General features: G+C 44.1%; 3 protein-coding genes across 4 annotated transcripts in view; 1 reads left to right on the forward strand and 2 right to left on the reverse strand.

The window, feature by feature from the left end:
* Positions 1-19,724, forward strand: part of LOC135504728 (neural-cadherin-like) — a 228,295-nt gene extending 208,571 nt beyond the window's left edge. Inside the window, exons 29-33 of the mRNA XM_064923548.1 lie at positions 330-594; positions 1,173-1,353; positions 1,954-2,198; positions 14,643-14,797; positions 16,714-19,724. Of these exons, the coding sequence (XP_064779620.1) occupies positions 330-594; positions 1,173-1,353; positions 1,954-2,198; positions 14,643-14,797; positions 16,714-17,226 (1,359 nt within the window). The 3' untranslated portion in view covers positions 17,227-19,724. The remainder of the gene's footprint in view (positions 1-329; positions 595-1,172; positions 1,354-1,953; positions 2,199-14,642; positions 14,798-16,713) is intronic.
* A 6,354-nt stretch (positions 19,725-26,078) lies between these two features.
* Positions 26,079-67,368, reverse strand: LOC135504741 (protein C-mannosyl-transferase DPY19L3-like). 2 transcript variants are annotated; one of them, XM_064923568.1, is made up of 19 exons: positions 67,277-67,368; positions 65,130-65,250; positions 48,713-48,840; positions 44,554-44,644; positions 42,291-42,412; positions 42,029-42,174; positions 41,677-41,800; positions 41,327-41,461; positions 39,953-40,084; positions 39,689-39,790; positions 38,056-38,129; positions 37,133-37,291; positions 36,053-36,181; positions 35,533-35,644; positions 35,191-35,247; positions 34,833-34,915; positions 30,876-31,008; positions 29,535-29,693; positions 26,079-28,813 (listed from the first exon to the last, which is right to left on the reverse strand). In XM_064923568.1, the coding sequence occupies exons 2-19, from the start codon at positions 65,239-65,241 to the stop codon at positions 28,601-28,603; spliced, it is 2,211 nt and encodes a 736-aa protein (XP_064779640.1). In that variant the 5' UTR covers positions 65,242-65,250; positions 67,277-67,368; the 3' UTR covers positions 26,079-28,600. The 2 variants fall into 2 exon arrangements, with proteins under 2 accessions (XP_064779640.1, XP_064779650.1); XM_064923578.1 differs by lacking the exons at positions 48,713-48,840; positions 67,277-67,368 and having other exon boundaries at positions 65,130-65,211.
* A 6,676-nt stretch (positions 67,369-74,044) lies between these two features.
* On the reverse strand, positions 74,045-85,998 carry LOC135504747 (zinc finger protein 507-like). Its single transcript, XM_064923592.1, has 7 exons — positions 85,912-85,998; positions 82,382-84,528; positions 81,809-81,926; positions 81,313-81,424; positions 79,500-79,604; positions 78,259-78,393; positions 74,045-78,121 (listed from the first exon to the last, which is right to left on the reverse strand). Exons 2-7 carry the CDS (start codon positions 84,524-84,526, stop codon positions 77,692-77,694), a joined length of 3,045 nt encoding a protein of 1,014 aa, XP_064779664.1. The 5' UTR covers positions 84,527-84,528; positions 85,912-85,998; the 3' UTR covers positions 74,045-77,691.
* Between the last annotated feature and the right edge of the window lie 54,002 nt (positions 85,999-140,000).

The raw sequence follows: 140,000 nt of genomic DNA on the forward strand, positions 1-140,000 counted from the left end.
GTCTCTTACAACTGTCTCCTCTCCTCCAGATCTACCAGGACCTACTGTCTGTCTCCTATAACCTCCTCCTCTCCTCCAGATCTACTAGGACCTACTGTCTGTCTCCTATAACTGTCTCCTCTCCTCCAGATCTACCAGGACCTACTGTCTGTCTCCAATAACTCTCTCCTATCCTCCAGATCTACCAGGACCTACTGTCTGTCTCCAATAACTCGCTCCTCTCCTCCAGATCTATCAGGTCCTACTGTCTGTCTCCAATAACTCTCTCCTCTCCTTCAGATCTACCAGGACCTACTGTCTGTCTCCAATAACTCTCTCCTCTCCTCCAGATCTACCAGGGCCTACTGGCTGTCTTCTATAACCTAGGAGATGGAGACTACAACCTGACACTGCCCTCCTATCGCCTTGACAATGGCGAGTGGCACGAGGTCTACCTGGATCGCAACGACAACGAGTTGACCCTGCGTCTGGACGGGGGCGGGGGCAGACGGGAGACCAGTGCAGCTCCAAGCCGGAGCCGGGAGATCATCACCGACCCTGCGGTGGTGATGCTGGGAAACGCCTTCCCCTCAGGCTCCAACAAGAGCTTCCAGGGTGAGAAGACTGCAGGGAATGGGGCATGATGGGAAAGGCTGGGCGTGCGAGGCAGACAGTTAGTGACAGTTTGAGAACATAGCCTTCCAATAAGGTGCAGCCAGAGTTAGGCGCTTTATCAATTCATAATCCTCTTTTGAGTGAGATTACAAAGTATTGTATTGCCGATTTCTAAATGATTCATATGACTGGTGAATGAATAATTCACACAGATGCATCTTTAGAGTTAGGGGATGATGGCTGCCCTAGGGGAGGTTAGTATGAGATAGATAAAGTGTGACGCGGCTATGAGAGTATGCAGTGCAGTGCTCTGCAGTGCTGTGGAAATGGCATGTGACGTGCAGGGGGAGAGACAATAGAATGTGCAAATACAAGGGTGGTCAGGCAGCTTTGCCTCAGGCAGAAACAGACCGTGTGCGTGTTTATTAAATGGACTTTAAAAGCCCTGAAAGACTAGTGTTGTAAGCGTGTCAGAGCATGGCAAAGAAAGTAAGTGGTGTGTGTTTGTGTGTCAGAGCGTGTCCGTGTGTGTGTGCGTGTGTGTTTGATTGTCACACTGTCCTCTCCTCTCTCTCAAGGTTGCATTCGGGACCTGAGGCTGAACGGTCGATACGTGCCTCTGGATGGCCAGTCCAGAGACGGGGTCTCCGTGGTCAGTTCCCAGGGGCTCTCCTTGGGCTGCTCCTCCGACTCCTGCAAGAGGAACCAATGTAGCCCCCCCTTCACCTGCGTTGACCTCTGGAGAGTCCATGAGTGCAGGTACACGTGATCGAACACAATTCTCAAATCTCTCTCTACCGTCATACAAACACACCGAGGCCCTCGCTGTCTTCTTCAAGGACTACAGCATCAGAAGCCAGTGCCTCATCCTCTCGCAGCCTTTAATCTTAGACAAACTTCCCCTCATCCCCCCCATCAGTCAAACCAGGCCCTTTTGATACACCTCAGTCCTGCAGGGCTGGCTGTAAACATGCCTGAGTCAAATGTTGCCAGGCAGTGTGTGGGCAGCTATTCAACCCAGGCCCCCTGGTCGAGCTCCTCTCTCTGATTCTGGTAATGGTGGTTTAATGCTCTGTGTGAGTCCTACTGGTTTGACATCATACGTGTGTATGCCGATGTGTGTCTCTGTGTCTGTTCGTGTCCGGGTCGCAGCGCCACCGCACCATAACCTGTGGGTGGAAAATGGGGGAGAGTCTAAGTCACAAGTAACTATTTAATTGAGATGCATTTGTTTCGATCAATACACTGTGTTATCCGCTATCCTCTGAGTACAGTGGAGGACCAAAATAGAATCGGGGAATCAGAAAGGAGAGATCTAACCTCTGTCTCCTCTTACTCCTCCTTCCATCTTTTTTTTAGGTGCCCCCCTGGCCACATGGTGAAGCTGAATGGTACGGGGAAGTTCTGCATCTACACCCTGTGTGCCAGTCGGCCGTGCCACCGGGGCACATGCCTGGCACAATCGCCCTCCAAGTTCACGTGCCACTGCCCCGAGGGCTACCGGGGGCGCCACTGCGAGGTGGCGCTGGCCATCTACCGAGACGACGTGGGACTGAGCTTCAGCTCCCTGTTCGCCATTTGCATCTGCTTCATGGCTCTGCTAGGTAGCTATACCAAATAATGCCTGCTCTGGCGCTGCTAGGTAGCTATACCAAATACTGCCTGCTCTGGCGCTGCTAGGTAGCTATACCAAATACTGCCTGCTCTGGCGCTGCTAGGTAGCTATACCAAATACTGCCTGCTCTGGCGCTGCTAGGTAACTATACCAAATACTGCCTGCTCTGGCGCTGCTAGGTAGCCATACCAAATACTGCCTGCTCTGGCGCTGCTAGGTAACTATACCAAATACTGCCTGCTCTGGCGCTGCTAGGTAGCTATACCAACTGCTGCCTGCTCTGGCGCTGCTAGGTAGCTATACCAAATACTGCCTGCTCTGGTGCTGCTAGGTAGCTATACCAACTGCTGCCTGCTCTGGCGCTGCTAGGTAGCTATACCAAATACTGCCTGCTCTGGCGCTGCTAGGTAGCTATACCAAATACTGCCTGCTCTGGCGCTGCTAGGTAACTATACCAAATACTGCCTGCTCTGGCGCTGCTAGGTAGCTATACCAACTGCTGCCTGCTCCGGCTCTGGTGATCGACCGCCCGCCTGCCTGCCACCTGTCCGTCCGTCTGTCTCTTTCTCTCTGTCTGCCTGCCTGTCTGTGTCATCTCCATGGTAACACTGGACATCAAATCCTCCCTCTTGACTCTTCTCCTCTTCCCATTCAACCTCTTGTCGGGTCCATTGTTAATTCGAAATGACGCAACGACAAGGTTCCAGTTTAACAGTTTTACAATACCGTATGAACACCATCAAAGGTCACCATTACACTCAAGGCCAGGTCCATCAACCAACCAACTTCATGCGCACTCTTGACTGAGTGATAGCCCCTAAATAACAGAAATATTAGGATACTTAAAACATGAACTTAACAATCTCCCCTTTTCTTTAAAGACAAATAAAACATCAACAACATAATTAAATGTCCAAGTATTATTCAAGATCCCCATTACAAATGGGTTGTGTGACCAGTTTTTATTTGTATTACTCAAGCTGACACTTTCCATTACTGAGAGCCTGTTGGAGCACAACACCCGATGCTCCTTTTTTAGTCAGACAGTCAGCAAGCTGTTCCTTTGTAGTCGACCACAAAATCCGCTGGATTCTCTGTGCTTGAATAAGTTCCTCGATGCTGCTAATCTCAAGACGAAGTCTTTTCTCTGTGACAGACTTGGTTGACTTCACAGCATCAACTAATGAGTAGTTGTCAGTGACACAAACTACAGGTGGAATGTGCCGTTTTGTCTCACCAGTGGCAAGCTCTGAGAACAGAGTTGCAAGAAAGATAGATAGCATTGTCAATTCCACCCGCAAGAGCATGTGTTTCTCCAGCCAGTGTGCTTCGGACAACCCTTCTGATCCTTTTTGACTGCCAACAGATCGGTGAGAATCTTCCTCCTTCCACCCATTCCACATAGAGGGGAATTCCTTTGTACGGCTCTTGAAGAATCTTGGTTAATGGTTTGAAGATTCTTGATATAGCTCTCCTGTTGCGTCAGTATTGTTCCATCAACTGTAATAAACTCTATGCCAACATAAACATTATCATGCTCCTCACGACTGACCAGGAAAACAGCTTTGAGGTTTGGAATCACAGTTGTAGCAAATGTCTGTGAGCCACCCAAGATAAAGTCATCAACATGACAGGCAAGTACTCCAGTCACATTGCAGTCTTGATCAAGCCAATAGACGACTGCAGGATCCACTTGTGACATTTTTCCACCTGTATTCAGCATTGTTGTCTGGACTTTATTGTACCAGTAGAGTGATGCATCTACCAGTCCATACACACACTTTTATAGTTTCCACAGTGTTCCTTCGCTTTTAGCTTCAGGCAGAGGTCGGATGTGAATGTCCCTTGACAGCTCTGTTCCCTGCAAAAATGCAGATTTGATGTCTATGGAATTAAGTTTCCATTTTTTTTCTGGCAGATCACTGACGTCAGTAATCTGAGTGACTGAGGCGCGTGTCGTGAGTCTTTTGGGAGTTCTTCAGCAGCCAGCTCCTCTAAACCTCCAGCCACTAGATGAGTTCTTCAGCAGCCAGCTCCTCTAAACCTCCAGCCACTAGATGAGTCGTTTAGCAGCCAGCTCCTCTAAACCTCCAGCCACTAGATGAGTCGTTTAGCAGCCAGCTCCTCTAAACCTCTAGCCACTAGATGAGTCGTTTAGCAGCCAGCTCCTCTAAACCTCTAGCCACTAGATGAGTCGTTTGGGAGTCGTTTAGCAGCCAGCTCCTCTAAACCTCCAGCCACTAGATGAGTCGTTTAGCAGCCAGCTCCTCTAAACCTCTAGCCACTAGATGAGTCGTTTAGCAGCCAGCTCCTCTAAACCTCTAGCCACTAGATGAGTCGTTTAGCAGCCAGCTCCTCTAAACCTCCAGCCACTAGATGAGTCGTTTAGCAGCCAGCTCCTCTAAACCTCTAGCCACTAGATGAGTCGTTTGGGAGTCGTTTAGCAGCCAGCTCCTCTAAACCTCTAGCCACTAGATGAGTTGTTTAGCAGCCAGCTCCTCTAAACTTCTAGCCACTAGATGAGTCGTTTGGGAGTTGTTTAGCAGCCAGCTCCTCTAAACCTCCAGCCACTAGATGAGTCGTTTGGGAGTTGTTTAGCAGCCAGCTCCTTTAAACCTCCAGCCACTAGATGAGTCGTTTGGGAGTTGTTTAGCAGCCAGCTCCTCTAAACCTCTAGCCACTAGATGAGTTGTTTGGGAGTTGTTTAGCAGCCAGCTCCTCTAAACCTCCAGCCACTAGATGAGTCGTTTGGGAGTTGTTTAGCAGCCAGCTCCTCAAAACCTCTAGCCACTAGACGTGCTTTAGGCGCCATTCCAGTTAAGGATTCTTTAAAGGGTTCACACCCACCTTGTTGAGACACATTTTTGACTTCCTCAAACACTCAATTTTTTCTCCAATTATTGAGCTCATCTGGCTTCGCTGAGTCAAATGACACGTCCTTTGTTTCAAGTACATCATCATTTTGAATGTCATTCTGTTTTTCTCGATTTTCCATTGGTTCAATTCTGAGATGATCTACAAGTGACAGGTCAGCTGGTCCTGTTGTACCAGAAAGTGTAGCTGGTTCAGAGTACTGCAAGTTGTACCAGTTCTGGTGTTTTCCTTTGGCTTTTCCTGCTCGTCCAATGACGGTTGCTGTATGTGGAATACCATGTATTTAACAGTTGGTCCAGTTTTCAGATTGGAACAACCATGTTCTCTTCACACATGTGGCTGTTGAATATGCCTCGTAGGCACCGTCTTTCTCTTCTTTAAGAAATACAGAATCTAGTGCTCTTATCAAAGTTCCCATACCATCATCCATGTTCAAATCCTCAACGGCTATTTCCAGTGCTGTGTCTCTCGCTCTTCCCTCCAGCGATAATACCACCGCAAGTGCTTGCTTTTTCGCGTCCAGATTACTAACGCGTGTCCAGATTCCAAGTTCATTTTTCCAACTTTCGTACGACCTCTTCTCGTCGAAGCGAGGGGGCACATTGTAGTTATTAACCATCCTCTGCTACCAATGTTAATTCGAAATGACACAATGACAAGGTTCCAGTTTAACAAAGTTTACTATACCGTATGAACACCATCAAAGGTCGCCATTACACTCAAGGCCAGGTCCATCAACCAACCCGACTTCATGCGCACGCTTGACTGAGTGAAAGCCCCGTAATAACAGAAATATTGGGATACTTAAAACATGAACTTAACATCCATCTCCCCTATCGGTCTGTCAGCTGAGATAGAGCACTGTGCTGTAAGTCCATTGACAGGTCTAGTAGAAATTGCTTGAGTCAAACAGTGACCGGGCAGCGTATGGACTGTGCTAAGGTAGCAAGGTCCAGCTTATACTCTAGTTATAACAGGCAGTGAAAAGGAGTCCCTTTGACCAGTACTCAGTAGTCCACCTTGATACATGCCTTTTGGTCAATCTAGTGTCAGCCAGTCATAGTCAGTCACTAGATCAGGTGTTAATGTGCTGTCTGTCTCCGACTGTCCTGTCCTCTATCTTCATCGGGCGTTCAACTTCTAGCCGTCGCTCAATTTGCTTAATTTTAAAGGCATCATGACCTTGATCATCCACAGCCACTGTTGCTTTTTACGTGTTAATTGCTTGATTTGTAGGCGCACAATGTGCTGTTTACCGAAGCCCAAAGAAATTGAGATCAATGCACTACGGCTTTGGATAGAATTTCAATCGGCCAAGCATTCCACTCACAGCAACTTAAGTATCGAGAGAGAGGTTTTTTTCCCCAGCTGCATTCAATCCAGTTTGTTTGGAGTGAATCCAAGCAGTTGAATAACTGGGAGTGTAAAGGGCTCTGGCTCTCTTGACATTAAGCCGAACAAAAGCATCTCGTTCTGAAGCTTCCTTTTCTTAACGGTTAATAGGTTTATGGCATGATGCGAACGCTATACGCCTCCACCTCCTCACCCACTCCAATTCCTCCTCTCACCCACCTCCCTCCTCCATTGGATGCAGAAGGAACCTCCCCACTGTCTCACACGCTCTCAGCTAGCTACAGCTGGAAAGGAAATAGCAGGAGGCCTGCTCTCCTTGTCCGAAAAATAGATCTCAGTGAAGCTTGCCAGAACTGTATTGGAGAGGGACAAATTGCATCCGTGAAAATTACCCAATGTTCAGTTTTGCTGTCGTAGACTAAACGCAAAGTGATTTTAGTTGGGAATAAGCTGTGCCTTTTGACTGCAGTAGGTGTTCCTTTGTAGGAGGGTAGTGCTACAGGCTCAGTTAAAGTGTCCAGATTTTAGGTCTTGCTTGTTAGACCAATGATCGATCTATAGATGAAGATGAGTGCGTAGCCCTAAATGATCTGTTTAGGCCCATAGACGCACAGAGATAATATCTGGTGTAGTGCACCGGGTGTTGTGCTGCCAAGGTGCCTTATCTTGAGGGGCAGAGAGGACATCTCTCCAAGATCCCTCCGATATTTGTGATATTCCCCTAATGCCAATAGGCAATAATGCCTAGATTTTTGCAGACTTGCAGCATCTCCTCTGGCTATGTTTGTTTCTATGTCTCAGTATGCCCCTTAGCCACCCAGCGGGCTCGAACCTATGACTACAGGATGCTCTGGCTTTCACACCACTGTGCCAGAGGGCTCGGCATGGGCACTATCAACGAATACAGTAGAATGACGTCATCAACTGTATGAGTATGGTCCGTTAGTCTGCAGATGTTTCAAGGTTGTCCAGTGACCTCTATGACAAGAGACAACTGCAAAAGCCACAGAGTCCACAATGTACAGAAGTAGGAATTTGCAGATAGAACGAGCTACATAGTGGAATGTACAGAATGAATCCCTGTTTGACTCCATAGTAGTGGTACCTGATTGGGTACCATGCTGTGGTTGCCAGCCTATCCTCTCCGTCCGTGAGAAAAGCCTAGCTACCCATGGACTGCTTGGGCCATGTGATGCCAGGCTCTGTTTTTTGGGGGGGATTGTGTGTCCGTGAAAACTCTCAGGGTTGCTGATGTGGAAGTGGACAGACGAGCAGTGCCTCGCAGCCTCCTCTCCTCGCGGCCGGGGCTTTCCTAATAACCAGTGAGTCAGAACGCTGAGTGAACCTGCCACTGGGTCTGACAGAGAGGGAGATATGGAGAGGCCTCACACACATCCTATTAATGGTTTTTAAACCAAATTGTACCTCAAATCACTACACCAGAAGCGCAATAGGCAGGGCAATCCACACAATACAGCGCATGCAGCGTCTTATCTGAATTCGAGGTTCTCAATACATTTTCTTACATGAAATCGTATGGCAAGTCACATCACCAACTGCTACCTGAATCACTTTTCCTAACAGTTTTGTGAGTGTATTTTACTCCGCGGACGAATGTTAGAGTAGAGGGACGCTATTCCATGTACTTTCAAATTGACTAGTGAATTACAGGCATCCTTTTATCACTATGTAAAGCCCTGTGCCATAAGATATTTTAATCATATTTAAACACTATTCTCAAAACTCTCTTCATAGTTTGTTTTCCATACTCCTATCCTCGCCGTTCTCTCTCATTTCCATTGTTCTGATTCAACCGTTGTTCTTAAGGTTTTTTGGTCTTTCACCAGTAATATTTATGTTGTGTCTTCTTCCTACTTTGTTACTGAACTGCTTGTTGATTGAGGTCTGCATATCCTACGTTGTTTGTTCAATAATTCACAGTAAACCTGTTACTGACTAAATGTAACACGTATTGATCTCTAACAAGATACAAACTCCATTATCCATCATTAAGCTATATGGCTACAGAGAGAATGTTTTGGTTGCTAACTACACTGGTTCTGAGTGTTGTCTACCAGCTGTGTGGGTAACAACAGATTCTAAAAGACTGTACAACTGGCAGGTGAGGCTACACACTGAACATTCATGGTGAAAGGAATGGAACAGCTTGGTTCTCCACTGTTTCAAGGTGTTGAGTGATAATTCTGGATCACTGACGTCCGCCAAATACACACACACACACACACGCACGCACGCACGCACGCACGCACACACGCACGCACGCACACACTGGGAAGTCAGACTGTTCAGTGTGTGTGTGTGTATTCTCAGTGTGTGTGTGTGTGTGTATTCAGACGCTGCCTAATCCCTTCTGTCCTGCACACGGTTCCAGATTAGTTTAGCTTTTCATCCTGAGTCTGAGTCTGTTGTGAGGTGGGGTTGAAAAAGTAGTCTCAGTCAGAGAGAGGAATACAACTATAAGATATCCCTCTTTTATGTCTCCTCTTTATTGTCCTGCCTGTATCCGGATTAGTTTCCACGGTGACAGGCACAAATACCACAGCTGTTGAACGGTGATGTTGGCTGGAGCCTTTTTGAAGGTGTCTCTGGACCTGCTGCTATTCACAGTGTGGTCTCTTACAGAAAAAAGTGTGTTATCCAGAACCTTGAAGGGTATTTGGCTGTCCCCACAGGAGAACCCTTTGAAGAACCCATTTGGTTTCCATGTAGAACCCGTTCCACCAAGTGTTCTACATGGAGCTCAGAAGGGCTGTACTTGGAACCAAAAACGGTTCCATCTGGAACCCAAAAGGGTTATCCTTTGGGGGAGAAAAAACCCCGTTTGAAAAAAACTTTTTTATGAGTCAACACGTTGGGTTTGGAGCCTCAGCTGGCTCTTTGCTAGGGATGGAATGAGGGTTATGAATGGCAAACCATTTAGCCAGTGAGTGATAACCTGGAACCAATAGAGGTATGAGATGAGCAAAAAGTGGAGCAGTGAAAGAGTCAATGAGAGAGGACAGAAATACAGTGAGAGAGAATGACAGAGAGAGAGAGTCAATGAGAGAGGACAGAAATACAGTGAGAGAGAATGACAGAGAAAGAGTCAATGAGAGAGGACAGAAATACAGTGAGAGAGAATGACATAGAAAGAGTCAATGAGAGAGGACAGAAATACAGTGAGAGAAAATGACATAGAAAGAGTCAATGAGAGAGGACAGAAATAGTGAGAGAGAATGACAGAAAAAGAGTCAATGAGAGAGGACAGAAATACAGTGAGAGAGAATGACATAGAAAGAGTCAATGAGAGAGGACAGAAATACAGTGAGAGAGAATGACAGAGAAAGAGTCAATGAGAGAGGACAGAAATACAGTGAGAGAAAATGACATAGAAAGAGTCAATGAGAGAGGACAGAAATACAGTGAGAGAAAATGACATAGAAAGAGTCAATGAGAGAGGACAGAAATAGTGAGAGAGAATGACAGAAAAAGAGTCAATGAGAGAGGACAGAAATACAGTGAGAGAGAATGACATAGAAAGAGTCAATGAGAGAGGACAGAAATACAGTAAGAGAAAATGACATAGAAAGAGTCAATGAGAGAGGACAGAAATACAGTGAGAGAAAATGACATAGAAAGAGTCAATGAGAGGGGACAGAAATAGTGAGAGAGAATGACAGAGAAAGAGTCAATGAGAGAGGACAGAAATAGTGAGAGAGAATGACAGAGAAAGAGTCAATGAGAGAGGACAGAAATACAGTGAGAGAAAATGACATAGAAAGAGTCAATGAGAGAGGACAGAAATACAGTGAGAGAGAATGACATAGAAAGAGTCAATGAGAGAGGACAGAAATACAGTGAGAGAGAATGACATAGAAAGAGTCAATGAGAGAGGACAGAAATACAGTGAGAGAGAATGACATAGAAAGAGTCAATGAGAGAGGACAGAAATACAGTGAGAGAGAATGACATAGAAAGAGTCAATGAGAGAGGACAGAAATACAGTGAGAGAAAATGACATAGAAAGAGTCAATGAGAGAGGACAGAAATACAGTGAGAGAGAATGACAGAGAAAGTCAATGAGAGAGGACAGAAATACAGTGAGAGAGAATGACATAGAAAGAGTCAATGAGAGAGGACAGAAATACAGTGAGAGAGAATGACATAGAAAGAGTCAATGAGAGAGGACAGAAATACAGTGAGAGGGAATGACATAGAAAGAGTCAATGAGAGAGGACAGAAATACAGTGAGAGAGAATGACAGAGAAAGAGTCAATGAGAGAGGACAGAAATACAGTGAGAGAGAATGACAGAGAAAGAGTCAATGAGAGAGGACAGAAATACAGTGAGAGAGAATGACAGAGAAAGAGTCAATGAGAGAGGACAGAAATACAGTGAGAGAGAATGACATAGAAAGAGTCAATGAGAGAGGACAGAAATACAGTGAGAGAGAATGACATAGAAAGAGTCAATGAGAGAGGACAGAAATACAGTGAGAGAGAATGACATAGAAAGAGTCAATGAGAGAGGACAGAAATACAGTGAGAGAAAATGACATAGAAAGAGTCAATGAGAGAGGACAGAAATACAGTGAGAGAGAATGACAGAGAAAGTCAATGAGAGAGGACAGAAATACAGTGAGAGAGAATGACATAGAAAGAGTCAATGAGAGAGGACAGAAATACAGTGAGAGAAAATGACATAGAAAGAGTCAATGAGAGAGGACAGAAATAGTGAGAGAGAATGACAGAGAAAGAGTCAATGAGAGAGGACAGAAATACAGTGAGAGAGAATGACAGAGAAAGAGTCAATGAGAGAGGACAGAAATACAGTGAGAGAGAATGACAGAGAAAGTCAATGAGAGAGGACAGAAATACAGTGAGAGCGAATGACATAGAAAGAGTCAATGAGAGAGGACAGAAATACAGTGAGAGAGAATGACATAGAAAGAGTCAATGAGAGAGGACAGAAATACAGTGAGAGAGAATGACAGAGAAAGAGTCAATGAGAGAGGACAGAAATACAGTGAGAGAAAATGACAGAAAAAGAGTCAATGAGAGAGGACAGAAATACAGTGAGAGAGAATGACAGAGAAAGAGTCAATGAGAGAGGACAGAAATACAGTGAGAGGGAATGACAGAGAAAGAGTCAATGAGAGAGGACAGAAATACAGTGAGAGAGAATGACATAGAAAGAGTCAATGAGAGAGGACAGAAATACAGTGAGAGAGAATGACATAGAAAGAGTCAATGAGAGGGGACAGAAATACAGTGAGAGAGAATGACATAGAAAGAGTCAATGAGAGGGGACAGAAATACAGTGAGAGAGAATGACATAGAAAGAGTCAATGAGAGAGGACAGAAATACAGTGAGAGAGAATGACATAGAAAGAGTCAATGAGAGAGGACAGAAATACAGTGAGAGAGAATGACAGAGAAAGAGTCAATGAGAGAGGACAGAAATACAGTGAGAGAGAATGACAGAGAAAGAGTCAATGAGAGAGGACAGAAATAGTGAGAGAGAATGACATAGAAAGAGTCAATGAGAGAGGACAGAAATACAGTGAGAGGGAATGACATAGAAAGAGTCAATGAGAGAGGACAGAAATACAGTGAGAGGGAATGACATAGAAAGAGTCAATGAGAGAGGACAGAAATACAGTGAGAGAGAATGACATAGAAAGAGTCAATGAGAGAGGACAGAAATAGTGAGAGAGAATGACAGAGAAAGAGTCAATGAGAGAGGACAGAAATACAGTGAGAGAAAATGACATAGAAAGAGTCAATGAGAGAGGACAGAAATACAGTGAGAGAGAATGACATAGAAAGAGTCAATGAGAGAGGACAGAAATACAGTGAGAGAGAATGACAGAGAAAGAGTCAATGAGAGAGGACAGAAATACAGTGAGAGAAAATGACATAGAAAGAGTCAATGAGAGAGGACAGAAATAGTGAGAGAGAATGACAGAGAAAGAGTCAATGAGAGAGGACAGAAATACAGTGAGAGAAAATGACAGAGAAAGTCAATGAGAGAGGACAGAAATACAGTGAGAGAGAATGACATAGAAAGAGTCAATGAGAGAGGACAGAAATACAGTGAGAGGGAATGACAGAGAAAGGAGGGATGGCAGGGAGGGAGAGGTAAACAGACAGCGAAAGGGATTAGGGGTACAAGGGAGAGAATGAGAGAAAGGAAGAGAGAAATGGAAAGACAGACACTTAGTAATAGAATGAGGAATGGACAGAGCGAGAGCAGGCTTTGCTAGGCCCGCTGCAGCAACCAGCATTATACTTTTGATGGCCTTGAGCCTGCTCATTATTGGCTAGGATTGATTTATTTAGAGATTCTCATCTCGCCATGCTCTCACGATGGTGTAACAGAGGAGAGAGGGAAAACAGGCTTTTCTTCCTTTATCCACAGTCATGTGGGTCTGAGCTAAGAAAAGTCCACAGTATATACTGTCCACATGCATTACTGTATACAGAATCGAGCTATCGTTACACAATAGGCATTAGTGCTGAAACCCGAAATGTAACTCTTTCAGTATTTTGCCATGCGGTATGCAAAACAGTATGCTTTGCTCCTGGTGGAATTATACACTTGTCTTATAAATCGGTATTTCCTGACTAGTAAAAATTGCAACTTTTTTTTCCACTCAAGAAGTCCCCAAGTGGTGCAGAAAAACAAACAAATGCTTCAGTGAGATTACTTTTTAATTTTCTTTTTACTCCAAATGAATGCATCACAGGACAGAATGATGCACATGCCAGTTACAGTGTCTATATGATTTTTTGTTAAATGAGTGTGGTACAGACAGAATCAATCACCTTGAGTGATATTCCATAACCTGGTATAGATGGTGGTGTGTGTTAGACACTGGGATGCATGTTGTCTATCTTGGGGTTACGGAGAAGCGTGTGAGGTCATTAGTTGGGTGATGCAATCGATAGTGCAGGCTTTGGTAGGGTTCTGGGAGGAGAGGAGGAGAGAGGGGAAAAAAAGGCAGACTGCAGCTAGCCAGCCACTCAGACCTCCTCTGCTTGGTAATCAGAGCAACAGTTCCACTCCTGGAGAGAACAGACACACATTTCTAAATCGCAGAGGGCCTTTGAAGACACACAACCCAAATAGGGAAGTCTCTATGAGAGCTGACCTGAACTAACTTCAGAGAAACCTTTCTCTTCGTCACACAACACTCTCAATCCAAGTGATGGCAGACCGTCATAGACAAACACTGTGTTTCAGAGTTGGAGGCAGGTATCACACAACTTGACATGCAGCCTATTCCCACACCTGAGAACAGAAACGTGTCAATCTCCGAGGCTTTTTGAACACCTCACCTAGATGAACATGTCTGGTCTGAAGACAATTGCAACATTTCACAGGAGTGATAGAGTAACAGACAGACATGGGATGGCATATACCTGTGCAATAGACCCAGCGCTACAAAGCCCTCTAAAAAGCGACTTGATTTGCTTGTGAACACAGGAGGGTGAACATTGTGTTCGTAAATTGATATGGATTTTTTTTTATCCGGTACCAGTACCTGACTTCTGAAGAGGGAGAGTTCACTCAGAGATTGCCCTGATAATTGGGAGATTTCAATTCGATCTGTCTCACCCTGTCGCCCCGGTCCCCTTGCTAAGTGACACCTTATCAAACTAATGACAGGTGAGCACACAACAATCAACACAGAGAACCAAAACAAATAAGGGCAATTGAGAGGGAGAGAGGGAGAGAGAAAAAGGAATTTGAAGAAACCGAAGGAGGGAGAGAGAGAGAGAGAGGAAGAAATCGGAGGGATGATCAAAGCTGAGAGGTTGAGTCAAATAAGGTGTGACGGAAGGGGGAGGGAGGGGTAGAGTATAGAGAGATTTATGGAGAAGAACTGTATGGGTAGATAATATACTCTAAAGGTCACAGCAGTCTATAGGGGAGGATTGATTTTGAGAACACCATTTGCAACTCTGCAGAGAGAGACCTTATTGAGTAGCTGTCCCAGCAGTCAGCCAGCACTCCACCTGTCAGGCCTCTCAGCACAGCCATCATGCTGATAATGCAATGTCAAATCAACGCAGTGGAAACAGTTCACGCAGTCACTTCTAATCAAACTGAACTAGGAACTTTCTCTCTCTCTCTCTCGCTCTCTCTCTCTCTCTGTGTGCGTCTGCCTCTTCCTCCTTCTGTGCTCTCCGGCGCCCCCTAGTGCTGCTACTGGGCATCTTCCTGTACACCCGCTGGCGCAGCTACAAGGGCCTAAAGGAGGGCGTTTACCACGTGTCAGCTCACCATGACGGCTGGGAGGACATTAGAGAGAACGTGCTCAACTACGATGAAGAAGGAGGAGGAGAGGAGGACCAAGTAAGCGCGAACACATCTATGTCACCTACACACTAACGCACAATGTGATGCAGTGCCTTTTTGACACTTGTCACAAACGGTTTCACTGAACGCAGTTCCAGACTGAGTTTGTGAAGTGAAACAATTCAGGTTGGATTCGAGGCTAGGCATTATGGGTACCACACTAGCTCAAGCACACTCCTTTTCCCCACCATGCCATTGTAACACCTTCTCACTCTGGTTCACCTCCAACTAAAAAGACACTAGTGGAGTGTTTGAATATTCATGAACTCCTTACACACGATCAATCAAATCAAATCAAATGTATTTATATAGCCCTTCGTACATCAGCTGATATCTCAAAGTGCTATACAGAAACCCTGCCTAAAACCCCAAACAGCAAGCAATGCAGGTGTAGAAGCATGGTGCCTAGGAAAAACTCCCTAGAAAGGCCAAAACCTAGGAAGAAACCTAGAGAGGAACCAGGCTATGTGGGGTGGCCAGTCCTCTTCTGGCTGTGCCCGGTAGAGATTATAACACAACATAGCCACGATGTTCAAATGTTCATAAATGACCAGCATGGTCAAATAATAATAATCACAGGCAGAACAGTTGAAACTGGAGCAGCAGCACGGCCAGGTGGACTGGGAACAGCAAGGAGTCATCATGTCAGGTAGTCCTGAGGCATGGTCCTAGGGCTCAGGTCCTCCGAGAGAGAGAAAGACAGAAAGAGAGAAAGAGAGAATTAGAGAGAGCATACTTAAATTCAGACAGGACACCGGATAGGACAGGAGAAGTACTCCAGATATAACAAACTGACCCTAGTCCCCCGACACATAAACAACTGCAGCATAAATACTGGAGGCTGAGACAGGAGGGGTCAGGAGACACTGTGACGATGACACATAACGTGATGATCAGATGCTTAGTGACGCTGAAATCCTTTAAGAGGTCCTCTGGTGGATCTTTAGAGACGAGAGCCTGCCATAAAACTGCTGAACAATTAATCAAGTGGCCACCGGACTATTTACGTTGAACCCCTCCTTGTTTTTACACTGCTGCTACTCGCTGTTTATCTATGCATAGCCACTTTACAAATGACCTCGACTAACCTGTACATTGACTTGGTACCAGTACCCCCTGTATATAGTCTTGCTATTGTTGTGTAATTTTCTTGTGTTACTTTTTGATTTTAGAACAATGTTTTCCTTTCGTTAAATTCAATAAATATTTATTGAACTGCATTGTTGGTTAAGGGCTTGTGAGTCAGGTCTCCACCTGGTATATTCGGAGCATATGACAAATAACATTTTATTTGAGGTAATCAATTACCGAGCACATCCGCCCGTGTGTCATTTACTCCTCCACCATTTCTCCATCCTCTTTTCCTCCAGGGCCCAGGCTTCCATCTCTCCAGAGTGAAGCGCTGCCGTGGTAACGAGGGTGAATCAGTCTCGCCTGAATCAAATGACTGCTGAAGTGATTGTGTGTTATATAAAAATGGATGTTCTCTAGCCCTCGTCCAATATTTCCCTGTGCTCTGTTGAAGTGAAACACTCCCCTCGCCCCCTTCACATTCCCTCAGATTACTTAGTGTATTCGGCTAATACAGTCTGTCACCTCTCCACTAGCAGAGAATTAATCTGGATTTCGTTCACTAAGGGAGAAAATGAAGACAGAGTGTAAATGTAGACAGGTAGAGCATATGCTCTTTTTTTCTCCTCTTCTCACCATCACGCTCTATGATGTGATGTTTAACTTGTTTGAATCCCGGGAAGAGAAGCTGCTGCCTTGGCAACAGCTAATGGGGATGCTAATAAAATACGAAATACTCTCCATTGCTCCATCTGTCCATTTGTTCCTCCTTTCCATTCTCTATTTTGACGTTCCATCCTCTCTCCCTGTGCGTGTGTGTGTGCGTGTGTGTGTGTGTGTAGAATGCATATGATATGGCCGAGCTACAGAAGTCTCTCCAGCCCAGTCCGGCCCAGTCTGTCCAGTACACCCGCTCCAGGGCCATCCACCAACATCACCACACCCAGCACCAACAGCCCCAGGACACTCTTAGCAGGTTGGGCGCCAGCACCGCCCCTTCCTCCTTCACCACCACCCTGCGGAGGGATGTGCCCCCCACCAGGTCCCTCGCCCAGGGCCAGAGCAGGCCCCTCCTGCTGGCCAGAAAGAGCCTGTCCTTCTCCAGCCAGGACCTGGCCCGCTACCTGTGTGAGATCATCCGGGACGCTGACCAGGCCCCAGAGTCGGCCCCCTTCGACTCCCTGCAGGTGTTCTCCACGGAGGGGGGAGGCTCGCTGGCCGGGTCCCTCAGCTCCTTCAGCTCAGCCGGGCTGGAGGAGGACACGGCTAGGGGCCAAGACTCCCTGAAGGATTGGGGCCCACGTTTCGAGAAACTCAAAGCCCTCTACGAGAAGACCGAGGCCAGCGACCTCTGAACGCTGAGGGAGACAGACCAAGCTACCGTGCTGCAGAGACCACCAAACAGCAGGAAACTACAGAGCTACAGTAAACTAATTGGACGCATAGGAGGAGAGAGAGAAGTTCAGGAAGGAGAGAGAGACTGATGGAGAGCTTGGCCTCTCTCCTCTTGGAGTGACTTGTTCTCCACAGGGTTTTTTTCTCTAAACGGGCCTAGAGCGAGGCTGAGGCTGGGACTGATGTTAACCTAACCAGGCCTATAACTGAGACTCACTGTTCACTGGATAATGGGAGCTGCCAATCAATGACATGGACAGATTAATTATGGCACTTACCGAGCATGGCACACAGACCTATTGCAGTGGCTTGCTGTTGACAATAATTTGGGTGAAAATGTTATTATATTTGTCAGTGAAATGAATTGCGAGGATTGCCTCGCACCTCTTGGCCCTTGATATAGCATATTCTGTTCTCTATGTCTGTGATACATCAGTGTTTTGAAAAACTGCTTAGACATTTGATACAGGAATAGTTTTTTCTGTGGCCTTCCAGTGGGCTCTCTTTCCAAAATCTCTTTGCTGGGTGTGCAGTCACAGTTAACAGTTGTGCTCGTATGTTATATCCTAAACTTCTCCTTCCTTGATTTGGTTTTCTATTCACTTCACTCTCCCCTCCATTCATTTATATTCACCGGAGGGAGAGAGCTCAGAAATCAAGCCGGAGAGAAGAAAAGGAAAGGACAGAGGAGCTGAGGAAAGGGCCTTTTCTGTTTCTCAGCTTTAACCTTCTTTCTCAGGAATACCAAACATTCTGAACACCACCGTTGCAGCACAGAACCATGCTATGAATACAAATGACAAATTCACCGTGAATGGCGGTCCAAGGTGAAAAAAGTGCAGAGAGGGTCGCGCCGAAGCCTCCTATAGAATTGACAGTGGACACCCGCTGACCATCGCTGCTGTTGCCATGGCGTTGTGATAGTGGAGGCAGCTATAGTTGACTGTGTTCACTGATATATGTCTGGAAGGGAGTGTTTGCCAGTTGTGTTAAAGGGGTGGTGGGGGCGTTCACAGTAAACAGTATGAGCCCAGTAGATTGAACGATCAAAGGGAAATGATCCAGCTACATGGGTAGTCACACTAAGGATCTCACCCAGTGGGGTTCAGCTATTTATCTTCCCCAAAGCTGGAGGATGATGCCCCCACAAACAGTTCCCCCCTATCATATAAACCAGGACCAATCTGCCCAAACTAAAAACCCTTCAGAAGTCAGCGTTCACTGCATTTGTGTTGTTCACCTCTGCTTTGAGAGAGTGGAGAGTGGAGGTGAAATTAGCCAAAGAATGCAGGGAGGAAGAGTGGAAAGGAGGGAAGGTTTGTGCTGATTCAAAGCACCTCCGGGACTCTGAGTTAAATGTGCTTGTGTGAGGAGCTGTGAAGCTCCATGGGGAGTAGAGAAGGGGAGAGGGAAAGGGTTTTGGAAATGGTTTGTTGCACAGCAAATGGAATAAATAAGTAATGTTACCTTCCTCTGCGATAGACTAAACACCAACATTGTATTTCATGTATTTCAAGGTAGCATCAGCACACCCTTCTCATTATTTTGATTTACTTAAAAAAAAACAAATCAGTGCAGAAACGCTGCATGTTAAGCGTGACGGTACAACAGTAAAGGGTAGGAGTGTGTTAAAAACACATCAGCGCACTAATCCTAATGGGAGTTGAAGGCAGAGCTGTCATGCTGTAAACCAAAGGATCATGGGAGTTTTAAAAGTCGATTGAGAAGTCGACATTCTGATTACGGATTTCAAACGTGCCAATTTTCTGAAGGCAGCAAGAACGTGAGTTTAAAATAGGATATAGGGAGGTGAGGGAACGGAACGCTGCCGGAATGCAATGCTTTTTCATAGGCATCAAAAGCTCCTCAAGGGATGGAGTTTTGATTCATCCTCCGAGCACGGTTGGCCAGGAACCTGGCTTATAGAGGAGCTAGTAAAAAATAATGATTAAAATGTGAAGATTGTGTTTGGGATTCACAGGATTTCTCTCTGGGTTGCAGAGAAAAGATTCTACTTTAATTTGTATCATAAATGGCTTCAACATTGTCTAATGGATACAAACATATTGTGGAATTTTATGTTTTTACCTCATTTGTATATAGGAAGATAAAGTCATTGCTTTTTTTAATGTGTCAATGGAAGAACTATGGATCACGTACTGCTTCTTTAAGAAAAAGTGAACTTATCTTTTTTTTTTATCATTATCATGACCGGCTTTGAATATAGATATCTTGGTGTTTTGTATTTGCATCAATCTTTTTTCTCAATAAAGATGAACTTATTTGAAATCAGTGATTGTCCTGATTGTTTGCATTAAGCATGATGTGAGTTTATAGCAGGGTTCCCCAAATGGTGGCCCGCAGGCTGAATTTGGCCCGCACGTGGTTTTATTTTTGTGCTCCAAGTTTTCTGAGCAAAAATGTCATTGTTTTAACATTAAAAAAAACTATAAGAACACCAGGAAATTAGCTCGAAATTATTTTAATTTTGGAAATCTATTCCCAAGTATCCCCACGCATAATAGAGTCTCTGATCGTATACAAATGTATACAAGGTTTGAAATATATCTGTTTGGGCTTCTTGTGGTCAATTTGCAATTGACAAATTATTTGTCATTACGTTCCTGCCTCCACTCAAGAAGAAAAAAACCATCCCGCAGCTGAATCTAGTTGATGATGCCTGGTTTATGGAATACAGGACTAGGAAAGAAAGAGAAAGCCTCAAGCAAGATATATTGTTTTTGATGGAGATTCTCTTGCAATGATTATTTTTGGTGTGATCATCAAAAGAATGATGACAGCAGAATCTCACATGTGAAAACATGTTTTTTTCCTCATACAAAGCAACACAGAAAACAAAAGTCCCTTTCGATGAGAAAATGGAACACTGATCAATGGTAAACTGCATTCACAAGGAAGATGAAACGTCATGAAACATAATATGCTACCCCAACTAGTGCAATTTCTCCACTGGCACGTCAAACAGAACCAACCCATTTACTGGGTGAAGAGACAGGCGCAGAACAATAGGAAAGGAAATATCACAAAACGCCAGATTAGCAGAGTGTGTGTCTTCTAGATTAAACACAGTGTTAAGTAATGAAGACTGGGCCATGGAAAATTGTCATCATGACTTCCAGATGGTACAAAATCTGATGCGGTCGACAGAATATTGGAAACATTCATGTAATCAGTCTGCATTCAATCCCCAAAATGATGCCTATTTGATATTTAAACCCCCTGTAAGATTTGGCCCTGTAAAGTCTCTCAAATTGACATGAAGCTTAAATCATGCAAAATACAACTATGAAAATGACGTGTAAACATTTTTTATTTCATTTTCAGCTCTACAAGCAACTGTTAGGTTCAATAACAGACACATTTTACATCAACACAGAGATGAACAACTTTGAAGGCACTTTCATACTCTAAAGTTGTTAAATATTTAAATAATACCATGATGTAATCCACATTGCCAATATGCAATAAAATAACACACATGAACTATTTACAGTATTGAATCATTTGACATTTCCCTGTTACGTCTGAATTTGTTTACATCAGGATTTAGACTACATATCACAAGTATTCACCCCGCTTGGATTTCTTCACATTTTATTGTGTTACAAAGTGGGATTCAAATGTATTTTTATTTTATCTCCACAAAATGTAAAAAAAATAAAATAAAAAAATAAAAATGTTAAAAAATTATATATACAGTGCCTTGCAAAAGTATTCGGCCCCCTTGAACTTTGCGACCGTTTGCCACATTTCAGGCTTCAAACATAAAGATATAAAACTGTATTTTTTTGTGAAGAATCAACAACAAGTGGGACACAATCATGAAGTGGAACGACATTTATTGGATATTTCAAACTTTTTTAACAAATCAAAAACTGAAAAATTGGGCGTGCAAAATTATTCAGCCCCCTTAAGTTAATACTTTGTAGCACCACCTTTTGCTGCGATTACAGCTGTAAGTCGCTTGGGGTATGTCTCTATCAGTTTTGCACATCGAGAGACTGAAATTTTTTCCCATTCCTCCTTGCAAAACAGCTCGAGCTCAGTGAGGTTGGATGGAGAGCATTTGTGAACAGCAGTTTTCAGTTCTTTCCACAGATTCTCGATTGGATTCAGGTCTGGACTTTGACTTGGCCATTCTAACAGCTGAATATGTTTATTTTTGAACCATTCCATTGTAGATTTTGCTTTATGTTTTGGATCATTGTCTTGTTGGAAGACAAATCTCCGTCCCAGTCTCAGGTCTTTTGCAGACTCCATCAGGTTTTCTTTCAGAATGGTCCTGTATTTGGCTCCATCCATCTTCCCATCAATTTTAACCATCTTCCCTGTCCCTGCTGAAGAAAAGCAGGCCCAAACCATGATGCTGCCACCACCATGTTTGACAGTGGGGATGGTGTGTTCAAGGTGATGAGCTGTGTTGCTTTTACGCCAAACATAACGTTTTGGCCACTCGGGAACATTCACTGTCTTCTTGGTAAGCAACTCCAGTGTATATTCAACCTTGTGTTGTAGGTTATTGTGCTGTTGAAAGGTGAATTCCTCACCCAGGGTCTGGTGTAAAGCAGCCTGAAGCAGGTTGTCCTCTAGGATTTTGCCTGTGCTTAGCTTAATGACCCTAACCGCAACATGACCCTAACCGCAACATGACCCTAACCGTAACATGACCCTAACCGCAACATAACCCTAACCGCAACATGACCCTAACCGCAACACATAACCCTAACCGCAACACATATCCCTAACCGCAACATGAACCTAACCGCAACATAACCCTAACCGCAACACATAACCCTAACCGCAACATGACCCTAACCGCAACACATAACCCTAACCGCAACATGGCCCTAACCGCAACACATAACCCTAACCGCAACATAACCCTAACCGCAACACATAACCCTAACCGCAACACATAACCCTAACCGCAACATGACCCTAACCGCAACACATAACCCTAACTGCAACATGGCCCTAACCGCAACACATAACCCTAACCGCAACACATAACCCTAACCGCAACACATAAGTCTAACCGCAACACATAAGCCTAACCGCAACACATAACCCTAACCGCAACACATAACCCTAACCGCAACACATAACCCTAACCGCAACATGACCCTAACCGCAACACATAACCCTAACCGCAACATGACCCTAACCGCAACACATAACCCTAACCGCAACACATAACCCTAACCGCAACACATAACCCTAACCGCAACACATAAGCCTAACTGCAACACATAAGCCTAACCGCAACACATAACCCTAACCTCAACACATAAACCCTAACCGCAACACAAAACCCTAACCGCAAGATGACCCTAACCGCAACATAACCCTAACCGCAAGATGACCCTAACCGCAACACATAACCCTAACATGACCGTAACCGCAACACATAACCCTAACCGCAACATGACCCTAACCGCAACACATAACCCTAACCGCAACATAACCCTAACCGCAACATAACCCTAATCGCAACACATAACCCTAACCGCAAGATGACCCTAACCGCAACACATAACCCTAACCGCAACACATAACCCTAACCGCAACATGACCCTAACCACAACACATAACCCTAACCGCAACATAACCCTAACCGCAACACAACCCTAACCGCAACATGACCCTAACCGCAACACATAACCCTAACCGCAAAACATAACCCTAACCGCAACACATAACCCTAACCGCAACACATAACCCTAACAGCAACACATAACCCTAACCGCAACACATAACCCTAACCGCAACACATAACCCTAACATGACTCTTACCGCAACACATAACCCTAACCGCAACATGCCCCTAACCACAACATGACCCTTACCGCAACACATAACCCTAACCGCAACATGACCCTAACCGCAACATAACCCTAACCGCAACACATAACCCTAACATGACCCTTACCGCAACACATAACCCTAACCGCAACATGACCCTAACCTCAACATGACCCTAACCGCAACATGACCCTTACCGCAACACATAACCCTAACCTCAACATGACCCTTACCGCAACATGACCCTAACCGCAACATGACCCTAACCGCAACATGACCCTTACCGCAACACATAACCCTAAACGCAACACATAACCCTAACCGCAACATGACCCTAACCGCAACACATAACCCTAACCGCAACATAACCCTAACCGCAACATAACCCTAACCGCAACATAACCCTAACCGCAACACATAACCCTAACCGCAACACATAACCCTAACTGCAACATAACCCTAACCGCAACATAACCCTAACCGCAACATAACCCTAACCGCAACATGACCCTAACCGCAACATGACCCTAACCGCAACATGACCCTAACCGCAACACATAACCCTAACCGCAACACATAACCCTAACATGACCCTAACCGCAACACATAACCCTAACCGCAACACATAACCCTAACCGCAACACATAACCCTAACCGCAACACATAACCCTAACCGCAACACATAACCCTAACCGCAACACATAACCCTAACCGCAACATGACCCTAACCGCAACACATAACCCTAACCGCAACATGACCCTAACCGCAACACATAACCCTAACCGCAACACATAACCCTAACCGCAACACATAACCCTAACTGCAACACATAAGCCTAACCGCAACACATAAGCCTAACCGCAACACATAACCCTAACCGCAACACATAACCCTAACCGCAACACAAAACCCTAACCGCAAGATGACCCTAACCGCAACATAACCCTAACCGCAAGATGACCCTAACCGCAACACATAACCCTAACATGACCATAACCGCAACACATAACCCTAACCGCAACATGACCCTAACCGCAACACATAACCCTAACCGCAACACATAACCCTAACCGCAACACATAACCCTAACCGCAACACATAACCCTAACCGCAACATGACCCTAACCGCAACACATAACCCTAACCGCAACATGACCCTAACCGCAACACATAACCCTAACCGCAACATATAACCCTAACCGCAACACATAACCCTAACCGCAACACATAACCCTAACCGCAACACATAAGCCTAACCGCAACACATAACCCTAACCGCAACACATAACCCTAACCGCAACACATAAGCCTAACCGCAACACATAAGCCTAACCGCAACACATAACCCTAACCGCAACACATAACCCTAACCGCAACACAAAACCCTAACCGCAAGATGACCCTAACCGCAACATAACCCTAACCGCAAGATGACCCTAACCGCAACACATAACCCTAACATGACCGTAACCGCAACACATAACCCTAACCGCAACATGACCCTAACCGCAACACATAACCCTAACATGACCGTAACCGCAACACATAACCCTAACCGCAACATGACCCTAACCGCAACACATAACCCTAACGGCAACACATAACCCTAACCGCAACACATAACCCTAACCGCAACATAACCCTAATCGCAACACATAACCCTAACCGCAAGATGACCCTAACCGCAACACATAACCCTAACATGACCGTAACCGCAACACATAACCCTAACCGCAACATGACCCTAACCGCAACACATAACCCTAACGGCAACACATAACCCTAACCGCAACACATAACCCTAACCGCAACATAACCCTAATCGCAACACATAACCCTAACCGCAAGATGACCCTAACCGCAACACATAACCCTAACCGCAACACATAACCCTAACCGCAACACATAACCCTAACCGCAACATGACCCTAACCACAACACATAACCCTAACCGCAACATAACCCTAACCGCAACACAACCCTAACCGCAACATGACCCTAACCGCAACACATAACCCTAACCGCAACACATAACCCTAACCGCAACACATAACCCTAACCGCAACATGCCCCTAACCACAACATGACCCTTACCGCAACACATAACCCTAACCGCAACATGACCCTGACCGCAACATAACCCTAACCGCAACACATAACCCTAACATGACCCTTACCGCAACACATAACCCTAACCGCAACATGACCCTAACCTCAACATGACCCTAACCGCAACATGACCCTTACCGCAACACATAACCCTAACCTCAACATGACCCTTACCGCAACATGACCCTAACCGCAACATGACCCTAACCGCAACATAACCCTAACCGCAACACATAACCCTAACCGCAACATGACCCTAACCGCAACACTTAACCCTAACCGCAACATAACCCTAACCGCAACATAACCCTAACCGCAACATAACCCTAACCGCAACACATAACCCTAACCGCAACACATAACCCTAACCGCAACACATAACCCTAACTGCAACATAACCCTAACCGCAACATGACCCTAACCGCAACATGACCCTAACCGCAACATGACCCTAACCGCAACACATGACCCTAACCGCAACACATAACCCTAACCGCAACACATAACACTAACCGCAAGATGACCCTAACCGCAACACATAACCCTAACCGCAACACGACACTAACCGCAACATAACCCTAACCGCAACACATAACCCTAACCGCAACATAACCCTAACCGCAACATGACCCTAACCGCAACATGACCCTAACCGCAACATGACCCTAACCGCAACACATAACCCTAACCGCAACACATAACCCTAACCGCAACACATAACCCTAACATGACCCTAACCGCAACACATAACCCTAACCGCAACACATAACCCTAACCGCAACACATAACCCTAACCGCAACACATAACCCTAACCGCAACACATAACCCTAACCGCAACACATAACCCTAACATGACCCTAACCGCAACATGACCCTAACCGCAACATAACCCTAACCGCAACATGACCCTAACCGCAACATGACCCTAACCGCAACACATAACCCTAACCGCAACATGACCCTAACCGCAACATAACCCTAACCGCAACATAACCCTAACCGCAACATAACCCTAACCGCAACATGACCCTAACCGCAACATGACCCTAACCGCAACATAACCCTAACCGCAACATAACCCTAACCGCAAGATGACCCTAACCGCAACACATAACCCTAACTGCAACATGACCCTAACCGCAACATGACCCTAACCGCAACATAACCCTAACCGCAACATAACCCTAACCGCAAGATGACCCTAACCGCAACACATAACCCTAACCGCAACATGACCCTAACCGCAACATGACCCTAACCACAACATGACCCTAACCGCAACATAACCCTAACCGCAACATGACCCTAACCGCAACATGGCACGAAGCCGTAGCTTATCAACAGATAGTTTGACCTTGATAGCATATTGACAGTATGACCGTTTGTAGAGCATCTACAGATGGGACTATCCAACTGGGTATTTTAACATGGTCACATTAATCACATTACACATGTAGTAATGACAACCACATTTGAAACGCACAGTAAAACATTTGTATGACTTAATACAATTATTTGATCAATAAGGAGTGGGGGGAAAAGCTCCTTGTGTTGATAACCACACCAAAGTAATACAAAAACACTGCTTCAAAAAGTCTATTTCACCCAAAAGCCCGGTGAATTTGCTAGATACCTTTTCTTTCATTTTGATTTTTGGCACAAAGGAAAATACGGCACCGTCTTTCCCATGGATTGTTTCAGCATCGTCTCAATGAGAAGCCTGGTGTTTGACGAGCCACGTGCAACATGCACACGCAGTTTGGTAGACGGACAAGCAATATCCCCCGTCGTAGTACGGATGAAGCCTGAGCTGGAATGGGAAAGTAACTGATGCTGGCTAGCTTTAGAAAACCCAGAGTAGATCTACTGTGGCTTGCGCCGTTGTATACCCCCCTCTGGTCTTTGTAGTTGAATCAGTGCTTGAAATTCAATTCTTGACAGAGGGACCTTGTATGGGGGGACAGAGGATGGGGTAGCCATTCAAAAATAATGTCAACCCCTATTATTTCCCATGTAACTTGTGATTTGTTAAGCCGAATGTTACCAACAAACTAATTTCGGCATGCCTAAACAAAGGGGGTGCATACTCATATTCAACAACTTTATCTTAGTCATTTAATGTTTAGTCATCTGTATACGTTTTATTATTTAAATTCTTTTCACTTCGACGTTGTGTATTCTGTGTAAATCCATGGCGAGAAAATGACAATGAAATCTATTTCAATCACACTTTGTAGCCCACCGATGTGAAACAAAATCCAAGGCGTTGAATACTTCTGATACCCACTGTATGTTAGCCAGTCATACATAGACCAGTTGCCCTGAATATGTTAACCATTCACCTAATTCAGCATTGACCAGTGGTCATGGTTTACCCACAATGCAGTCCTTCTACATAATACTGTATGATTCTGTGGTGTTGAGTTGGGAGCGAATAAACACAGTTAATACATGATTTGCTCTAGCATTTGCTCATTTAAAAAAAATACTGTCGGTTTAAATGACCAATGCATATAAAATGAATTATTAATAAATATGAAAATGAAGAATGTCAAAGCTCAAAAACTTTACATTATTATGCACTTATTAGGCAAACATAATGAAATTACTTCTCCCTTGTAAAATGTATTATTGGCCAACTCCTAAATTAAACATCCAATTTCAACGCAACGGAATGAACAAGCAAATACTCTTCACAGTGATAGGACTGTTATGCATTACAATGAGAATGCCACTTCCCCTTGATACACCACAACTGACAACTTATGCAGAACTTTTGTGTTTCTGTGAGAGAGTATCAAAAGAGGAGTCCTCATTAACAAGTGGAGACGAGCCATGGCACGGTTTAAAAACAAGGAAATGGCACAGGGTGCAGCTGTGCAGTCAGGCTGCAGCCCCAGCCACCAAAGAGACCAGACTGGTCCTCGCAATAATTACCCCCACTGCTCTAGCTTTCAATCAGCTCCCTCTCAAAGGTCCCTCTCCTCTTTCTTCTCCGCTCTGCCTTTAGTCTGGGTGAAAGCGAGAGAGAGAGACGTGAATGTTGTTGTGATGTGCCGTCATCTCTCCTCTCCTGTTTAAACATGAGCTTCCTGACACAAAGCCCTGGTTTGATATGCATGTGCTCATCTGCTCGCCCGCCACAATCAGACGCTGCTCAAATCAGCGCCGTGTCAGCCGGCCGTGATTACCTGCCTCTGGCTGCCGTGGCGCAGGGAGGGAGGAAGGAGGGAGGGAGAGTGTAGCCATGGTTCCAGATGAAGTCGAGTAGACCAGAGAGCAGGGAGCACAGAGCAGTCATCAGGTTATCAACATGGAAGGGAGCAGGAGGCTGAGATGGACACTGGGGAGCTGCTGCATATGGGTGGGCGGGGTTGTTTATGGGGTCCCCAGGGTCTTATTACTGGGTTTTATCCTCCATGGCCACTGGCTCTCTGTCGGCCTTGGCTCTCTTCTTGCCCCTCTTCAGCTTGTAGACGTGGAAGGTCTTGTTTTGGAAAACGCGGGTGAAGAGGGCGGTGTAGGCAGGGCCGTCTGTCTTGATGGACTCACAGAAGCGAGGGTGGGTGGCTTGGACCAAGTCTGGGTCGTTGTCCCCAGGGCCATCCATGATCTAATCCAAAAACACATTAGATGCATTCAAATAGTACCCTTGAGTTAGATTTGTACAACAAGGATCCAGGGAATTCAATAATTGACAACAACAACAAAAATAATATGTTTTTGTGATTCTCTCAATAAAGATTTCTGAGTTGCGCCAATCACTACGCGATGTGGATGTGGGGTTCACATGCAGTGAAACATTACTAACCCCACATTCACCACTCGGGAAGGATGAGACGGTATACAAGGCAAACATGCCTCCAGAAACCCAAACAACCAGTGACTCATTTATTCCTAGCATCAAAAGCGGGAGGAGAGAAAATACATCTTTCAACCAGCGGTGATACGCAGATCAGAGGAGGATGAATCTCCAGACCCGATGCTGCCTGTAATTGAGCCCTTTCAAAGCAATCATACTTTGATGTGTCTATGATTGACAGAGGCTGACGGACAACATGTGATTTAGAGAGAGCACATGCAAACACACACACGCCCCAAAACAGCCCTACCCATCCCAATCTCACAAACACCCAAAGAATCTATCCCTCACTCCCTTTCTCTCACACTGGAGCAATCCAATCAATATTCCTCCTATCAGCTCTCAAAAAAAGATATTTTAACCAAACAATCTGCCCCCTGTTCAAACAAACGCACATCAAAACACTCATACATTCGTGAAAGAGCTGGCATCACGTCGCAGAATCCCAACCCCTGCCAGAAACGACACCTACATGTCCATTGGCCAGATCCAGCAGGTCTCGGAGTCTGCAGCCCCGGCCATGCCTCCTCTCGTAGCAGATGCTGTCCTCCATCACCACGAAATCAGCCCCCGCCGCGTGCAGGATCCCGTGGACCTCCTCTGGGGATTGCTGGGCGTAGATCTGATACACCTGAAACAACCAGGAGGAGAGAAACACACCCAGGGGATAACACACACACACACACACACACACACACACACACACACACACACACACACACACACACACACACACACACACACACACACACACACACACACACACACACACACACACACACACACACACACCTGTAAACATAGAGGACAACACAGCACAACACAGGGCTCAGATAGACACACACACACACATAGGCAGGCATGACTTGATTGATAGAGAGTTGGTTATGAGAGACCTTGTGATGAGTGTTAACAGTGGGCTGTGCTGGTGCTGGGGGCTGACCCCTCTGTGGCGCTGAGTGGCAGACAGACGCACAGCAGGGTGGTGTGGAGGGAACATTCCACTCACGTCCCCCAGGCAGAGCCAGAGCCCCCGAACCTGAGGAGCGAGCCCTCCCCTCCGCTCTCCCTCCCACAGCTGCAGAGCTTCATTAGTCAGAGCTCTGCCTGCAGAGCTTCGTGAGGCACCGCCGCACGGTACAGCATCACACGCCGTAGAGCACCACCCACAGAGTGGCAGAACGCTCTGTACCCAGCCATCCAGCAGCCGTGCACCATCTCCTCTCCTGTCTGCCTGCCTCCCCCTCACCTAGCCCCACGCGCTGCACTGTCTAACGAGCTTTAGCGACGGTTCACACCACCACAATTCATCTATGCATCTGACAAATACTACTTGCCATCCCTGGGTGAGATGAAAACATGGCGTTGTCTGGCTGATAAAGTCGCATGCTTCTGTTAAACTGAAGGAAAGGCCAGACAGGATATATAAGTGACTGATAGCATGCTCTCATGCTGAGGCTTATGGGACTCCATTTCCCCGGTGGCGGTCGACGTCCCCTCCATGCTAATATCACAGCACAGGTATACGGAAGTGGTGTCCTCTCCTTGATAGCGTCATCACCCGAGTGAGGGTCATGTCTTCTGAGTTCCATTACAAGTGTGGAGACGACTTGAACACGGCCCTTTTCTCTTCCACGTGGACAATTTCATTCCCAGGTTGGACTGACATTTTAAATGGAATTGACCCCCAAAACCCTGGTCATCACATACTTACAGGTGTGTCGTTTCCTTTATGTTACTCTCCTCTCAGGTCAGGTCTTGTGTAGACATAAGTAGGAAAATGATTTTTTTTAAAAAAGGGGTTTTGTTTTACCTGTTTGGTCCTCTCTCTCAGAGCTCGGTCTTCATAGTGTGGGTGGTTAGTCAGGACTCTCCCTGTGCACAGTTTGATCCCAGCCAGCAGCTGCATGCTGCCAGCAAACACCGCCTTCTTGGGGGTCTTCGAGCTGGAAGACGAGGAAGAAGATATCGGCGTTTACCCTGCTGTATGCTACACGGCGGGCCATGACGCGTGCGACCATTATCCACCGCAGACGATGGATGTCAACACGCTGTAGAGCCACTGCCTTTGTGCATTAAACAAAATGGGAATTGCGGTTGGTTAATCGTGACTCAGTAGCAGGCGAGTACAATACTGATGTCTGTACTTGCACACTGCAGGTATTCTTTACTCAATGCCATCAAGTTCTTTTACAATGACCTTTGCAAATGTAAAATGCTTTTCTTCTTCACAGCTACAATTACACTTTTTTATGAATTTTTTTATTAAAAGAACAAATACTATATACACGCCAGCTGAAAGTTTTGCGGAGGAACAACTTCTAAGGCTAGTGAAAGGACAGCCTTCTAAAGGCTGCTCGGAACAGAACATTGACCTCGGACAAATAAAGCATGTTTATCTTTCGTTCGCAAAGGAATCTCTCTCCAGGCGTTTCTAGAGAGGTGGTGAGTGAGGACTCACAGGAAGGACGAAGCCCAGTGTGGAATGTTTTACATTAGTACAGCCTAGAGAGCCTGACTAAGTAGAGCCTTGTTGTTACCACAGCCCAACCTTGGCCTTCTCATAACACTGATCTCCGCTCATCGACACAGTGACTGCACATACCTGAGAGCCCCTCTGACCAAGCTACACAACTTGGGGGGGGGGAAGGGGGGTTTAAAAAATTTAAAAAAATAATCTAACACGAGCCACAACACAGAGAACAGAACAATCGTTATGTTTACAATCTGGGCTATGTATGCTCTCCCTCAACCCGGCAAGTCTGATTGCATGGATACACTCGTGTGGAGAGAGAGCGCACGTTTCCATTCACAGCACCAATTTCCAGTAACAATTATATTGGTGGTAATTGTTGGTAACAACTGAGGAATCAGGTCATTTCAAGCAAAAACAAGCAGCACAGTGTGTGCATAGTTGGTTGAGAACCACCTGATGAGCTGTTGTTCAGGTATTTCACAAATCAAAGTAGGCAGTCGGGAACGGCAAAAAAGAGCACAAGAAAGTGTTTGCTCAAACACACACGGGAAGAATTTAATTATTTCCGTTTAATTCCCTGAATTAAATTATTTCAGTTTCATTCCCTGGTGGAGGAGCCATTGTATTATCTATATTAGAAAAGGAAATCAAATCACTCTCTAACTCGGTATAAGAGATCATAGCAGAGCCTTTTCCACAGCAGCTATTATTTCCTCCATTCCTCATGTTGATTTGCCGTTCAAATCCACATTACAGAAAAAATGGGGATAGACTGAGACACCCCCCCCCACCCACTAGGAACATCAGCAGCTTGCAGGGCTAATCGCCAGCCACCCTGGGCTGTGTGTGATGAGGTGATGGGGTTGACCTCTGACATGCTCTTCCGGGTCACTTCCTCCTCTCCGGGGGAGTGTGCGTTTAATTACTGCATATTCAAGTGGGATTCCTCAGACCTCAGCTGATTTCTATTTCATTTCAGATGTATATTCTGGTAGCAAAATGCCTGCCGCCCCGGTGACATTACAAAAACGTATTAATGTGGTTAATAGTGGGTGGAGGAGGACACGGATGGTGACTAAGCGTGAAATTGGTATGCATGAATGTGCCTGTGCGTTACTTCTGCTACATGCAGAGGTGGGACTATGTCATGCAGTAAATTAACAGCATTGTACACCTGTTGATGCACACTTTAAAGTGGTAGTGCTGCCGGGCAGAGAGAGAACAGATAGGTGGAAAGTTTCAGTGTCTACCAATCAGAGACTGGAGGAGGAGGATAGCCTAGTAAATGTCTACACAGCACGAGTCCAAGAGAGGCAGGTACGGGAGGGAGGGAGGGGGATGCTAACAGCTCCGAGATGCTAACGGCTGGGATTTGTAGGGAGATCAGGTACGGCAGAGATGGAGATAGAAACAGAGATGGGCCTGTCACGTCCATCCTAAGATCCTACAGCTCCGCTCATCCTATCTGACTGGTCGATCTGCTCTGCTCCCAGCTAGGAGAGACGGATCACCACAGATATCGGCTGTTACACCAACCAGCCACTATAATGGCCAATTCAACCGCCACAGAGTTCGGAGACTGAGTGGAGGGTGATGATGATTGATTGACTGACTGATCGGTTGAGAGAGGGAGGGTTGGCAAAATTTCATTATAAGCAATTTCACAGTGGGCGAAGATACAAGCTTTCTATCGATTATATCCTGAGGAGGGAAATAACTGTGGTTCATACGAGGATAGACAGAGTTTTACTTACTGCTACTGACATCCTCTGGAGACTATGTATAATAAGGGGAAAACTTCTAATTTGGACAAATTATAAGGAAGAGAAAAGTCAAGCTGACAGAACGACAATTAGCAAAGAGATGAAAGTAGAGGATACGAGAGTGTGAAAAGACACGAAGAAATCCACAGTTTACAGCGTGAAAACGTCCTCTTTGTTCCGGTAGTGAACCGAAATCACAGCCGCTCTTAACAGCTACAGAAGTTTCCCTGGGAAAACAAAAGCGTCAATTGTCTTCATTACTCAAAAACAAGGCAACATTCTGAAATAACGCAGCTTTCCAGAATCAAAGGATGGCCTGACAATATTAACCACCGAACAAAAGGGGGGAAATGAATTGCATGGCAGCCAATGCTCTAAATGATAAGGGTGTCTGTGATGACGAAGCCTCACAACGCTGTCCAAGACAGTAATGGCAAGGCACCAGCACAACTTAAAAAGGGCACCATCAAGCGTGGAACCAGCAAGGTCAAGAGAGAGAAATTATCAAGCATATTCACACACAATGGCGAGCTACCACGGACTTCTGAATGTGCATGTAGCATGAGGCAGCTGGAGGGACTCACAACTACAGACTCGGCTTTAAAAAAGAAACCGTCAGCAAACCAGTTTCATCAAGGAAGTCCAGGCTGCCAGAAGAGCTGCTAGACAACCCGTGATGCCCACGAATGTATTGATGTTTCAGCAGGAGTACATTCAGCAGTATTCAGGAGCTGTACGTTGTGTTGCTTCTTCTTCTCTACTTCATGTCTCTTGATTAAATCTCCTGAACTCTTCAGATTTGTTACAATGTAACTATTTTTAAAAAGCGCCCATGGATACATGGTATGTTCAAGAACATTCCCCGGCAAGATTACCATTACAAACCAATAAGTACGTCATGTAAATACTGTGAGTGAGACAGAAATATATTTGTCCTGTTTTTTTTGCTCACATTCCCTCTGAATTTGTGATAATCTACAAAGAAGATCAGCTTTGCTATGCCCGAGTCTCATGAAACACGATCACTGCTTAACTCTTTCATGTTAAATGTAATTAGCGCATGGCAAGAGGCTTAATGCGCTAGCACCAGTGAAGGTAACTCGACACGCTAATCCTCCGAGCAAATTGGATTTTCTCTGGAGGCAGAGAGCCTGTGTTATTTCACAGAGTCTTTTTCAGGTCTGTCCTCCCAAGTCAGTCTCTCTCAGAGCCAAGGAGCCACGCCAAATTCCCCTCCATCTCCGATCACATCAGGACTGATTGGCTTGATAAAACCCTTCCACAGGGGCCTGGGCCACGGGCTGAACCACTGCCAACAGCTGGGTCCTCTCCAGACCTCCATTACTTATTCATGCGCCACAGCTCACCAAATCTACATTTCACATAAACAAATGCAGTCACAGGCAACGATGGTGGAACTTGGATCTGTGGAACAAAACCTGATTTGCGTTTGTTTTGACATCTACGCACGTGTGCATGTATGTCTGCGTAAGTGCGCACATTTAAAGCAGAAACACATCGGATTTTATACCTAATCCAGGTCATCAGCTCAACGGTGTCAGGGTCGTAGAATTCTCTCAGTTCTGATACTTCCGTCATCAGTTTGGGCCAGAACTACAGAGAAACGGCATGAAGAAAACGACTCTAAATAACCAAACTCCACAGAAACAGATCAGTTCACAATAATCACTTCCATATCAACCAAACACATCCCAGTGACTGCCAACGTCTCTGTACAGTTGATAGAGAGAGAGTCCTTAACACACTAGTCACCAGCCAGTTGCTGCTTCCATTTTTAACTCCAATTCAGTTCACAGTTACTGCAATCTCTGTGGGTGAGAAAATATTGTACTGCAAATTGTGATGAAATAGCAAGGCAAATGTCTCACCTTGTAATATAGAAAACACAGAATGACAAGTGGAAGCGTGTACCTGATCAGCCTCAGCTGCAAAACGAGAGAGAAAATTACCAGGGTGAACATTACAATCCGTTGTGATATTTCGTTTCTCTGTACAGACATGTTGGGGTTAGTTGGTTGTTACCACATTGCCACCTACTGGATGAGGTTGTAACTGCCCAGCACAGTATAAGCGAGCTACCATTCCAACGTGTTCCTACTGCCTCAGTGTAGGACTGGACCATCTCATGGTGGAATGCAGAACCTGCTAACAGGTACTGTGCTCATGCTTCTGTAAAATAAACATTTAGGGGTCGGAGCTGTTGCCTTTACCTTGGTTTTGGTGTTAGAGTGAATCATGTTAAGGCAGAGGGACCACAGCTCCTTGCCACACACGCCATAGGCAGCAAAGGCACACATATGGCCAGTCCACAGATATTTCATTCTGGAGAGAGAAGAACAGTGTCTTTAAAAAGATCAGAACAACCTTATTTAAACTTTTTTTTCCTTAACTTTGCAAAATGTACTTTGCATTGCCAGGATATTATCAGCAGCGTTCTCCTCATATTACGGGGACAGCAAAATAAACATCACAAATTGGAAATGGTGTGTAATCAAAACATTTGACAGATAAGGAAAGAGCGGTTTAGAGAGAGCAAGAGTGGAGAGAGAGGAAAAAAAAACGAAAGACCTGGGGAGGGCCACTCAGACAGAGGACAGATGGGCAGATTAAACAGAAAGAATAAGGAGAGAGAGAGAGAGAGAGAGAGATAAAGAAAGTAGATGTTGGTTATTCAGCATAATTCCAGACCTGTCGGGAGAGATATCATCTTGAACAAGCAGCGGAGCTCACCTCATGGTGCCGAGCGCCAGGAGGCCGAAGAAGACGGTGTGTAACAGATTGTAGGCGACATCTGCCCGCATACAGATCGGCCGCGCCTCGCATCGGCCTTTCGGCGGCCGCCCGACCGCTGAAGAATCACTGAGAATAACATTGATGCATAATACATAAAGGCGAGGGCTGGAGACATTAGGCAGATTATTCAGTTTGTCTTTCGCTCTCCTCCAAAAGGTTAACTGGTGTATCTGAAATGAGCCTGTAATGATTAGCTTGTGCGAGGGTTGAGTGCCTGGGGGTCCAGACTGGGTTCTGATAACTGGAATGAGAACAGGACAAAAGGATAGAGCGGGATTCTCTCTCTCTCTCATCAAACAGGGACGGAACCACACAGTGAGACGTGACATGCTCAGATACTCACAGGGCCTCAGGGAGAGGACTCAGGGGATTGTTGTGATGCTGCCTGCCACCCACTACTTCAATACATTCTATTAGGTCTCCACACAGCTGGAGAATTACGGAACTAACTGACAGCGGTGGCATACGAGTGGCTAAATGCAAACACTGTGGTTGAGTAGTAAGTGGGCTCTAAGTACATACTGTACTACGACCCTAGAGACTGGCGTTCAACCCCTGGGTGGTGTTCAACCCTCCTACGGTGTCTCCTCCTCATCTACCTCCCCGTCAGTTGCTAAACCATCTAAAGAAAGCATATACAAACTCAAAAAGGAGATCCTCTTCACCAATTATTAAGAATGAATGAATGAATGACTAATTAAAAATAATAATGATGTCATAGATGTGTGGGCTACCAACAAGCAACCTCCTGAACTCTACTCTATCTCAGTGTTTTGAAGCCAGACAAGACAGGCCTCAGCATGACAGATGGTGAAGGAAGTTAAAGGAAACAGAATGAAGAAAATAAATGACAACACAACAAAACATGTGGATAAGCGTTGTAATATGCACATGGGATTAAGGCTGATGGCGCTTGGAAGCCAGAGACCCATTATGTACGGGCCATGACTCAACCATATGTGGGCTGTGTCCGAACGTCACTCGCAGTCCACAGCCACGGGAGGATATCCAACTTACCAGAGGTTGGCCTGTGATACCAGCGCCAGCATCACCATGAGCACAATCAGGGTGACGAGGTAAGGGTATGCCAGTAGAGTGCCAGCCAAGCGGTCAAATGTGTCCAAGGGAAGCAGCCCAAAGGCTTCCTCACATAGGTACAGACTGGCATCGAAATCTCTGAGAGAGAAAGACAGACAGAAAGAAAGACACACACACATGAAGACAGAGAGAGAGAGAGACAAAGACACAGAGAGAGAGAAAGAAAGAGAGAAAAAGAAAGAGAAAAAGGACAGAAAGACAGATACACAGAGAGAGAGACAAAGACACAGAGAGAGAGAAAGAGAGAGAAAAAGACAGAAAGACAGATACACAGAGAGAGAAAGACAGACAGAAAGAAAGACACACACACACATGAAGACAGAGAGAGAGAGACAGACAGAGAGAGAGAGAGAAAGAGAGAGAAAGAAAGAAAGAAAAAGAAAGAGAGAAAAAGACAGAAAGACAGATACACAGAGAGAGAGAGAGACAAAGACACAGAGAGAGAGAAATAGAAAGAGAGAACGAGAGAGAAAAAGCCAGAGAGAGAGAGAGAAATAGAAAGAGATAGAGAGAAAAAGCCAGAGAAAGAGAGATACACAGAGAGAGAGAGAGACAAAGACACAGAGAGAGAGAAATAGAAAGAGAAAGAGAGAGAGAAAGACAGAGAAAGAGAGAGAGATGTTGGCAAGCTCTTGTAACACTGGCTTTAAGTATTGACATCGTTGTTTCCCTCAGTTTGCTGTATACTCAATCTGAAATACGACAGCACGTTTCCTCTGTGTGTATAAATTACATTTAATATGCGATCAATGAAAGGGGTTTTATCATCTCAGGATTCTACACTAAATAAGTGTCAGTTAGTGAATAATTAAAACACCATGAAGGAACTCAGTGTATACTACCTGGTAGGGCCCAAGCCAAATTTGGACTTTATGAATTTAAAGATGTGTTCATCAGAACGGAGCTGCAACGCTTGCTGTACAAACATGAAGATACACAAGGGAAAGAGATAAGGTCAGGTTATGCAGGTCTGAGTCAACATGAAACAGCCAGACATTTAAAAACAACATTCCTTAGAGGCAAGTTAACATAAAGTACATTAGACGCATAGTTATTCCCATGTAAATTTTAGTTATATGCTGTATTTTGAAACAGCTGGATATAGAGAACCTGTCAACATTTTGGACACCTTCTCATCAAAGGTTTGTCTATATTTGTACTATTAAGTACATTGTAGAATAATAGTGAAGACATCAAAACTGTAAAATAACACGTATGGAATCATGAAGTGACCAAAAAAGTGTTAAATCAAAATAGATTTGAGATTCTTCAAAGTAGCCAGCCTTTGCCTTGATTACAGCTTTGCACACTCTCGGCATTCTCTCAACCAGCTTCATGAGGTAGTCACCTGGGATACATTTCAAATAACAGGTGTGCCTTGTTAAAAGTACATTTGTGGAATTTCCTTCCTTCTTAATGCATTTGTGCCAATCAGTTGTGCTGTGACAAGGTAGGGGTGGTATACAGAAGATTTGGAAAAAGAACATTTGGTAAAAGACCCAGAGTTAACTCTGCTACAGAGGATAAGTTCATTAAAGTTACCAGCCTCAGAAATTGCAGCCCAAATAAATGCTTCAGTGAGTTCAAGTAACAGATACATCTCAACATCAACTGTTCAGTGGAGACTGTGTGAATCAGGCCTTCATGGTCAAATTGCTATTTGAATTTATGAATCCAGGCTGTGTAAGGGCTAATTGACCAAGAATGTCATGGAGTGCTGCATCAGATGACCTGGCCTCCACAATCACCCGACATCAACCCAATTGAGATGGTTTGGCATGAGTTGGACCGCAGAGTGAAGGAAAATCAGCCAACAAGTGCTCAGCATATGTGGGAACTCCTTCAAGACGGTTGGAAAAGCATTCCAGGTGTAGCTGGTTGAGAGAATGCCAAGAGTGTACACATTTATTTATTTAACAAGGCAAGTCTGTTAAGAACAAATTCATATTTACAATGACGGCCTACCCAGGCCAAACCCGGACGATGCCAGGCCAACTGTGCGCCGCCCTATGGGACTCCCAATCACGGCAAGATGTGATACAGCCTGGATTCGAACCAGGGTAGTAGTAGTGGGACCTGTAGTGGGACCTCTTGCACTGAGATACAGTACCTTAGACTGATGCGCTACTCGGCAACCCAAAGGGTGGCTACTTTGAAGAATATAAAATCTAAAATCTATTAAATTTGTTTAACACTTTTTTGTTACTACATGATCCCATGTGTTAATGTCATAGTTTTGATGTCTTCACTATTATTCTACAATGTAGAAAACAGTACAAATAAAGAAAAACCCTGGAATGAGTAGGTGTCTCCAAACCTTTGACTGGTACTGTAAATGTTTTCACGATGTCCTCCTGACTTCTGTGTGCCTTTCTCCTGGCTTCTCCACAGCTCATAAACACACATAGACGACGTATTATTCATTCCTGGTGACAGGAGGAGGGAGGAGGATGTAGTACAAGTCTCAGGGCTCACCTTGGCTAAATAATTAATAGTGAATGTTAGTGCAAGGACGAGGACGGTGTGAAGGAGCAGCTTTCCCAGCCGCGCTGCGAGACCTCCAGTCTTCAGCCCTCTCTCCATGGAACACAAAGACAAAGAGCATTCAAAAATACAAAACAGTATATCAGTGTGTCATGACCACTGATATTGCACTTACTGTATATCAAGACTGTAAAACAAAACCAGTCAAATCCCTGGGGTTTCAAGAGGAACATACGGTATTGTGTTTGGTCTCACCTGGAAGTGCTTGACAAAGAGAGCGGCCACAATGAAGCTGAGAGCCAGAGAGCCCAGGATCATGGAGTTACAGAACTGCAGCAGCCACACAGACAGCAGGCTGCTTACCTGGACTAGGTACAGGCAGGTCACCTGGAGAGAGGTACCGGGCATAACATATGCCATTTAGCAGACGCTTTTGTCCAAAGCGACTAACAGTCCTGTGTGCACACATATATTTTACGTATGGGTGGTCCCGGGAATAGAACTCACTACCCTGGCATTACGAGCACCCTGCTCTACCAACTGAGCTACAAAGTCCATACCCTGGCTCAGCCCTAACCATAGTCCCATAGTCTCAAAGATTTGGCATGGGCCCTCAGATCCTCAAAAAGTTCTACAGTTGCACCATGAGAGCATCTCGACTGGCTGCATCACCGCTTGGTATGGCAACTGCTTGGCATCGGACCGTACGGCGCTACAGAGTGTAGTGCATACAGCCCTGTACATCACTGGGCCCAAGCTCCCAGCCATCCAGGACCTCTATACCAGGCGGTGTCAGAGGAAGCTCCTAAGAATTGTCGAAGACTCCAGCCACCCAAGTCATAGACTGTTCTCTCTACTACCGAACGGCAAGCGGTACCGGGAGCACCAAGTCTGGGACCAAAAAGCTCCTGAACAGCTTCTACCCCCAAGCCATAACACTGCTGAACAGTTCATCAAATGGCCACCCTGACTATTTGCATTGTCACCCTTTTTTTGGGGCACTGAATCTCTTGCACTGGCTCTATGCAAACTCAATGGACTCTACCCACACGTTACACTGACACTCCAACACACACACACACACACACACACACACACACACACACACACACACACACACACTGACGCCACACACACTGCTGTTACTCTGTTTTTTTTATCTATCCCGATTGCCTAGTCACTTTTACCCCAATCCACATGTACATATTACCTCAAATACCTCGTACCCCTGCACATTGACTCAGTACCAGAACTCCTTGTATATACTATTGTTTTTATTTTATTTTTAACTCTGCATTGTTGGGAAAGGGCTCACAAGTAAGCATTTCACAGAAAAGTCTACACCAGTCGACATTCTGTTTTATTTGGCATGTAAAATTGTATTTGAACCAAAACCATAAACCTAGCTTCATGTGCACATCCCGGCTCAACTCTAACCCTCAATTGTGATTGCCTTGGCTGCCATCTACAGGGAACGTGGTCTCTCTATCATCATGCACAGGTCCTTAATCTGTGACGGATTGAATCTCGGCCCAGGAACAAAATAATACAACACACACAGATAGATATATATATGTCTGAATGCTGTGATGGTGATGTGCATGATGAGAGAGGAATGATGTCACAGACCTGTTCTGTGGAGATGAGGTCCAGACAGTCCAGGGTGAAGATGATGAGAGCCTGAACCAGCAGGATGAACTGATTAAACTGCCAGGTGAGGCAGAAACACAACGTGGCCAGGAACATCAGCCACAACACCACCTTCTGCTCACAGGAAAGGAGTGGACGGGGACAACACAGATCCCATTAGAACCAGCCACTAGACCTCAAAACAACTTATAAGATACTTAGTTTGATAGTGATTCATTGTCTATTTCCACAGATGTCTCTCTTCATCCTCCTATTCTGGTCTAATTGTACGCGTGTAGAGAACAGAGGAGATGATGGTGTCCTCTGCTCGGTGATAGGTGACTGTCTACCTGCTGGATGGGTTTGAGGTGAGGCCTCAGGTAGCAAGTGATGGCAGCTATCTGGAGAGCGAAGAAGGGCAGGGACCAGTTCTCCCTGAGTGAGATGGTGAACTCCACCCGCGTTGTGTCCACTCTGGAACACAACCACAGAGCACCACCATTTAATTGTCCATTCAGGTCTTAGGTCAAAGTGGGCATTTTAGGATTGGCCTTGTGACAGCTTGCAGTAGGACATCAAGTTTGTCCAGTAGCTATAATTGTATAACCTGTGATTGAGTCCATTTCTGCTCTCTTGCCAACAACTCCTTATGGACTTGAGTCATGCTTAGCTTGAGAATGACAACGGAGCAGGCAAATATACCTGTTGAGGATGTACCAGACTCCAGTGAGAGCCCCTGCTAGCCAGGAACCACTGAGCAGCCAGCTGGTGATGAACAGGGCTATGACATACACCGCTTGGAGGGAAAACACGGTGTAGATGTAGAAATACACTGGCTCCAGGTAGGCCTGAAACAAACACACACACACACAAACACACCATGAAAAAATGACCAATCATCTCATCAATCATCTCCATTATTATTTGAAATGCCTTGTTAGTAGACGTGGGCTCTCTGTGTTACCTGTATGGGTAGAATCCTATAGAGAACACCTAGAAACACCTCCTGATAGATGTTCATGCGTCGCAGGAGGTTGATGGTTCTCTTGGATTCAGTGGCATTATCATTGATGAGCTCTGAAAGACCTGATCGCATACAGACAGAAATGAGGTTCATTCTTAAAAGTAACTGTCCCGTGTTTCCAGATTTCTATGAATGATGACCTATAATTAATTACAATAGAAGTGAAATAGTTCTCCTGTCCCAAAGAAACATATGGTACTTTGGTATGTTAAAAGGCAGCTTTTCTGTGTTGGAATGGTATAGGTGTACACTAACACTAAGAACAGAACAAAGTGGTGAGGAGGAGGAGTCTAACGTGCCCAGAAGTGACTTCCCCATTCGTTTTCTGGATTCGGGTTCAATCGAACATCACTTGAAGCTTTGTTTCACTATTGACAGCGACAGCTGATTTCGGGATTGTATATCGATTCGCTCTCCTTAAATATTTGTCATCTGATGTATGCGTTTCAGTCTCTGAATTGTTCAAACTTTTGGCCGCCAGCTCCTGACATCAGGGCATAATAAAAACTACAATTTGTGCCCTGAACTAGCCTAGTGCACATGTGCGCCCAGCTATATCCTCCACCGGTTTTCCCTGGCTAAACTCGCTGAAGTACGCTACTAGTTTTTGTCCTCATTGCCAAACACTGCACCCTCAACTTCAAAACGTCTTTGCTAGTTATATGTACAATAATGTAAACTAAGAAATTAGCTGGAAAGAAACTTGAAACTGATTTATTGTTTTGTTGAATAGTCATGACTGGTTGGAGCTACCTGTTGTGATGTAAAAACAATGGAGGCGAAGGATATCATTGCTACTTAGCACGGATCCAAGTTCAATTTTGAGATCCACTGGCATCATTGGCGTAGGGTTAGCTGGATGTTTCTGACTGGTCTTGGAACCGTGACAATGGGCAGCCTCTCCCTGCTTGGCTCGATGGGATATGTAGTGATTTTGCCAACACAGCCATATATGCATACAGTCTTGTACCCTTCACCTTTTTTTAAAGGACTGTCGTATTTGTTGATTAAATCTGACTTTCTTAGTATAATGAGTAATCCAGGAATGTCACAAGATAATTGACACAAGAAAACTAGAGAAAAATCACAACTCTACAGAGTGCCAATGGCTACAGTGAATGGTTAAATTACTTCAACGGCCAGGGGAGCTCCATTTCCTCACTACTCTAGGGTGGAGGTGTAAACCGGTCATTCAAAATATGAATGTAAGTAGACTACTGATTGGCAGACAGCTGATTAGCAAGCATTTTTCGGGAACGGTCTAACTTTTAAAAAGTGAGATTTTCACTGGACAGTAACTTGTCCTGGTCCACTTTCAGTATGTAGTCTAATACAGCAACTCATTCAAAAATAAAATAGGATCTAACTTCTCCAGTGTTATAGGATCTGAGATACTAATGCCACATTTGGGATCTCACATAAACTCTGCTGAGTCATAATGCTGGGATAAGATCACTCTAACTTGGGCAGATGGAGTCATGTAAACAAAATGTGCTCATGTGTCCAGTCTGCTGGGCAAGAGCGTTATTGAATTACGTTTGGTTTCAGCAAACAGTACCTTGAAAATAGCAATAAAGATCTGAGGTTTCACTCCAGCCCTGGCAATGTCATTACAACTTTGAGTATGCCTTTGATTAGAGCCAGGCAAAAATGACTGAGCAATATCCATGCAGAAATACAACAGCACCCCATCGTGAGAGGTCCCTGTTAAAAGATTAAAGTATGACTAAGGTCACTTACAATGCCATTTGCCATTTCATTGTCTCCATTTTAACTAGCTCTGTTACCATGGTTACATGACAAGCCATTGGTCAAATACCTCTCCCATTACATAATGATGAAGGGACCCGACCAGACAGACGTGTGGACCGAGGGGTTTGCCAATGCCCTCTGTCTCGCTATTTAAGGACCTTTATTTCGGCAAACGCTGCATAATTAAAACAGGGGGAATTCATTTGATGAGGGAGAAAAGATGACTCTCCGGTTTCAGAGCGAAGGAAATGTTTGAAAAGTGAATGGGCTCATTTCCAGGGCATTGAGTTCGGAAAGAGCACTTGTGACCATAAAAGGTTCTGATTCTCAGTGGCCTCTGTGTTCTTTCCCCTGAGATGACCAGTAGAATATCCTGAGGGGAATGTGGGAGTAGGAGGGGCTAGCCTATATCTACTGTGGCGTGCAGGCAGTAACGGTCATCGTACCATACCTTGCTGTATGGAGGGAGCTCTCAACATCTGTTTATAGTATGAGTAGTATAGGCCACATTCTGTCCGAAAGGAGATTTCACGCTCAACTTCCTGAAATATAAGTAGAGATGGAAATACATTTACAAAACATGAAACAATATAAAAAAAAACAAAAGATGAGTTATTCATATGGAAAACAGGTACAGCACATTTGGAAAGTATTTTTCCACATTTTGTTATGGTTACAGCCTTATTCTAAAATTGATTAAATACACCCACCCCCATCAATCTAAACATAATACCCCACAAAAACAGGTTTTTAGAATAGAAAATAAAAAACTGAAATATCACATTTAAAGTCAAGGGGTCTGAATACTTTCCGAATGCACTGTATATGGCAAAACTTTACAGAAAATGTTCAATGCCACAGCCATTAATACCGTCGGGGCCATAAACATTTAGACAATAATAGACAGGTGCAGTAAAAATCTTTGGTTAAGAATGAGAAAGTGCAATATAACGTCCTCCCCTGAGACATCGTGCTGGATACGCAACATTTTGATGTCCTGTGGGAAATGACAGCTAGTACGAGACCTGCAAATGGATGCACACGGGAAGGATATAAAAGAGATTACGCCTCTTTAGAAGCTTCTAGAATTCAAAAAAGAAAAACTGAAAACATGTAACCACAATACAGCCACTCCAACATTTGCAAAATTGAATTTGAACATTGAAACAATCTCCAGTGATCACATAGTAATGGATATACTGGGAGTCGGGATGACAGACATGAGACAGCCTAGTTAAATAAAGGTTAAATAAAATACATTTTAAAAAAGACAGGCAGGGAGCTTCTCTTTTTTTGATTATGATTAGTATCCATGATTATGGATATATACAAAGATATATCAAGAGTGATTGTGTTAGCTGTGTTGTTTGCTAGCTCCTCTGAATAACAGTGTCCCGAAGAGAGAGCACAACTTCTTTGCCAGCTGAAATCAAGCATCATCGGCTCCATGTTATAGATGTATCCAAATAAACGTCACTAGAAAACAGCTTAAACAAGCGAAAATGCAGCTAATTTGCTGTAACTATGGCTACACTCTTTTACTTGACTGTACATTTGCCGTAGTATGCTAGCTAGCAAGCAAAGGATAAGAACGTTGCCAGCCAATATGGCAACCGAACCGATAGAACAAACAACCAGCAGGTTTGAATAGCAACCCTAGATTTGTGTCGGGACTATATCTTGTGGGAGGAAGAAATAGTATGAATAAATTCATCAAAATGAAATTTGAATGAAAATATGTACAATTATTATTTGAATATGTTGGTAACCCGTTGTATAAAAGTGATACTGCCTTCAGAGCCGGTGTTTGGGGGGATATATTGGCACCGTTGGCCAGCCTTCGACTTCGTCTCGGGCCTAACAACACCCGTGCCAATATATCTCCCAAGCACCGGCTTTTCTGGCATTATCACTTAAATAAATGGTACCGCAGTCGAGTATCTGACCAAATCGAGCGTCTAACCACATTTCACAATATTTTAGTTCTGGGTTAACAAAGATTATCTTGCCAATGACCATTTCTTCAATAGTTGCATATTTTAAAGAATGTTAAGCTGTATTGCAAGTACTTTCCAGAAAGGGCAAAATCATCCCATTATACAAAAGGGGTGTACCGGGCTCCCTGTCAGGGTTGATGACATCAGCAGAACACAGCTTACCTTGAGGTGAGAAAACCACAGCAGGTTCTCATGTATGGAGTAAACACACCAGGCATGAGCCAGCCCAGTCAGCACAGCCAATACCAACCCTGCTGCTATGACAACAGTCTGCCAAGGCCACAGAGGTGGAATGCTCAGATGGTACCAATTCTGGGAATCTCTCCCAGAGTCTTCTCTTTCACTGACCCTTAAACCCCCTCTTGCTCCACCACAACTTTCAGCAGACACATCATCCTGAGAGATGCTCCAGTATCTCGCCAGCTTGCGCAGTCCTCTCTTGCGTATTTCCATGTCTGGAGGCAGGGTTTCTCATGCACGTCTTGTCTCTAACATCCAGCAGTCACCCACTGATGAGAAAGTACCCAGGTGGAGTCACGATAAGAACCTCTCCACGTGACCAAGTTTTACACCCAAGCGCACTCCTCTCACGGTCCAGCAAACAGTCTGAGAAAAACAGGCCACTCTCTCTGTTTCGTTGTTCCCCGGTCACTCTTTTTTTAAACTGCCCAACATGTCTAATAACCAGTTGATCAAAAGAAAAGAAAAAAAGAAAGCAATCAGATTAGTTTTACAAGGCCATTAAAAAGCCTTTAATTAAAAGCGAAACAATCTGCAGCGAACACGTCTGAGGGACCAGCTCGCTCCGTGATCTGGAAGACAACTGAAATTGCCGGATAGGGAAGGCAAAACAAACCCACAACTGGTGACCTCTCGGCACATCTATAAAGAAAAAGAGAGAGAGAAAGGAAAGAGCCATAGACAAAAGCCTGGAACACCATTTGGAAAATGTTAACATGTTTTTTCAGACCGCTTAAACATTTCCAAAAGCGGAGTGAGAGAGAGAAGTGGACTGAAATAAGCTCCGGTAGGTGCTACAACTGTCACCGACATGACTTCACACGTGATGAATTTAGTAGGCCTGGGCGCAGCTGCCACTCTGTGAACAGCGATGTCCCAAAGGAAATAACTAAGTGACACGCCTGCCTTTCAGAAACACTACAGTAACATGGTCAACGTAGAGCCAAAACTGACCCAACATGTGGACTGTGCTTAAAAACCATATGGAATCATTAAAGTCGGCCTCTTTCAAAAACGAGCCAGACTCCCAAACAAAGCAGACATGGCCGACCTTCTCCCATGCAGCCCTCTGAAGTCACAATAGATTAACTGCAACAATCACCACTGACTCCACTGGCACCAAGAAATGGAAATGAATAAATCAGCACGTTCAATTCCCCACTAAAGCCTGATTCAGTCAAGAGGCATTGTTCCTGAGGAAAGATGATGAAACATAAGGGGAGGAAAAAAGTAGATTGTGTCTCTATCGCATGGTTTATCCCGGATCATGGTCATCTCTACCAGACATCAGAACAAAGCATGAATCATATAAGATGGTCCCGGTAGTCATAGGATACCACTGCCGTCTAGGCTGTTCAGTGTTGTTGCTTTTTCCACAGTGTGGATTTCATAGAAAGCCACAACTAGAATAGCATTAACAGGCATCAGGCGTCACACACACACTTTTCTGGGAAACTGCTAGGCTCACAATGTGCAGTGATGTCATCCTCTTGAACACTGTGTTAAATAAACACATGGAGTTTGAATAGAGGGGAGTCGCTGCTGCCAGCTCTGTAAAGTGACCCGTATATATTATAAATGAGAACATCTGTCTACCTTCACAGATAGACAGAGGCAGAGAACTGGAAAACAACACAAAGACAAGAAACCCGAATAGAATCAAATATGTGCATCCACGCAGGTTAGCTCAATTAGGTGTGCGCTTTGATTTCCATGACACACTGGCAAATTATTCACAGCTTGGATGCGTGTGTGAGCTGAGTCGGGCCGTGCATTTGTGTGGGAGGTATACACCTGGACTCTCAGAGAAAACACAGCAACCGGGAGAAGAGAGCACCGTGACGGAAAACCTGTTGAATACCACTGCTCGTGACAACATCAACGCCCTGGAATTATTGAGGAGGGAGGCCTGACAATAAGCTCAAAATGTGGTCCACCTAATGACGTCCCAGACCATAGGAAAGGCACTTCACGTCAGACTGAACATGACATACTATCCTTGGACAGAATCATATGTTCTTTTATACTGTTCTGGGAGGTTCTTTTACCGGCTCAGGGTGGATTTGGTAACAACCATTGGCTTGTTGTGAAAAGGTGTGAAAAGTCTATCTGATTTGAAAGACGTGGAGAATCCATCTGTCTGCTTCAGCATGAGGTGTTTATGGCATTAGGGAATCCAACGAAGGACATAGATCATGACTCCAGATTTATCATAGAAGTTACACTTCATCAAGATCTCTTCCGTTCTAAACCAAATTCGTTATTGCTAACAACTTGACTCTATGATTTCCAACGTGAAGTTGACGAGGGGTGGGGTGCAGGACAGTCAGGTGACAGCGGTCATACAGAGAGGCCATCTCCGGTGATTCTCACCTTAATGTTGGAAAACCATAGGTCATTTTCATGGAGCGTAGCCACATAGATGCAGGACAGCATGCCAAGACTAATTCCCACACTCCAACCTATGGCAACCCATAGCACTGTCCTCCATGTCCATACGCCTGAAGAGAGAATAGCATAACACAAAACAATATTAAAATGTCTCCATTGATAGCCCATACAACTTTGCCTAAACAAGGTTCTCGTATGTATGCATGTTGCGTTGACCAATGTGACACCACACCTAACAGGGTGCTGGGGATGACCGAGGAGGCAACAAGAGATACTGAGATAGGGTGCATAAAATGCAGGTTTTTTTATCTAATTTGCTAAATACAAATTGTGACTTGAGAAAACAAACCAATACTGAGATAGAGTGCATAGACGAAATTGATAAATTAATTGAAATGAAAAATGTCTCAACTTTAAAAAAATAAAAAAAAAATTTTTTTTTTTTGAAAAGGTGCAGGAACAGAACATACATAGCTTAACAGACAAGAAGGGGGTTGACAGAGAGAATATATGGGGAGTGGCTACTGCCATTCTCTTCCTGAAGGCAGGTTTGCAAACATTCATTTTAAATACACACGATGCATGATATGAAGTCTGAATGTACTGATCAAATTTGAAAGACAAAGTTATTTTGGCATTAGCAGTACACAAAATCAGTGAATTAAAAGGTACTTTGCTATTTAAACACGTCAAGGGAAAAGAGTTCCCTCGTGGTGAACAGGGGGGTGGGGTGGCATTTCCCAACGCCTCTCCAGGAATATACTTGAGTATCAAAATTTACCTGGGACCTCCTTTAACAGAACACAACCGGCATCCATGATGCGCAGACATGGAGCTGGTAACCGCAGAGACACGGAGGTAAACATGACATTATATAGAACCTTTACTGTTTGTTGAGAATGATAATGGTTAACCGATGAAAGTTAGATGGAGTGAAATTACACCAGTGACAATGTAAACCATGAAGCATGCATTCAACAGAGAAACAATGATAACAAATGGCAAGATCCTATTTCTGCAATCAAGTTATGGTATATAAGAAACAAAAGCAATGTGTCACGTCCTCATATCTATATTATGTGTATCACCATGTGTATTAGTGTAAAGTGACTGCTAACGTGCATAAATTATAAAGGATATCTGTTCGGCAGGAGTTTTTACTGCGCTGTCCTCGGTGCGACCTTCACACACTCTCCCTCCAGCTGTCGGGCCACCGGGGGAAGGAAATCAGCTGTGGCATTGTCCTTGCCAGGGACTTGGCTGATTGTGAATCTGTAGGGCTGCGCAGAAAGGTACCAGTGGGTGATGAGAGCATTCAAATCCTTCATCCTGTCCATCCACTGCAGAGCCTGGTCTTCCGTCTCCAATGAGAACTCCAAGGAGATGGAAACTAAATGAATCCAGAGCCAACTTGACTGCCAGGCACTTCTTCTCCACTGTCGAAAACAGAGCCTCTCTCTCTCTCGAGAACAACTGATGTAGGCAATAGGATGGCAGTCTCCCGGCTCACCCTGAATATCAGCTCCTGCACCACAATCAGAGGCATCAGTTTGCATGGTAAAAGTATTGTCATAATCAGGACTGTACAGCACAAGTTGCTTTACTCAGAGCTTCATTGACATCCTTGAAGGCTGTCTCTGCCTCTGTTTTCCACTGAACATTGTTTAGACAGGTTCTCTTTGTCAGATCTGTAAGAACGGCAGTTCTGGCAGAAAAGGTAGGGACAAATCTGCGATACCAATCTGACATTCCATGGAACAACCAGGACTCAGAGGTCTTGATCTGGGGGAGAGGACATATCTCAATGGCCTGGACTTTCTTCACCTGGGGCTTGATGATGCCATTCCCGATCACATACCCAAGGTACACAGTCTCAGTCCTGGCAAAGGCACATTTGGATGCACTGCCTGAACGTGCTGAAAGACCACCTTCAGATTAATTTCCCAGGTGGAGCTGTGGATGACAACATCATTGATGTAGGCTGAAGCAAAATCTGACAGACCGGATAATACCTGATTGATGAGCTGCCGAAAGGTGGCAGGGGCTCAGTGACATCCAAACGGCATGTGAAAAACACAAAGACAGTTAACACTTTCGGGAGTACAGAAATTGGGGCGGCAGGTAGCCTAGTGGTTAGAGCATTGGGCCAGCAACCGAAAGGTTGCTGGATCGAATCCCCGAGCTGACAAATTAAAAATCTGTCATTCTGCCCCTGAGAAAGGCAGTTAACCCACTGGTCCCCGAAGATGTGGATGTCAATTAAGGCAGCCACCCGCACCTCTCTGATTCAGAGGGATTGGGTTAAATGAGGAAGACGTGGATGTCGATGAAGGCAGCCACCCGCACCTCTCTGATTCAGAGGGGTTGAGTTAAATGAGGAAGACATGGATGTCGATTAAGGCAGCCACCCGCACCTCTCTGATTCAGAGGGGTTGGGTTAAATGAGGAAGACATGGATGTCGATTAAGGCAGCCACCCGCACCTCTCTGATTCAGAGGGGTTGGGTTAAATGATACATTTCAGTTGAAGTTTTACAACGTAAGTGGCAAAAGGAAGGAGAATAATTATTCTGTCAAGGAAAATATATATATTTTTAAGTAGAGGCTTAGAAACATCACAGTGTGTAAATGATAACATTTGTAGTGCAGGTAATGAAGAGTTTGATTAAAATGATGGAAGTGAATTCTGGAATTCAACGATTAACTAAACAAATTAGCAAAAGCTGTGTGCATTGAGGAAATAGGCGCCTGGCTCAAATAAAAGCCTGTCTATCCCTCATCTATTGTGAGGAAATACACCTACATGATAAGTTGGAAGTCTATAGGTCAAACAGGGTGGCAGATAAGGAAATCAGTCAATTTAAATTAATTTAAATTCTTTATGTTCTAATCTATGGATTTCACATGACTGGGAATACAGATCTGCATCTGTGATGCATTTAAAAAAAGGGTAGGGGCAAGGATCAGAAAACCAGTCAGTATCAGATGTGACCACCATTTGTCTCGTTCAGCACGGCACACTCCTTCTTTTAGAGTTGATCAGGCTGCTGATGGTGGCCTTGCCCCACTCCTCTTCAATGGCTGTGCAAAGTTGCTGGATATCGGCGGGCACTATAACACGCTGTCGTACACGTCGATCCAGAGCATCCCAAACATGCTCAATGGGTGACATGTCTGACGAGTATACAGGCCATGGAAGAAATGGGACATTTTCAGCTTCCAGGAATTGTGTACAGATCCTTACGACATGGGGCAGTGAATTATCATGCTGAAACATGAGGCGATGGCGTCGGATGAATGGCATGACAATGGCCGTCAGGATCACATCACGATCTCTGTGCATTCAAATAACCATCGATAAAATGCAATTGGTGTTCAGTGTCTGTAGCTGAAGCCTGCCCATACCATTATCCCACCATGGGGCACTCTGTTCACAACTTTGACATCAGCAAAACGCACGCCCACACAATGGCATACACGCTGTCTGCCATCTGCCCGATACAGTTGAAACTGGGATTCATCCATGAAGAGCACACTTCTCCAGCGTGCCAATGGCCGTCAACGGTGAGCATTTGCCCACTGAAGTCAGTTATGACGCCAAAACTGCAGTCAGATCAAGACCCAGGTGAGGACGACGAGCACACAGATGAGCTTCCCTGAGATGGTTTCTGACAGTTTGTGACAAAATTCTTTGGTTGTGGCTGGTCTCTGACAATCCCGCTGGTGAAGTAGCCGGATGTGGAGCTCCTGGGCTAGCGTGGTTACACGTGGTCTGCGGTTGTGAGGCCATTTGGACAACATACTGCCAAATTATCTAAAACGACGCTGGAGGCGTCTCTTATGGTAGAGAAATTAACATTCAATTATCTGGCAACAGCTCTGGGGGACATTCCTGCAGTCAGCATGCCAATTGCACGCTCCCTCAAAACACGGAGACATCTGGGGCATTGTGTTGTGTGACAGACAAAACTGCACATTTTAGAGTGCCTTTTTATTGTCCCCAGCACAAGATGCACCTGTGTAATGATCATGCTGTTTAATCAGCTTCTTGATAATCCATCCACCTGACAGGTGTGGCATATCTTGACAAGGAAGAAATGCTCACTAACAGGGCCGTAAAGAAATTAGTGCAACATTTGAGAGAAATAATATTTTTGTGTCAATGGAACATTTCTGGGATATTTTATTTAAGCTCATGAAACATGGGACCAACACTTTACATATTGCATTGCATATTTTTTGTTCAGTGTAATATCCATAAGGAAGATCAGGTAGACAGCAGTTTAAGACATAAGCAGCAGACACATCCAAATACATGTTTGTATTTAAGCACAAGGAACTGAATCACATGAGCCTAACTAAGCTATAGAGAGATATTCACAGAGTATGCAAACATTAAAAATACCTGCTCTTTCCATGACATAGACTGACCAGGTGAATGCAGCTGAAAGCTATGATCCCTTATGGTTGTTACTTGTTAAATCCACTTCAAAATCAGTGTAGATGAAGTGGAGGAGAGAGGTTAAAGAAGGACTTGTAAGCCTTGAGACAATTGAGACATGGATTGTACAGTGGCAAGAAAAAGTATGTGAAACCTTTGGAATTACGAGAATTTCTGCATAAATTTGACATAGATGAAGATCAGATCACAACAATAGACAGTGTGCTTAAACGCATTTCTTGTCTATATTGAATACATCATTTAAACATTCACAGTGTAGGTTGGAAAAACTATGTATGTAAACCCCTAGGCTAATGACTTCTCCAAAAGCTAATTGGAGTCAGGAGTCAACTAACCTGAGACGAATCAATGAGACGAGATAGAGCTGCCCTGCCCCATAAAAAACACTCACAAAATGTGAGTTTGCTATTCACAAGAAGCATTGCCTAACGTGAGCCATGCCTCAAACAAAACATCTCAGAAGACCTAAGATTAAGAATTGTTGCCTTGCATAAAGCTGGAAAGGGTTACAAAAGTAACTCTAAAAGTCAGTCCACGATAAGACAAATTGTCTATAAATGGAGAAATTTCAGCACTGTTGCTACTCTCCGTCCTGCAAAGATGACTGCAAGAGCCCCCCTTCAGAATGCTCGATGAGGTTAAGAAGAATTCTAGTGTGTCAGCTAAAGACTTACAGAAATCTCTGGAACATGCTAACATCTCTGTTGACGAGTCTAAAATACGTAAAACACTAAACAAGAATGGGGTTCATGGGAGGACACCATGGAAGGAGCCACTGCTGTCCAAAAAAAACATTTCTGCCAGTCTGAAGTCTGCAAAAAAGCACCTGAATGTTCCGTAGTGCTACTGGCAAAATAATCTGTGGACAGATGAAACTAAAGTTGTGTTGTTTGGAAGGAACACAACACTATGTGTGGAGAAAAAAAGGCACAGCACACCAACATCATTCCAACTGTAAACTTTGGTGAAGGGAGCATCATGGTTTGGGGCAGCTTTGCTGCCTCAGGGCCTGGACAACTTGCTATCGTCGATGGAAAATGAATTCCCAAGTTTATCAAGACATTTTGCAGGAGAATGTGAGGCTGTCTGCCAATTGAAGCTCAACAGACGTTAGGTGATGCAACAGGACAAAAGGAAAAAAAGACAAAGTAAATCAACAACATAAAGGCTTGAACAGAAGAAAATACGCCGTCGAGAGTGGCCCAGACAGGCCTGACAACAACCCAATTGAGATGCTCAAGAGAGGGGTTCACACCAGACATCCCAAGAATATGTTGGAATTGAAACAGTTTTGTTAAGAGGAATGGTCCAAAATTCCTCCTGACTATTGTGCAGGTCTGATACGTATCTAGAGAAAATGTTTGGTTGAGGTTTTTGCTGCCAAAGGAGCGTCAACCTGTTATTATATCCAAGGGTTCACATACTTTTTCCAACCTGCACTGTGAATGTTTACATGATGTGTTCAATAAAGACATGAAAAATTATAAATTGTTTGTGTGTTATTAGTTTAAGCAGACTGTGTTTGTCTATTGTTGTGACTTAGATGAAGATCAGATAACATTTTATGATCAATTTATGCAGAAATCCAGGTAATTCTAAAGGGTTCACATACTTTTTCTAGCCACTGTATGTGTGTCATTCAGAGGGTGAATTGGCAAGACAATAACTGTATGAGCCTTTGGTAGTAGGTGCCAGACGTACAGGTGTGTCAAGAACTGCAACGCTGCTAGGTTTTACGAGCAACAGTTTCTTGTGTGTATCTAGAATGATCAACCACCCAGCCAACTTGACACAACTGGGGTGTTGTGACTTGACTTTAACAACAATATGAAGACTGTTATTTACCTAATTAGCTGAGTTTAATTTTTACCCAATTAAATTAATCATGTAACAATTAACTCATTGGGATCTGGGGCACCACGAAAGCAGTTCTTTAAAAAGTTACCATCTCCTGAATTAAACTCTAAAAAGGGTCTTTACCTATCACTTCTATAAACGGTCAACTTATTGATCATAACCTCGTATCATATCATCATTCTGAACAGTGGTAACCTCCTTGCATCTGCAAATACCCAATTTGTTTAGCCTGATGTCAGTACTAAACAAATTGATTTAATCTATTTACTAGATAATTAATAACACGATAAACATACACACTTAATACGTTAAAAACAGGTCCCTAGCAGAATGACAACAACGTGGCTTCTTGCGACAAAAGAGATGGAGAGGGGGAGCAGAGAGAGACAGACACACTTAACATTGGTAAATTTAGAAACTACTCTCACTTACAGTAATCCTATACCTTTGCACACAAACCGCCGCCCTCTTTGAGTAAGAAATCATTCATGTATTTACAGGTAATGACTTGGTTCGCCAGATCGCTCTTGGTGGACAGGGGCGCCTTAGAAAGGGAGTTGGGCCGTTTCCATGCACGCTAGTAAGGCTCTGATTGTCCAAAATTGTTTTCAATTTTCATGTTGTCTTTCTTTGTAGTTTTCCGGTATCCGGTGACTTGTCATGTAGTCCTGAACAGCAATATGATGGTTTGAGCAGCGTAGTAGAATGGTCCTACTTACATTTCAAAGATACTTTACTTAGGACAGCTAATCAGCCGTACCAGTGATTGTCCGGGAGGTGAGTTTATCGACTCTACATCTACCATAGTTCAAACTACTTTAAAACATGCAGGTGTATGCTTTTCTGGTCTGATATGTACATTTCTTTACCCATAATTTATGCAGTTTGTTAGAAAGGGGCGGTCCCGTCAGGTTGACACGATCTCTGACCTCACTCGGGTGCAGTGGCCACCTGTGCACAGTTATAAAAAAACAATTCTCTTACAGCTACCCAAATCATATACCTCTCTTAACAAAAACACTTTCATCATGTTTCAAATCACAAGCACAACGCATAGTATGGAAACTTCGCACATGTCGTGGGTATACTTTTCAAGTTACAGTATTTCCTTTATAACATTTTTTATGACATCGCAAAATCACAAACAAAATGACATTAGCGCGCTATAGATCGCCTCTGAACATTCCCCACATTCTACGTTAAAAATATTGTTCCAGTAGTGGCTTTTGAAGGTGATAAAAAAAGTCGCTTGAAAATAAAGAACATTCCTTTGGTGAATATTGGAGAGGGAGACCTCAAACTTCTCTGTTTGATTTTCAGCAGGACGTGAATTGTTAATCACCACTAGTTCGTTTCTTACACCGCCTGGTGTAGAGGTCCTGGATGGCAGGCAGCTTAGCCACAGTGATGTGCTGGGCCGTACGCACTGCCCTCTGTAGTGCCTTGCGGTCAGAGGCCGAGCATTTGCCGTACATGGCAGTAATGCAACCAGTCAGGATGCTCTCGATGTTGCAGCTGTAGAACCTTTTGAGGATCTCAGGACCATTGCCAAATTTTTTTAGTTTCCTGAGGGGGAATAGGCTTTGTCGTGCCCTCTTCAAGATTGTCTTGGTGTGTTTGGACCATTCTAGTTTGTTGTTGATGTGTACACCAAGGAACATGAAGCTCTCAACCTGGTCCACAACAGCCCCGTCGATTAGAATGGGGGCGTGCTCAGTCCTCAGTTTCCTGTAGTCCACAATCATCTCCTTAGTCTTGGTTACGTTGAGGGATAGGTTGTTATTCTGGCACCACCCGGCCAGGTCTCTGACCTCCTCCCTATAGGCTGTCTCGTCATTGTCGGTGATCAGACCTACTACTGTTGTGTCGTCTGAAAACTTAATGATGGTGTTGGAGTTGTGCCTGACAATGCAGTCGTGGGTGAACAGAGAGTACAGGAGGGGACTGAGCATGCAACACAGGGGAGCTCCAGTGTTGAGGATCAGCGTGGCAGATGTGTTGCTACCTACAATCACCACCTGGGGGCGGCCCGTCAGGAAGTCCAGGATCCAGATTCAGAGGGAGGTGTTTAGTCCCAGGATCCTTAGCTTAGTGATGAGCTTTGAGGGTACTATGGTGTTGAACGCTGATCTGTAGTCAATGAATAGCATTCTCACATAAGTGTTCCTTTTGTCCAGGTGGGAATGGGCAGTGTGGAGTGCAATAGAGATTGCATCATCTGTGGATCTGTTTGGGCGGTATGCAAATTGAAGTGGGATACTGGTGTTTCTGGGATAATGGTGTTGATGTGAGCCATTACCAACCTTTCACAGCACTTCATGGCTACGGACGTGAGTGCTATGGGTCTGTAGTCATTTAGGCAGGTTGCCTTTGTGTTCTTGGTCACAGGGACTATGGTGGTATGCTTGAAACATGTTGGTATTACAGACACAATCAGGGACATGTTGAAAATGTCAGTGAAGACACCTGCCAGTTGGTCAGCACATGCCTGGAGCACACGTCCTGGTAATCCATCTGGCCCCGCAGCCTTGTGCATGTTGACCTATTTGAAGGTCTTACTCACGTCGGCTATGGAAAGCGTGATCATACAGTCGTCCGGGACAGCTGATGTTCTCATGCATGCCTCAGTGTTGCTTGCCTCGAAACGAGCATAGAAGTGATTTAGCTCGTCTGGTAGGCTGGTGTCACTTGGCAGCTCCTTGCTGTGCTTCCCTTTGTAGTCTGTAATAGTTTGCAAGCCCTGCCACATAAGACGAGCGTTGGAGCCAGTGTAATATGATTCAATCTTAGCCCTGTATTGACACTTTGACCGTTGGATCGTTCATCGCAGGGCAAAGCAGGATTTCTTGTAAGCTTCCGGGTTTCCGGGTTGCACCTTGAAAGCGGCAGCTCTACCCTTTAGCTCAGCGCGAATGTTGCCTGTAATCCATGGCTTCTGGTTGGGGTATGTACGTACAGTCACTGTGGGGACGATGTCCTCAATGCACTTATTGATAAAGCCAGTGACTGATGTGGTGTACTCCTCAATGCCATCAGAAGAATCCCAGAACATGTTCCAGTCTGTGATTGCAAAACAGTCCTGTAGTTTAGCATCTGCTTCATCTGACCACTTTTTTATAGACCGAGTCACTGGTGCTTCCTGCTTTAATTTTTGCTTGTAAGCAGGAATCAGGAGGATAAAGTTGTGGTCGGATTTACTAAATGGAGGGTGAGGGAGAGCTTTGAACGCATCTGTGTGTGGAGTACAGGTGATCTAGAATTGTTTTCCCTCTGGTTGCACATTTAACATGTTGATAGAAATTTGATAGAACTGTTTTAAGTTTCCCTGCATTAAAGTCTCCAGCCACCAGGAGCTCCGCCTCTGGGTGAGTGGTTTTCTGAGTGCTTATTTCCTTATACAGCTGACGGAGTGCAGTCTTAGTGTCATCATCTGTCTGTGGTGGTAAATAAACAGCCACGAAAAGTATAGCTGAAAACTCTCTAGGCAAGTAGTGTGGCCTGCAATTTATCATAATAAACTCTACTCAGGCGAGCAAAATCTAGAGACTTCCTTAGATTTTGTGCACCAGCTGTTGTTTACAAATATGCACAGATCCCCCCCCCCCCTCACACACTCGTCTTACCGGAGTGTGCTGTTCTAGCTTGCCAGTGGAGCGTATATCCCACTAGCTGAATATCCATGTCACCATTCAGCCACGATTCCGTGAAACATAGGATATTACAGTTTTTGATGTCCCGTTGGTAGGATATTCGTGATTGTACCTCGTCTAATTTATTGTCCAATGATTGTAATTGGCAAGTAGTATTGACGGTAACGGCAGCTTTCCCGGTGGCCTTCTCTGGGTCCTGACCAGGCATCTGGCTCTTTGTCCTCTGTATCTGCGTCACTTCCTCTTGCAAATAACGGGGATGTCGGTCCTGTGGGGTGTTTGGAGAATGTCTTGTAGAAAAAATCTTTGTCTAATCCGAGGTGAGTGATCGCTGTCCTGATATCCAGAAGCTATTTTTTTTCTCGTAAGATACGGTTGCAGAAACATTATGTACAAAATAAGTTACAAATAGCGTGAAAAAAAACACATAATAGCACAATTGGTTGGACGCCCGTAAAACTGCTGCTATTTCTTCCAGCGCCATTTTACTCTGGTGGACAGTCATGATAGTGGGAAGCATTGGAGTCAAAATGGGCCAGCATCCCTGTGGAATGCTTTCGGACACCTTGTAGTCCATGCCCCAACGAATTGAGGCTGTTCTGAGGGCAAATGGGGGGGAGGCAACTCAATTCTAGGAACGTTTGTTATACTCGGTGTATAGAGTTAAGCCAGGTTTAAGAACGGCCGCCATGTTAGTGTCCATATAGAACATTATTCTTGAAATGTTGGTGATGTAACAACACCATACGTTTTTATTGATTAGCATTCGGGATGATGTGTATCCAAGTCTTCTGTTGTAGTGTCAACAAATTGCATATCTGCTTTCACTGGACATCTTCATCGGTTTTGAAAACTATCAGAAATAAACAGTACAACACAGAAGTATCACTTAGCAATGGCTATGGAGGAGAAAGTGGTGCTCTCAGAACGTTCAACCGCATTGGCTTAACTCTCTTTATATACTGTATATTAGAGATGCACCGATGACATTTTTTGGCCGATACCGATATTTCCCTGCAAAAAAAAGAAAACGATAACCAATATATTAAAATAAAAAGCGGCCTTTTAAGCATTCTAGTACAGGTAAATATTTCTCTCACACACACAAGAATTTGTTCTTAAACTGACTTGCCTAGTTCAATAAAGGTTACACACACACCACACTGACCAAAAAGTTATTTTGTTGGCATTTACGTATGTCCCCATTACCAGTAAAACATAAGCAAAACCTATTTCTTTCACTTACTTGCTGTGCTGTTTCATTGTTCATTTGTTCAGTCGTTTCATTGTCAACCAGGACTTCATCATACATGTCAAGCTATGTCGGTCCGTGACCGCTCTTCCTCAGTGTGCACTCAGTGTCACCTGTGTCCGTTTCCATCTTGTCCAGCTGTGTATGTAACATTTCAGGTAATCCCTGTTTCTTGTCTGCATCGAAGTAGCGACACAGGGAAGTGGCTCAGAGAGAATGCCATGAATAGCTTGTTCACAGGCTCAAATACTTTAAGTTTTAACCCCACGGTCTGTGCCGGCAGTTTTGTTGAGCAGGCGTTTCAATGCCATGACAGAGGGTATCACGTCTGCTGCAGACACAGTTGATGAGCTTATTTCTCCAGTCAGTTGTCGAATGGTGCTAGGAGTGTGTTCATGTTTCAAACATTTTTTCAAATGTCATTGAAATGGCAGCAGCGGTATGAGAACGAGGACATTCTTGAGCAGTACTGCTTTCCTCAGTATGAAATCCTCGTCAACTCACTGTGCTTTCAGACTCAGCATGCTCATGGGGCTGACATCGCTGGTCCAAATGTCAATCGTGAAGCTAATGGCAGTGACGCCCATGGCAAGTACCTCATGGATGTGCTTCAACAATACTGTGCAACTCCGGTAGGGCAACATCTGAAAAATAGCACCTACTTGGTAGTGTGTACCAGTGCTCGACCAGTCGACAAAAGCCAACATCATCCACGACAGAGAACGGTCGATTGTCAAGGGCAATGAATTCCGTTATCTTGGCTTTAATGGAGTTTTCCTTTGAGTTGTCTCGTTGAAATGTTCTGACTGCTCGACTTGAACTTGTTTAGTTGTTGGAAGTGTGCGCTTAGTATTTTTCTTTTTTTCTTTTGTGTAGCTTTGACTTCGGTTTTGTACGTTGCCGTTAAACTAGACATCAGGCCAATGCCGATGTTGGCATTTTTAGCTAATATCTGCCATTTCTGATATGCTCACCGATATATCGTGCATCCCTACTGTATACAGTTGAAGTCGGAAGTTTACATACACCTTAGCTAAATACATTTAAACTCTGTTTTTCACAATTCCTGACATTTAGTAAAAATTCCCTGTCTTAGGTCAGTTAGGATCACCATTTTATATTAAGAATGTGAAATGTAAGAATAATAGTAGAGAGAATGATTTATTTCAGCTTTAATTTCTTTCATCACATTCCCAGTGGGTCAGAAGTTTACATACACTCAATTAGTATTTGGTAGCATTGCCTTTAAATTGTTTATCTTGGGTCAAACGTTCCAGGTAGCCTTACAGAAGCATCCCACAATAAGTTGGGTGAATTATGGCCCATTCCTCCTGACAGAGCTGGTGTAACTGAGTCAGGTTTGTAGGCCTCCTTGCTCGCACATGGTTTTTCAGTTCTGTCCACAAATTTTCTATGGAATTGAGGTCGGGGCTTTGTGATGGCCACACCAATACCTTGACTTTGTTGTCCTTAATCCATTTTGCCACAACTTTGGAAGTATGCTTGGGGTCATTGTCCATTTGGAACACCCATTTGCGACCAAGCTTTAACTTCCTGACTGATGTCTTGAGATGTTGCTTCAATATATCCACATAATTTTCCTACCTCATGATGCCATCTATTTTGTGAAGTGCACCAGTCCCTCCTGCAGCAAAGCACCCCCACAACATGATGCTGCCACCCCGGTGCTTCATGGTTCGTCTGGTGTTCATCGGCTTGCAAGCCTCCCCCTTTTTCCTTCAAACATCACGATGGTCAGTTGCATTTTTGTTTCATCAGACCAGAGGACATTTTTTCCAAAAAGTAAGATCTTTGTCCCCATGTGCAAACCGAAGTCTGGCTCTTTTATGGCATCATTTTCTGGAATTTTCCAAGCTGCTTATAAGCACATTCAACTTAGTGTATGTAAACTTCTGACCCACTAGAATTGTGATACACTGAATTATAAGTGAAATAATCTGTCTGTAAACAATTGTTGGAAATATTGTGTCATGCACAAAGTAGATGTCCTAACCGACTTGCAAAAACTATATTTTGTTCACAAGAAACTTGTGGAGTGGTTGAAAAACTAGTTTCAATGACTCCAACCTAAGTGAATGTAAACTTCCGACATCAACTGTATGGCTCTGGTTCAACCTAATAATCTAATATTGAATAAAGTACTTCTGCTTTCAGATGCCATTGAAAACAGAGGACTGACCATCCATGATGTCAACATGAAAGTTAACCATGTTTTGAGGTTATATAGTGTTTGTTCATATTCCCTGTATCACATAATAAAAAGTATATATTGGGTTCTGACGGGGTACGGCAACTAAACTCACGAGGCATTCATAAATTGTATTCTTTAAGAATCAAATGGGTACATATCATTAATAATTTATAAATCCCAAAACGGATGTAGCAACTGCTGATTGCCCCATTAAAAAAAATATAAGTTACAGGGAAAAACACTGCAGTAAGTCTGCTCCGCAAACAGATGTGCTGTGTCATGGGGTAAAAGGTCACTCATGCGCAGTCAAGGAATGGGCAATGTATTGACAATTTAACATTTTCAAACTGGCAGAACTTAATCCAAACTAACATCAATATATTTTAATGAAAAGAAAGATTAGACTGCCCCTGCACTTTCAAGTCAATCTCTGCTGTGGGGTAATGTTTCTCGTCACCATGGACATACCGGAGAGCAACTTTACAGTCTTGGTCCCACATGTGGGTAGGAACCCAACTTATTCTGCACCAGTCTGCCAGTGTCTACCAGTGCCCTGACAACCTGGCCATCGAGTGAAACAGCAATGTCCTGCAAAGGGCGATTCTCACCCTGCTCAATGACCTTTGGCCTTGGCACAACACACGTGGGCTACTTTGGCATTGTTCCTGGGGCACAAGGGCTTAGTATGACCTTCCTGACCACACTGGGAACAAATGGGTTGCTCTGCCTGGGGGCCTAGCCATAAGGGCCTTGACTAAAATGACTATCCCCAGGAGTGATAGGCTTGCCTATGACTGGAGTAGGCTTTAGGTTCTGGAAGTACGGTGTTCGTTGCCCACGGAGTTCTTTGGCTGCTTGCCACAACTCCAGGGTTGGACCCGGCATCGGGCAACCACAAAGGTGTCAGCATGGGCTGCAGATTCAGCAGTGGTTGCCGTGTCATGCTCACTGGCCCACAGAGGTGCTGTTCAAGGATAATAGTCTTTCCTACTTGCTGTCAGTCTTGTTAGCGGGCGGCACCCACTTCCCATAAAAGTCCTTCAGAAGGACAGAGCTCCTTGGACGTCTTCTCTGGCTCTACCTCCAGGGAGGGGAAAAGCTGTCCGTAGGTCTCTGGGTTGATACTGTACTATGCTAGGAGAGCCTTCTTTAACATAGACTCGTGACTCAGTAATGTCCATGTGAACATAAGCACTCCTAGCCTTACCAGTAAGTAATGTGATCAATCTGATTGCCCTGTATGCTTTAAGCCACCGATATAGTATTGTAAATATCTCGAAACTGGTTGAATAATGTCATTGTCATTTAACTGCTTTAACCTGGACCCGATACGGACCTGTACATGGACTTGGATTAGGGTCAGATGGGGAAGGACACTGGTCAGTCTGATCGGGGGTTAAGGTCATCAGGGCCCAGAGGGCCACCGGGGAGGGAACCTGCAGCTCCTAGGCCAGTGTCCCTGCCATCGACCTCAGAAGAGCCACCTAGTGCCTGGTCAGGGTCAGGGGTCATCCTGCTCTATTCCTCCAGCTGCAGAAGCCCGAATTGGTGCTGCATTGCTTTCTACCTTTGCGCCTGTCGATCGGCCTCCCGATCCAGCCCGATGTCGCACATCTGAACAGGAGGGTCAACTCCTCCAATGAGATCCCACCTGGATTGTCTGGTATGGGCTCACCTCATTCACCCCTGTCTTTGGCCACACCTTCCACATGGAGAGGCGGTGCCGGTCCTGGTTTGTCCCTTTTCGGGCCCATGGTTTAGTTCTCTTGTTTTGTCAAAAACAAAAAGAGAACAAATGTATCTAAGCTAAACTACCTCTACTTAGTGCCTTCTAATGGTCGTCCCACCATGTTAGGGATGAGCAAGGAGGCAACGAGAGACACTGAGATAGGGTGCAAACAACAAAAGGGTTTTATTTTTCAAATTTGCTAAATACAAATGATGACTAGAGAAAATAAACCAAAGTGCTTTAAAATAGACAAACCGGATAAATTAAGTCTCAGCTGTCCTAAAGTCTCAACTTAAAAAATAAATAAGAAACAGATCTAAGGTGCAGGAACAGAACATACATAGCTTAACTGACAAGAAGGGACAGAGAGAATATATGCGGAGTAGTCAGTGCCATTCTCTACCTGAAGGGCGGTTCGCAAAACATTCATTTTAAATACACATCGTCATGATATAAAGTTTCAAACGTGCTGATCAGATTTTAAATAGAGTTATTTTAGCATTAACACAGAAATCAATGAAAGAAAGATACTTTGCTATTGCCATTTTAACACGTCAACGCGGAAAAGAGTTCCCTCCGCGATATGATATAAAGTTTCAAACGTGCTGATCAGATTTTAAATAGAGTTATTTTAGCATTAACACAGAAATCAATGAATCAAAGATACTTTGCTATTGCCATTTTAACACGTCAACGCGGAAAAGAGTTCCCTCCGCGATGAATAAGAGGGGTGGCATTTCCCTTCGCCTCTCTGGAACCATACTTCAGTTTCGGAATCCCGCTTTGACCCTCCTTTACCAGAACACAGCCGGCATGCTGTGCAGACATGGTGCCCGTAACTAGAGCGGCGCAGCGGTATACAAGACATTATATTACAACTCTCACTGTTTGTTGATCATTGCGGTTAAATTAAAGTTAGATGGAGTTAAATTATACCAGTGACAGTTACAATGTAAAACTATGAAGCATGCATTCAACATAGAGAAACGATGAGAACAAATGGCAAGATAGTAGAGAATTGCTGAAATACTATGTGTATGTGACAGGGGTCATTGTGATGCTAACAGATCAGCTTCCTCCACTGTCCGACTGCCCGGTACCAGTCTCAAACCAGTGAACCTCTTGCTTCGCAACACACGTGACCACCCTCCTTGACAACATCCAAATGGGTTGAGACACACGAGGTACCAGTTGGGTGGCTCCATCAGCAAAATGTAAACACTGCGCATGACACTAACCATCTGAAGACCTCTCTAAAGGATCCGCTGAAGGGTTGAACCTCTGGCACAGGACTTCTGGACCAGGCTCCTTACTTCCTTTGCTCCCCTTCCTCTGCCTAAGGGCAATCATGGTGGCTCACTGAAAAAAGGAGGGGCAGCTATTTAGTCTTCCACACAAGATAGGGATGTACACACACAGGCAAGTACCTGAACTCCTCCACTGAGTTGAGAGTAGACTAGATTTGTTTTTTAAATTAATCTCTGACTCCTTCAATTCTCTAATTGCTATGCGCTGATACGTAAACATGTTTAATTCTTACAAACATGTTTAATTCTTACACCCTTACCGTGTACCTATGTTTATCCTGTTGTTGAATGCCTTCGGATTTCAGTAAACATACTTTTTAACAAAAGGTTAATCAAATACAATCAGACTGTTTCCTCGTTGCTATTGCAACTCGGCTCGAATGCACATCGCGAATTGAATCGCAACAGGCTGTAGTTGTATTTGATTAAGATTTTATTAAAAAGTATGGATTTCAGCAAACAAAGAAAGGCACACAACAACAGGACAAACATAGGTACTCAGTTAGTGAACAAACACAGAGAGAGAGAGAGAGAGAGAACGTACATTTACACCACAGAGAGAGAGAGAGAGAAGAACGTACATTTACACCACACAGACAGAGAGAGAGCAGAACATACATTTACACAGAGAGAGAGAGAGAGAGAAGAACGTATATTTACACCACACAGAGAGAGAGCGAGAGAAGAACATACATTTACACCACAGAGAGAGAGAGAGAAGAACGTACATTTACACCACACAGACAGAGAGAGAGCAGAACATACATTTACAGAGAGAGAGAGAGAGAGAGAGAGAACGTACATTTACACCACAGAGAGAGAGAGAAGAACACACATTTACACCACAGAGAGAGAGAAACTGAGCTGCACTTCCTAACCTCCTGCCCAATGTATGACCATATTAGAGAGACATATTTCCCTCAGATTACACAGATCCACAAAGAATTCAAAAACAAATCCAATTTTGAAAAACTCCCATATCTACTGGGTGAAATTCAACAGTGTGCCATCAGAGCAGCAAGATGTGACCTGTTGCCACGAGAAAAGGGCAACCAGTGAAGAACACGCACCATTGTAAATACAACCCATATCTATGCTTATTTATTTTATATTGTGTCCTTTACCATGTGTACATTGCAAAACACTGTATATATATATATATATATATATATAATATGACATTTGTAATGTCTTTATTGTTTTGAAACTTCTGTATGTGTGATGTTTACTGTTAATTTTTATTGTTTATTTCACTTTATATATTATCTACCTTACTTGCTTTGGCAATGTTAACACATGTTACCCATGCCAATAAAGCCCCTTGAATTGAATTGAATTGAGAGAGAGAGAGAGAGAGAGAGAGAGAGAGAGAAGAACGTACATTTAAATGCCTAACATGCGAAGAGGGTACCACCCATTCACACACAATTTTAAAAAAGACCTGTTAAAACAACATCCAAGTGTGATGCTGCTAGGCTGAATGTGGCTCCTTGCCTCCTTCAGCAGGCTATTGTCCAATGATATCCCATCCTATATAGGCTATGGAATTGGAATCATAATGGACACCTGGAGTATAATGCAAAGCATCTCTCGTATTTATGACGTGTCATTGTATAGGTACTATTGCCTTAATATGAACAGCAAACAGCAATGTTTACACCGTTACGAAATGGGCCGGACTGCAAAAATCAACGTGTCCCCCGATGTCATCAAATGTCATCTATCGAAAGTGTGTCGCGTCTCCATCGTCCTACGCTACCGTTACAATTTTGCAAAAAATAAAAACTAAACAAATACATTTTTGTGGTAACCACTGAAAATCCGCAAAACAAACTACACAATTGTCTCATGCTTTTCATTCATACGCTGTTTTCATTCATTCACACAGGCCTGGGTTGCAGCGGCATTTCCTACTCACGCCGCTGCGAGAATGTCATGAAATATCAGATCCCATCACTCGCTAATCTCGGTCTCTTCGAATGGGCAGCATCGGTTTCATGATCGCTCGATAATGAATTTCGCTTTTGATAGCAACAAAAAAGGATTTGATTACACTTGTTCATATATTTAAGCCTCACCCTCGACAGTGCTTGCAATCCCTTATCGGATGTCCAAAGGTTTCTACTCTCTCCCTCCCACGGACACTCGATACATGCGTAGAATCTCTAGTTTAGTCGAATATAGGCTTGAAACAACTAGAGAAACTTGAAACAAAGGGAGGGGGGGGGGATATTTTGTTAATATGCAGAGACGAAAAACTGCTACTTTTATGTATAAATGAATACATAAATATGTATAATTCTGGTCCTACAAAAATCGATACACAGAACACACAATAGAACATTATTAACCTGAATGTCAACATCAAAAAGACAGCAACTCACACAATTGTAAACAGTTTGTATACATCTTACATCCAGAATGTAGCCTAAGTACCACCACCACTAAACAAATCAAAATATATTTTATATTTGAAATTCTTCAAAGTTGCCACCCTTTGCCTTGATGACAGTTTTGCACACTCTTGGTATTCTCTCAACCAGAATGCTTTTTCAACAGTCTTGAAGAAGGAGTTCCCACAAATGCTGAGCACTTGTTGGCTGCTTTTCCTTCACTCGGCAGTCCAACTCATCCCAAAACCATCTCAATTGGGTTGAGGTCAGGTGATTGTGGAGTCCAGGTCATCTGATGCAGCACTCACTCTCCTTCTTGGTCAAATTGCCCGTACGCAGCCTGGAGGTGTGTTGGGTCATTGTTCTGTTGAAAAACAAATGATAGTCACACTAAGTGCAAACCAGATGGGAAAGTGCATCACTGCAGAATGCTCTGATAGCCATTTTGTTAAGTGTGCCTTGAAATCTAAATAAATCACAGACAGTGACACCAGAAAAACACCCCCACACCATCCCACCTCCTCCTCCATCCTTCGCGGTGGGAACCAAACATGTGGAGATAATCCGTTCACCTACTCTGCATCTCACAAAGGCACGGCGGTTGGAACCAAAAATCTCACATTTGGACTCATCAGACCAAAGGACAGATTTCCACCGGGTCTAATGTCCATTGCTCATGTTTCTTGGTCCAAGCAAGTCTCTTCTTATTATTGGTGAAACCTCGAGTAGTGATTTCTTTGCAGCAATTCGACCATGAAGGCTTGATTCCTCATGAGAGCCAGTTTCATCATTGAAGAAACTTTCAAAATTCCTGAAATGTTCAGTATTGACTGACCTTCATGTCATAAAGTAATGATGGACTGTCGTTTCTCTTTGCTTATTTGAGCTGTTCTTGCCATAAAATGGACTTGGTCTTTTACCAAATAGGGCTATCTTCTGTATACCACCCCTACCTTGTCACAACACAACTGATTGGCTCAAACACATTAAGAAGGAAAGAAACTCCATAAATTAACTTTTAACAAGGCACACCTGTTATTTGAAATGTATTCCAGGTGACGACTTCATGAAACTGGTTGAGAGAATGCATAGAGTGTGCAAAGCTGTCATCAAGGCAAAGGGTGTCCATTGAAGAATCTCACATTTTGAAATGTTGAACACTTTTTTTGGCTTCTACATGATTCCGTATGTGTTATATCACATTGTTGACGTCTTCACTATTATTCTACAATGTAGAAAATAGTAACAAATAAAGAAAAACCCTAGAATGAGGAGGTGTGTCCAAACTTTTGACTGGTATGGTATGTGTAAATATTGTACAGATAACAGGTGATGATAATAATAGCAAATACATATATGCTTATGGTTGTGAGGCATATGCTGATACTAATTATTTATGAATAGTGCAATGAGTCCCTGATATTATATTATTGAATCATGTATTTTTACAGGGAGAGCATGTGTTTTGATTTGAGGTGTTTAAAATGTCAGAACACGCTCGTACACACACACACTTTGTCACACATTGATATATACATTGATTGGTTGGTTGCAAAGGGCAAGTTTTTCGGTTTGATATTGATATATTTTGTGTATTGTACATTGTCGGGTAGTTATTATTAAATACTGTACCAGTTCCTTATGAAAATACTTCATTCAATTGCATGTCATCTTTATTATACTTAAAACGAACACATCCACATTGGTGGAAATGAATTACCCATAAACCCCAGGACAGCGCATAGCCTTTGACCTGGTTGTTATTTTAATCTGAAAGTCCCCATTAGAATACATCTCATACTTACATTACCAAATATTCACTACATCGATCTGAAATAATGACCACTCCATCATTTATTGTGACATATACATTTTTAAAGATCAAGTTATGTCACTCCAAGATGGGGAGTGAACAAGTCCAAATTGAATCATTACATTGTATGGAGACCCCATAGAATTTCTTTGAGATATCAGACATTGTAGAGGACAAGAGAGAAGTCTCTGGGCATCCAGATGGGAATAAAATTGAAAGTGCAGCTGCTGACATGAAAGGGCTGAAGATTATCAAAGAGATTTAAGAAAATAAATTGGCTTGCCGCTTGTAGGAGCACGGGATTATGGGGGAAGAAAGGCGTAAATGTTTAATGGCTATCCTTTTTTTCATGGAAGGTGCTTGTTTGTCTTGGTTTCTTTCTTGATAAGCACAAAGGAAAAGTAGGTTGAGCACTCTCTCCCTTGCTCCCTCTTCTCTCAACTCCCCAACTCACTCATGCCATCTCTGGGAAGTTCAAGAAGTAAGACTGCGAGTGAAAGGCCTTGGCCTATAAAAGTTAAACCTTCATCTTTCCCAGAAGACCCTATTGGAATTCTTAAGCCATGGGATAGAACACTCTCTGATTTATTCTTTTTACTTACTTGAACACAAAAGAGGGGTTTTAGAGCTTGGCAATTTGGGATCTAAACTGTAAAGGCCTAAAAGTCACTAGAATTGAGTGTGAGTCCAGACTCCTTCTTTTATTATTATTTTTTTCAATTTTGTCTTGATCTCCACTTTCACGGGGCCCATTAAAGGTTTAGGTAAAAGCTTGATCTTGTAAACGAGTGAGTTGGTGAAATTATTTTTCTTAGCTGCTCTGAGAGGTGGTCAGGGTTTCCTGTAAAATGAAGAGATTATAGAAGCAGACATTCTGATTCCCAATGAGGAGAATCCATCCTCTGCTTATCACTATACTAGCAGCCCGGGGTTACAGCACTTTAAGAGGGGAGAAGCACAACCATGTGAAAAGAAAGCTTCCCTTACCATATTGAGTTCAATTCCAGATCAATTTGCTATGCTCATCTACATTTTAATATTGTCTGGATACCCCCTGCCTAGGATTGAATTATCCTAAATGTGAACCTGAAAATAACACTGCTAGCACCTTGCAATACAGTCCGCTTGCTTCTTCCCTCTGTAGTGCCAAACTAATGTTACCACTATGAGATGGGGACCGTCCATGTTGATGGATGTCCTTATCTAACATGTAGCCTCTGTGTTAGAATTTAAAAAAGACAATCGCAGTAGAAACAATAACAATGCGACACCCTGCCCGTTTTTGTAAAAAGCTGAGGAATGGGGCTGGAGAAATGTAGCCACTCTCAAATTCAGAGCTATGGAGGCAAAGACTGACAATCCATTGTATCAAAAGTATAGTTTCACCCATGTTTTGAGGCAATGTAGTGTGTGTTTACAATTACATTGTTTAAAAAATGATGGAGTTAAACAAGATTATATTTTGGGTTCTGATGGGGTAGGACAGTTGAACTAAGGTCATGAGGCATTTTCAAGTTACACTACATGACCAAAAGTATGTGGACACCTGATCGTTGAACATCTGATTACAAAATCATGGACATTAATATGGAGTTGGTTCTCCTTTTGCTGCTACAACAGCCTCCACTATTCTGGGAAGGCTTCCCACTAGATGTTGGAACATTGCTGCGGGGACTTGCGTTCATTCAGCCACAAGAGCATTAGGGAGGTTGGGCACTGATGTGGGGCGATTAGGCCTGGCTCGCAGTCGGCATTCCAATTCATGCCAAAGGTGTTCGATGGGGTTGAGGTCAGGACTCTGTGTAGGCCATTCAAGTTATTCCACACCGATCTCGACAAACCATTTCTGTATTGACCTTGCTTTGGGCACGGGGGCATTGTCATGCTGAAACAGAAAAGGTCCTTCCCCAAACTGCTGCAACAAAATTGGAAGCACATTAATCATCTAGAATGTCATTGTAATCTGTAGCTTTAAGATTTCCCTTCACTAGAACTAAGGGGCCTAGCCTGAACCATGAAAAACAGACGCAGACAATTATTCCTCATCCACCAAACTTTACAGTTGGCACTAGGCATTGGGGCAGGTAGCGCTCTTATGGAATCCGCCAAACCCAGATTTGTTCGTTGGACTGCCAGATGGTGAAGTGTGATTCCTCACTCCAGAGAACGCGTTTCCACTGCTCCAGAGTCCAATAGCAGTCCCCTTCTATGTGGCCTACCACTTCGTGGCTGAGCCGTTGTGGCTCCTAGACGTTTCTACTTCACAATAACAGCACTTACTGTTGATCAGGGCAGCTCTAGCAGGGTAGTAATTTGACACAATGACTTGTGGGAAAGGTAGCATTCTATGGCAGTGCCATATTGAAAGTAACTCACCTCTTCAGTAAGGCCATTCTACTTTCAATGTTTATCTACGGAGATTGCATGGCTGTGCTCAATTTTATACACCTGTCAGCAATGGGTGTGGATGAAATAGCCAAAACCACCCATTTGAAGGGGTATCCACATACTTTTGCATGTACAGTGTATATTCTTTAAGAATCAATGGGTACATGTCATTCATTTAAAAGTCAAAAAATGGATGTAGCAATTCCCACTTGAAGGCATGAGGTCCAGTGATGAATAAAACCTTCCATACATGTTTGGTAGAAGTGGTCAGAAAGTAACATGTTGGACCTGAACACCAAAACATTCAGGAGTTAAAGGTGCTCAAAGCTGACCCATTTTGCATACCCCACCCTACCATGAGAGAGTCATGTCTTCATTACTGAAAAAGATAAACGGTTGAGTTTGATATCATTGGAAAACTTACAAACAGGGTTGTCAAACTATTTTAGAATTTCATGAAAAAAAGTTTTTTTGAAGGCCCAGTGCAGTCAAAAACATGATTAAAAATGTTATATATATATATATATATACATACATACATACATACATACATACATACATACATACACACTGTACCAATCAAAAGTTGACACACCTACTCTTACAAGGGTTTTTCTGTATTTTACTATTTTCAACATTGTAGAATAGTGAAGACATCAAAACTATGAAATAACACATATGGAATCATGTAGTATCCAAAAAAAAGTGTTAAAAAAATCAAAAAACATTTTATATTTGAGATTCTTCAAAGTAGCCACCCTTTGCCTTGATGACAGCTTTGCAGTCTTGGCATTCTCTCAACCAGCTTCACCTGGAATGCTTTTTACAACAGTCTTGAAGGAGTTCCCACATATGCTGAGCACTTGTTGAATGCTTTTCCTTCACTCCGCGGTCCAACTCAACCCAAACCATCTCAATTGGGTTGCGGTTGAGTGATTGTGGAGGCCAGGTCTGATGCAGCACTCCATCACTCTCCTTCTTGGTCATAGGCCTTACCCATTGTTTTCATTGAGCATCTTTGAGATGTTTCTACAACTTCGACTCCACCAGTGGTAAATTCAATTGATTGGACATATTCCTTCATTCCACTCCAATTTAGCAGGTACACTGTTGAAATAAAAAATAAAATTGAAATATAAACTTCCAATTACTACCAGAAAGATGGCTGCTGGTACACCCACCGTCAAATGTCAACTTGAAAGGAAATTGATATATGATGTATATTTCCATTAAGTCAATAGGTTTCCTAAGGAAGAGTGGCAGTATAATTTAAACAACTGATATTCTCACTCAAGTCAACATTATCTGACATGTGGACCTCCAACCATCTTTGTGATATCATTTGAAAGGTAACATTTGAATTGTACTCACATTTTAGTATTCATCATGCAGAACATGACACCACCCTGTATTCAAAAGCATAAAATAAAGGCGGGTGCAAAACAAACACCTCTGATGATGTAGAATCGGGTTTAAGCCGTGACATAGACTGATCAGGGGAAAGCTATGATCCCTTAGATGTCACTTGTTAAATTCACTTCAAAATCAGTGTAGACGAAGGGGAGGAGACAGGTTAAAGAAGACATGTTTAACCCACGAGACAGTTGAGACAAGACAAAAGATGGAAGTGCCTTTGAACAGGACATGGTTTGAGTGTCAAGGACTGCAACACTGCTGGGTTTATCGTTTGACACTTTAGAGTCCATGCCCTGACAAATTGAGGGTGTTCTGAGGACAAAAAGTGGTGCAGCTTAATATTAGGAAGGTGTTCCTAATATTTTGTAAGTCGCTCTGGATAAGAGCGTCTGCTAAATGACTTAAATGTGTAAATGTACACTGTGCATATGATCATAATCACAATTTTGAAGTTTAGTAACAATTAACTAAAAATGTGTAAAGGTTACAAAATTAAAATTTTACCAAAAACTTTTTCAATAAATAAAATAGTTTGACAACCTTGTTTGTAAACTTTCAAATGATAAACTCAACCGTTTATATTTTTCAGTAATGAAGACATGACTCTCTCATGGTAGGGTGGGGTATGCAAAATGGGTCAACTTTGAGCACCTTTAACTCCTGAATGTTTTGGTATTCAGGTCCAACATGTCACTTTCTGACCACTTCTACTATGGGCAAACATGTATGGAATGTTTCGTTCAAATTAAAATGGGTGCTGTCAAAAAGTGATTTAAAAAAAAATCATATGGAATGAACTATACACTTGTTCAATAGAAAAACAACCACAGTTCATCCACAAAGTATTTATTACAAAAATACATTGGCAAAGATATGACATAATACTGTCTATGATGCACAAAATAAATAGATAGCAAGCATCGCTCTGTGGCTTACGGAGCGAATACACACTGAACTTGAAACAAGTTAAACACTGAACAGTGTTAATTAACAGTGTAAAAAGTGAGAGATATCACCTTCTCTCCTTTGGCTCGAAATGCATGCAGCTCAGTGTAAAAAAAAATAACACTCCCCGCAAATACATTATATAGCCAATTAAAAAGCACACCCATTTTCCAACATTTTAGCAAATGTATTTATTTCAGCAACAAAAAAACATGGGACTTAGTGTTTTTTCTTTACAATATATTTAAAAAATAGATTATAAAAAAAAAGTCAGTTTGCAATACTACAGTATTTCAACTAATTATGTACAGACCCAGTCCACTGGGTACTGACGTCAATTCAACATCTATTCCACGTTGGTTCAATGTCATTTCATTGAAATGTGGAAACAACGTTGCTCCAACCAGTGTGTGGGATACATCACAGAGCAAGGGGTTGGCGTTACAGAGGCTATTCAGCTTTGACTGAATAACACCCACGACCTCCTTGGATGATCATTCTGAACAGATGGGCGCACAACAGCACCCGTGGGCAGACATAGCCTATAACAAATAGCTAGCTAACGACTACGAGAGACTCTCTTAGAAACTAAAAAAAAAAAAAAAAGAGAATAAAAAAGGCACAAACGTTGACAGGATGAGCAAAAATAGCACATTAAAATGTCTTTGAAAATGCACAATCTATTGACGGTTACGCATCACATGGCACCCTGTAGTTGAATGAGTAGGGACCTGGGGTTAAGGGTTGGTTAAGTCAAACAAAGAACATGTCAAAATCATCCACATCAGATGTCACACACCCTATAAGAACCTTTCCCTCCCATCCAGGTTCTCATGTCAGTTCATCGCCTAATTTCTGAAATGAAAGCCAGAGTGGTAGACTCACATGGATGCATCACCATCTGAAATCTAACATTTCCAAATCAAATAGAGAAATAACAAGTAGTATAAGAAATAAATAAGCATAGCAATATATCTAATTGAGTATGCAATTTCGCCAGCAGACTGGACATAAACTACAGGACAAATGTATTAGCACAATTTAGTCATGGATTGTGTGTGTGTGCCACTCAAGAGGGGGATTGGGCAAGACAAAATATTTAAGTGCCTATGAACGGGGTCAGGCGCACCGGTTTGAGTTAACATCTGCAACGCCGATGTGTTTTTCACGCTCAACACTCATGAAACGAACAGATTTAGTCCTGGATCTAAGGCTTCAAGCTCCCACATGTGACAACGTAAATACAGGAACACAAACAAACAAAAAGCTAAGTCCTCCTGAAAGAATGAACTGGCTTCACAAATGACATTTAGCCAACTCTGCATGGGTAAAATGAACATGCAGATAACCTGAAGCTTTCCCACAAGAAATACGACATCAGATCTATCCAAAACTATTTGCACCGCTGACCCACAACCACCAATCAATTCACTTAGGCCACTAGTCAGTTCCCTTTCCCACCGTATCCCCTCTGCCTCATGGTCTGCATAGGTAAGACGATCATTAGGCTTTCAGAAAGACACAGCAAGAAGCTGCACTACAGTACGTCCACAAATAGAATCATATAAACCCCCCAGATAGATTATACGTAGCAGAAAGTGGCCTATGATCAGCATGTGGTTCTGCTTGCTTGTCTCTTGCTTTAATTCACTGAACCACTCATTAAAATGCAAACTATGTAAATTGGGGGTGGGGGAATTAAGTGCGGTTTAAATGCAGACCGTCACGGTCTTCCTGACGTTAGTACTTTGAATTGTAAATTAACATGGGAATAATCTGCCATTATAATGAGAATTTCAGCGTGCAGAAGATAACAATTTCAGTTATATGACACATTGAGCTACTCAAACGCAAATCCAGAAATCCCTCGAATTATGGATATTTAATTTGATCATAATTTCCTACACCTATCTGTCTACATAAAAAAACAGTAAGGGCATGGAAATTATTTCCAAGTCGCCACTCTGCATACCAAAGCATGTTTAGTGTGAAACTAAATGGAAAGGCGAGTGAAGTTTGGAAACACTTTAGCAGAGGTAGTCGAACGGAAAACACAATATCCAACGTCAGTCTACAGTAGCCTATAGGCCCATCACTTGAAAAGCTGGTCATATACATCACCCTCCGCTATTGGTCAACACAGCACACAGAGATAGGAATAGCAGGTTCATTCATAGGTTTACTTTACTAGCACACCACTCTGTGCTAGGATGTCAATCACCCCAGCCATCCATTATCGACAAGTGCTAGGCCTATGTGGAGAAACTTTGGGAACTGCTTACCATATTCAAGTGATCAACTTGGCAATTGTTGAGCTAAAAAATGAATCTAGAAATGATTATCGTAATCAGAACAGTAATACGTAGCCGAAGCTATACACAGTTGGGTGTTGGCTGCAATCAAAGTTCAACGATTGTCCATTTACCATCTCGCCACCATAACGCTGGGGTCTAAAATTACCACTAATATGCACCATAATTGACTGATCGTACCGTAGAAATTCCTCCCGAACCGATTTCTGCCTCAAGAAGCCTTGATGAATGTTGGTAAAACAACAACTTGTTACCAGCCTATCTATCCTACAGCTTTAGGAAACCACCCTCAAGTGGCCCATCATTACCATAAACGTACCAGAGGTCCAATAGGTTAAAACAGAATCAAACAGTGAATAAAATAAAATAAGGCTTTTCCTTTGCGCCGACATAATGGAAACATGCATAGGCCTACATTATTAACCAGCCTGGTCTCATAGACTAGACGTAACATCGTAAATGTAAATCCAGGACACTCAAATTAGTATGATGTGTTACATTTTGTATGGTATGTATTAATTTGTGGAAGTAAATCATCCATTTCATAATGATATGTTAAGAACTACAATTTGTATTATATGTTACGAATTTGCAAAACGTACAACATGTTAGGAATTTGCTAAACGTATGCAACGTTACAAATTCTAGCTAGGTGGCTAACATTAGCCATTACAAATTTTCAAAATATCGATTGTCTCAGATTTATGTACAGAATAATACGAAATGCTCTGAGACCAGGTTGTATTAACCCATTTTGAATATAGCTAAGATGAACACAACATGCAAGTAGATGGCATCTCTGTATAGCCTAGTGCAGGTGCCACAGATAAACTATAATTGTGAAGGATTAAATATATTAAATTATATTACAGTATTTTAATTTTAATACAAAAGCTGCCATGTGGTCAATATATGTTTGCTGAGTAGAATGGACTGAGCTCCATTTGAAAATATGGAAATGTCTGTTTTCTGAGGTATTAAACGTGTCTGAACTTGTTCAGGTAGAACATTTTACTGCAACGCCTTGAAATGGGAGTTTTCCAATTTTCTGTATGTCTGAGCTCCAACTGATACACTTTTTGTAACCTTCTGTTAAGTTCATAAAATTAAGAACCAGAAAACAAGATGCACGGTACAGTACTTCCCTGTTAAAAATCAGACTCAGTGTGAGTGAGGGGGTAGGTTCCTGGTTCTTTGTTGGGGTAAGGGGAGGGGTAAATGCTGTCTCACTGTGCTGTGCTGCCCTCTGCTGGTTGGGCTGCTCCCTGCTGCTCCTTGTTCAGGATGATGCTGATGATGTCTCCCTCATGTTCCTTCATGTGCTCCATCAGTCTCTCCTTGCTGGTAGACTCAAAGCCACAGATACAGCAGCAGAACAGCAGCACACAATACTCCATGCCGGCCCGGGACTGGACCCCCTCCTTCCCTTGGGGGCTGTGCTGGGGGTTGTCGCTCTGTGGGGCGTGCTCTCTGGAGGACCACTGGATGAGCTCTGTTGTTGGCCCTGAGCCACCGCCAAACACACTGTCCACAGGAACCTCTGCTAGGGGGGCTGGGTCCACAAAGACCCTCTCCTTCTTCCCACAATGCACCACACCAGACTGCTCTGCCACTGCCTCCCCCACTGCTGAAACCTTCTGCGGGGCACTGGGGGAACTACAGCCAGGGAGAGAGAGCAGGCTCACCATCAAGACAAAGACATGACCCTACACATTCCGGTTCACTGGGACCCAAACACAGGCTTTACAGATGGTAAAGGCAGACTGTTAAAACTCCAACCCCCCCCCACTCACCGGACGCTCTGGGAGATGGCCTCGTTGATGGCCTTGTTCACCTGCTCGTAGTTGTAGTTCTGATCGCCAGCGTGCTTCCACATGTGAGACTTGAGGGACGGAGGGTGACTGCACACATAGCCACACAGTGAACACCTGAAAAACGAAAGGAGTATGTGAAATAGGGGGAAAGGAACAGAAATGAACGGGATCAAGCCTGTAGCAGAAGCGTCTGATTTAATATGCTGCTTGGGGTCCACTAATCCCCTCAACTCCATTATATCAAAAGGGATCAGCAGCACTAAAGACTCCTCAGGGAGAGACCTAGAGGCACACACGCTCTGATAACGCTTATCTGTACTGCTCGACATCATGCTCCATATACCCAGACATCCTCTAAATCGACACTAAAAGGAGAGTTCATTAGGAGCTCTTTCTGATGGTCGGTGAGATGGGTTCTTCTTACACTTTGGCTCTTCCTCCATCCCCAGACTCTTTCGAAGCACATAGGCCTACTTTCTGTACCTCTCCCACTCCCCTGCCCAAGTCTCCCCTCTCTGACCTTGAACCCCTTGAGCCAGTCCTCACCTGTACTGCTCCAGAAGCTGAACCTTGACCCGGTCCTCACCTGTACTGCTCCAGTAGCTGAACCCTGACCTCACCTGTACTGCTCCAGTAGCTGAACCCTGAACCGGTCCTCACCTGTACTGCTCCAGAAGCTGAACCCTGAACCGGTCCTCACCTGTACTGCTCCAGTAGCTGAACCCTGACCCAGTCCTCACCTGTACTGCTCCAGAAGCTGAACCCTGAACCGGTCCTCACCTGTACTGCTCCAGTAGCTGAACCCTGACCCAGTCCTCACCTGTACTGCTCCAGAAGCTGAACCCTGAACCGGTCCTCACCTGTACTGCTCCAGTAGCTGAACCCTGACCCGGTCCTCACCTGTACTGCTCCAGTAGCTGAACCCCGACCCGGTCCTCACCTGTACTGCTCCAGAAGCTGAACTCTGACCCGGTCCTCACCTGTACTCCTCCAGTAGCTGAACCCCGACCCGGTCCTCACCTGTACTGCTCCAGTAGCTGAACCCTGACCCGGTCCTCACCTGTACTGCTCCAGTAGCTGAACCCTGACCCGGTCCTCACCTGTACTGCTCCAGTAGCTGAACCCTGACCCAGTCCTCACCTGTACTGCTCCAGTAGCTGAACCCTGACCCAGTCCTCACCTGTACTGCTCCAGTAGCTGAACCCTGACCCGGTCCTCACCTGTACTGCTCCAGTAGCTGGACAGCCTGGTGCTCCTGGGGATGTCTCCTCATGTGGCTCTTCAGGCTGTTCATGTTGGTCGTGGCAAAGTCACAGCTGCAGCACCTACGGTACCAGAGAGTTGGCCAGAATTAGAGGGAATATCTCTGTACAGGCCTAGTTGTTAGACAGTTCATGTTGTGCTTGGCTGTTTATGCTCCGTTTACTATTCTGTTTTGGCTAGTACAGCAGGAAAAGCCTGGAGGGCCATACTGTTGTCTTGACGGCTATTTTGTTTCGAGGCTAAGCTGAAAGGGTAGCTGGAAGCACAATGTTCAGAGATGCGATACACTGTGTGGCTCAAATGGATAAGATGGCCTTAGTTAAAAGGCGTGTGCTTCCCTGTGGAGTGGTTTGAAGTGAGTCAAGGATACTAAAGCACAAGAGTAGAAAGACTGCACTCCCCTGCATGAAAGGGCTCTATTGAGGGTCTATAGTGGTAAAAAATGAAAACTAACTAGATGTGTGTGGCCTTAGAGAATAAGATCCCCACCCCCCACCCAGACGCCGCCTCGAGTGTGTGTGTGTACACAGAGCAGGGCCGATCCGCTTACATGGGTGCTGCGTTGAAAGAAATACTCCAGCTGTAGACTGCAGCCAAGGTTGATCTTTACCTAACACCCACTGCCCCCTGCTGGAGCTCTGTATCATAACATCTAGATTCTATACTTACATTTTTTTTAACTAGGCAAGTGAGTTAAGAACAAATTCTTATTTACAATGACAGCCTACCCCGGACGACACTGGGCCAATTGTGCTCCGCCCTATGGGACTCCCAATCACGGCCGGATGTGACGCAGCCTGGATTCGAACCAGGTAGTGCAGTGACACCTCTTGCACTGAGATGCAGTGTCTTGGTTGATGGATTTGAGTAAGCAACATGATTACGTCATCGGTAACATGGAAAGAGGAGAATTACTGGATAACTAAAATGAACCTAATCTAGTTTGAGGGGTATCATCTTTCGGACAGCAAGAGTACGCAGCTCTCAACTGGTTGTCGCGTGGAGCACCTCACAGAAGACCAACGCCATTAGGGGAGGTGGGTAAGATGTATCTACTTATATCTACCGGTGACTGCTAACTAAGGCAGCAATGGGTATGCTAACAAGGTTGTACAGTACAGAAATACCACTAGGCAAACAGTGGTCTCTCGCTAGATGCACAATTGAATAAAAGGGCAACTACACCCTCCCCGAAATACTTACCAGACCTGGTTTAATCATTGTTGGAAATGGAACATCCAAATGTTGTTGTTTTTTCTATTTTAAAAAAAAAGTGTGAAAAACTGAACAAATTCAGAAACGCGGAAAAACAAAAATGATATCAAGCAAAATATGGAACTGATTTTATAGGGCCCTACAACTGTAGCCTGCTAACTGTTCAAAATTGCTAACAATATAACACCCTTCTTGAGATTGCACAATTATTTTTTTCCCTGAAAACAATCAATGTGAACATGATATTGTTTGGAAGTTAAAATGGTATTATTTGTGTATGAAGGGAGGGTTATTACAGGCTAGCTTGCTCATGCCACAAATGATAAATAAAATCACCTGATATTGTAATTATGCATCATACACTATCCTGTGAGATCTTGACCCAGGCCAGTATTTTTTTCCCCCCAATTCGGGACAGTAGCTTTTAGTTGGCACTGGCCTGGTGTGCCACTGGCAAATTTACTTGAATGTCAAGTCCTAAGGAATCCAGATTGCAATCACGATGAATCCTATTGACATTATTAAAAACACAGACAGCAGACACACAGCACCAACCTGTAAGGCTTGTCAGAGTTATGGATCCTCCGGTGGTTCCGAACTCCAACGTATGTGGAGCTGCTGTAATCACACACATCACATCTGTACACCTTCTGCGAACTGATGGAATCTGGAGAGCGGAACACTCATTAAATATTGTGGATAAAGGATGAGGAGGCAATAAAATTAAATGAACAAAACGGGTAGTGGAGAGGATAATAAGTGAGAAACATTCTTTGATTTGGATGAAAAAGACAGATCGTGTTTGGTCAAGTTGAAAAACACACTTGGCGCAACGCTCACTATTAAAAATATGATTTTATTCCAGATTTTTATTAAAGGCTTGATGGTTCTGAAGGCCATTGATGAAGGCTGAAACATCAAGCTTTAAATAGTCGCCTAAATAAAATGCATTTTTAATGGTGAGTGAGCGTTGCCCTTTTAACTTTGCACCTCGACTCGCGTTGGTCGAGCGCCCTCCACTTCTTTCCATTGAAAAATACAAAATCCTCACCTTCATTTGTCATCTTTTCAGATTCCTCCATGGTTGCCGTGGTTTCAGTGACAGGGGTTAGTGTTGCGTTGGTGTCGCCCAAACCGTGCTGGTCTCTAACGTGGTTCCTCAGCTGACTCTGTGGAAAGGGTCAGTAATAAAGCCAGCAGTAAAAATAAAAACTTACAAGATCTTCTGGGGGCTGGAAAAAACACACAGGCTACCCCCCCCTCTCTAAAAAAAAACATCTATATCTATGGAGTCCGAAAAAACCCAGAATGTTATGACGGACTTAATGACGTCTGCACAAATGGATGAGGTGCCTCATGAAGGTAATGAAATCAACAGGCTACTTCTCTGCTCCCTGAATCAAACTAAACCTCTTCAACTGCACCAACCAGACAAACGTCCACCTCAATTCTCACTTCAACAATCAGTTCATCTTAAATGACTGTAATTTGGGTCATGGAGAAACAAAACTCAAGAGCAATATTCTCTCCTAGAGGTAGGAGCCACTTCAATAATACATCCCTGCCAGGGACATTGAGGCGCACAGTCTGTCCTAATTCCGCTCTCTTCAGTCCTTCTACTCACTTTGTAATAGAAGGCCTCAGTACACTGCTTGCAGTGGTACACCCTGGTCTTGCAGTGGTTGATCATGTGGCCCTCTAGATCTTTGCTGTCCAGGGCGATGTGTTCACAGATGGGACACTGGTAGGGCTGTCTCTGGCGGTGTACTCGCAGGTGCTGCTTGATGTAGCCCTTGTTCCCACTGCTGTAGCGACACAGGCGACAGCGGTAGGGCCTCTCGCTGCCAGGGATGTAGTCCACCAGACCCCCACCAGGGTTACCCGGGTCCCCCCCTCCACAGGCGCTGACCTCCACGGCGTGCTGGCTCTGGGCGTTGTCCTGGAGCTCCTTCAGGATGTCCTCGTCTGAGGCGTTCTGGTCCGAGCGCTCCTTCAGCCTCTCTATGACCGTCAGCAGGGACAGGCTGATGCCAGCCTTGGTGGGGCCCTCAGCCAGCCCGTACTCTCTGGACCCCTGTAGCTCCAGGTCTACCAGGGCTGACCCCACGCTGCCCACGCCTGCCAGCTCCTCTACTGCTGCAGGGGCTCTGTCGTCTGCTACTGCTGCAGCCGTGGCCATCTCCAGGAGCCTCTGGCCCGTGTCAGGGCTCTGGGAGCATTGACCCACGATGCTCCTGATGTGCTCCGCGGTCCTCATAGGCATGGCCACCAGAGCTTCAGCAGCCAGGGAGTGTAGCCTTAGAGACTCAGAGTGGGTCCTCCTGCGGGTTGGGGGAGCGTTCTCGTCACGCGGAGGGTCCGTGGTGGTCTGCTGCCTCTCGCTGTTGCTCCAGCAAATCACCACCTCCTGCTGCTCGTCCTTGTAAGCAAGCATTGGCTGGTTCTCCACATGGCCCGCCTTCTCTGCAGCCAGCAGGCTCTCGTCTCTGCCCACCTCTGGGCTGGGGAGGAGGGGCTGGGTGGCCACAGGTTCCTCTGCGCATGGCAGTCGCTCCACTATGACGTTGACATGGCCGGCACTGTTGGGACTGCAGCTGATGATCTTCTGGGCTGATGACAGGAGGCTGTCTGTTGTGCTTGTAATTTGATGACAGTCCTGCACAAGTTCCACCTCCGTCTCTGTGGTCACCTGTACCTCCAACATTGGCTCTGAGTCTTTAGATAGCCTCTCCACTGGGCTCTCCTCTGTGATTGGTTCTGTCCTGGCCTCATTCCTACACTCCGCCACAGGGGCACAGAGGTCAATCTGGATAGTGGACATCTTGTTGAGGTTCTGGGAGTTCTCTGGGACCGGGGTGAGGACCACTATGGCTTCCTCTGCAGGAGGAGCTACAGGAGGTGCTGGTGCTTCTTGTCTGGAAGGTGCCACTGCCTCGTCCTCAAAGATCGGGTAAGAGCAGTCCACCAGACCTGCGTGCTTCCATGCATGAGTCTTTAGCATTCGCTGCTGTCCACACACATAGCTGCAGATCAGGCAGCGGTACATCCCAGACTCCTCATAGCTGTACCACTTCTTCTTAGCAGGGATCTCCTCAGCACAGTCCATGGCGGTTTTGAACACAACGTCCTCCACACTACCCCCCATCCCCAAGTCCTCATTCCCCTCTCTGGCCTGCTGGCTGGATACAGGGTTCTTGTTGGAGTTGCTGCTGTCAAAGTGGAGCCTGACGTGGGCCTCTAGCTCCTCCTGGTGGCTGGAGGTGAAGCGACACTCAGAACACATGAGGATGAGGTCACTGTGCTGCTCATCGTGCTGCCGCAGGTGCTCCTTCAGCAGGCTCAAGGTCGGGGACAGGAACCGACACAGGCTGCACTGGTAACAGGTGATGGTCCTACTGCTGCCAGCAGGGGCACTATTGTCTGGCTTGATCTCCTCCTCTTTCACCTCGTCCTCCAACTCCCGGACTCTCTTGCAGGGGGAGGACCCACCACTGCCCTCCCTGATCTCTGGGACTCTGATGGAGGCACAGGACATGAGGGCTCTCTTCTTCCCAGCCAGGGTACATCGACGTGGGCGCTTCTCCACGATCTTGCTGAGCTTCTCGATCACCTCGATGAGGGAGTCTGCGGCCTGCTGCTGCCTCTGGTCATCATCCCTAGGCTCCATCAGGGTACCTGGAGGCGTTTCCACCCTTTCAGGGATGAAGACAGTCTCCTGTTGGCCTCTAGAGAGGGGGAGCAGGATGGCAACTCCACTGCTGTCCTCCATACCTGGAGGAAGCAAAACAAGCCAGTTAAACTACCACAATCATCTTACAAATATCGTATTGCTCTCTTTGCAAATGTGCTTCTTTCCATCTTAGACACACACAAACAAATGTTGACAAAATCTGTTTAGGCCTACACTGAGAAAGAAACCTGTTGTGTTATTAGGTTGATGACTTGGCTGGGGCAAGTGTGCAAAACATAGCAGGGGTCACAGAGTACACACAGAGTACAGTACTGAACTTTGAAAGTCCTAATCAAAGTCCTAATTTAGTTTTACCATTCCTAAATCCAATAATTATATTTGATAGAAAACACTGTGGTAATTCAGTCAAGCAGATCAATGATACTTTAATAAGGATGAATGATTATTTACCAGTGCGACATTAGAGGAAGACATTCCTGTGGTTAAGCCCATTAAAGTCTGCAATTGGTACCACACTTTCCCCTTTCTGACCACAATCAGGTTCCCTTTTCTTTGGGTTCTGCTTTTAAGGAATAGCCTGTGCCTAAATATCCCTGAACCTTCTCCAGTACTGTACTACTTGGTGTTCCTTCTGCAAAAGTGAAAGGTCTTGGGTAGGCAAATAGCTGTTTGCACAGTGCGGGTATAATTTGTGGAACGTTCCAATAGGAATCTGTCCCAAAAGCTTCGTATGATATCAGGTATGGATTGGGCTATTTAAATACGCCTTTTTCCCCCACGCACTACGTTTATTCCGGAAAATGTCTGTCCTCACTCTGGTAGCCCATGGACAACACATTAGGAATAGAAGCTACGTGGTGAGTTGATTGATGCCTATTCGTCAACTAGTTCAACATTGTACTTTACGACGTTTTGGGAACAGATTCCTGTTGGAACGATCCACAAATTATACCCACCCGTTTGCACAATCCACTGTATATTGAGTGATTGTTAAAATCAAAGACTTTCAAGTAATATTAAGGTTTTAGCTAGGGTTGGTAGCTGACCACTTTGGCTTAGTAGCTAGCTAACTAGATGAACAGGGATATCGATATGTGTGCATGACTAGGGGGACTGCCCTCTGACATAACGGGCTAAAAATATAAGCGCACACACCGAGGCGTGGATGGTTGACGAGAGGAAAATAATGATCTGTAAAACCTCATAGCTAGCTAAATGCCAGGTAACATAGTCACAATAATAGCGTAGGTGTGTCGATAAGATATATATATTCTTTATCTGGGGGAAAAGGGGACAGGACACGCACTGTACATGACAACAAGACAGCCACTTGACGCTAAGCTAGCACACGAGTCTCTCTCTCACACACACTGTAAAAGACAACTTGCTGTTTGATTGGCTTCTCGTTTAATAAATGTCAACGGATCATGCGACTTTTATGTGTCGGTTAGGTAAGTACTTACTGATTCGGCAATTTTGAGTGATCTTTGGCCTCAAAACATAAAAAAAAAAACGGTGCTTTATCCTGTAGCAGTAAAAAGTGGCCTCTGTCTCTCACACTGCAAAATGGCGAGGATGGAGAACGGATCACGTGACTCAAACCTAAATGGTCAGGTGGCCAACATGGAATCCGTATTTTGAGACACAAACATCGGGTGGAACCAGGACCCCCCCCAAAAAAGTCCACTGAACAGTTGCTGACAGAATTGGTTTATGAGTGTGTAATATGTGTAAATTCACAAGTAATATGACTTAGTAAAATGCAATTAAGCACGACGCATATCAAACGGAGGTAAAGTGCAGGTGCAGCTCTGTCACTGAGGGGGTTCATGTTCAATGTGCTATGTCGTGCATCATGACCTTCATTTCTCCCCCAAATATATTTTAAATCTAAAACTTGCTCTTCAACTTCTATTCACCATTCATCCCACTAGTTTTTATAAATATGTAGTTCTCGAGCGCTCAAAGGTGTTATAACATGATAAAATGCTGCCATCTGCTGCATTTTAAATTACATTGAAAAGCTTTTTCAATTGCGTGCATGCCAATAGGACAGATTTACCAATTAATTTACCAATCGCATAATGCTTTGTTTGTATTCCCATTGTGATTGGTGATTTGTCCTTAACCGAGGGTTCACTAAATTTGTTCCTATGGACCCCCCTTGGTGCACGTTAAGCTTTTAATATTTGAATCAGCTGTGTAGTGCTCGGGCAAAAACAAAAACGTGCACCCAGGACCGATTTTGGGTAGGCCATTAAAATATATGAAAACCTCCTTCGTTAATCTCTCTGAATAACTTGACCACCTTGACATTGTTTGCACACCGCCATGAAACACACAAAAAAAGAGGAAGATGACTTTGAAATCCTAGGGCCGAAACGCAAACGTGTTGATTTTACTTTAAACATTGGCAAACTTTTTATAAATTTTCACTATCGACCAAGACCTGCTGAATGTCTTCAATTCATACTTGTAAAGGTAGGCTACACAGTTTTATATCAAATTAAATGATCTATATAAATAATTCTCATTTTTTATATATATTTTTGATATAAACAAATATATGATAATGACCTTCATGGGGGCGGGATCACATTTACATGCTCCTGACAGGTTCTCCCACTGACAGGAAGTAACAGGTGAGCAACATGGCCGGCGTTCCACTTCCTTATAAATCATTTAAATACTTAATTGACACTCAAAGGCTCTTGAAGCTGATTTGTTTTCAGTCTTAATAATGCTAAATATACGCGAATATATTCATCATTCGACAATTATTGATATAAAAAGTTTAATTATCAATACCAATAAATCTATTTTTTTCCCCAAAATGTAATGATTGATATCAATCATTTGAAATATTTGATACCAAACTATTTTTGATACAAAGTATTTGATGTATTGATAAAAACAACTATTATTGATATAAACATTTCAAAACTCAATTATTGAAAAAAATAAATACAATTATTGATTAAATGAAATTAATGTAATGTTAAAGTGGCTTTCCGTACAAAGTTATCCTTACTCATGACTCCAATTCCATTGAGCCATTATTGGACTGAGGGGAATGGCCAGACTCTCCGACCCTGCCCAAATGCTCTGTTGAAACGCAAATGGCCTACTACGCCTCGTACACAATAGAGTTTGGGAAATATTTCGAATTTAAATATTTATTTAAAAAATACACTACCCACTTTAAGAGAATCACGTGATTCAGACGGAAATGTGGAATGGAATGGTCCAATGGAAATGCGAGGGCAAGGTGAGAGGTAGTCATTAAACGTGGCAATGCCAATTGTGTAGGAAACACCACGCACAGTTACAAAAAACATAATCGTCCCTTGCCTGTTACAAATGTTGAATACAATACAAATATTAAATACAAATGTTGAATATTTGATTTTTTTAATACAAAATGTCCACAGGAAAGTGGATATTTCTACTTTAGAGTTGTCTAAAATACTAGTTAACCTCTCTTTTTCTCCATGATATTAAATTACTTTTCCTCATTTAGGTTTATGAACCTAACTTCCAAATGTGTCCATACTGATTGATGTGTTTTGAAATGTCTGTGTAGATTTTGTAGACAAACATGATGTTGACCCAGAGGCTTTCATGTGTATAGATATTTGCACAGGTCCATAATGAACACGTGGCTTTGATGTATTTTGTTTTGACTGGTTCTGGTTGCACCTTTACAATTATGTTTGGGTGAAAAGGAGCTTTCCCAAGCTTCTCATTCTCAGTGTGAGAGCAGCAGATCTCTGACACAGACATGCAAAAATGAGCTCCAAAACAGAAAACGCTTGAGTTTTTCCTTGAGTTTTTGAAATCAAATCTTCTTCTATTTCTTCGTTCTGAAAAGTCTTGACAAGACAAAATTAAGTCTGGGCTGTTTTTACTTGATTCTTTTAGTGTGCGGGTCAGTCTGACCCATACCACAATGACATACTTTCTTTTCAGCAAAGCAGAAGGGCTAAAACACAGGTCTATCTATGTGTAGTAATCAAGATGTGTTTCCTCATGACTGAAGGCATGTGCGCAAGACGGAAGTACATGCACACGATGCAGGCATACTAACAGGTTTCTACATGGTTTTGTGCATTTGCCAGGTGATAGGAATTTCAACTTCGAGCTGCTACAGTACCAACCGCACAGACGAAGTTGAGGGGGTGTCATAGTCGAGGCGTTCTGTGAATAAAGCCAGGTGTACCTTTGCTAAACTGCGCTCAGTGAGTGTATATGTTGTTTTTGAAAGATTTGTTCAAGCTTATAGAAAAGTTAAGTTCCAAAGGTTTCCAAAACTGTATTGCTAGTGAGGATTAATGCAGTTTATAAAGGTTAAAACAATTCATCGGATTGCATTTCATTGGTCCAGCTGTGGGCCGTACTTTCAATTGAGAACTCAAGCGCTGGGTATACCCCCCTTGGGTTCTCAAGAGCTACCCCACTGTCACTTATATTTCCACATGTAAAACAATAGGCCAATCCCATATTGATGTGATACCAGAACCTGTTATATGATAAACATTTATTTAATTTCAAATGAAACGTCTCTCTGGATTTTAAAATGAGGAAATAAGAGGGAAAGATTAAATGGATTTGTTATTAGCTGCAATACTACCAATAAACAGAGTGGCTGTGGAGAAGGACTGTGGACACCCGAAGTTGCTGGTCAAGGCCTGGTCTGTTGGGTGAGTTTTTGAATAGCGCAGTGCAGCAAATAGCCATCCATAGGGTGAGTGTACCCAGATGTGTAGTCCTGACGCAACCCTGCTATCCAATCCCTGGACAGCAGGGCCACACATTATGACAGACGAAAACCTTGTGTTCAACATTCTTGACAAACAAGGGACGTTTAGGTTTTCGTCTATGTAGTAATCAGGGTTGTGGTCAATTCAATTACATTTCCAGTCAATTCAGAAAGTAAACATAATTCTTTTTTTGTTTGAATTTCTACCACGTTTTTCTCCCCAATTTCATGGTATCCAATTGTTAGTAGCTACTATCTTGTCTCACCGCTACAACTCCAGTACGGGCTCGGGTGAGTCAAAGGTTGAAAGCCATGCGTCCAGCGCGCATCCAACCCGGAAGCCAGCCGCACCAATGTGTCAAAGGAAACACCGTGCACCGCTGGTGCGCAATGAGACAAGGATATCCCTACCTAACCTGGACGACGCTATGCCAATTGTACGTCGCCCCACGGACGTCACGGCCGGTTATGACAGAGCCTGGGTGCGAACCCAGAATCTCTGGTGGCACAGCTGGCGCTGCAGTACAGCGCCCTTAACCACTGCGCCACCCGGGAGGCCAAGGAAACCTAATTCAATTCCAAATGTTCTTAATTGAAAAGCATTGAAGAGAATAGGAATTGGAATTTCAGTGTACTTCCTGATTTGACTGGAATTGAAATGGTATTGACCATTACCCCGACCCTGGTAATAATGCGTGGCCCTGCTGTCCAGGGATTGGATATCATGGTCACGTCGGGATTACCTGATGTGGTGTTCATTCAGTGTATATCTATTTCCCTTGAGCTTCTGGTAAAATATGGTTGAAATCATCTGAGTGTGTGGGGTTTTGCATGCTGCAGATGAAGGCCTAGTCTCAGGGTCCAGCCAATCCAGTGGTTTAGTGTCTCGGCGTGTACTGGACTGAGCATAGTGCTGGTGGTCACTAGAGAGAGACGTTCATACAGGGCTGAGGAGAGAGGACGTGAGTTGGTCCAGTAATGCCTTGGCTGGATTTATTGTTTTAATTACATTTCCAGGCTTTTATCATACACTGTTTATGGTAGTGGTTTGTCCACTCTATGGCTTTGTTTGTAGAGCCAAAATGGTATTATTTAAGGGCTTCCTTGGTTCAGTGTGGTGGTGAGTTGCTACAGTATATTTACTGTTGTCTAAACCTATGGCTATATAGATTTGCTGGAGTCATAATTTGACTCTAGCAAGTCAGACCTAACCAATACCCACCAAGATTTACTGTCCACGCATGATGTTTACCTCCATTTAGTTGGTTGGTTGTTAATTTGGTAGCCTACACACACAGCCGTCCACCACCATAACAACCCCCCTCCATCCACACAACAATAGTGTGTGTTTGAGTTACACAGTCCACCTTTATATTAACTTAATAAAGGAATGCTATGGGCTGCTTATTATTAATATCAATCTGACAGTAAGGGGGGGGGTTAGAGGTCAGGTTCCATCCGGTGTTGCAGTGGGACAGGCTAATGTACACCCCAGAGGAGGCTGGTGGGAGGAGCTATAGGAGGACGGGCTCAATATAATGTAATAAATGGAACGGATTCAGACATGTGGCATCCATATGTTTGATGTGTCTGATTTATTCCATGCCAGTCCTCCTACAGCTACTCCCACCAGCCTCCTCTGGTACGCCTTTTCCCGCCGCTGCTGTGCTTGGTCAAGATGCATATACATCTTCTTCCACATGATTTTATTAACTCTAATATCTACACCGCCTATTACCACAGCTGCCTCTCATTCAAAGGCACACAGAGCCTGCTCTCTAATCTGAAGTGACAAACCATACACTTTGCTCACACATCACGCTGTAGCCTCGGGCAAGGGAGCCTGTTCCTTTGAAAATGTTGGAATCAGGTTATTTCTATGGAAGTATTAAAGTAATACCTCAGTTTAAGCTATTATTTCAGAAGTTTTTTCTTCACCTGGAGGGCTCAGGGAGTGGTAGAAATGGGGAGAGGGAAAAACAGAAAGAGATGTACAGCATTGCGACACCTTTGATGAGTTGACGAGTCAATATGTGTGAAGCTTATTGAGTGCAGACAAAGACAAAAAACTCATTTGATGGTTGTGTGTGTTTTCTATGTAAATGCTTGTTTTTGTGCGGTTGCTTGTCTATGTTTTAACATGCGTGTGTGTGTGTGTGTGTGTGTGTGTGTGTGTGTGTGTGTGTGTGTGTGTGTGTGTGTGTGTGTACATGCGCGTGCCTGTGTGTCTGCCTGCGTGTGTGTGATCGTTGTCAGTGTTTATTTTTGAGAGTGAAGAGAAGAAGCCCCAGAGGACTGTGTGATCCAAACCCTGTCTGATGATGCCACAACATGCTAGAGCAGCTCTCAGTCACACCACCACTGATATTAACATCATATCACTCAAACCACATTCCACATTACTTCTCAAATTCCTATTCCTGTTACCAGGACTCCTGCATCATCACCATCACACCACACAAATCAGTACTGACATCACTTTTTAACTGAGAGCTGTTGTTCCTCTCCCCATCTGTCATTCCTCCATCAGTCAGCACACGCATTCGTCTTTGATGTAGCCAAACTGCCGTTCCCACTCTGACCAGCGAGTGGTGCTAGAAGCCTTGCACCACTGGAACTCTGGCTGGCATTAGGACATTGTGACCTTTGACATGCATTCATTTATCACCTCTGTCTACGGAGCACCATTTGAGTGTACGGCCATGGGCGGCCGTACATTATTTGTCTGTGTTCTCACTTCCCACATATCATATATGTGGGGCACGGGAGGACAACAGGGGGGGGGGAGAGTCTATATTGTTTTGTGGCAAATTGATGCGATCCATCTGACCATGTGACTCCTGCAACACACTCCCTAAGTGACCACCGAAGGGCTAGAATTGCATTGTGGGTCTTTAGGCAATAAGGGACGATCTATGTCCTCCATTTTGCCGGGGAGAACAAACAAAACGTCAGCCCATGTTCATATATTTCCCACTCCTTTCCCCTAAAATATATCCTCGCCTTAGGAACATTTCTGTGGCTCGCACACGGCTGCTTTTGGAATGATTTTCTAGCGAACCTTTGGCTTATTGTGTGGTCTCTGATCCGATTCCCCACCTCTCCGCTGTGATTTCTTATCCCACGGTTGCCTTAACGAATCTCTCAGCACTGTTTTTACTTGGAGGAAATACCACCGCGGAACACTTTCACTGCAAAATGAATACGTACAAGAATTGGAGCAGAAGCGTACCGCTTGCATCATTTTGTAATTGCTACATTTTACTTAATCACCGCACCATGATTGTATGCAAAAGAATGCCATAACAAAAACAGTTTCATACAGCAATGTTCAATTTGGACATTATATAACCCATCACAATCTGGGTACAATTCTTAACCATGTTGCTGGTATATTGGTTACCATTTCACATAGGGAGCCATGGAACCCAATGATTGCCAAAATAGCCGAAGCTCCACTCTTATTGTGTTATGCTAATGGATACATTACATTATAGAGGTCCTCATTGGAAATGGCTAGGATGGTTATAAGAGCTTTATCTCCGAGCGGTTAAAGGGTCCTCCTCATTCCCCAGTCTGCCACTATTTGTAATGGAGACACATTTAGAATGAGAGGAGAGGAGTGCCTGGCCATGAAGGAGACAGGGACAATAATGCTGCCATGAGGATCACTGTGTGTGTTGTTTGTTTGTTTGAATGAATAGTTATTGGGGTCTCATGTCTGTCTATGACTGGATATACACAGTGGTTTATCTCAAGATTAAAATGTTTGACCTTCCAAAGATACTAGGAATATTGAACTGCAGAAACTCACTCACAGTACATGCTCTCATATGCACACACAGAATCCACCAAAATGTGTATTATATATACTATTTAAAACTATTTAATGCATTTTATGTCCCTCCTATCTACCTCACCCTGATTCATATCTGAAGTTTTCAAGCAAAAAGACATTACCCTTCGATTGCTCACCATAGAACAATTTTCCTTTAGCCAGTGAAATTAATTACTTATTGATCTAAGACTAGTTGAATACATTTAAGTGAATGAATGAATAAGTGAATAAATGGCAGGATTTGTGCCTCAGGTAGTTATCCACATTTGTGGATGCCATGCTCTGCAGCTCCCATTTGTCATATGTCATTGATTACTAGGGAACGAGTCCGTGGCTATGGCTAATGGTTAACTTATCGGTTTAGTAGGTTCGAATTAAACTGATTAGTAGCAAATTACAGACAGGTGCCAACAGGTGAGACATTTCCCTGGAATATGAGGGGAATTGATCAGAAACACTGATAGTGTTCATCTATTAAGCATTTTAATTTCAGAACTACTGTAGGAACTATCTACCTCTCCGGTAAGCAAATACAGCACCTCTGAAGCAACAGTACTCTATTCTCTCTCCCTGCTGCTGTCTAGCAGTATTTTTGGATGCGTACAGAAGAAGAGGAAAGAGAGGAAGCCAATATAAAGATTATGGTTCAGCGATTAGATTTGTTTGACCAACCAAGTAGTGTGTGGCTGTGGACAGTTGTGTGCTAATTGAAATCTTCCTAAGGATCTTCTTAAACAGATATCATTAGCACTCGGGAAAGGATTGGCCAGCTAATAAACATTTTATTTATAGCAAATGATTGCCTAATGTATCAAATTAACAACATGCAGCAACCAAGATTTATACATGACGTTAGAAACCTGTATTACATTTACTTAAGGTATTCAGCTGAGCACATTTTCATATAAAACACATATTTCTGTTTATAGATTGCGGTTTATGATAGAATATGTAAGATTAACAGCTTTCTGTGTGTTTTTGTTTGACTGATTTATGGTTGCTATGAAGTTTGTTTATTAGACTGGTGCAAAACATTTAATTGTGTAGGCTTTAAGTGCCGTATTCACCTAATGTAAGGAAAAAATGTGTGGAAATACTAGCCCGTTAAACTGGAATTATCTCTGAAGTCAAGGAGTCAAAATATTTACCTCTATAAATCTGCCTTTAACATCTCACTGATTATGGTCAGCAGACACCCCGACAACGCGCCTTTTATTTTGTACTCAACAGCAGGAGATAAGTGTTATTCTTCAATCACTGTTTTTCATCGCTGCTAATTTCCTTTTGCCCCTTTTTCAAAGGAAGGAATTAGGACACAGAGGAAAACTTCAGAGGTTAAACTGCATCACCCAGCACCATTATAAACAGTCTGAATGTACTGGGCCTAACACTCAACTGCCCAACTAGGTCAGGAAAAGGGATTGAACATCAGATTGATTTCTGGAACATGAGGAATCAACTTACATTCCTTTGTGTGAGATAATTGGACACTTCGGCATCTCTTTTGCCTACAAGGACATTAGTTAGACCTGCCTCCTAAAACTATGTGCCAAAACTGTTGTGATCTCACATAAGCACCGTTTCATTGATTATTAATATGGGGGTGTTTCCTGGTATGTATTGCAATGATAAGAACATGGAACATGGTTGGTCATTTCAAATAAAACTGAGCAATTCCTGAGGAGTGTGTGTGTGTGTGTGTGTGTGTGTGTGTGTGTGTGTGTGCTGTACATCCAAACATCCATACCGTGCACCTCTTTCCCCGCTCTTCACCACAGACAACAGCACCAGAAGAGGACAAATGTCTTCCCTCTGAGAAATCCAATAGAAATTCAGATGCATGTAGTTTGTGTTAGCTTTGGGGGAAGTGTCTGAACAGGGGGACAGGCCTCGGGAGAGAGAGGGACACGTAGCTTTGTTCTGCGACAAACAGTCTGTTCTCTATGCACACACTCTGTGTTCTGGGAAGGTAGTGAAAAGTAGATGGAGATACTGTATAAGAAACAACAACGGTGTTACTTCCTGGCTCATCCCAACATGGTGTTTAATCTCATGTACTGAAATAAACATCCCTTTTTCAGGACCCTGTCCTTCAAAGATGAAATCGTAAAAATCCAAATAACTTCTCAGATCTTCATTGTAAAGGGTTTGAACGCTGTTTCCCATGCTTGTTCAAGGAACCATAAACAATTAATGAACATGCACCTGTGGAACGGTCATTAAGACACGAACAGCTTACAAATGGGGCGGCAGGGTAGCCTAGCGGTTAGTGCGTTGGACTAGTATCCGGAAGGTTGCAAGTTCAAACCCCCGAGCTGACAAGGTACAAATCTGTCGTTCTGCCCCTGAACAGGCAGTTAACCCACTGTTCCTAGGCCGTCATTGAAAATAAGAATTTGTTCTTAACTGACTTGCCTAGTTAAATAAAGGTGAAAAAATAAAAATTACGGTCACAGTTCTGAAAACTTAGGACACTACAGAGGCCTTTCTATTGACTCTGAAAAACACCAAAAGAAAGATGCCCAGGATCCCTGCTCATCTGGGTGAACGTGCCTTAGTCATGCTGCAAGGAGGCATGAGGACTGCAGATGTGCCCAGGGCAATATATTTCAATGTCCGTACTGTGAGACGCCTAAAACAGAGCTACAGGGAGACAGGACAGACAGCTGATCGTCCTCGCAGTGGCAGACCACATGTAACAACACCTGCACAGGATTGGTACATCTGAACATCACAGCTGCGAGACAGGTACAGGATGGCAACATCAACTTCCCGAGTTACACCAGGAACGCACAATCCCTCCATCAGTGCTCAATAGGCTGTGAGAGGATGGACTGAGGGCTTGTAGGCCTGTTGTAAGGCAGGTTCTCACCAGACATCATCGGCAACAATGTCGCTTATGGGCACAAACCCACCATCGCTAGATCAGACAGGACTGGCAAAAAGTGCACTTCACTGACGAGTCGCGGTTTTGTCTCACCAGGGGTGATGGTCGGATTTGCGTTTATCGTCGAAGGAATGAGTGTTACACTGAGGCCTGTACTCTGGAGAGGGATCGATTTGGAGGTGGAGGGTCCGTCATGGTCTGGGGCGGTGTGTCACAGCATCATCGGACTGAGCTTGTTGTCGTTGCAGGCAACCTCAACTCTGTGCGTTACAGGGAAGACATCCTCCTCCCTCATATGGTACCCTTCCTGCAGGCTCATCCTGACATGACCCTCCAGCATGACAATGCCACCAGCCATACTGCTCGCTCTGTGCATAATTTCCTTCAAGACAGGAAGGTCAGTGTTCTGCCATGGCCATCGAAGAGCCCGGATCTCAATCCCATGGAGCATGTCTGGGACCTGTTGGATCGGAGGGTGAGGGTTAGGGCCATTCCCCCCCAGAAATGTCTGGGAACTTGCAAGTGCCTTGTTCAGTTTATGTCTCAGTTGTTGAATCTTGTGTAAATATTTGTATGAACATAACATGTTTAAGTTTGCTGAAAATAAACTCAGTTGACAGCTGAGTTTATGTAGTCTGTTGACTCATGCACATGTGTGTAGAGGTTCAAACACACTATTTAACCACACAATGTTAACATGTAGTGTGACACCCAACCACAGTTCAATAGAGCAGACCGATCTATGACAGATTCACTTTTTGTGGTCATATCAAAAGCCACATGTCGATGTGTGTGTGTATATGTGCTTTTAACGTTTTGTGTGTGTGTGTGTGTGTGTGTGTGTAAACCCAGCCAAACAAGAAAACACCTGAACTACGGCCTAATAGGATAATTAATTCAGTGTAGAAACTAGCCAACACATGGAGCGATGGGGGTGTTAGTGTGTATATGGGGGTGGGTGGGGGTTAATACAACATGATAAATATTTGATTTCTGTTGTGGCTTGTCCCATCATTCCAAATGGGAAATGTCTGTAATGGGATTGGGAAGAGACTTTCCTCTGGTAGGCCTGGACAGTATGCACTAGAGACAAGGCCCAGCGACCGACCGCGTTCGTGGCTTGGGGAAATGAGAGTCAAAGTACCCTTACAAATCACAGCAGGTCACCATGTTCCACCAATGGCTCCATCACCATCTGAAAGGACCCGTGAAAGCCATGATAAATCTGACGGGGGCTATGTTGTTTTAAAAAACTGAACACTGTAGCCCACTGTCTGCTTTTCTTAGTGTTTGTATGAGTACCAATATATACTGTACATTTTATTTCGTATTACTTTAAGACTCCGAGACAGAAAGCATTTTGAATCTTGCATACGCTATTTGAAACATTAGACCTAATCTTTGTATAGGATTTTGATTTTATACATGGGGTCATGGAAACGGACACATTGTCAATGTTCACTAGTAGTTCTACATGTGTCCCAGTCCAGAGGTAACCAGCACCATAGTTCTGCTCTCTCTCAACAGGCGTTGCTCTTTTCCGGTCAAGAGGCGCAGCAGTTTGTCTGTCTCAAGGCTTGCAGAAACAGATGTTTACCCTGAAAAAAATGTCTAACCTAATACTGCAGGGAGCTGCACTGAGATATATTTATAGACAAGTGTGCACCACAATCAGGAAGCATTTGTCCTCAAGTGGGGGGAAATATGGTTTCAGCTGTATTCGGTGGCACCGCGTGAAAGTAGTGATTGATTATATCCAGAGAGAACACTTTGTACTAATTTCATCATTGCTGAAAAATGACAGGGGCAGTTCTGTAACAAACACACACTCAGTGGTGTGCCTTCCCCCCCTCCCCTCTGTCTTTACTTATTTTGTGAAATTGTCAGAGAAAATTAATGCAATTAACTTGGCCCAGGGCAAAAAGCAGAGTTTCAAGTTTGTCATGCTGCAATGCTGTTATCTGCTGATGAAGAAAATACAATCCTGTTTCCGCTATGATTCTTTTTCTTTCTCTTCACACAACATATTTCTCTGCTGTGGATGTCTCGAGGAGGCAGTAATGTCATTGTATCCGTTCCCATTTGAGCTGGAAAGGAGATGGCCGCGTATGTCAGCCTCCTGAAATCACTGTTAATGTGTCCTAATGACTAAGGAAAGACTTCTGCTCACGTTCCACGTTAATGTTGACATACAGAGTCTCCTCGTTCCAATAGACAAACCGAGTGCACGCACCTCACCTAACGAGAACGCCTCATCTGCAAACACACGCTTCACACACTGCCCTTCTCATTCACCTTGTAGCCTACACGCTGGTCTGCTCAACAACAACCAGCTGTGTGTCGGTATGCAACCAGTGCCACGCTTCTCCAACAACACCTTGTGCATAGAGTACACTTCCTATCTACTGTGTCTCTATTAGATTTCAGGTCAAGCATTCAGAGACGGAACAGCTACAATATGAAATCAGGTTGTGCACAACGGTCTTGAGCTAATGAAGAAAGGTCATTTGGAATGGTATAGTGTGTAAACCATTTCGACATTGGAGGGTCAACTTATTTACATTTCTTTGATATGTGTTCTTACTAAAACAGCCATGCGTCTTGTACTTTACGTTGCTGTGCTTATAGTATTTTATATACGAGTGCTGTGATGCATGCTAAGTGGACAGGGACAGACGTTGGCGTGGTTTTATGGAGACCTGAAAGAGTGATGTTGCTCTCAGTGTTTAGAATGCACTAAGACATGGCGGCGTGACCCCATTGCCTGTGTTTATGACTGGCAAACACAACCCTAAAGAGTCCATTAGTCTGGATAAAGTCCCCTCCAGCCGACTCAGCTTTTAATTCATAGAATTAGGTAGAGGGCCACGATGAAGGGGACCACAGAGGTGACCTGACCCTTATCTGAACCCTGTATGAACTTGTGACCTTGAGGTCTGGGAGTAAAGCCACTAGTACCTCTGATCGCTGCCTGGCCCAATGGGGATACAGTTGGGTGTATTTGAGGGTTGAATGAAGGAAGCCCCTCGTGGACTCTGAAGTAGCTGTATGTCATTACACTGTAAGATGTACAACATTTAGGCCACAGCCTAACCATGGGCCTTCATTTTGATTAGCGTTTAATTAAAGCCGGTGCGAAACTATTATCCTCTTAAGTTTTACTGCAGGACTAAAGGCCTGTGGTTATCACTGGGCAGAAATAGGCCGAAGAAGTAGAAGTAGAGGAAGAAGAAGAAGAAGTAGTAGAAGAAGTAGAAGAAGAAGAAGAAGAAGTAGAAGAAGTAGTAGAAGAAGAAGTAGTAGAAGAAGTAGTAGAAGAAGAAGAAGAAGTCATCGTCAGCGGTGGGAATACTGAGGACAGTAACTCAGGAGTAAGGTGAGGGGATTGTGTGTTTCATCCAAACATGGCTACTGATGTCAGTGATTTAAGGAATCCAATAATGGTGTGAGAGAGCGTGTGCTTGTGTCCAGCGTTGGAGTGTAGATAAATTCAATATATATTTCATATCTCATATCAACACGCAGCACACCTATCAGAAACTATAGGTGGGGGGTGGGGGGGTCAAGGTCACAGCTTTATGTTTCAAGGCGAGTGACAAGTTTGAAAGAGTGATACAATTATATATTACAGCTGAGTATGATTGTGTGTCGCAGGCTCAGGACTCAGGAAGCATTGAGAGCTGCGTATGGTGAGGAAGCTGTGTGTGTGTGTGTGTGTGTGTGTGTGTGTGTGTGTGTGTGTGTGTGTGTGTGTGTGTGTGTGTGTGTGTGTGTGTGAGAGAAAGAAAGAAAGACAAAAGGGTGCAGCTCTGAATGTCATCTAGAAAATAATATAAATTAATTGGCTGGAGCAAATCAGTCTGGAATATCTGCACCATCTGTAATTAGGTTTGGGATTATTATTGCTGATTTGAAGAAGGAAAAAAAACGGTTTCTTTTTTTATTTAAATCTTTATCTTTTATAGTAATGTTTCGTTGGTCTTTCTAAAGGGCACATTTAATTGGGGTGAACGGATAGGCGGCTGAGCATTAAGGGAAACTTCATTGAGAATACATTTGCTCTTGTTCATTTTAGGCCTGTCATGAACATTCACCCGCACCATTTTTCTGACTCCCACAGAACAGACTGGTCCGTTTTAGTGTGTCAGAGGTGTGTGTCTGTTTGTTTTATTTTGTGCATAATAAACATTTGTACATGTTCATCTGAGGGTGTGCGTGGGTGATAGGCTAAGAGAGGGGGGGCCTTTACCTGGGGCTACAGGCCTAAGGATGTGACACAAGGCTGTGCTCTCACCTCTAGCAGTGGAGCAGCAAAGTGGCATGTGTGTCAGCTTTACTGACACATATGCTGATGTGACTGGCATGAGCCCTGCAGTTAATGCTCCCCCTCCCCACCCCCTTCGCTCTCCCTCATGGACTGCTCGTGTGTCAGGGCCAACAGGATAACTAGAGCACGGGGCCAGAGAGGGAGATTGGGGAGGTGATGACGGGATGTGTGAAAAACCTCAATAAGGTGTCAGAGAACCGTGTGGTCTTATTATGTCACAATAGCGCAACATCAGTATATTCACCCTTTGCTCTCCTATGCTGAGAGGTGTCAGTTTCTAAAATACTGTCACGTTTGACCATTCTGTGACAAAACTTGAAAATAATTGACACCTATTTATATGGATTAGGACCAAGCATGACTTCTTAATTGAAGCAGTAGATCTGCGTGGTCCATGACTTTGAAAACAGGCAGACGAGTGATTTGATAGGCCGTTGAATTGCTGTTTCGTAGTGGAACTTCCTCAATGTTCCCACAGATGGTGCTGTTAACCACAACTGAAGCAGCTCACCCTTGTCAGAACATGTTCCTCCTACTTGATGGTTGAATCCGTCCTCCGTTTAGATTCCTTCTTTGGCCTGATTCTGGCACAAAAAAAACGGTCTCACACCAATGTTTTCTTTACTCATTTCAAAAGCATAAAAAAAGTGCTCCACAAAGCATGACAAATGGAATTTATGAATCTCCTTCTGGCTTCGTTTGCTCATGACCCTTTGAACTGAGAATCCGGATTGACGTGTCGTCACTGTGCAAGTGGTATAAATAAAGCAGGCACAATGCATGTCAAGCCCGATGCTCGTCTGCCCACACGCGCACACAGAAACAAAGCTACTACATTCTCCCCTCCTCCGTTCTACTGATCAAACCAGAAGCAGGGGAAAAAAAACCACATGTATTATTACTCTTTCTCAAATGAAAGCACAGTAAAACACTTTATTACATTTGTTACTCTATTTGACGAGATATTTGTTGACGTCCAAGACGTTTCCACATGATAGATTTTCAGATTGGATAAAAATCACCCGGGAAGCTTCTAGCCGAAAGGAGTAGAACTCTGTTCTTCCCTTGTGGAGCCTTGTGTGTCTCTCTCTCTCTCTCTCTCTCTCTCTCTCTCTCTCTCTCTCTCTCGCTCTCTCGCTCTCTCACTCTCTCGCTCTCTCTCTCTGCCGCTCTCTCTCTACCCTGTGAAACCGTGTTAGTGGAGCCTAATTTGGCATCCTTGCTCCAATGTAAACAGTGGCGGAGTTGGCAGGCAGGTGACACTTAAGGGACTTTAATCAGTGATCACATGGTAAGAGAGGCCTTCAATGTGCAGTGCAGGGAACAGAAAAGTTGCCTTCTGGGAGAGGGAAAAAAAGGGAATAAAAGAACCTTCAGATGTAGCACTTGAAAGCTAAACATTTGACATCCTGCATCTGGGCTGTCAATAATAAAAGGTTTCCCCTTGATGTTGAGGTGCGGATTATAAATGGTTAAAAGTCGTGTCGCTTGCTCCATCCCAGTGCAGGCCTCTCATTGTCAGTCATCCGTTACCCTTACCCCTGTAGCTTCCCATCTAATGGCACCTTGTTGTGGCAGCAGCTCATAAACTGACAAACTCCAACAAAAATAAAATTCACTGTCTCCGTAATAGAGAAAAACATTTATATTTGTATAGAGTGAGAAACAGTATCATGCCCTTCGCAGACCCCGTTTCCCACTAAAGGCATGGATCCTTTAGTAAGGCTATATGACCGATGATGGGTCCTTTATTTTCCTCTCCTGTAAACCAGTGCAACTCTTCTTTAACAATGACAGATGGGACATGGGAGTGACCATAACCACAAACAACAGGGAGTGAACAACCAGGACCAAATTCTATAATTACAAGGTCAGAAATAACCACAAAGGTTGATGGGACGTTAAGTCTTCATACACAGCATCACTTTCTATCTCTTCTGTATCTTTGCCGCCAAAACAAGAAGTGCTTATTTTTATGCACTGAGTTGAGCACTGTAACCATTACGTTAGGCTGGCGTGTGGATAAGAGGCGTTTGCATATTCATAAGAGCACAGAGAGAACCGATTTAAGCTGAGCCGATCCCCTCACATTGAGAGTGATGGAGAGGGAGGGAGTGAGGGATGGAGGGAAGGAGAGAGGAAATGATAACCCGAGCTTGCCTTTATGCATTCATTGGGAGAATTAGAGAGAGGGATAGATAGAGGAAGGCCCCTAAGCAGCATGCCACAGAAATGTCACACACGCCAGTAAATCATTTGGACTGATTTGGATGTAGTGCAACCTGGGTAGCTCAAGAAGTTTGGAGAAGAACTCTGAGCAACATTGAACTTTTCTCCACCACTAACAATCCGTTAGTTGTTTAGGGTAAAGATGGCTAAGACACTGTCAGCTATTCATGTGTAAGCAGAGTCGGTAAACATTTGGGAGGTGAGTTTCGATAGAAGAATTTTGACGGTCAGGATTTCAATCTTGACATACTGTAAGACTTCTATTGATGGAGATTTGATGGATCAATGCAACTCAGATTTTTTCCAGGATAGTTAGCAATATTTTTATCTTAAAAAAAAAAAATCAGCACTCAAGAAAACAACGTTGTCTTTCTTTTTAAGCGGGCAACTCGGAATGTCCCCTATAGATACAAACAAACTAAAATACTTCCTCTCACACACAAGGGGGGGGGGGGGGGTGTTCTGTGCGTATCCCGATGGTGGACATTGTCCAGCCAAGGCCCTGGTCCTTGGCCATTGTATTGACATCCAATTTGTGTCTTCATTTTTAGTCCTCTCTTTCTCTCTTTCTCTCTCTCTCTCTCTCGCTCTTTCTATCTCTCTCGCTCTTTCTATCTCTCTCTCTCTCTCTCTCTCTCTCTCTCTCTCTCTCTCTCTCTCTCTCTCTCTCTCTCTCTCTCTCTCTCTCTCTATCTGCTCCTGATCAGTGAAGATTGATGTCTCTGTTTGTGTCCCTGGCTCTGGCTTTATCACGGCCTCATGAGCTGGCTGCACAAGCGATAGTAGACGCCTTTTGGAGTTTTGTCCCCAGGCGCCTGACATGGGAGAGGTGATGGGATTTCACAAGCCCTTCGATTATATGCCATAATATATGGAGGAATTAACATGGGAACATAATTTATTGGTTATATTGTATGTTTTGGAGTGGGTTTTGGGTGGTAAGGACTTGATGGGGTTGGTAGCTAAGAAAGAGAGCTATGTCTTGTTGACCTGCTTTACTGTAGGTAGCCGTGGTCTCCATTGGAGTGCCAGTATTCCATGTCTGCCTGGCCCAGAATACTGTTTGCCCTCTTTGAGAGAGAGAGAGAGAGAGATGTGCCTATGCACGAGAGTTTGTGGATGCGCAGAATGTGTGTGTGTGTGTGTGTCTGTATATCTGCGAGATGCCATTGTTTAGCCCCTGGAGGTTTCATTAAGGCCTTGTGTCCAGAGGTAAGAAGTCATTCATCTCTCCTGTTGTGATGTGGCAGCCTCGCCTTCGCTTTGTCCCTGCACTCTCTTCCTCTTACTTTTCCCCCCTCTCCCCATCTCTCTCCTCCTCTCTCTCCCTCTCCCAGCCGCCACTCTGAGGGGGAATAAAAGCAGGGATCAGACAGGCCATTCTGGCCCGTTTGATGTCCTCCAGACTGGCTTGTCTAATGAAGCCAACGTCTTCCGTGAGATCAGCTTCCATGTTTCGCACGCTCATTAATTAGAGCTGTCAAAAGTTTCTCTTTTTTTTTGTTCCTTCAAGCGCTTGAATGGGGTACCGTTAATTAAAAATATATCAGATCAGGGCCCATGAGTGCTAATCGTGATACATTAACCCTTGGTTTCTGACAGCGGGGATGTATCCCGCGTCCACAGCAATACGAGCCCTTTTGTCCAAAAGTTAACATCGTCTTGAAGTTCTAAGGCTGCGAAAAGCCTTTTGATTTAATTGCGTCTTAGTATTACACATTTTCTGAAAAGACTGTGATTTTGACAAGAACTTCAAGTATTTCAGTGTTTTAAGTGCTGGATTTCCAGTGACAGACCAAAAGCGGTGAATGAAAGCAGAGTCAGCTTCTAGAGAATTCAGTTAATAAACCTCTCCACTTGCATGTCATGGAGTACAGTATGTGTGCATATCATAGCAGGGGGAATGTCCTGCACTGCAATACACTGTACATGAATCCATATATTGCACTTTATGAAAGAAGGAGCAAGACAGGATAACTTTTTTAGATGAATATCCCTGTCCGTTGGATAGACTACTTCTGGATAGAAGTGCAAACCGTGAAGCTGACAAGATGGATCGATAGTGTTGATGATATTGATGGTAAATGATTTACAGGAGAAGAGGTGAGGACGGAACTTTGTATTGTGGAGGAAATGTGGAGTTAAAAGAGAGAATCCCATGGCCTCGCGCGTGTGTTTGTGTTTGTGTGTTTGTGTTTGTGTGTTTGTGTGTGTGTGTGTGTGCGTGTGTGTGTGCGTGCACGGCCCATCGACGCTCGTCACTGTTGATATTGATGAATGGTTCTAAATCTGCCCCTCCACCCCTCCCTCTGTCTCCCTCTCTTTCCCTCTCTCCTCCTGCTCCGCCGTGTGTCCTGTCATGGCTGTTGTGAGATCATTTGAATAATTTGGAGTTAATCATTTGTGCGGCAGGGCCGATGATGGCGGGGCGAGGGGCTGGCGGGGTGAGGGCAGGGCCGATGATGGCGGGGCGAGGGGCTGGCGGGGTGAGGGCAGGGCCGATGATGGCTGGGTGAGGGCTGGCGGGGTGAGGGCAGGGCCGATGATGGCAGGGCGAGGGGCTGGCGGGGTGAGGGCAGGGCCGATGATGGTGGGGCGAAGGGCTGGCGTGGTGAGGGCAGGGCCGATGATGGCGGGGGAGGGGCTGGCGGGGTGAGGGCAGGGCCGATGATGTCGGGGTGAGGGGCTGGCGGGGTGAGGGCAGGGCCGATGATGGCGGGGGGAGGGGCTGGCGGGGTGAGGGCAGGGCCGATGATGGCGGGGTGAGGGGCTGGCGGGGTGAGGGCAGGGCCGATGATGGCAGGGCGATGGGCTGGCGGGGTGAGGGCAGGGCCGATGATGGCGGGGCGAGGGGCTGGCGTGGTGAGGGCAGGGCCGATGATGGCGGGGCGAGGGGCTGGCGGGGTGAGGGCAGGGCCGGCTTGTTCCACAGCCTTCTCTGGCGTATCGCAGGAGGCAGGAGACAAATGGGGCCAACCGGACAGGATCCCCACACAGGCCTCCGATGCAGAACTCTAATTAATTTTGTGCAGTGTTTCAGAATTGATTGTGGTCATTTCTATTTGAAATGTTTCATCCGTTTCAAGGGCTACCCCTTCATCCTCCTCCCCCTCGGATGTGTGTGTGTGTGATGTGTAACACAGCCCAGTATTTTTGTCCATATGTAATACCATGTTAGTGAACATGGTATGATGTTGTGGGACAACAATGCAATGCTTTCAGCAATGGACAAATTTGTTAATACAACAGAGATCCACTCCATATACGACGAATGTGAAATTCAAGCCACGAAGGATATTAGAACAAAATAATTCCAACCAAAAACAACTCAACCTGCTTTAGAGTGCACATACTGAGCCCACTATGACTATGTGCTTAAGGCTTGTGTCACTTTAAGAAAACCTGTCAGCCTCAGAATGAATCAAATTAATACATTTGATTATGGCTTTGTCTAATAGCTTGTGTATCACAATTTCCCTTTTTAAACCATTACTGTAAAGCCCCACAGCCCAGGGGCAGTGTTTTAATTTTTCTTGTGTTACTAACAAAAGAGAAAAAATAATTGTTTTGCCAAGATTTAATAACAAGCAATAAAAACCAACCAACCAGACTTTACCTCCACATTCAATTCTATTCTCTGTGCTATTATTATATATTTTTTTGTCTTTTCTTTTAGATTACCAGTGAAGATATTGAACATTTTATAGATACATATTTTAGTTTGCGTATGAAAGGGGCTAATGCTGTCACATGAATAGGAAATTATATTTCCTTCATGCTTCGTTATGGTTTTTCACTTTTGTATGACAGCCAAGACGCTTAGCGGCTCCATCTTTTCTGAAGGGCACCTGCTTTTTAAAATGCGTTGTCCCGTTTTAACTGGGAAACCTGTCTCTGCTCCGCACAATCACAGCCCAGCCTAGTACCATGCTGCCCACGTTATAGGAAGTGACATCCATACTGGAACACACTCCAGTCCTCTCTCTCTCTCTCTCTCTCTGTCTGTCTGTCCTGTCTGTCCTGTCTGTCCTGTCTGTCCTGTCTGTCCTGTCTGTCCGTCTGTCCGTCTGTCCGTCTGTCCGTCTGTCCGCCTGCCTGCCTGCCTGCCTGCCTGCCTGCCTTTTTTTATATTGAAACGTTTGCATGAAGGTGAGTGCTGAGGCCTCCATGTTTTTCTGTATTGACTCTGAGTAGCGTGGCAAAGAGCAAGCTAAGCCATGTGATTCTAAACCCGTTGATTCTCATCTGTGCTTGAGGACCAGACTGCAGGAATGGCATTGTTTGGCAGAGCCTGTACAGTAATAATTACAGAATACAGAGACTTGGATGGGATTAAGGGAAGGAGAAAAGGAGGGCAATTCCTCTGATTGTATGTACAGTATGATACTCTGTGCCAGAGTCTTGGTGTTGCCCTGTGGTTGGAGGGCTAGTGTCAGCTCAGTGTAGAGTAAAGTACAGTATGTGTGTTCTCTCTTTTGTAGTGCCATGCAGACTCGGAGCGTCCTGGAGAAGGCAGGCCAGCCACAGATGAATTCACTTCTCCTTGGACATCTCTGTACTTCAGCCCAGCTGCTCAAATCATTTTGTTTCCCGGCTGAAGCGCCATTTCACATTTTTTTCTCCCGTGGACAGGCACACTTGGAAGCGTTGTATTTCTCAGCAGGAGCATTTTTTGAAACATCAGCATGCTTTATTTATTCTCTCCGCCTTCGACCTGGCTCTCTCCCTGTGATTGCTACGGGCCTCGAGATGGGACCTGGGACGTGCCTCTACCGCCTCCATCAATATGTCAGGGTCAGTGTGTGCCTGTGGTGTGTGTCCAGCTTTCGCTATTCTTTTTTTTTTGGTAATCTTGGACGTCAACACAGCCTTTTCGTAAGTGGGATACAGATTGCAGACTTGCGAAACAGCTAGAAATCTACTGCTTAGTTGCCAGCTGATAGCCTAGTCATGTACCATGTTGGTAAGGAGGAGAGAGTCTGTTGTATTCCTGTCCTGATTATAAGAGGAAATCATTTGTACCTACAGTTTGGAAAAGCCAACAGAATGACCATTGGTGCATTACATTGGGACACTGGCCCATGGAGAGTGTGTATATGTGTGTGTCTGCTTTCATCTGCTCTACCTCTGTATACGCGTTTGTGTGGGCGACACACATCCACCCACACTACGCCATGTGACATCGCTCTGTCTGATTATGAAGGCACTTTACTGGCATAAATATTAATGGAACTCCATTTTATTCAGGATGTCTGCCTTTCAGGGTAATGAGACTGCACTTTACTGTTGAAATGTGTGTGTATTCTGTGTGTTCTGTTTCTACCGCATTAGCACAAAGGGCACTCTGGTTACCAATTTTATTTTCTTATCAAATTGATACACCACATTGATTGCATTCGAATGAGTAAACTTTCACAAGTCTGAAAAGTCAAACAAACAGTGCTTCCGATTCATCACTCTGAGGTGTAAATATTTATCAGAAGCTTGGAGAGTTGCGTTGACACGAGCTCCTAGATCCATTGACTTTTGTCCCAGGAGTGGTGAGAAGCGCTACAGACCAGTGGAGCACACACAGAGAGAGGAGGAGGGGAAAGAGAGAGAAAGAGGAAGTGAGAGGGCTAGAGATCGCTTAGAGACAATTACAAACAAAGGTGGGGATCATTGACAGCAGCCGAGTCTGAGACGGGGAGGCCTCTCAATATCTGCAGGCCTGTGTGATGAATGAACAGAGCAGAGCAACGGAACAATGCTGAGAGAACAAGCCGCTCCACCGCAGCAGCTTAGTCAGTCAGCTCAGGTGGATTAATACAACTTCCAGCTTTAGTCTCCATCACAACCAATCCAACTGAACAGTATGTGGTTTTAGTGTGCCTATCGCAAATGATAAATTACACTATCATTTGTTCTATGTCCTACACTCTTTTCACAGAGGGTTCTACCTGGAACCATAAATGGTTCTCCTATGGGGACAGACAAAGAACCGACCATTTCGAATCCCACCGTACCTTTTCCGCTATGCAATCTGGTTTCCGAGCTGGTCATGGGTGCACCTCAGCCACGCTCAAGGTCCTAAACTATATCATAACTGCCATCGATAAGAGACATTACTGTGCAGCCGTCTTCATCGACCTGGCCAAGGCTTTAGACTCTGTCAATCACCACATTCTTATCGGCAGACTCAACAGCCTTGGTTTCTCAAATGATTGCCTTGCCAGGTTCACCAACTACTTCTCTGATAGAGTTCAGTGTGTCAAATCAGACGGCCTGTTGTCCGGACCTCTGGCAGTCTCTATGGGGTTGCCACAGGGTTCAATTCTCAGGCCGAATATCTCTTATCTGTATACATCAATGATGTCACTCTTGCTGCTGGTGATTCCCTGATTCACCTCTACGCAGACGACACCATTCTGTATACCTCTGGCCCTTCTTTGGACACTGTGCTACCTAACCTCCAGACGAGCTTCAATGCCATACAACTCTCCTTCCGTGGCCTCCAACTGCTCTTAAATGCAAGTAAACTAAATGCATGCTCTTCAAATGATCGCTGCCCCACCGTCCAGCTTCACTACTTTGGACAGTTCTGACTATGTTGACAACTACAAATACCTAGGTGTCTGGTTAGACTGTAAACTCTCCTTGCAGGCTCACATTAAGCATCTCCAATCCAAAATTAAATCTAGAATCGGCTTTCTATTTCGCAACAAAGCATCCTTCAATCATGCTGCCAAACATTCCCTCGTAAAACTGACCATCCTACCGATCCTTGACTTTGGCAATGTCATTTACAAAATACTGTAACCTCCAACACTCTACTCAACAAATTGGATACAGTCTATCACAGTGCCATCCGTTTTGTCATCAAAGCCCCATATACTACAAACCACTGCAACCTGTATGCTCTCGTTGGCTGGCCCTCGCTTCATACTCATCGCCAAACCCACTGGCTCCAGGTTATCTACAAGTCTCTGCTAGGTAAAGCCCTGCCTTATCTCAGCTCACTGGTCACCATAGCAGCACCCACTGGTAGCACGCGCTCCAGCAGGTACAGTGGGGAGAACAAGTATTTGATACACTGCCGATTTTGCAGGTTTTCCTACTTACAAAGCATGTAGAGGTCTGTAATTTTTTATCATAGGTACACTTCAACTGTGAGGCATTTAGAAGTTCTATAGTTCAAGAATCCATGGGTACACATCATTCATTTAGAAGTTCTATACTTCAAGAATCCATGGGTACACATCATTCATTTAGAAGTTCTATACTTCAAGAATCCATGGGTACACATCATTCATTTAGAAGTTCTATACTTCAAGAATCCATGGGTACACATCATTCATTTAGAAGTTCTATACTTCAAGAATCCATGGGTACACATCATTCATTTAGAAGTCCAAAAGTGGACGTTACATTTGCAGATTGCCCCTTTAATGCTTACACTCATTCTTTATCTCAGATTCCGTAACCACACCACATCTAACCACTATATTAATCCATGACTATGTATAGTGCAGTCTTGTTGTTGTAATATTCTATTGAGCTATTTCTGACCCCCAGCCACCCGCTACCCCCTGGATAAACCTGTCTCTTCCGTAGGTCGGCATCCCCTCTGAAGAACATCTGTGAAACATCTCCGTTCATTCATTATCACCGTCCAGGGATAGGCTAATTTAACCCCCACAGCCCCCCCTCAACCCCCCCACCCCCACCCCCAAATACACTAAGGAACACACCAACACACACACACAGTCACATATCCTGCTCCCAACAGTGCCCCCTCCCACACACACACAGACACACAGACAGACCGACGGGGAGTCTGTGAGAGAAGCCATTCGCAGAGCCGTAACGACCCTGACACCACCCTGCTGCTGATGACCGCTGCTAAACTCCAATCGATTTGTTTCTTTCTGTCGGCATACCAACGCACATGGTTTTAGTGTGAGGGTGCAAGGAGCCGTTGGAGGGAGTGGCACAACAGAATGGGATCTAGTTATTTGGAAAGCCCTGGGTTATCAAACTCATTAATCTATATGTCATGGGCCCAGGATGAATAATTGTGTGTAGAATTTATCTGCCAATGTGATAGGTACTTTTCAGCTCCCTCATGCTTGCATCCCCGCATTGTGCCCAAGACCTTTAATGCTTTGTCTTTCCTTTTGCCCGTTTTCAGGGGAGTGGAACTGATATATGCTCTTCCTCTTTCAAAAAGACTGGTTTATCCTTAATGTGACAGTGTGGTTGCTAATGAAGAAAAAGACTAAGTCATCCCACTAGCCCCATGACACATGTAAGCTGACAATTAACATAAGGCACTGTTAGGTATATTCGGTGTCACTGAATATTTGATACATCTGTAGCGTAGCGTGTACAGTGTCCATCTTGTGGGCTGATTTTCCTTTGTCGTGCTGTTGTATATTTTTGACTTCTACAAAGGCTTCGTGGTTTAGATGGAGAGCATTTGCAGTAAGGGCTGCCTTTCAAGGCCAGGTGTGTCTGCCGTTCTAATGAATGACGAGGGAGGTACGATTCCACATGATTAGCATGGCGGAACGTGCAGCTGTCATCTACGCTCCCGACGTTTCCCCAAACGAACCCACCCCGCGCAACACTCGAAGCCGTTTGTAAGCGCACATGTCTCTTTGATACCGGAGCATTGTTATCCGACGGCAGATTTTAGAAGATAAAAAGGGGAACATGAGAATACAAATAACAAAGTTGTTGACAATGCAAGAGAAACAAGGTAAGCATAACAAACACCGTTCAGGTCTTTGGTGTTCTGTACTCCAACACACACCTATTAAGCTCCCTGTCTGTGTCTCTCTCTCGTCAGATGTGAAGAGAAAAAAACTTGTCTTCTGTGAGACACTCCTCTGCCAATCATGTGGGACAGTTGGACTTGCTAGTATGTACTGGTCAATCATTGCCATTACAGTACCTGGAGCACAGTCCAGTGATGTGAGGTCGGTGGCTGGGTAAGCGCTGGCTATTATCAAAGCCAGATTTACAAAAACAAATCAAATAAACGTTCGTGAAGCCCATGTTCACCATAGATGGCTCCACCAACCAGTGACATACGCTATGAACCGAAATGCACAAACTATTTCCATCAAATGTAAATACCAATGTAGACAAGATATACAAGCGATAGCCTCCGATGGCGACACATTTGAATTACATTCTACAAAACGACACACGGATCAAAGTTCAGCAGTAGACCGATGTAGAATCCACAGTTACAGCTGATAGGTGACACTAACATATCCATATATTGACACATTTCATCGGAATAATTCACAAAGCAAACTTCATAGCCTTTCACAATGATTTACAATTGTTTCAATGCGCAGTGCGCACAAACAATATTATTACACACTATTACACACTACAATATTATTATACACTATTACACACTACAATATTATTATACACTAGCATAATTTTGGGGTCACTTAGAAATGTCCTTGTTTTTGAAAGAAAAGCATATTTTTTGTCCATTAAAATGACATAGACACTGGAAACAGCAGATGTTTTAATGGAATATCTTCAGTGGCCCATTATCAGCAACCATCCTTCCTGTGTTCCAATGGCACGTTGTGTTAGCTAATCCAAGTTGATCATTTTAAAAGGCTAATTGATCAATAGAAAACCCTTTTGCAATTATGTTAGCACAGCTGAAAATTGTTGCTTTAATTAAAGAAGCAATACAACTGGCATTCTTTAGACTCGTTGAGTATCTGGAGCATCAGCATTTGTGGGTTTGATTACAGGCTCAAAATGGCCAGAAACAAAGACCTTTCTTCTGAAACACGTCAGTCTATTCTTGTTCTGAGAAAAGAAGGCTATTCCATGTGAGAAATTGCCAAGAAACTGAAGATCTCATACAACGCTGTGTACTACTCCCTTCACAGAACAGCGCAAACTGTCTCTAACCAGAATAGAAAGAGGAGTGGGAGGCCCTGGAGCACAACTGAGTACATCAGAGTGTCTAGTTTGAGAAACAGACGCCTCACAAGTCTTCAAGTCTTCGTCTCTCCCGAGCCCGTAAGGGAGTTGTAGCGATGAGACAAGATAGTAACTACTAACAATTGGATACCACGGAAAGTGGGTGAAATTCAAAACAAACAAAAAAATTAAAATGGACTAAAGAACAGACACTGGACAGAGGAACTCTGCCTAGAAGATCAGCATCCCGGAGTCACTTCTTCATTGTTGACATTGTGTTTTGCGGGTACTATTTAATGTACCCGCAATGTCTTAATCTCGAAAACTGCCTCTATTGGTTTTAGTGAATGTAGTTGATGCACACTAGCCACTAGTGAAATGCACTCATTAAAAATAACCTCTGTGATCACCATCTTGCTAGCTACTATTTTGTTCAAGCGGTTAAATTAGTAACGTAGGCAGTGACATAGTTCCTCTACGCCAAAAGAGTCCATCATTGAAACCAGACCCTAGCTACCGTTGCCTAGGGTCAAGTTTATAAGACTAACCCTGCCTACCCTGACTGCTCGTCACTGGCAGAGTCTATTGGTCCTGAAACTCGGTCTGTATGGGACAAGAACATTGCTTGAGAGAGTGTCCCTGGACCAATCCCACAATTGGCCGTGAATACGCTGTTTCAAATCTAAGGTGTGTAATTTATTTTTTACCCCGCCAAGTTTTAGTACTGCCGTATGATGAAAAAGTTCATCCTATTTTGCCCAATGTCACATTCATCATTTTTGAACATCTAATATATCCAGAAATAGAAAATAAACAAGAGCCAATGGGAGGAATCCAGGTCAACCTTCAGATGCTTCCACCCCCCTCTGTCCACCCCCGACACCTAGAGAGAGAGAGAGAGAGAGTGAGTCAGTGGTGTATTTTTAAAAGCCCTCTCTCCTGACCTGCAGGTGCCCAGTCAAGTGTTTGCTTAAATGGACAAGCCATAGTTTTAGAATGTGCTTTGTGTGGCAGATTTTCAAACACACTATTACATTTTAAGGGACACACGCACAGTCCCACACACACTTCCAGAGGCAGCATAGGGCATTCATGTCAGCCCAAGGTTTCTGGCAAGGTGCTCTGGGTAATTCTCATTCACCTTGACTGGCCCCTGTGTGATCTGAGGAATTCATGAGACACAAGTACTGAAGTTCTGGAGGTCAAAAACCTAGTCACGACTGCTCCCTCCCTGTTTTTGTGGATTCCAATATAGTGGCAAATTGAGAACAGCACGCTATTGTGACTAAAGGTATTTGTGGAGACTGTCTATATGCAAATGATAAGAGGATATGAAAATAATGACCCGGCAGGGGAAAATGCTGGTTGTTTTGCTGTTTTGCATGAGGTAAAGTAGTAAACTTTCCCCACGATATGATCGCCGCATGGATTGTGTGTGTGTGTGTGTGTGTGTGTGTGTGTGTGTGTGTGCGTGTGTGTGCGTGTGCGTGTGTAAAGCCTAAGGCTTTGGGAGGGTGCAGAAGAGACTCATCAGTGTGAGAGGGGCATCAAAGCGTGGGGGTGTGGGGGTAGGTATGGGGAAATGGACGCTGTGTTAAGTGATACGGATGGAGCAGACAATGGGAACTGATGTGGGATTTAAATCAAGTTCTCTGGATTGCGAGTGGGACTGATGAGAGGAGAAATGGCTCCCCAGCATGGGCCCTGATACTCCGATGCCCCCCCCCCCCCTACCATTGTCTGCAGACCGGCTGGACATTCAGTGAGATGACCGCCGTGGTCAGCGTGATTTTGCAATGACCACAGCAGTCCGCTTGACTTTGTAATGACTACAGCGGGTTGAAAGTAATGTTCTGTCTGCGTGATCAAAGTCTGTTAGTCTCAGAATCTTTTTGTTTTCTTGATGTTTTTTTAAACAGAGTATTAAACCTCACTGGTTTAGAGAGCTCATTTGAGGCCTGAGTACATCTCTGCATGATTCACATACACACCGGAAACATTTGTCAATTAAATAACTATTCCATGTTGGTTCAGTGTAATTTCATTGAAATGACGTTGAAACCACGTCTACTCAACCAGTGGGTAGCCCCACATTTTGTTTGTCTTCATAGCTTGTAATGAAAGACTAACGGTTCATGAGAAGCATGATGGAATCCATCGGAGACTTCTCTGTGCATTTCCCACTATCTCTCTGAGAGAACACACTGAGAACTGTCCAGTTCATTAATGTATGTTCCTGAGGAGCCAGTCCTCCCCTGGTCTCGGTCTCCCCTCTGCAGTAAAAGAGGCAGATTGATGTCTGGTTCGGGCCCCCGCCGTCGAGGCACACCCGGGCCAGAGATAGTAGGGGCCTGTGGGGAACGTGGGAGCCAGTCCAACAAACAGGCCCCCCTGAGCTCCATGGTGTGTCAGTGCCGTTTATGATGTGTTCATGATGAAACGGGCAGCGTGGGGCGTGCTGGGCTGCCAGCGTGCTGACCACTGTGGGACCCTGTGCAGGAAGATAAATGAGGCGGCCAGATGTAATATCTCTGGACCAGGGGGACTCGGCTGATGCGCGAAGATTGTCAGGAATGATTATTAATGTATGATATATGTGCTGCAGTAATATCCAGGTACTTGTGAGCAACATATAGGCACATTGTACTGTTCCGCCTTAACAAACACAAACACACATGCGTAGCACATCAGACAAACCTCATATACAGAGAGATGCAAGCACTATTTTCATCCCTTTGTTTGCTCTGTTCAGTAGTGAGGTTGTCTAAATATAGGCCTGTATGGTTTGTAGGCTTGTTATTGTAGCTCCTACTGAACTTGTGGATGATGACACGCACAGCACGCACGCACACACCCACACTCTGGAGGTAGGTGTGTTAGCTAGTGACTCGGTGGCTGTGTCAGCTCTGAGCTCTTTTTGTTAGTGACAGGGGGTCTCATGAGGGTTGGGTGGATCTCGGCTTGCTAGAATCCACCTTGACTGTATTAAAGGGGAATTACATGACACTGACTCCACATGAGAGCTTTATCTACTGGCTGCTGCCTCTCAAGCAGGCAGCCTCTTTCCTGGATCCCTTGTCACCTCCGGGCACCCCAGGGGTCAGGCTCACTCTGCTGTCACTCTGAGAGGCCTGTCCAAGTCAGGCAGGGAGATAACACTGAGCCGATTACATGTGGTGGGGGACAGACAGGCAGACAGGCAGAAAGAGGAGAGGAGGCTGGCACAGGAGAGTACCCTGGTAGAGCTATGAGCCTCATCCCACACGACACGCATGCATAGAACCATTTTGTATAATTTACTCGTAATTTCACACGTGCGCACACGCACACACAAACACACACACAGCACTCACACAGCACTCACCAGAGTGTTTACTGTTTCACCTCCCAGTGGCTAGCAGATGGTGATGCTATGGGCAATCACACTGTTTTATGAGAGAAGAGAGACAACATGCCTCTCTTTGATCACTATCCTTCAGTTAGTGTGACAACTACCTCAGTCTCACGACCACCTCAACGCCAGGGGAAAATCCAGAGAGGGCTCACTGTCGCTGAGTGAGAGCAGTGTAGACAAGTGACCGTGGTGTGAATCCTGGTTGACCACACTATAAAATACCACAGAGATTGTACTGTGAATGCTTGTCTAGCTAAAGTGTTTTTTGGTGCTGTGTCTCTATGGGACCTCTTTGCGAATGATTGTGAGACAGCAGAGTACAGACCTATTGTCTGCAGTGTGTGAATCCCGTACTGTCAAGAAGGCAGTAGAGGTCACAATGCAAATATACATTGCTGATATTGTATGTGGTTATCAGTGAGAGAAGAGAGAAGTGGGGAGAGGATATGAGTGACAGATGATGAAAGAGGTCCTATGGGCCTGGTTTAGCATCTGGCACAGGTTTAATGCGGCAGACAGACAATGAGCCACAGAAAAAGTAGTTACCTGCTTGAAGCCTGCCCGGAAACACAAAGCTGGAAAACATCCCAGATCTTAGAGACATCCAAATAGGATCAGATGGTACAAGACTGTACTAGTGTTTTCCCTTGTTACCACTCCCATATTTGGATTACTGATGATGATTTTTTAATGTTGTGTTGGGGGATATGGAGGTGAATTGGACGATCCTGGTCATTAGTCTGACCAGCTTATATACAGTGCCTTGCGAAAGTATTCGGCCCCCTTGAACTTTGCGACCTTTTGCCTTGAATTGGCTTGAATCCAATCAAGAATCTGTGGAAAGAACTGAAAACTGCTGTTCACAAATGCTCTCCATCCAACCTCACTGAGCTCGAGCTGTTTTGCAAGGAGGAATGGGAAAAAATTTCAGTCTCTCGATGTGCAAAACTGATAGAGACATACCCCAAGCGACTTACAGCTGTAATCGCAGCAAAAGGTGGCGCTACAAAGTATTAACTTAAGGGGGCTGAATAATTTTGCACGCCCAATTTTTCAGTTTTTGATTTGTTAAAAAAGTTTGAAATATCCAATAAATGTCGTTCCACTTCATGATTGTGTCCCACTTGTTGTTGATTCTTCACAAAAAAATACAGTTTTATATCTTTATGTTTGAAGCCTGAAATGTGGCAAAAGTTCAAGGGGGCCGAATACTTTCGCAAGGCACTGTATCTGGAATATCTAAAGCAGTGGTCACTTACCTTTTCTGAGTCGAGATCTGAGTGAAAATACAGGCCGAGATCTACCGCTCACATTTTTTTTTTACATGACATAATCCTATGCAGCATTAAGCTAATAAAAACACTATTGTAACAATGAAGTTTGTGCAGTAGGCTATAGGCCCAATGCATTATCGCCGCATATTGGCTTTGCTTGAATTTCCCTGCCAATTCTTTGTTTTTCAGACCATTTCAAAATATATATATTTCAAAATTTGAGGCTACAGGATCACACCGGTAATAGATATGTTGTTGCTGCATTACTTGTGAGGTACAGCTGAGTGAGCATACATTTAAATAATTTACATTTTATTTGAACTTTACTGGGCCGATGGTGCCTGCATCTATGGTCAGTCTCAGTGGAGAGAGAGAGCAGCAGACTGATGGTCCGCCTCTCAACATCCCCTCTGCTCTCCCTGTCCTCCACTGACACTCACCAAAAAGGGACACCATCTTCCAGTTGATGGCAAAACTCGAGTCACACGGCATTATTTCTGCCTCATGCACACATTCATGGTGTTACTCCTATGAACAGAAAGAGTTGAATATTCCTCGATATTAGTCTTTTTGTATCGCTTTGGGACTATTTCCACAAATGTACACTCTTAGTACAAAACTCAAAACATATCATCAAAAATGCAGTTTTTTCTTTAAGCACATTTTTAACACACAATCACACAGTAACTTTTCCACCAAACCTACTCACTGTTTCACTTAGAAATACCTTTCATTGCCTTTCACAATGCAATTCTCACAATCATTTTCATGTCATTTTCTTCTCATTTGTTAAAATACATTTGACCATAACCATTTGGCTCCCGATTGGCAGAGTGCATCTCAGTGCAAGAGGCAACACTATAGTCCCGGTACGAATCCATGCTGTATCACATCCGGCCGTGATTGATTGGAAGTCCCATAGAGGCGCACAATTTGGCCCAGCGTCGTCCGGGTTTTCGCGGGGTAGTCCGTCGTTGTAAATAAGATTTTGTTCTTAATTGACTTGCCTAGTTAAATAAAGGTTACATTTAAAAAATGTTGCGCTTAATGGTTAATCACTTAACCGTTTGGTCAACCTATAGATTATAAACTGGTGTCTCTACTATACATGGCTTTTGAGAACTACCGAAAAAAATGTGTGTTTGTAAAGTATAAACATAACCATACATAATGGCTACTCATTATTGCTAATTCATTTCACATAGTGGTAACAACAATTGGTCACTGTATAAAAGGGTGTATGTGAACACTTCTCTCAACATGGAGCAGGATAGACAGCAAGGGAGAGGAAGAAATCAAAGAGCTTGTGGACAAGGGGCCCGTCAGACAGCTGGGTATGGGCCCCGTCAAAAAGGTGGGCATGGGCCCCTTCAACGAGGTCAAAGAGCTGTGCATGGGCCCCTTCAACGAGGTCAAAGAGGTGGGCATGGGCCCCAACATCGAGGTCAAAGAGCTGGGCATGGGCCCCTTCAACGAGGTCAAAGAGGTGGGCATGGGCCCCAACATCGAGGTCAAAGAGCTGGGCATGGGCCCGTTCAATGAGGTCAAAGAGCTGTGCATGGGCCCAGGATGCAGGATATGTACTATGCTTTACCATTACATTTACAGTAAATTACATATTGTAATGTCAATTCACATAACATGTTACGGGATTCTTACAGTATGATCTATTGACAGTATGTCTGTTTTATCCTCAGAATGGACAGGAGACCCCACAGCTGTGGCCGTGTGCTGACTGACCAACAGGAGTGGGCAGTGGTGAATGACATACAGATGTCCGAAATAAAGCAGGTCATTGAGGAGAACGATGACACCTTTGCCAAGGTGGCTTCCATCAGCCTACCAGCAATCACCTGCCTTTTGAAGAGGCACCAGGGATCTATGAAACACATTTACACCACTACACTCACAACTCAAATAATATCACATGCCCTATTCACAATCCACAGACCCCCAGCCGATCACCAACAGAGCTACAATATACACTATGAAGTGCCTTTCAAAAGTATTCTTCCCCCTTGGCGTTTTTCCTATTTTGTTGCATTACAACCTGTAATTTAAATATATGTTTTATTTGGATTTCATGTAATGGACATATACAAAATAGTCCAAATTGGTGAAGTGAAATTAAATCAATAATTTGTTTTAAAAAATGCTCTAAAATATAAAACGGAAAAGTGGTGCGTGCATATGTATTCACCCCCTTTGCTATGAAGCCCCTAAATAAGATATTGTGCAATCACTCACCTTCAGAAGTCACATAATTAGTTAGATTGCACACAGGTGGACTTTATTTAAGTGTCACATGGTCTCAGTATATATACACTTGTTCTGAAATAGTCCCAGAGTCTGCAACACCACTAAGCAAGGGGCACCACCAAGCAAGTGGCACCATGAAGACCAAGGAGCTCTCCAAACAGGTCAGGGACACAGATCAGGGTTGGTTATAAAATAATATCCATAACTTCCCACAGAGAACCATTTCAATCCATTATTAAAAAATGGAAAGAATATGGCACCACAACAAACCTGCCAAGAGAGGGCAACCCTCCAAAACTCATGGACCATGCAAGGAGGGCATTAATCAGAGAGGCAACAAAGAGACCAAAGATAACACTGAAGGAGCTGCAAAGCGGCACAGTGGAGATTGGAGTATCTGTCCATAGGACCACTTTAAGCTGTACACTCCACAGAGATGGGTTTTATGGTAGAGTGGCCAGAAAAAGCCATTGCTTAAAGAAAAAATAAATAAATACGGGAGACTCCCCAACATATGCAAGAAGATACTCTGGTCAGATGAGACTAAAATTGAGTTTTTTAACTATTAAGGAAAACGTCATGTCTGGCGCAAACCCCATCACCTTTCATCACCCCAAGAACATCATCCCAGTGAAGCATGGTGGTGGCAGCATCATGTTGTGGGGATGTTTGTCATCGGCAGGGACTTGTAAACTGGTCAGTATTGAAGGAATGATGGATGGCACTAAATACAGGGAGATTCTTGAGGGAAACCTGTTTCACTCTTCCAGAGATTTGAGGCTGGGATGGAGGTTTTGGAATTGGTTTTGGAATTGTTAGTTAGATTACTTGTTGGTTATTACTGCATTGTGGGAACTAGAAGCACAAGCATTTCGCTACACTCGCATTAACATCTGCTAACCATGTGTATGTGACAAATAAGATTTGATTTGATTTGGTTCACCTTCCATCAGGACAATGACCCTACGCATACTGCTAAAGCAACACAATGTAAATGTCTTGAAATGAACTAGTCAAAGCCCAGACCTCAATCCAATTGAGAATTTGTGGTATGACTTAAAGATTGCTGTACACCAGCGGAACCCATTCAACCTGAAGGAGCTGAAGTAGTTTTGCCTTGAAGAATGGGCAACAATTCCAGTGGCTAGATGTGCCAAGCTTATAGAGACATACCTCAAGATACTTGCAGCTGTAATTGCTGCAAAATGTGGCTCTACAAAGTATTGACTTAGTTATGCACACCCAAGTTTTCAGTTTTTTGTGTTATTTCTTGTTTGTTTCACAATTAAACATATTTTGCATCTTCAAAGCGGTAGGCATGTTGTGTAAATCAAATGATACAAACTCCCTGAAAATCTATTTTATTTCCAGGTTGTAAGGCAACAAAATAGGAAGAACGCCAAGAGGGTGAATACTTTCGCAAACCACCTGATGCCTATTTTGAGAGAAACAACTGCTGGCCGTGTATGTTCAGGTACAGGTATATACTGTATTACTGTTACTATTTGATGCACATGCTGCTTCACAATATCATACTGGAACTATAGTGTAAAAACAACTAACCCAAAAATATTTTTAGAGGGTGATGGTGGAAGAAAACACTTTGAAGTTTGTGGAAATGTTAAATTCATGTAAGAGAATACAACACATTTGATCTGGTAAAAGTTATTACCAAAAAAAAGCATTTGTTTTCTATTTTTTTTTCATTTTGTTCCTTCATCATTTAAATGCAAGAGAAAGGCCATACATTAAGATAAGATTCTATGTGTAATTTAGATCGTGTCCACAAGATAGCAGTTGTGTTTGTGCAAAGTTTCAGACTGTTCCAGTGAAGAATTAGATCTCTTCACAATATTTTGTCTGCCAGGAGTCTGCACAAATGTGCCGAATTGGTCAATTTATACATTTTCAAGTACATAATATAGAGAACATACAAAAATGCTATGGTAATAAAACATTTAAGTTTACACACTCTCAGGAATGTCATACACGATGGGTCATTAGCTTCCCTACACACATTTATTTGGCTGGGCTGGGTGGGGGTGGAGTCAGAGACAGCAGTGTTGTCAAATTGTAGAACCCAGTTCCTACAGCTTTAAGCACCAGCTGTCAGAGCAGCTCACAGATCACTGCACCTGTACATAGCCCATCTGTAAACAGCCCATCCAACTACCTCATCCCCATACTGTATTTATTTATTTATTTATTGATTTATCTTGCACTTTTGCACCACAGTATCTCTACTTGCACATCTTCTGCACATCTACCATTCTAATTGATTGCTATATTGTAATTACTTCCACCATGGCCTATTTATTGCCTTACCTTCCTTATCTTACCTCATTTGCACTAACTGTATATAGATTTTTGTTTTTTCTACTGTATTATTGACTATGTTTGTTTATTCCATGTGTAACTCTGTGCTGTTTTATGTTTCGAACTGCTGTGCTTTATCTTGGCCAGGTCGCAGTTGTAAATGAGAATTAGGTCTCAACTAGCCTACCTGGTTAAATAAAGGTGAAATACATTTGAATATAAAAAAATATAAAAATTCAACAAAACTACACTACATTTTATTTCTGGGACCCTCATGTTGACAAATCAGAACAAGATGAAGCTGCTGTGAACCATCACAAGTATCTCTTTGTTGATGAAGCCGGCTGTAACCTGGTCAAAACTCGATGCTGTGGGCGGAACCACATTGGCCAACGGGTGGCCTTACAAGTGCCTGGACATCTCCATGTGGATAGCTATCTCTGAAGATGGTGTAGTAGGACATAGGTCATTACTTGGATCCTACAATGCTGCACACCTCATTGTGTTTCTCAATGAAATTGAGCAGGCCTGTCAACGTGAAGGTGTCACCAATGTCATGGTTTTCGGGCCCATCCCCAATTTGTGACCCTATACCTGCCCCCATACTCTCCTTTCCTCAACCCTTTAGAGGATTTGTTCTTCAGCATGGAGGTGGAAGGTGTACGATCGCCTTCCCAATGAGTGTGCCACCCTCCTTCCGGCCATGGATGAGGCATGCGACAATGTCAATGCAGACCAATGTCAAGCTTGGAGTCGCCATCCCAAAGGTTTTTCCTGCTGTGCATGAACAATGAGGACATTCACTGTGATGTTTATGAGAATTTACGGCCAAGTGCTCAAGACAGGCTCGATGCAAATGCAGGCTTAACATTGTTTACACCACTCTTGCCAACGCTTGGCATTGCGCATGGTGATCTTAGGCTTGTGGGTGGCTATTCGGTCATGGAAACTAATTTCCTGAATTTCCTGATGAACATTTATGTTGCTGATGTTGCTTCCAGAGGCAGTTTGGAACTCAGCAGTGATTGTTGCAACCGAGGACAGATGCACTACGCGCTTCAGCACTCGGTCGTCCCGTTCTGTGATCCTGTGTAGCCTACCACTTTGAGGCTGAGCCGTTGTTGCTCCTAGAGTTTTCCACTTCACATTAACAGCACTTACAGTTTGGTTGAAATTTGAGGAACTGACTTGTTGGAAAGGTGGCATCCTATGACGGTGCCACGTTAAAAGTCAGTGAGCTCTTCAGTAAGGCCATTCTACTGCCAATATTTGTCTGTGGAGATTGCATGGCTGTGTGCTCGATTTTATACACCTGTCAGCAACGGGTGTGGCTGAAATAGCCAGTCATTGTCATTGTAAAGAAGAATTTGTTCTTAACCTTTTTTTCCTAGTTAAATAAAGGTTAAATAAAACATTTAAATAATAATTTTTAAAAATCCACTAATTTGAAGGGGTGTCCATATACTGTTGTATGTCTAGTGTATGTCACATCCAGCATTGATATCAATTATTGATGCTGATTCTTAGTGCCTGAGTCGGCTATGACCAGTGGTCGGCTATGACCAGTGGTCGGCCATGAACAGTGGGCGGCCATGAACAGTGGGCGGCCATGAACAGTGGGCGGCCATGAACAGTGGGCGGCCATGAACAGTGGTCGGCCATGAACAGTGGTCGGCCATGAACAGTGGTCGGCCATGAACAGTGGTCGGCCTTGAACAGTGGTCGGCCATGAACAGTGGTCGGCCATGAACAGTGGTCGGCCATGAACAGTGGTCGGCCATGAACAGTGGTCGGCCATGAACAGTGGGCGGCCATGAACAGTGGGCGGCCATGAACAGTGGTCGGCCATGAACAGTGGTCGGCCATGAACAGTGGACGGCCATGAACAGTGGACGGCTATGAACAGGTGAACAAAGATAATCTTTAGACCTTCCTACAGCAAATATAATACAAAGTTTCTCCTGCTGTCTCAACTTTTTTATCATTTTTTTCTTGTTTCCTCACCCCTCTTCCTTTTCTCCTCTCAGAAAGATGTGACTCTGATTGCTATGCATTGTTTAGTTTCTTTCATTAATGCTGTGTGCCACTCCGGCTCCACAGATGAACAATAGCATGGCCCCTGTGGGGATCAATACCAGATTGCTGATAGCGCCCCGTCCATTCGCTCTCCAGATTACATGATAAATGGGCCAATCCATACGTTGTGACACTCCTTGGGCTTATAGGGCCTGGGCCCCAGGCAGTCTGCAGCAGGATCCTAGGCTCTGACAGTATCAGACGCTGGGACCAAGAGCAAAACAATGACTCCTGCACCATTACAGAAAAACAACAACAAAATATAGAAAGTCCAAATTGGCAATTTACTGTAGCCACTGTACTCTGGAGGGTTTCAATCTGATGGCTGGCCTCAACCTAATGGGTGTTTAACATGTTTTACTGTGTTAAATGTGCACATCGGAGTAACAGCTAGAAAGTTATTTTGGATTCTATACTGTGCATGCTTCAATAGCAAGTACTGTTAATGGGTGCCATTTGTTTGCTATGCAATACAAAAACGAAATACCCATTTAGCACTAGATTCTTTTTTTTTTTTTATAGCTGTGTAATTTATGATTTGTCTGCGCTCCCTATATATATATATATATATATTACAAACAAAGTAAAGACATCATAAAAGTCAAGGTCCTTTTACAAAGCAGGAAAAACACTAATTTGCTCATTGACATGTTGTCCTTTATAAGTGAAGGACAGTGGAGAGACTAATGACCCCACATATGGCTCGTCGCCCATTTTAAAGAGAAACACACAGCTCCTGGCCATGGTGTGTGTGTAAGGCAGACTCTTAACCCGCTCACTGCCACCTAACTACCTTACACACACTGTAGCCCACATAAAGCCAGTGCTATGTTACTGTGATGTTACTATTGATTCTACTAGCGGGTCGAACAGGTGTCATTCAGTGTCTCTCTCCTCTGATCTCTCCATCTGATTTGGTCTGGACCAGACAGACAGAGACAGACCGACAGATAGGTGATTTATAGAGAAAGAGATTGAGGTTCCATAACAATCTGAATAATTCACTCATGTCATCTGCTCTGGAATGTTCTGTCCTGCCGACGCTTTTCCTGTAATGTGTTTGGCTGAACCAAACCAGGGCCTGTAGTCCTTTGACTTACCTGATTCCCATCACATGAGTGGAAGGCATTTGTTGCTCGCTAATGATCCTGTTACACTCCTCTAGTCTTCCACAATGCGAAGCCTTACCTTTATTTTTTTATACTTCTCCACTTAATGTCTGTTCTGTAATAGACACTGTATATGCTTGTCAGTATTAGTTGGTGTTAGTTGAATCTCTCTGTCCCGGGTCAATAGAAGCACCCTTGACGGGCGTGACTAGTATTTGTGGGGATTAGTTTTAATTTTAAGTGTTTCAAAGCATGTTTAAAACCTCTTACGGTTCTGGCCTCTTTTTCTCTCAATTTTCACCTAAAATGACATACCCACATCTAACTTCCTGTAGCTTAGGACCTGAAGCAAGGATTTGCATACCATTTGAAAGGCCATAATATATTATTCTAGCCCAGGCACAATTTAGATTTTGGCCACTAGATGGCATCAGTATATGTGCAAAGTTTTTACTGATCCAATGAACCATTGTATATCTGTTCAAAATGTTGTATCATGACTGCCCAAATGTGCCTAGTTGGTTTATTAATACATTTTCAAGTTCATAATTGTGCACTCTCCTCATACAATAGCATGGTATTCTTTCACTGTAATAGCTACTGTAAATTGGACAGTGCAGTTAGATTAATAATAATTCAACCTTTCAGCCCATATCAGCTATGTCTATGTTCTGGGATTTATTTTTTTTGTTAATTACAACCTCATGCTAATCACATTAGCCTACATTAGCTCAACCGTCCTGTGGGGCGGGGCGGGGGGGCACCGTTCCCGTAGAGATTTTTAAGGTATGTAGAGCACTTGCTCTCTGCTTTCATCTCAGTGACATAGATACATAGTACAGTCACCCTACTCTGCAGGGAGTGGACATGTAAGCAGATTTGAGAGTATTTAATCTGTCTCCTCGATGCAAATGTGCGATTTAAAAACACACTCATGCAGATACATACAACACACACACACACGCACGCACGCACGCTCCGTCATCTGTATCATAAATGTCCGTAGTTCACATCCTGTCCAAACTTTTATCATACCTTCCACAACATCCCCTCTCCAAACTAGGCAGCAACAGGAACATCCAGAGGGTCCATCTGCCTATCTTCTGTTCAAACCGGGGATGTGGTGTTTTAAATGTCATGTTGTTTTTCCCTCTTTTCTATTCCTCCCGCCTCCCTCTCTACCGCGCTGCAAGCCAGGAGACAGTGGAGGGGGAGAGAGGAGAGAGCCCGGGCCCTACCTGGCGGGTCCCTGGTGTGTCCCAGGTGCCTGTGCAAGCGGCTGAGAGCTCATGTCTCCTGTCAGGAGCGTCTGTGGAAAGACAGGGACGGCGTGACCGATGGGGCCCCGGGACCATCCACAGAGGTCAGGACTGTGAGCAGAGAGACGAGCATCGTGGCAGTGATGGGGCTGTGACAGCCCTGTCAGCCACGTCAAACGCTGCCACACTGTCCTGTCAGACCCACACTCCTTGCTGCCTCTAGACAGCCTCCACACACAGACAGGGAGACAGAAGCATAGTTTCTCAATAGCCCCCAAAACTTCAATCTGGGTTTACCTGTCTGTCTGCCACACCTCGGGATTCTATTCCAACTCTTATTAGAAGCCTGCTTTTAGATGCCGGGATATAAACAGCAGGACAAGCTTTTCATTGAATATAATTATAAGATCCTGTCGGAGATGTACTCCGGAATGAGGTGCCACGTGCAGTTTTTTCCTGACTTTGAAAGGTATCTGTTTGGTGACCACCATGTGTAGAATAGCAGACCCAGAGTCGGCAAGGGAGGTGATAGGTGGGAATGAGGAGGACCCACGGTTGTAGAAAAAAACAGTACTTGATTTAATGTAGATACAGGATTTCAGCAAACATGACCTGGCTTGAAAAACAGTTGTCGACAGCAGCAAAATTCAGGATACAAAAATATGTCAAAAGGAAGCTCATCCCCTCAATAGTTTCTACTGCAGCTAAGACCAGGGCCTAAATGCTAAGGAGAATAACTCGAGATTACAGCTTTTCCAACTCTTCCCCTTTACTAGGACTAAGGATAGTCAACCAGGACAGCTGACATCAACTGCCTGTACATACAGGATGCAACGAACAAACTGATAATTCAATTTGACGAGTTCAAACAAAGATCACTCTAGTGGTCCTCCTTTTCTCACTTCCTTGTTGTACCCCAGGCAACACCGACATGACCTGTGTCCATTTCGTCAACAATAACTATGACACAAAATACTTGTCAACCAATCATTTTTCCTGACTAAAACTATGACATTAATGGGGCGAGATGCCCTTGAAAAATACCTAACTATGACAAATTACTTTTCATTTGAGTAAAAAAAAAAATGTGAGGTTACTAGAATTCCACGTGAGACTAATGGACATTTCATTTGACATGAAGCTCCTTTTCATCTGTTTTGTCCAATCATAGAATAATGAATGCAATCCTCTCTTTGGCAGAATGGACATCTTCCAGTTGAACGATCTGATTGAGCTGGTCTGTGTCTCCTACACAGCTCCCAGACGGACTCTTCAGTCACTCATCAATCTTTTGAACTAATGCGAAGCCAGGACTCTTCACTTGTAACTAACCTAAACTAGAAACAACAACGTGTACTTTCTCTCTTACTTTCATGCTATTTTTGCTTTGTTTTCACCAGAACCTCTATTTTCCCATGTGCTCTGTTATACGTTCACCTGTGTTGCGGTCCGCAACAAATAGCATTAGGTTTTTTCCAATGGGAAAAAACCTAATGCTATTTGTTGAATAATAGTAGGACAGTAATACTTCCGGCATTTCTGGGAAAAGTCCAATTCTCCTGGTGTCAAGGAAACCACTGTTATTTACCTGGCTAATTAAGAATTAGAGCTGTAAATTGTTTAACCTGTAGCCAAGGCTTTATATCATATCGTTATTTATAGCATTGGTTACAATCTGCCACAATATCAATGCTGGCAGCTAAGTTATGCGAGGGAATAGTAGACCTAGTCGGATAAGGCTATCTGAATGTGCACATGATGGAAGTTAAAGGTAGCATAAAAGTTTTTTTTTGGGGGGGGGGGGGGGGGTGAAATAACAAACAAACTATTATGTGACTAAAATGGCTGTGACTAAAAGGCTCTGAATGGGCATCCCTGACATCTGCAGTGAACGTACAGCGTTGACTGCACTGCGGGCCTCCACTGAATTCAGAGCATTCTTTCTTCTTGCGCTTCGGGGAGCTGTCACACGCAGCCGATTAAATTGGTCCGCGCCGCAACACTCGTAGTGGTTCAAGGCTAATCTCTATAGCCATCCAGCTAATTACAAGCAACTGGCTAAATGAAAAGACAAGACCTTTCCTCTTCTGAGATGTCGGAGTCCGTTTCCCGGTGCTGGACACAGGAGCTCAGCCAAGATGGCAAGTTAAAAGGCTCCATCTTTTCCCCACCTTCGTCTCCATCACGGAACTCCTCATTGCCGTCCCCAGCCTACATTTAAGATATTGTTTAAATGTGTATTTCACACTATTTTGAGGTTAGAATTCTGAGTATAATGATTGTATGGTTGTCATCCCCAATACATGTTCATGTTATCGTCATCGATCAACTGCATTACAGTTAACTACCTTGACTACCACCACCGATGTCTGCATGCTAAGATAACAGCTCATACGAATGGGAGTTAGCAGTCACTTTTTCTAAATCTGGAAAGGGACAACTTGTAAATTTAATGCAGCAAAAAACAGACTAAATCTATCCACATCGGATTTTAGTAACCACACTGTAGGCTTGTTACAACACATCAATCATGACGGATTTGACAAATATCCACTATTGTTAGTTCAGATTTGTTGAATCCAGGATCCTTCTGTACCCCACGGTCTGCATTCCATTGACCTCTGTACCACTTCTATCCCCGTTACCTTCCTGATCTCTTTCCAGGAGTTCAAACTCATTTGCTTGTCTTTCAAATCTCTACACGATGTGTCATGAAGATGTTAATTTGTGAACATGTTCTAGGAAGTGGGTTTGTGTTAATACCGCATGTACTGACCCCACCTACCGTTAACCAGTCATGTCATTGCGAAGCTATACGGAGTCCTCCACATTGTTGAAACAATTTTGAAGGCGCACAGCGATGCGGTAAGGAGCATGATTTGGCCTCGACAAGCCTCCGGAGGCTCCACAATTCCCTCACACCCTCCGTGTGGAGCCTCCGGGACACATTTTCACATCAAGCATAAATAGGCTTTAAGGGAGTGGAAGTTATGTGCAGAATGGAAGTTAAGTTCGATGTTTGTATGAACTATTTATTAAAAGTGAAGACCGTGACAAATTGTCCAGAGCTTTTAGACAACTGATAACTAAGACGGATGTAATTACTGTAATGGGACTAAGACTAAAAGGCATTTTAGTCATGAAGACTTCAAACGAAATCTTAAATAGGTGACAAAATGAACACTGCCTGGTTGTGAAGGGTGTGTGAGTACAAGCCACTGGTCTCTTCCTCCCTTGTGAAGGGCTCGACCCTGTGGATGGGGAAGGGAGAGGGAGCGTGCTTCTTTAGATCAGTGGCAACGGGGGTGTACGGCGTTTGATCTCACTGCTCTTCAATAAAACCTTTAATGTAGCACTCGTCGAGGAATCCTCACCTGAGTCATACACGCACTCACACCAGCATTCACTTGCGGTACACACACACACACACTCATGTACACACACACAGGAAACCGTTCATAAGAGACCGGGGATGAGTGACTCAGGCCACTAACTGGACTAATCCTGCATCTTTAATTAAAGCTCTCTAATGATGAGAGAGAGAGAGAGAGAGAGAGAGATCACTTGTGCACAATCAGATAGCCTATTCTTTAGCAGTGTAAAAAAATGTATTTTGTAAAATGTATTTTTTTACATAGCTCATCACATGTCAACTAAATGTGGATGTAGTTTCCATACCTGTTCTACAGCAAGGCTATTCCCTAAGACTGTTTTTGTTTGGCAAAAATAACAGCACACAAAAATAAATCAGTCTTCCTCTATGGCAATGGATACTACATTTTCTTTAGTTTAATTCTCACTTATTTTAGACTCCAATCAGCTCTGTGAGAGAGAGAGAGAGAGAGATAAGTCATTTTCCTTCTTCCCTTTCTTTTTACTCCATCTCTTCCCCCGCTCCCCCTCTCCTCCCCTTTCCTCCCCCAGCCACACTTTTTCAAAGACATTTGCTGAACGATTTACATTGCTCCGGAGGGCCCTGAATTTGCAATGCAATAACCAGAAGCATATGAAAGAGTAGCATGTACAGACACTTTTAAGATCCTTTTATAATCCTGATGAGAAGATGGAGAAAAAAATAAATGGAGAAAGAAGAAGTTGAAGAAAAAGCCCACATTCCCCTCTGCTGGTAAATTAAATACAGTATCTTGGGGGCGAGTGGGATGAGGTCGGGTTGAAGGGGGGGGGGGTGTAGTAGGGGTGTAACAGCGGCAGTTTTTGGTTTCGCTGGTGTCAAGAACCGGGGCTAGGCAATCCAATCCCAGCAGCTATGTCTTATCTGTGGTTTTATGGGAGCGACAACAATCTGGCAGATTAGTCGGAGCACAAAGCCACATGCCGCCCAGAGGAGAAAGCAGAGGACGCTCTCCGTCCAGGAGTCTCCCGTCTCGCCACACATTCACTCCTACTGCCTCCTAATCCCTCACCACACCACACCAATACCTGGATGGGAATATTAGGCCTACCCATCACCATACCCATATATACAGTACACATTAATACCGACCCCACGCGACCCGCATCTAAAACATTACACTCTGAATGTGAACTCTGCATTTGGATATACTGTGTTCTTCAAGGAACGGAATAAATATGATCCATCACTAAGGATACCAGAAACGCTGAGGGATGCAACTACAAAGTCAATTTGCATTTCCAAAAATGCAGGTGAAAATCAGGAAGCAGAGAACACCATGAGGATTCAGATTTGTCCACGGTTATTTGAAGGGATGGGGCCTCTGGCTCATTTTGAGAGGGGCTTTAAGGTCGATCAGCACTGTCACCCAAAGTATAAGCACGGAGGAGCGCCTCTATGAACATTCTCAATATTCTGCCCAGAGATGAGGCCGATTTGCTCCCTGATTAAAAGCATTGAGTCCCAGGACTGTTAAAGATTACACCTGCTCAGCTATTCCTCACTGGGCCTCTTCCTCCTTCACACAGATTGGTTTGCTGCTCTGCATGGCTCTGCATGGCAGTAGAGAACTGGATAGGCACAGAGTAATCTCTACTCATGATGCCACTTTCCAACACATCTGAGGACAAGTCAACATCCCCATCTCTCTGAAGCATACAACCCTATTATTTTCTATAACGTTACCCGAGAACGACGCGTTATGACAATTTTAAAAGTAATCAAGACAGAGTGTCTCTGGTGACTCTTAGTGTGGGAATTTGAGTCAAAACTTTGCCTTCAGTAAAACTTGAGATCAGAAACTTCAGAATGGCTGTTTGTTTAATGACCCGCTCAGTAATTTGATGCATCTCTTCTTCTCTTCTCTCCTTGGTAATTACTTACAGTCTATAAACTTTGACACGCTCTTCACTATTACACGTTAACGTTTTTAGATAGACTCTCGTTCCAAGGTGTTTTTTTTTAATGTGCCTTGTTTCATCCTAATCTGTATTGTTCCACACTCCTGCCCTAATGATTTTTCTGCACCACGTTTGCAATCAGATTCATTTGTTTCCTGGCTAACACACTCAGACCAATGAGAGGAGCTGAGTAGCTCTCTCTCTCTGCACACAGTCTCAACCAGTATGAAGTCAATTCTGTTCACATCACAAACTGAAGGGGATAGTTGACCAGCCACTTGATGGCCATAGAGTGTGTGCGTCCGTTAGAGCGTGTGCCTGTACATGCACGAACACATGCTCCCTAAGCCCATAACAGCCTTGTGGTCCAGACCTGGCTGACAGGTGACATTTTGTGGAGCCGTATTAGACAAATGTGGCATTAGAGTGGATTACAGGGTTACCCAGAGTGCAGCGTGTGGCCTGGAGGAGGAACAGGGAGAAGGAGGTAGTATTAGAGTAAGATACAGGTAGAGATGAGAGCCTATATAATCCTGCTGGCTAATCGATAGTGGAGACAGACGCTGATGATGGCTGTCGATCAATCGTACTGGGCTGTGTGTGTGTGTGTGTGTGTGGAGGCGGGCCAAAGCAGCCGGGCTCCAGCCCCAGCCGACAGCCCCAGCGCCTGTCTGTCTCTATTGGCGCCAGTCGCACTGATACTGACCCTGTGTCCTCACCGCCATCTGAGACCCTCCTGTCCGTCAGTCCCTCTCCCAGGGGAGGGCCCTGTGGTGGGGGTGGGCTGCTGGACCATGGAACAGAAGGGAAAGGCACAATAGGTCTAGGATAAGGCTGTAAGAAAATGCCTCTTAGAGTGGACACACCCAAAACAACACGGATAAAAACATTTAGTATGCCACTTGTAACATTAGGGTTCAGGGTGCATTTTTTGGTGGGTACGACACAACACAACCACCAGGATAATACGGGGTGAAAATCACCATGAGTGCCCTCCACTAGTTTCTTCCCTTATATTAGAGTCACACAGTGTGGTTTAATAAATCGGGTATAGAATCATTCTAGAGAGAGGAAGTATATATTTCAGGAAGTAGAGAAAAAGCAGGAAAGTTGTGCCTGTTGTGCATCTCCAGAGAAGCAGGCCTTTATACCATCCAGGCATGATGGGAAAACACAGCTCATGTTCATCTTAGTAAAGCTGTTAATAAATGGTTTCAACGGCATCATACAGTGTATGAGAGAGAGAGAGAGAGAGAGAGAGAGATGTTTGTTTCAGGGTCTGCCTCTAGGAGGAGTTGCTGAGCAGCCTTGTGAACGTTACAATGTTAGCAGATGGAGGGATAGAGAGCTGAGATGGAGAGGGGGACGCACGTGGAGCAAGAGAGGTGGGGTTAGACTGAGTGAGCTGGTCCCTGAAGCGGAGGAAGGTGACGCTCAGGGGTCACACAGAGGCAAATTGACTGATCAATGCAGGAGGGTTGTCTGCTGTCCCCAGAGTCCATGCTGCACCTCCAACTCTAATGAACACAGGACCTTTACTCAAGGAAACACAGGCCTCTCCAATAAGTGCTGGGCCAGTCTATCAGCCTAGGGTCCCAGCTACTATACCCCACGAAACTCTGGGCTATAGTGAATACAGCCTCTAAGAAGCTGAAAGTCACCCGGTGTAATGGCTCATATATGGTGTAATGGGAAACCACTGGCTTAAGGGTAGTGTGAACTTGTGGTCAGTGTTTTATCAATCTAATGGTTAATAAACATTGGGACACCATTGCCTTTATATTACGACGGCTACAGTATCAGCACCCAATATGTTATACTTATGCTCTTCAGAAATCAGCGGCTAACCATATCGGTCGTCGTCAATAAAACATCACAATGAGGTGCAGAGCATTCAATTCACCTGCTGGGGGGATAGGGGACCCCCAGCTCCACTAAAACCGTTGACCGCTGTGTGCCATTTTTCAAGGGATTGTTAAATAAAATGTGAATTATTTGGTTGTAATATCATAACCTCTTGATATATAATATATAATACCTATATTGTGTTAATATAATCAGAACTACAAATGTCCAATTATTATTACATGCAAAACAATTGCACACATAAAATAAAAGTGAGTTATACCTGACAGGTACGAGTGGTTTAAGTAAATCTCCCATCCTTTGTGGGCTCTGCCTGTCAAGCAGCTGAAAGGCGCATTTTACCACTGTCTTGTTAACTGATGACGTGACATTGCAAGCTACCGGTAGAAACTTTGTAGATTTGGCTAAACGTAGTGATAAGTAGACCTAACATACTTTTTTCCCCCAACCAATGTAAGCCTATGTAGCGAAGTACGCTAACATCATCCCCCTTTCAACATGGTTTGTGTTATACTACAGTTTCTGCTGACAGACATGACAGGCTACATTGACAGGCTACATTGATAGGCTACATTGACAGGCTACATTTAAAAAGCATTCTGACAGTACTGACAAACATGTTTTAAAATGAGACACCCGTCCAATGAGAGAACACGTGGGATGGCATTTTTGATATAAGATCATTGTGATGCGATATAATGAAATGCATTTGAAAAGCGATATTATACAGTGCATGCATACGTTCTTCCAACCCACATACCTGATGGCTACCCCTCCTGCTAAAGTGTTTTAAAAGCCTAGATGAGTGGACACTGGGTTGCCTTTGGTTTGTAAAGCAGATCGTGTGAGAGAGGTTGGAGGAGCCCTTCATTGTACTGTATATATAATCTGCTAATGGGCTTTCCCTATCTTGCTCTCGTACCACTCACCAGGTACGGTGCATCTGCAGAACCCCACCATAGAGACAGGTCAGAGACCACAGCTAAACAGCCTCATGACACTACCTACCGACGTACAAATGTAAACACATGTACAGTACCTATTCCAAGATCACTCTTGTCCATGCTCTTGTCCATGAGGGAGGGAGGGAGGGAGGGAGGGAGGGAGGGAGGGAGGGAGGGAGGGAGGGAGGGAGGGAGGGAGGGAGGGAGAGAGACTTGTTCCTACACTGTTCTGGACTGCTCGGCGAGAGTGAGGAAGGATTGGGCGTGTCTTTTATTTTATCACATACCTTTGTAAAAGTGTGTGAAATGGGGATAGGCAGGGGGAAATCGTCTTCATATCAGCCAAAGAATAATGCATTTCATACATATTTATACCCTCTTTTATTTCATATTCATCTGCTGCAGGGGAGGCAGTAGCGAGCTGCTCTCGATAGGGCCTCATCGTACAGCTCGTAAGTTCACAGCCTCAATATCTGCAGGACATTTCATTTATATGAGGCCAATACAGCCTCGCTATTCCTTTTGGACTAGAACTCAGCATACTGCTTGTAACAGTACGCTGTATCCAGTTTACAGAGGTTTTAGATTATGTTGTACATGTATTATATACTCATATTGATGGGGAATCATTATTATTTCACACGTCTTTGTAAGATATTGAATGTGTTTTACATGGAGCTACAAGGATGCTACTTTCGATTAAACGGTTTTGTCAAGAAAACAATACCAACACTGCCAAGTGAGATTTGAACCATGTAGGGACCCCGTGATCATACTCTAGTTCCCCTCTGGTCTTAAAAAGAAAACAGACACAAAAGTTACACAGCCAATACAAGCCCACAGTGAGCGTCAGAAAACACCCAATTGTAGTGTGTGCAATCAAACTGAGAAAGTGTAATTGCGTTTTAACACCAGAGAACAATAACGCTTCCCTCTCCATTTTTGACACGCCACCAAAAACACATTACGAGCGGAGGATACTGTACCTCCATATCATTTCTGCTTTTGCAATATAGCAGGAGGAGAACTGTTCTCTATTTGGCGGAGAGGGAAGGCAAAAGGAAGTGGCTGCAAGTATCATGTCTTCATTAAAGTGTCATTCCCCATTATTTTGCTCCTATCTCAATTAGCGCTAGCTTTAATAAAGGATCCTCCCTCTCTCTCTCTCTCTCTCTCTCTCTCTCCCTCGCTCCCTCTCTCTCTCTCTCTCTCTCTCTCTCTCCTGATGTCTGACTGGAGGTAGAGAGGGGAGAGAGACAGAGGAAGCACATCTGTGCAGTTTTTACAGGAGCGGCTGGTCCTCTCTCCCCCTCTGAGAGCAATTAGGAGGAGCCGGTGGTGGCTAGAACAGAGCCGCTATGCGTCGCATCTAAGGCTCCATATCCCCCTATTATCACCCCTGAATCTGAGAGAGAGCTACACTCAGCTCCACGCTGCAACGCAACACCACCACAGGTCACAGAAGATCCCTCTCCCCAGTCCGCACACAGCACAGAGCGGTTGTCCCTCTCACCGAGAGAGACAGAGGGAGAGGGGAGGAGAGAGAGATGGCTTTATACCGAGCTGTAAACCTGGATAAATGTAATAGTAGGAGATCACAGAGTTATATTTCAACCCGGGGGTCTCTTGGTATTCCCATTCAGCCATCCGCCTTTCCCTTGACTGCTTCCAGGGGCTTCCAGGGGCTTCCAGGCCCTCAGAGCTGCCATTTTATATTTAGGCCCCATGGCTGGGCCTGAGGACAGTAATTGAGCGCATACATTTGCACTGTGACGCCCTGTGACAAGTCCTCTGTGGAGGTGGTGTGAGCCTGGCTAGTCATCGGCTGATCTCTCAAATCATACTCTAATTGGGGGATATTAAACAAGCCATCCCACTTAGCCTTTGGGAGGGTGATCCATTTTCACTGCTCCTCATATTCACAACGTCAAGGCTTACTCAACCTCACACACCAGACACACATAGCACACACACACACACACTCCCCCACCCCCACTGACACTGTGGACACACACAACATGCACACGGATCAAAAACACACATATATACATACACACATGTGTTATTGATGTTGGTTCAAGGCATCCACAAAAGAGGCATAACGTCAAGTGTTTTGATTCGTTCAACATTCCATTTTTAATGCACAACCCCAAAGCGAATGTGCGAGACATTTGTTGTTTAGAGACAGTGTCATGGCATGACTGGATGCTCAGCATGTCAGTCTCATGGGAACCCTCTTTGAAGAAATATCAACCGTGGACATGTGAAGGCCTCCCCTTATGTACAGTATGTACAGTAACGGCACGGTAGTATGCCGTTTTTGACATTTTAACCTTCTAGCATTTGGGATTTTCTGTGAGCTTTTTTATTCTATATGTTTTTACAAACAATAAGTTACTTTCAGCTACAAAAATGTTACTTATGATCCTATTTTTGAAAAATGGGAAGATATGTAGTAATGCTTATTATTACAGCGTATTAACTTTTCTTTTTCTTTTCTGACATAAATATAGTTCATCTTAGGAGTCTTTAAAACTGCTGTATGTGAAACTGTGAGAGCTGGGTAAGGACAATCAGTCCAGTCTACCTCTCTCTCTCTTTCTACCTCTCTCTCTCTCTCTCTCTCTCTCTCTCTCTCTCTCTCTCTCTCTCTCTCTATACCTCTCTCTCTCCCTCTCTCTACCTCTCCCTCTACCTCTGTCTCTCTACCTCTCTCTCTCTCTCTCTCTCTCTGTCTCTCTATACCTCTCTCTCTCCCTCTCTATACCTCTCTCTCTCTCAATACCTCTCTCTACCTCTCTCTCTCTCCTCTCTCTACCTCTCTCTCCCTCTCTCTCTACCTCTCTCTACCTCTCTCTCTACCCCTCTCGCTCTCTCTCTCTCTATACCCCTCTCTCTCTCTCTCTCTCTCTCTCTCTCTACCTCTACCTCTCTCTCTACCTCTCTCTCTCTACCTCTCTCTCTCTACCTCTTTCTCTCCCTCTCTCTACCTCTCTCTCTACCTCTCTCTCTACCTCTCTCTCTACCTCTCTCTCTACCTCTCTCTCTACCTCTCTCTCTACCTCTACCTCTACCTCTACCTCTCTCTCTACCTCTACCTCTACCTCTCTCTCTCTCTCTACCTCTCTCTCTCTACCTCTCTATACCTCTCTATACCTCTCTCTACCTCTCTCTCTCCCTCTCTCTACCTCTCTCTCTACTTCTCTCTCTCTCTCTCTACCTCTCTCTCTACCTCTCTACCTCTACCTCTACCTCTCTCTCTCTCTACCTCTCTCTCTACCTCTCTCTCTACCTCTCTCTCTCTCTCTACCCCTCTACCTCTCTCTCTCTACCTCTCTCTACCTCTCTCTCTACCTCTCTCTCTCTACCTCTCTTTCTCTACCTCTCTATACCTATCTCTCTCTCCCTCTCTATACCTCTCTCTACCTCTCTCTCTACCTCTCTCTCTCTCTCTCTCTCTCCACAGAGCCCTTGAGAGGTCGATTCAATTTTCCAGGGCAGCAGTACATTAGCATAGGCTAAAACCATGACCGTAGGGTACACATTTTAATGATGAAACTGTTGTTTATCCAAATCAAGGGCATTAGTTATGTTTTTGACAAAAGACAGCTGTGATCAGTTGACCTATTTTACTTTGAGTGCTGTGGGATAGTGTTTATAGAAAAAAAGGGTTGATTTATAGGCACGACCGCTCGCACAAATTCTCCCCCTCTCCTCAACGTATATTTATTAATATATTATACGCCAGGCACAGGAAGGCATGTATTGAGGAGCATAATTGCTGTGAGGAAACATTCCTCGGAAGAGCTTGGCACATATTAAAAGCAAAAACTTGTGATAATATTCCTAATAAATCCTGCACAGGCCTCAGACTCCTGACGTTAACAGCAACACAGCACTTCGTCTTCGTCGGGCTCCACGATTCGAGATTGGTCACAAACAATCTGAGTGGCGCCGGATTGCTAAGGCAGACACAGCGGCATGCACTGCTCCACTCATAAATCTCCTCTTCCTCATATGCAAGTGATGCTCCTTTTTAATTGATAATTTCTCGAATAGCCCGGCTCTGTTGTAGACCCAAGTGTTCTAATGAGAGCGAGGGGGAGACCTATAGCATTCGGCTCCGAATGAAGGATCACATTTGCAAGTGGGGTAATTATTTAAGAAAGACAGTATGTGTGTTTCTGTACGTATCCACGGGAGCATGCAGCTTTACTCAAGGTAAACGTGTGAATGTTTCTAACTGTTTATTAAGATGTTTGTATGTAAACGTGTGCAGCCAGTGCAGTATATATAAACACACAAAATAGGAAGGTGTGTGAGAGAGGGGAGAGGGAGAGTAATTGCTGCTGATTGGCTTCATGTGATTTGTGTTCGCGGCCTAGCGGGCTATATCGTGTGTGTGTCTTGTGTGCTTGAAAGTGCTTGCGTGCATGTGCCTGTGTGTCTTTCTTTTGGTGCGTGGGTGTGTATGATGGTGTGTGTAGTAGAGAGGAAGAGAGAAGTGTGTCTGTTCCCTTGTCCACCTCTCTCTATGTGGGTCACAGCTGAGGACCTCCAGGAGGACAATAGAACAGTGTCAGACACACACCGTGATGAATGGTGGAGGACAGAGCCCATCCTCTACACCATTACACCGCTACTAGCCCCCGACGTCACCAAGGCATTATTTAACCGTTGATTTCTTGCAAATAATGGACTGGGACGGAGAGGATATAGAAATATATATATATATGAATGGAGAACTTTGGAAGCCCCGTACGTTATTAAGGCTCGTTAATTCTTAATAACCGATGTCCCCATCTTGTGTACGGCTGATTCTCATCAAACCACTTTAGTGTCTTCAGCCGTCACAATGGCCCTTTCTCTCACAGCGCGTCTGCTTGACTTCGGAGAGAAGGGATCGAGCTTGTTCCTTCCTGCTTGTTCAAGGTGAAATATGAGGGGTATCAGTACTTTTCCTTCAGACGAACTGACGCTCGTAGCGTTCAGTCGCTGTTCTGAAGGATGTGGGGGGTGTTTTGCGTCGTGTTTATGCCCGCCTGTGTGAATTGTGTGCAACACATCGGTGGTGTTTTTGTTCATACTGTATGTTAAGATAAGATTAGCTCCGATTTATCAAACACTTTTAGCCCTCTGAGAGCCTTTACAATGATCAATATCTACATACTACATATCTATATACATACTACATATCTACATACATACAGCACCTCAATTGAATGTGTGGCATAGCATTGGTTTGAGGTTAAATCCTGATTTGTTATACAGTATTTCACAAATAATCGAGGAATGCAATTGTTCTCACATACATACCATGTGTTTAGCGTGTGATAATAGTGGAATCATGAACATAGCAACATTCAAAAGTAGTATTTATGTGTTGTACAAAATGCAATCTGGCCGAAGATACAGCCCAGCAAAGTTTGTTGTATCTTGGTGAGAATATTCATTTCAAATGATGTTTCCACGAATGCTAGATGAACACAGTGACGTATATAGTAGTGAACATGTAGAACATCACGGTGGTGTGATGATTATGGTTCCATACCAGTAGGGGGAAGAGTGTCCAAAGAAACAACTGTCAGTACAATAACAAACTGAAAAGTGTTCGGCTTCTTCTCAAACAGACCAAATGTACATTACAGATAAGCATGAGCAAGTCCATATTTTTTTTTTTTGGGGGGGGGGGGGGGGGGTTGTTTCAAGTAAACTTGGATTGTGTCAATTAAGGCCAGGAAATCAGGAAGAAGGAAACAT

Source organism: Oncorhynchus masou, chromosome 2 (assembly GCF_036934945.1).
Source record: "Oncorhynchus masou masou isolate Uvic2021 chromosome 2, UVic_Omas_1.1, whole genome shotgun sequence".
Taxonomy (NCBI): Eukaryota; Metazoa; Chordata; class Actinopteri; order Salmoniformes; family Salmonidae; genus Oncorhynchus; species Oncorhynchus masou.

Excerpts from the sequence above, each read along its gene's own strand:
- LOC135504741 (XM_064923568.1), bottom strand. The coding sequence starts at position 65,241 with ATGATTGCCCTTAGGCAGAGGAAGGGGAGCAAAGGAAGTAAGGAGCCT. Across the intron at positions 37,292-38,055 it reads TTTGGCTTGGGCCCTACCAG|AGATTTCGATGCCAGTCTGT; the intron begins GTAGTATACACT and ends TTTCTCTCTCAG. Across the intron at positions 36,182-37,132 it reads GTATCACAGGCCAACCTCTG|TGATTCTTCAGCGGTCGGGC; the intron begins GTAAGTTGGATA and ends TGTTATTCTCAG.
- LOC135504747 (XM_064923592.1), bottom strand. The coding sequence starts at position 84,526 with ATGGAGGACAGCAGTGGAGTTGCCATCCTGCTCCCCCTCTCTAGAGGC. Across the intron at positions 81,927-82,381 it reads CTGAGGCCTTCTATTACAAA|AGTCAGCTGAGGAACCACGT; the intron begins GTGAGTAGAAGG and ends CCCTTTCCACAG. Across the intron at positions 81,425-81,808 it reads TGAAAAGATGACAAATGAAG|ATTCCATCAGTTCGCAGAAG; the intron begins GTGAGGATTTTG and ends TCCGCTCTCCAG.